Below are 144,179 nucleotides of genomic sequence, written 5' to 3' on the forward strand. Positions count from 1 at the left end.
TGAACCATCAAACTATGGAGTTTAAATTTCATTCCAATGGGAAAGAAGTCATATTGAGAGGGTTATCGAATGGAGCACCTAAGGCGGTCTCTACAAAGAGGATGGAGAGGACTTTTCGAAGAGGACAAGTAACATGGGCAGCAGGAGTCATAATCCAACCAACAAGCTCTCCCAAGAATCAAGGTAATTTCCATTTTGAAATTCAAAATATTCTTGATAAGCATAGTATAGTTTTCAATGACTTGCCTCCAAGATTACCACCAGATAGAGGTTTTGAGCATGTTATAGAGTTAGAACAGAGTGCCAAACCAGTTATAACAACCCCATACTGCCATCCAAGAGGTTATAAGGAAGAAATTGAAAAAACTATTAAAGAACTCCTGGACATGGGATTCATAAGGCCTAGCTCTAGTCCATTTGCATCATCTGTGGTACTTGTAAAGAAAAAGGATGGTACAATGAGAATGTGTATAGACTACAGGGCTCTAAACAAGAAGACCATAAAAAATAGGTATCCCATACCACGCATAGATGAACTCATTGATGAGTTACATGGTGTTGTATACTTCTCAAAAATTGACTTAAGATCAGGCTACCATCAAATCCGAATGAGGAGTGAAGATGTGGAAAAGACTGCTTTCAGATGTCACTATGGGCACTTTGAATTTCTTGTTATGCCATTTGGACTCACTAATGCACCAGCTACATTCCAATCTTGTATGAATAAGGTATTCAGTCAGCATCTTCAAAAATTTTTTTTGGTATTTTTTGATGATATCTTGATATACAGTAAAACATGGGAAGAGCATCTAAAGCACATAGACACTGTTTTGGGAATCTTGGAGCAGCAATCCTTCTATGCTAAGCTATCTAAGTGTGAGTTTGGTTTGACAGAGATCCTATATTTGGGACATATTATAAGCTCTAAAGGAGTACGGGTTGATCAACAAAAAATCCAGGCAATTTTGGATTGGCCTCCACCCACTAATCTTACACAGTTGAGAGGTTTCTTCGGGTTGTGTAGCTACTATAGGAGATTTGCCAAGGGATTTTCTCAGCTTGCTGCCCCCTTGACTGATTTGACCAAGAAAGGAGCTTTTGTTTGGACAGAAGAGGCACAAAAAACATTTGATAAGCTTAAGGAGGTAATGAGTTCATGCCCTGTGCTTGCAATTCCAGATTTCTCTTTACCTTTTGTTGTTGAATGTGATGCTTCGGGAGAAGGTATAGGGGCTGTCCTAACTCAAAGGGGACATCCAATAGCATTTGAGAGTCGAAAATTAAATCAATCAGAGAAAGGGTACTCCATCTATGATAAGGAAATGTTGGCAATCATGCATGCACTTCATAAGTTTAGACAATATTTGGTATGTGGGAGATTCATTGTAAAGATAGACCATAATAGCCTCAGGTTCTTCTTGAACCAAAGGGATTTGAATGATCGTCAACAAAAATGGGTAAGAAAATTGCAAGCTTATGATTTTGATATTGAATACATGAAAGGAAAGAATAATGTGGTTGCTGATGCTCTCTCAAGAAAGCCCACTTTGTGTTCCTTATCATCTATCTCTGCTGATTGGAAAGTCTCCATAATTTTAGAGTATGCTAAAGATTCATTTGCCACCAAGATTTTGGAAAAGTTAGTGGATGATAATAGGTAAAAGGTTGTTGATGAATTGATTTATTACAAGAACAGGATCTTCTTAGTGCCAGGGTCAAAAACTAAGGAGAGGATATTGAGGGCCTTTCATGACACACCTTTGGCTGGTCACCAGGGATACTTCAAGACATACAGGAAAATTCGAGAGCAGTTTTCATGGAAGGGTATGAAGGAGGATGTCCTTAAACACATTAAGGAATGTATGGTATGCCAACAAAGCAAGAGTGAGCAAAATTTTCCTGTAGGGTTGTTGCAGCCACTTCCTATTCCTGAACAAAAATGGGAAAGTATTTCCATGGATTTCATCACTGGGTTGCCCAAGGTTCAAGGTAAGGATTGCATATATGTGGTGGTAGATAGACTAACTAAGTATGCACATTTCTTTCCTATCACATCTGATTTCAAGGCATCACAAGTGGCCGAATTGTTCTTCAAGGAAATTTTTAGATTACATGGTTTGCCTAGAAACATTGTTAGTGACCGGGACAGTAGATTCCTCAGCTCTTTTTGGAAGGAGCTCTTTCATTTGGCAGGAACTGAACTCACTCCCAGTACTAGCTATCACCCTCAAACAGATGGACAAATAGAGATAGTTAATAAATGGATAGAAGGATATTTGAGGAACTATGTTTCAAATCAACAACATGCTTGGGTGAAATGGTTACACCTAGGGGAGTATTGTTACAATACATCTCATCACATGTCTATTGGTATGCCTCCTTTTCGTGCTCTTTATGGTTACGATGCCCTTTCCTTTGTTGATCTAATACTTTCCGATAGCAGAGTACCCGCAGCAAGTGATTTCATCAAGCAAAGCCAAGACATAATAAGGTCCCTCAAGGATAATCTACAACATGCACAAAACCAACAAAAGATATATGCTGACAGGAAAAGGATTGAAAGATCTTTTGAGGTGGGAGATTTGGTATTTGTTAGGTTACAGCCATATAAGCAAAGCACCTTGAGGAGAAGTGGGGCAGAGAAACTCAAGCCAAGGTTTTATGGGCCTTATAAAATCATCAAGAAGGTAGGAGAGGTAGCTTATGAATTGGAGCTCCCACCAAACAGCAAAATACATAATATTTTTCATGTATCTTGCTTAAAGAAGGTTCTAGGCCAGCAAACCATAGTATCTACAGAATTACCACCTCTTGATGATGAAGGGAAATTAGTTTTGATACCAGAAGAGATTTTGGATACAAGAGAGAAAAGGTTGAGAAATAGGAGCATCATAGAGCATTTGGTCAAATGGAAAGGATTACCACTAGAGGATGCAACTTGGGAAGGAGAACATATTCTTGAGAATTCCAACCTTCATTGCTTGAGGACAAGCAATATTTGGGAGGGGAGGACTTGTCATGTCCCCTATTCAAATAATTAAAAAAATAAAAAAAATAAACTTTGTTAAGGCAGGCAGGCTCCAAAAAGGTGAAATTTCGAAAAAAGGGGTTAATCTTTGGAAACCAATGGACTAATAAATAAAAATTATTATTAAATTATATTTTATTAACCCCTCTTGGACGTGAGTTAGGGTTATGCCCTCTTTAAAAGGGGTTTGGAGGCATTTTGGGCTCATTCTACATCTTGATTATTGCTAATTTTCTTGTTGTTCTTCAGAGGCTGCCAAACCTGTGGAGGAGGAGACCCAAGAATGGGAGTTTGCAGGTTTCTAGGAAGGCTAAGGACGGGAGTTTGAAGCCATTCCATATCTTTGTAATATTGGTTGTTTGATTTTAAAGTTCTGATTTGAGGCTGGAAATATCATAAAAAAATCAGTAAAGGGACATTACATTCTGAAAGAAATAGTGAGTCTAGGTCCCAGAGGGAGAACTTAGAAGAAATTGAAGATAAAATTTAAAATATGAATCTTGAAGAAAATTCAAAGAGAAGACCACTTTGGGCGATTAAAATCATTGGAGCAGCTCAAGACTTTGCTGCACCTTCTGGAACAGTCAAAGAAAGTGAAAGACCTAAAAGATTATCTAGTTATACAACAAACATGAGTGATTCATCCAAAACAAAACCAACCAATCTTTCTAATGCTATTAAACATACAGATTGGAAAGAAGCTATGATAGAAGAATACAAATCTATCATGAAAAATGATGTTTGGGAAATTGTTCCAAGACCTAAATGAAAATTTGTTGTTTCTTTCGAATGGATATTTAAAATAAAGCATGCTACTGATGGTAGTGTTGAGAAGTATAAGGCTAGATTTGTAGCAAGAAGATTTTCTCAAAAAGAAGGGATTGATTATGAAGAAACCTTTGCTCCTGTTGCCAGATATACCTCCATAAGAGTAGTCTTAGCAATTGCCACATGAAAGGGATGGAATATACATCAGATGGATGTAAAAACAACATTCCTAAATGGAAATATTTTAGAAGTATGTTTGGAGCAACCTAAAGGATTTCAAACTCAAGATCCTAACACTTTTGTTTGTAGGCTCAGGAAAGCTCTCTATGGGCTTAAACAGGCTCCCAGGGCCTGGTGTGAAAGAATTAATACGTATCTAACCTGCTTAGGATTCTCCAAGAATGAAGTTGATCCAAATTTATATTATAAAAGAGATAAAGCTGATATGGTAATTTTGATATTGTATGTTGATGATTTACTAATAACTGGTGATGATCATCTCATAAATCAATGCAAGAAAGATCTAACTAGATAATTTGAATTGAAAGATTTGGGACTCCTTCATTACTTCCTAGGACTAGAAGTACGACAGAATTTTGACAGTATCATACTTAATCAAGGAAAGTATACATCAGACATTTTCAAGAGATTTGGAATGTGAAATTGTAAACCATTGTTGTCTCCAATGGAGACTAATCTACATAAACTAAAGGAAGCAACAAAAGAATCACCTTCCATAGATTCTATTCTCTACAGACAAATGATTAGGTCCCTTATGTACTTAGTAAATACAAGACTAGATATTTGCTATACAATTAATGTCTTACGTCAATTTTTGTGTGAATCAAAGGAGATTCACCCAGTTGTGGTAAAACACATTATGAGATACGTAAAAGGCACTCTTAACTTTAGATTGAAATATGAAAAAGTTTCTTTAGATTACTCTTCAGATTTGCCCTATATAATATCACTAGTAGCAGTGATTTGTCATATCACAAGTTTAGTAATATGACTTTGTATCATGTGTTCTATTATACTAGATACTAGGAAGAATCAAACAGATATAGAATATTAATTCTTGCTTATTCATCTGTATTGGTGTTTATAGATATAATATCTCTCTATAGGATTATCAGGTTAAGAGGGAGTATTAAGAATATTAGTTAGTGCTATTTTAGGAAGGGATATGTCCCTTTGAGGGACATACCCTTTAGTAAGGATATATAGGAGGGTTATTGGTGTAGTTAGAGAACACATAGAAACAATTAAGTATGCTCTTCTAAGCACCAATACCCTGCAATCAAAGTTCAGAAGATACTCTCAGTCCCAAGGTTAATTATTATATTATCATAAGAGAACTTTGGTTTTCCCCATATATTACACCATTAAGGTTATTTTCTTAGCAATTTATTAGACTGATCTATTTGCAGATATATAATTCTCATATCAGAATTATAAGTGTAAACTTCATAATATTCAGAACGTAGAAGATCATTGTTAGCAATCAAAGAAGGAAATAGAAGTTTGATTCAATGAATTTTTAGAATCTTTACACAAATCTGGCTTTATATCTTACAATACTACCATCAGCAACATGCTTGCTTTAAATATCCATTTAGAAGGAACAATAGATTTTCCCTCAAGCCTTAGAACAATTTTCCGAACATCATTCCTAATAATGGATTGGTATTCTTCTGTCATAGGATCCTTCCAAGATGTATGTCTATCATCATTTGAAACATTGGTTGGTTTTTCTTTAGATAAATCACTCATCTTTTTTGTATAGCTAGAAAAATTTTCTTCATAATCAATTCCCTCCTTTTGAGAGAATCCTCTGGCTACGAATTTGGCTTTATATTTTTAATTCTACCCTCAACAACATGCTTGATTTTAAATATCCATTTAGAAGAAACAATAGATTTTCCCTCATGCCTTGGAATAATTTCCCAAACATCATTCTTAATGATGGATTAGTATTCTTCCGTTCTAGCATCCTTCCAAACTGTATGTTTAATAGCATCTAAAACATTCGCTGGTTCTGATTTAGATAAATCACTCATGTTTGCTGCATAGCTAGAAAAGGTTTCTTCATAATCAATTCCCTCCTTCTAAGAGAATCCTTTGGCTATAAATTTGAATTTATATTTGCAATTCTATCGTTGGCAACATACGTGATTTTAAATATTCATTTAGAAGAAACAACAAATTTTCCCTTAGGCCTCGGAACACTTTCCCAAACATCATTCTTAGTAATGGACTGGTATTCTTCCATCATAGAATCCTTCTAAAGCTATATGTTTAATACCATCTGAAACATTGGTTGCTTCTAATTTAGAGAAATCACTCATGTTTGTTATGTAGCTAGAAAATCTTTTGGGTCTTTTGCTTTCTCTAAAGGTTCCAGATAGTGCAACAAATTCTTGTGCTTCCTCTATAGTTTTAATAGCCCAAAGTGGTCTTTTCTTAGGATTTTGAGTTTTCTCAAGATTAAGATTTTGAATTTCACCTTCAATTTCTTTAATGTTCTCCTTTTGAAACTTAGATTTATGATTTTCTTCAGAACTAGGTATATGTGTAGGATTTTTAGAACTTAGGGTTCTTTTGAATGCTAAATTTTCTTCAAATATTACACCCCTACTGAGTTCAATGTTTCTCTGACCAGGTATGTAAACTATATATGCTTTAGCTATTTTTCTATACCCGACAAAAGTACTTTTTCTCCTAAAGGGTTGTAACTTAGTTCTTTTTTCTTTTGGAACATGTATGTATACTAGGCACCCAAATATCCTAAGATGACTTATATTTGATTTAACCTTAGAAATAACTTCTTCAGGAGTCTTATCTCTAAAGTGGGAGTGAGGACTTCTATTTTGAATATAGACAACAGTGCAGGAGGCTTCTATCAAAAGATAATATTCTAAATTTTGATCAAATATCATAGTTGTTGCTACTTCTATAATTTTTTTATTCTTCCTTTCTCATGCCCAATTTTGCCATGGGTTATAAGGAACAGTATACTCCCTCTTAATTCCTACTTCTTTACACAAATCTAAAGTATATTCCCCTCCATTATCAGTTCTAAGAGTTTTAATTGTGTGTCCTGATAGGTTTTTAGTTAAGGATTTAAATTCTTTAAATCTCTTAAGGATTTCTTCTGATTCTTTACATTTTAAGTAGTAAATCCATTTTTTCCTAGAGAAAACATCTATAAAAAGTATTTAGTACTAGAATCCTCCAAGAGAAGGAATAGACATCCTAGAGTGCATCCTTTGCATATGTTCGAATGATTTTACTTAATTTAGTTAAACTAGTAACCAACTTTTCCATAGTCAATAAGGCTTTAAAGTTTAGATGTCCTAACCTTTTATGCTACATTTTGTTTATATTTGCAGTTTCATGAATTAAGGCTTGAATAGCTTCTATATTTAATCTATATAAGTGTCCCTTTCTTTGACCAATCAACTTTGATTTCTTAAATGAAGAGCTCTTAGACCAGTTCTTTTGATAAGACACAACCCCTTCTAGGTCGGCCCTCCATGAAACAATCCTATTCCACTACAAATTGACAACCTTTTCATTTAACTAATAGTTAATTAATAATCAACTACAATAATAAATTACAAGACATATAAAAATGCCTAGCAAATTGCCAATCAGTATAGGGAGAAGTATTCATCATAAGGACATATGTAAGGGAACTTACATGCTTATTTGATCTATCTAATCTAGAATATCAGAACATCTATATGATCAAGTTATGAGGATTTAACAATTGAAAATGATAACAATTAAAAGAGGCCACTTTGGGATAGGAAAATGTGAGAAGACAACGATGCTGAACCTGATGAAGTAATTAGAGAAAGCAAGAGTACAAGAAATCAGTCATGTTATGTAGCTCTATTAATTGAACTTAGCAAAACAAAACCTTCAAATTTTGAAGAAACTTTATCTAGAAAAGCTTAGAAAAAAAAAATGATTGAAGAATATAATTCAATACTAAAAATTGATGTATGGGATATTGTACCTAGACCTAAAAACAAATCAATTGTTTCTTCTAAGTGGCTTTTCAAAATCAACCATGCACCTTATGATAGAATTAAAAAATACAAAGCCAAATTTGTAGGACATGGTTTCTCATTGAAAGAAGGTATCGATCATGAAGAAACATTTTCCCCAGTTGTTAGATACACATCTATTAGGACTATCTTGGCAATTGCAACATCCAATGAATGGAAAGTTCATCAAATGGATGTTAAAACAACATTTGTAAATGGTGAAATTGAAGAAGAAGTTTATATTGAGCAAACAAAAAGGTTCTTCACTCATGACAAAAAATCTCATATGTGTGAGTTAAAAAAAGCATTGTATGGTCTTAAACAGGCTCCAAAAGCATGGTATGAAAGAATAGAAAACTATCTAAGAAAGTTAGGGTACTCTAAGAATGAAGTTGATCCTACTTATACTTTAAGATAGATGGTGATGACATGATTATTCTTGTATTATATGTTAATAATTTGTTGATATCAAGTGAAGAACATCTTATAAAGAAGTGCAAACAAGAATTAACAACAAAGTTTGATATGAGAGATCTAGGTCTTCTCCACTACTTCCTAGGACTAGAAGTCTAGCAAAAAGCGAGCTACATTTTTCTAAATCAGAGAAAATATACTATTGATATTTTGACAAAATTTGAAATTATGGATTGTAACCCAGTTACTGCTCCTATAGAAGTCGGAGTTCACAAGATGAAGTATGATATGATTAACTCTGAATCTATGAATCCTACTCACTATAGGCAGATTATTGGATCCTTATTGTATTTGGTGTATATTCATCCAGGCATATGTTATGCTACTAACACCTTAAGCTAGTTCATGTGTGCACCAAAGAAGATACATATAATGGTAGGAAAATATATCTTAAGATATCTAAAAGACACTATTGGCATGGGAATCAGATATGATTGCGTAGAAATCAATCTTCATGGATATTCAGATTCTGATTGGGAAGGTAGCTTTACTAAACGTAAAAGTGCTTTTGGGTATTGCTTCATTATTGTATTTGGGATGATTTCTTGGTTTTGCAGAAAATAATCCTCAGTTGCATTAAACTCTACTAAAGCAGAATATATAGCCTCTTCCTTGGGAGCCAAAGAAGTTGTATGGTTACGAAAGTTACTAATTGATTTTTCTAAAAGGGCTTTGAAGCCCACTGTGATTCATTGCGACAATTAGAGTTGTATCAAGTTTTTTGCTAATCAAATTTTTCACAATCGGTCTAAGCATATTGAAATTTTGTGTCATTACATCAGAGATATGGCAGATCGGGGTGTTATCAAACTAGAGTGCATCAGTATTAATGAGCAAACAACATATTTTTTTACCAAGCCTCTTGCTAAAGTGAAGTTGGAATACTTTTTTAAAAAACTTGGTATGATTAAATTATAATATTTAAATATTGAATTTAATTTTTAATTTATGTGTTTATGCTTCTATGGTTGTTTAATTGCATCAGATATGTAATGAAAGGTGATGATCTTTGATGGACATGTATATTCAGAAGGTAATCTTTGTAAGGTGACAATCTTGCAAATGATAGGCCTATTATCATGACAATTTGTTCTAGATATGTCAGAAGTCATTGATAACAAATGCATTATGATTACTCTAGATATTTTTTTAGACAATTAAATATCATAATATATGTTATGATAGTGTTCATAGCATGGTGATTTTAATTATTTGACAAGTCACTATTTTAGAGTGTTAAAGTCAGATAATGTGTTATATACAGACATTCTATATTCTGGTATCTATTAGGGAATCTATTACTTCTCCCTTGCTAACATGGAATGTTGAAATAAAGCATCAGTCAAAGTAATATTGAAAATTTGAATATGGTTTTATGAATTATATTGCAGGTAAGAATAACAAATATATATACCTTTATACATACACAATATACACATATGTGCTTATATGCATATGTGTGTGTGTAATTAATATTACTGCCACCCATTCATATCAGGATCCATTTTTTATTGAGTATAGTACTATCACTGATTCATATCAGGTTTCATGCATTGGTTGTAATCTGTATCAGGCATGTCAGTACCACCGGTCATTAACTTGCAATTGCATTATTAATAAAAGGTAATCAAGTAGTTATGCCCACGTAGGGTCATGAACCTATGCAGCATTTGGCCATGTAGGTGACATGACTCTTCATTGTATATATATTATTGCATCGATGGGGACTAATCATATATCAATCACAAGTCAAAGATGCAGTCCTAGCAATCTCTATCTCTTGCAGGTTATTGAAGTCAAGTTTATCAATCCTTTATTCAAGTAGAAGATTCTCCAAGCAGGTTGAAGATCTGCAATGCACAATTTAAGATCAAGCAAGTAATCTAATTTATCACAGTCTAAAATTATAGTTTATTTCTATCAGAGATCCTATGCATTAACAGTGATTAATTAATAGAAGTGATTAGAGATGATTAAAGTCAAGAAGGCCATTATAATTGAATGTGTTTGTTGGGAGGAAACTCATCATCCCAATTAATAGTATATAAGAAGGCACTCATTGCCATTTTTCAAAGAGGAGGAAGACTAAGGAGATATAGCAATGGAATATAATTTAGGATACTCTTCAAAGCAAAGAATAAGAGTATAAACATATGCACTACACACACACACACATATGATTGCGATGCAATCATATAAGGGATACGTAAAACTTCAATTCTTTCTTTTATATCCCTAAGTCTTAATCATTTTCTTCATATTGCATGTTATGTTCTTATGAATATTTCAAGCTGCGACAATGCAATTTCCTTTCATGGCCTTGTCACTCCAGTTTAAGACTTAACCATTAGATGGGTCGCTAGCATCTAATTTTAGGTTGTGATGTTGCGAAGAACAAGGGCATTTGCATTTATCTTCCCAATCATTAGATCTCGATAGATCAACACTTAGCATTTTCCCACTTTTCAAAGATGCACAAAGGTTATCTAAAGTGGGATAGTGAGAGTTCGCCCCATGTCATGGTGGGACTAGGTGCATGTTATCCTCTTCATTACATTGTTGCAAGGATCAGGAGATAGTTAATATGATTAATTTTGAAGGAGTTGTTTTTTGAGTAAAGAAGATAAATTGAATTGATACCACTCCATTGAAAAGCTTTAGTGATTTAAGTTACGAAATTGCAAAAGTCGACAACCTTAGTCAAAAATTTCTATTGTCACTCCATTGCACATGGATAAAGGTTACCTTGGGTTAGAGTCACAATGTGGCTAAAGCCTATTGTTGTGACCTCACAGTGTTAAAAAATTGGTTAAGAGTTAAGGTTGCAGTAGAGTGATCAATAGTTTAAAATGTCAATGAAGCTTTGTAGATCAAATGGTCAATGAAGAAATGTAGTTGCAAGGTTGTGATGGCATGAAATAGTTAAGTTTAGCAGTTATTGCAATATCATAGGTAAATGAGTATTGAAGATATCTTAAGTTGTGAACATGCAAATGGTGATCATAGTAGTTAAGGAAAAAGGGTCATCGCAACATTGCATGGAGTTAAAGATAACTCAGAGTTAAGTCTGCGAAGTTTCGAAAGGCTTTTTTTTCATCTTTGCTAGGTTAATGCTATGGTTAAGATTTGAGGCTGTGAGTTTGTGAACAAAGGAAATGTTACAGTTAAGGGCTAGGTGAAACTTCGTAAGGCTTCAGTGGTAGTTAAGTTATATGGTTGTGAAGTTGTGAAACAATGATAGTAGTCATCAAGTGTAGTAGTTGCAATGTTGCACAATTAAGAAGGATGTCTGTCTGGTAGTTATAGAGAGGCAACATGATTAAGGATAAAGACATCATAGCATTGCATAATTAAGCAACAGTTAGAGCTTCATCATTACGAGGGCGTGAGGTAGTTCTTTTTATGATTTTTGCAAGGTTGCAATGGTTTGTGAGATAAAGTAATTTCCAGTTGCGAAGCAACAATAAGACATGAAATAAGGTAGTTGCAATTTCACATGGCCGAACAGTTAATGAGGGAAATGGGTTGCAAAGTTGTGAACTAATGTAGGTGTAGGTCAACATAAGTGATAGAAGGCTAGGTGATTTGGAAGGATGTTTAAAGGTTATAAGTCCACATGGCAGGATTGACTATTGAATTTTGTTGAATAATGACATAGCTGATTTGGCATGGTTGTGAACATGAAACAATAATTCTTTGATGGCAAACAAGTCCTTTGAATGCATGCAACCTCCTTTTGGTGTTCTCTACACCTGGTAAATGCAAAAGACACCTCATCCCCACCATGGTGATCTACCTACCTAGCTAGAGAAATTATGGCCATCGTTTATGTCTCTTCGAAGCTAGAATTTGCATGGAAGATGAGATTTTCTGCATGTGGATGTGCACCTGATCAAATCTTCTTGGATTAGTAATAATTATTCTCTGCAACTTAAAGGCAGCAGTTGAGTTTTGGCCTTTGATAGAAATTTTCTCAATTATGCTTAAGTTATAAAAATAAATTTTGCAAGCTTTTCAACAGTTAGTCTTTTTGTTGGTTCCATATCAAATGTACTGCATACTCTGGTATTATAATTCCCTTTGCCTCTAAGTGTATATTTTTCCCGGTTGTATCTCTTTCTTCCATCAATATTTTGTGCAATATCTTCTTACCTTATGTTGATGTATTGCCTCCATTCTTTGATTGTATGATTGTATCTACTTGGCCTTTGAATGATATAGAGTGAAGCTCTTCCTTATAGCATTCTTTTGGTTTCTGATCTACATATGATGAGATTCAACCTTTGTATGTTGAGATTATGTTGATGAACTGTGCATTTCTAAGTAGAGATAAGATTGAACATACTATTTCGTATATCACCCCTCTAGATTAGATTAGGTAGTTTGATTTTCATGCATGCCCTTCTCCCTTTTCGTCTCAAGTAGTAAGGAAGCACCCTAATAGTAAGGAAGCCGACCTTCTCCGAAGACTCAATCTCATTGTTCAAGTCCTAGAACATGGAGATTGTTTACATGTTTCACAAGGTTACCTTTAGGTCAAACTTCAGGCAAGGATGCAAACTTTTGTGACAATAGTTTTTGGCATGCCCTATGGGACTACATTCAAGCTTTAAGAAGTTTACTGGTTTGATGGTGTCAAGAAAGGACTTCAACTTATACTGAGCAAACAGTGTTGTTCTTAGCATATCAAGCCTTCAAGAGGCTCACATTCAAGCACTTGGCGACTCCATCTCTATATCTTGGTTTCCAAACCAAAATTCCTATAATTCATGCCCAAGGCTCAAACAAGGCCATCTTCTAGAGGTACTTTGCATTATACTAAACTTTCATTTTCAAATCCTAGAAGAAAAATAAGTAGACTCTACATACCACCAGTCAGGATTTTAGAAGTAGCACATACACTTTTTAAATCTCTTTCTACTCCTTTTATTGGTAGATTACAACCTAAGGTACCATCTTTTAATCTAAATGGATTGTTGTTCCATATGCCCCTCCGTAGGAATCAAGTGTTTTCTACTTTTAATGGTGGTAGTCCTACGATTTTGACCCAAAGACATGATATCCCAGTGTTTTCTCTTAAGAGCCTACCTGATTTTAATGGTAAATCTTCCATTTCTCCTATAAAGCATATTCGAGAACTTTCAAACATCTACAATATACATGGTATTATAGAGGATGATGTTGCTGTTAGACTTTTAGCTTCATCATTAAAGGGAAAAAACTTACAGTGGTATAGGGGATTGTCAAATAACTCTTATCACTAACTGGGATGAATTAGGGGAAAGATTATGCAAACATTTTGAAAATAAAAGTGATCACCTATCACTTTTAGACCAGCTAACTACCATTAAGAGAGCACCCCATGAGTAAATGACAAACTTTAATTATAGATTCCAAAAGACATGGGATAGAATACCTACTGCAGTAAAACCTTCCCCTGGTAATGCTTTCTAACATTACCTTAGAGCTTCCAATAGTGATATTGCTAATACCTTACAAGCCATGTGAGGGGATACCTTACCAGCTGCATATGAAATTTACATAAGGGCAGAAAATATCTTAATTCTAGGAGGGAAGTTAGCTCCAAGGCCTCCAATGCCTTTCTTTCCTGACATGCCTACTCATTAGCCTAGAATAGCTACTATTCCTACCACATATACATGTCAACCTCTTGTTGTTTCCCCCTCAACTCCCACATTGTCAAGTGGGATAGCTAAGATCGATGCCATGATGCAGATGATGATGCAAAATATAAACAAAAAGTTTCAGGATCATAGCTCTAATATAGAAAGGAAGCTGCAAGACCAAAGTTCCAATCTAGAAAAGAATTCGGAAGACAACTTCATAGTGGTGCAAAAGATGAGCAACAAGATGGTGGCCTTAGAAAGGCAACAACCTCAAAATAGTAGGCCCTTTTGACCTCATTATCAAAACTCCACATATACTAGGCCACTAAATCAAGGTCAGTGTTATGTTCCACACAACCAAAATAGACCTATGGATAATACCTCTACAACAAATACAAGCACAAATACAACAAGGGCATTATTTCATCAAAAAAAGTTTTGTTAAGAGAAAGATTTTTGTCCTTGCAATTATTCATATGAATATTTAATGTGTTATAAGGCATAACCATCCCAAACATTAGTTACTGAAGATCAAGCAAAAGGACAACAATATAGTGCCACCCAACCTACAGATGGTCCTCATCAACAATAGGGTGATTGTTCTTTTATGAACCATCAGCTGGAGGAACATTGCCATGCCAACCATGATAAATATGTTGTTATGGCTCATAATACCAGAAGCAAAATAAGAGCTATTAAGAATGCTAAACCTCCACCAAATCAAGCTTCAACTTCAAAAGTTTCTCCTAAGGTCCAGTTACAAATGCACAATCAAGTGCTACTCCCCAATAGAAGCAAGACATAAACATCAAGAAGACTACTGAACCTCATGCTACTCAAATTTAGTCATCAGTTTCTAGGGCTCCAATCAAAGTAGTTGGCACCCCTCTCAACTATGGAGATCAAATGAAGAGGACTAGTGTTAATATTCCTTTGCGAGATGTTACCACTATGCCATCATAGTTGGAGCTACTACAACAAGAGTTAAAGAGTATAGAGGTGTCAAATCAATCAGCCAAAGAGGATGGTGCAACAAGTCGGGTGGAGCCAACAAAGGAAGGAGATAAAAGTAAGAAAAACATGCCTCCTTCCTTTTATGTCTCTTTGATTATAGGGGACAAACTAGTTCATAATTGCATGATTGATTTTGGAGCTAGTAGTTTTGTGATGCCTAAATGTATTGCTAACCTCCTCGGTATTGAGTCTAAGCCAGTTAAATGGTAGCTCTGTTAAAATAGTGGGAATCCTAAAAGATGTGGAAATGGCATTGCACGTTGTTGTGAAGTTTTCACATCATCGCCCCAAAATTTTTGGTGACCCCCTTTTTTTGAAGTTGTCCAAAAATTTTTGATTTCTGAAAAATTTACACCTTGGACACCTTCGGATCAAGAGGGAGGAGGTTAAATTTATTTTTCACCTGGTCATAGCTCGATTTTCCAGAACTGGCAATTTTATCCTTAGGCTAAACAAATTTCAAAGATGACATTTTTTTCGATGGTTAGAACAATATTCAGCAGGATAAATTAACAAATTTTTGGACTTAGATGATTTGTTTTGAAAATTGGATGTAATTGTATAATCTTGAGCATTTTTTCAAAATAAAAATTCTTTTTAGATTTAATTGTTTTGTAATATTTTAAATTTTTTTGGTGAAAAGAAAATTTTGTGATAGTGAAATTGAATTGAAAAAATCGATTTTGGATGTCAGAGAAATGATTTATTTTTGAAAAAAAAAATTTAAAAATTAATTGCAGTGGAAAATTGAACATGGATTAAATTGCAAAATTTTGCATTAAATTGGTTAAATTTGCATTGAAGATTTTAAAATTATTTTTTAAAAATGGGTAAATTAAAGTTGAAAATTAATTTTAGCTTGCTAAATTTGATTTTAAATGATATTTTAATTACTAAAACATTATTAAATGGAAATTTTAGCATATCAAAGGCTTTCTTAATTTTATTTTGCAATTTTGGTCCTAACCGACAATTAAATATGCTAATTTCACTATAGAAGAGGTAATTTTAATGATGTGTTTAAATTTGGACCATGAATAGTGGCCTAATTTAATTTTTTTTCTCTCCCAGGGCAAGTCGGCCAGCTTGGATGATTAGTGAAATGTTAGTATAAGAGAGGCTTGCCCCTCTTTTAGTTCTAATTCCATCTTCCTCCTCATGTGTTGGGCAAAATTTGTGGAGAGGCAATTTTCAACCTAGGCGATTTTCTTCTTAGAGCAGAATTTTCTTACTTGGAGGCATTTTTTTTCTTCTTCCATCTTGGGCAAATTTCTACCCTATGCGATTTTGAGGCAAATTTAGATTTTTCTTGCTTGGGTGAATTTTGTGGAGGCCTGATTTTTGGGCAAATTTAGCGGATGATTGAATTTTTTTTTCTTGCAAAGGGGTTAAATGTTATATCAGATCTGTTCATGGGCAATGAGCTAGGGTTTTGAGGCATGTGTTAGCATCTAGGGTTTTGGTGCCTCCATTGTGGACTGCTTTGGGCAACATTTGATTCATTTTTAGATGTGATCCTTTGGCATCAATTCCAGTCTTCATAAGGTAGCAAAATCCATCACATTTGACAACCTTCATTCTGGGAAATTTGCATGTGTATGTTAGGGTTTTATTGGCGGCAAGTTTTAGGGCATTTTGGATAGAATTTGGATAGTGTTTTGGAAGTCTGATATATATTATTTATGACAAATTTGAGGGCCTAATTTGACAAGTTTTATTGCAGCACTTCATGCCCTAGCTGGGTCATAACCAAACTCTAGCAATTTTTATTGATATCTTCTACTTTTGGCAACTTTTTTGAACAATATTGAAGGCAAATTTGAGGACATTGTTTTGTGCCCTAGATCAAGTATTTCAATGAAAATTTCAAAAATTTAATTAAGTCTGATTTGGACAACATAAGGGCAGCTTTTCAAACATTTTGGTGCCCTAGACAAGGAGTTTTAATAGGCATTTTCAATATTTTCCTAAGGTGTACAGAATTCCAAGGTCTTATTTAACTTGCCATGACTTCACATCCTTGCTTGGAGGACTAAATTTTCACATGCCAAAAAAATTTCCAAAGGCATTCTTTTTTGGTAGAATGATGAACTTCATTCCATGTTTGGAGGCAGCTCTAAGGGCAAGGTTGTCTCTCTCTTGTTCTTTCTTGGTTTTGTTCTTCTTCCCTTGCTTGTACTTTTCATCCACCACTTCATCATCCCATCTATAGGTTGAAGATTGGAGAGATAAGTGTAGATTCTATGATAGGACATTTGGCGAGGTAGAAATAAACAAGACCACCCTAAGAATGAAGTTGGGAGATATAATTTTAGTCCATCCTGAGGTAACGAAGAGGTAAAAATAAGTGGTAGTCTCACCCCTAGGTTGAAGATTGGAGATTGATAAGTGTAGTGATAGGACTTGACGAGACAGAAATAAGTTAGAATCCATCCATAGAAAGAAGGTTGGAGATCAATAAGTGTAGTCCATATCACTTAGAACAAAAGGATAGAAATAAGTGTTTAGGATGGTAGATGTTAGTGCAAGCAAAAACCCTAAGGGAATACATACCAAAAAAGACAAGGAAGACATGATGTCAAAGACAGACTTCTTGAAATTGAAGCAAGTCTGTGACACCAATAGTGGCACTATAAACATGATACAGTTGAGATACAAACAATGGATCAGGCTGCCAAGTTCCACTAGGATAATCAAGATGCCCACTTCACTCTTCTAAAATAGAATTGGGTACATGAAGGCAAGAAGGGAGTCAATAAGGTGTTAAGGTTCACCCAATCAAACTTCAAATTAGAGTATGGTGACCTCATTATGCTTCTCAACTAAGTCATGGGTGTCTCACAAGGTATGCAATTCCAGAATTGGATGTATTACTTTATTGATGAAATTGCAAATGGAAAGGGCATAATTTGATTGGGCTAGAATTATAAGTGGAAATCTAGAATTACAACTTAGGGCAGTGCAAAACTTGAAGCAATTCCACATTTAGTCTTAGCCCTCCTATTTGATTGCAAAATGGCAAAGGTTGAAGTGCGAGATTTGGTGAAGAATGAAATCGGGTGAATGGAAAATTTGATTGAAGATTGAGATTCAAGAAGCCCTGCAATTTCAAGAAAGAGCAGATTATTAGAAGAGATTTGAAAATATTTGAGGTTGGGCAGGCTTGGCTATTCGTGCAAGTTATCTTGGTTGGATTCAAATGGGAAGGTGGGAAGACCAAGAAGGTTAAGGAAGGCAAGGATAATGGGGGAGGTTAAGTTCAATTTCAAGGTAGTGGCCAAGAGCAAGGCTCTAAAGTTTCAAAGAAGTTCACATCCAAGGAAACTATCGAGGCCAAGGCAAGATTACCCCAAGTGCATGAAGACCTCATCCTTTGAGGGTCAAGACATCAAGTACGAGCAAGTTTGAGTGGTGATGAGAAAGTTTCTAAGGATAAGCTCAAGCATCCAAGGCTTCACCACATCTCAAGGATTGATTAAATTTAGGATAAGGTTGATGAGCTGGCACTTTCATGTGCATGCAATCAAATCATGCCAAGTGTCCTATGTTCTCATTGGTTGAAAAATTATTGTAATTTTCTCATTGACCAACAAAGTTTGTGCCCTCATGTAATAGGTTGAATAATGGTAACCCTAATTAGGGTTTGTAAGATATAATCTTAGCCCTTGATTTTGCCTCTTAATCTCAGCCATTCATTGTAATTTGGAACCTCTATATAAGGCCATTTTGCTCTCATTTGTGAGAGGGTTATGTTGGAGAATTGTTGCCAAAATACTATCAAAATTGTTCTCTATTCATTGTTGTGGCTTGCATGGTGGATATACATGATCATTTTGATGTATTGCATGGTTCTTATCTCTCAAATTAAAGTAGGATTTCATTTCATTTTGTTAGAGTAGAAGTAGATGGCTAATTGTATGGTGATGTTAGTGAATGTTGATAGGGACCTATATACTAGGCCACTAGTATCCTAGTGACTTGTTAGGAAGCCTTGTGTGGTAATCTAGTTTAATCGCTCCTAAGTTCTACTTGCATATCATCTTTCTGCTTGTACTTCAAGTTGGGTTGGTAGATAGGTGTCAGTGTGAAAATCCTAAGAGTATCCCTTATTTACATAGGAGGACATCTCCAATTTGGAGAGGGAGGCCGCGGAGGAGGAAGGGGATGGAACTGGATATGACATCGATTTGGATACATCGAGGAGGGTGATGATGAGGATGATGGCATTAAACTTACTGTAGAGGACCTTGACATCTTGTGCATAGCGAATGTGGAGCTACCGACATCTAGTTCTATAGCTACACCATCTCTTGCATTGGCACAGACATAGACACAGGCACAGACCCTACGGGGTTCTAGTTCTAGAGCTTTACCCTCTCCCACACTCGCTAGTAAAGCGACTGGGAAGAGGAAGATGTAGTCCTGTATTAGACATTTTTCCTTATTTGTAATCATGTTGATGTGCTTATTTGAACTCTTTACATTTGACACTTTATTTATGAGAATACAACTTCTCATGTGTTGTGAACTTGTTAGTTGTTAGTAATTTACAACTTTTCACTACTTACTTGTTAGTAATTTACTGATTAATAACTCTTTTTGCATTGATATATATCTAAACATGATTGTTTCTTATGTATTGTTAGTAATTAAGTCATTAGATGCAAAAAAACATTGAACTCTGTAAAAAAATCGCATTTTTTAATTAAAATTTAGTGGTTTTTGAGTTCCCAATTTTTTCCCCGATTTTTTGCCAATTTTTCCCGATTAAAATTTTTCAAGCCTAGGCGATTAATCTCATTAGGCAATTTTTACATCAATGCTCTTACTTATGATGTTAGATATAGCTTTGCATTAGACACTTGATCATATTTTATTTAGGGTTGATTTGTATAATGCTTTATATAATATTCTAAATTCATTGTTATGTTTTCAATAGTTTGTATATAATGTTTTGATGATTATTTCTTCTTAAACTAACCCATGATGCCTTAAATATATATGTATGTTTACTCTACTTGGTGTGTCTTCAAGATGAATGGAGGCAATCATAGTCTTCTTTAGGAGATTTACACAAAGTCGCACTCCTCCTTCCTTGCCTTTCATTATTTGTTATGTATATGTATTGTATTTTGTTGGTTTGTGATGCAAGTGTGTGGAAGTACCACGCATCGAAACATAGGTTTGAGCGTCCCACAAAAATCCTTGAACCAGTTGTTAAAAAGGAGACGAAACCATGATCCATATAGGCGCCCTAAGCCTAGAATTCCTAATTAAGGAGTTGCCTAACATTTGGGGATCTTTTGGGATTCTTGCCTCTAATTTGGTATTGCAACAATTGACTTTTACACTAGTAGTTTTATATTTGATTTTTATCTTGAGATAATGCTTTAATACTTTAATATTTTATTTGTGTGTTTTGGGTGATCTTGATCTCATGATATTTGTATAGGTTAATCAAGTATATCTATCCAACTATATATGAGTGCACACATATATGCCTGAATAAATATACGTTTATACCTAGTGTCTATGTGGCATTAGTTCAAATACACTTTTTGGTGAATCTTAGTTAATTAATGTTGTACATAGCTAAAGCAAAATAAATATACCAAAAGTAATTGAATAAAATAAAAGAGGAACGAACTATAACCCTTTTTGGAGGCTTGAACACTTGACCTCCTAACTATTAAACCCACCATCTACCATCTCATCTATTGTACTCTTCAAGGACCATGGTAAAAGGAATAAGTTATAAGTTGCAATTGACTAAGAAACAAGAAAAAAGAGCAACAATAAAAAATAATGGGAATTGAACCCCAAACCTCATGGAACACCTTAACCATTGTACCACAAGATTCCTTTGAGTAAGGACACATGACAACCCAAAGATCAGTTAGAGATTGGAACAAAAATAAATTAATTGATTAAAGATTTGATTTATTTAACCAAACCTTAGGGGATGTCGCTTGCAATGAATGAAACCAATGCAACGACATATAGTCCCCTATAAATATGGGGTTTTCCCGAGGAAAAAAGCATTGGAAAACATCTGTGGTAAAACTATATGATAGTTTTTTGAATATTATTTTGGAGGAATAATGTTGGAATAAAGGAGGGAGAATTGCAGGAGGTGTTGGAGATTAAAGGACAAAAACCAAGGTATTAGAGAAAGCATCAAATTATCATTTAGCCTATAGGCTTGAATCCAAGTAAGCCACGATTCTTCCTTCCTCTCGTAAACTATGGAAATTTGAATGAAATTCAAATGAATTATTACCCAAAAGCATAAATTAGAGCACTAGAAATTAATCTATGTGCATTCTATGTTGTTATTTCTTTCCTTGTCTATTTTGAAATGAAGTAGAAATGGATTTAGTCATATAAACATAAAATTGAATTCCTAGTAATGAGTCTCTGAGAATTCTATGTTGTTTCTAACGTCCATGATTCTAATGTGTCCAGTTTATGCTTGTTTTATCATATCATGATTGCAAACCATGCCAGTTTACTATAAATTGAACTCCCATGGAGATATACTAGTGGGGATTCCAATCTGGGATTCAGCCTTGAAATGGTAAGGAACCCCTCACTTATTCAAGATGAATCCTAGAAGTTCAATTCATAACATTCTATATATTTTTTGCAGTCTCTAGAACAAATGTGAGGGAATGATGCACATATGACGAGTTCTGCACATTCCCAATTTGTCTGTCACCTTAAACAAAAGCATTGTCTTACAAAAAAAAAGCACAACAATAGGAAACAAAAGCGCAACTATAAGAAACAAAAGTGTAGCAATAGTGAATACATGCGTAATTAAAGCTAACTGAGCAAAAACATAGCTATATTGAATGAATGCGTAGGTATACCGCATGGAAGGGCAACAATATTGAATAAATATGCATGAGCATGAAATAACAGCGTGGGAGTAAGGAACAAATGTATAGCATTAGAATTAACGTAGCCAGCAGGCAAATTTTGACCTCCAGAGCCTAGTTTCTACACCAGAATATAACATAAAATAAACATTTAAGTATAAAGTTACATTTTTATGTTTTGTGATCTTGTATTTACTTCTAAGGCATTTAATTTCTAGAGATGTCATATTCATTCTTGTAAAGTGTTTTATATGTGCTTGTTACATCTTATTGCCCATGCAATGAATTAGGGTTTAGTGGATTGACCTTAGAAATGTGCCCTAAACCAATTTATTTGTGAATGGTTGAATTGGATTTCTAATGGGTTTGTTTTGGTCACCAAAGACTTATGGATTTTGTGGTTTCTTGCAAAAGGAAGTTGTTTATATCTTTGTGATTCTATGATTTTTTCATGTGATTATGCTTGATTTATGAATTAGGGTTTGGTACTAGGGGTACGAGACCCTAGGTTATTATGCCCTATAACTCTTGTGCTTTTGGATTATTTCTATGAGTAGGGTAGATACCCTAGGTGAGTGGCACACTGTAGGTGCTAGGGCCCGAAAGTGGCCCCCAAAGGATCCTGTGTTAGAGGCCAAGGCTCCATCAAGCTAGCTCTACATGTGATTTTTTGTAATCATGTGGAAACATTAATAAAATTAATTGGTTATGGGGGTTTGAGAATTCACATTTATCAAGATAATTGGATATCATGCATGTTACAGTACTTGGGGAGCAAACATTCTATGTAGCAGGATGGTCTTTGGCCTAGGGGGTTGATCCCAACAATATAAAAATGTATTGTGGTAGGCCTTATATGTCCTCATTGGAGTACTCAGAGTAAGGACATTCTATGCAGTGGGATGGTCCTTAGCTCAAGGGGTTAATCCCAACATATAGGAATGTATGATGACACTCACCTAGATGTGCTCAAACCTCTCACACGTGCTTTTGCCTCTGGTTGTCCATTTGCTTTGTGATTTCATTTCGGGCATTATGCTTTATGTGGCCTTATGTTACCTTTGAACTTTGATTTTGGGGTATAAGTCTTAGATTACCTTAGAAGCTATGTGGATAATGGTCTTATCTCCTAGCTTGAGGGTGTGGACCATTTATCGCTCCACATGGTTGGTTGCCAAAATATTTTGAGATACTATCTGAGTGTTCATGGATGTCTTTATATGGATCCTTTTTGAGTGGCAATCGAAGATCATTTCTTTAAGTCTATATGTTCCATCACCTTGAAATAAATCTATGTAATATTGTAATGTAAACTCTTGAAGAAAGTAAAAGCTCTATGAATATGTATCATGAAATGAAAAGCTATGAAAAAAGGTAATGGATATCTCTAGGATAAATAAAGGGAAATGTGAACATATTGTATTATTTCAAAGGATGAATGAAGTTATGATGATGCTATGGCATTGTACATTTCTTTGTATTTAGATAAATACATGGTGAATAAAAGTATTGTTTACTCTTCATAATGTTATCAAATGAACAATCTATGATTTGGTTTAGATGTGTAGTTGATGGTTTTAATTTGTTTCATATATCTTTATTGTGTGTTAAGTGGATATATTTAATTATAAGGATTAGGGCATTAGTTCCTTATTTGCAAGGTTGTATGGGTACTCATACTCACGCCTCTGGTACTCATGCACACCTACCCAAGTATTGAGTACGTGTATCCCAAGTACTGGGTACTCAGTGGAGATCATCTTAGCTAAGGACCTTGTTTGAGATTTCTGAAGAAAAAAAATTAGTTTTTTGTTTAGATATCAGCTTGTTTTTTATCAAGCTTAATTCAATACCTAATCACTTTGAAAGTTTTATACAATATTGATTAACAATAAACTTTATCAATGTTCAAGTCAGAAGTTTATCATTTGCAATATGTCATTGTCATATGATTTATGATCTTCTTGTTCATGTTTAAAGTTTTCCTTCTCTATTATGCATCTAAACATATATCATATATGTTTCCCCCACTTTTATTCTCCACATGTTAAAGCAAATGAACCTTAGATGTCGAGTTAAAAGTGGTATTCTTCTATTTATCTTATGATGAGTCTAGGTCTAGTTTTCCTTAGGCTAGTAGGTCTTTTATAGGGTTTCCCTCATCTGTCTTCTCTTCTGGTGAACCGAGTGGGTTATTCTAAAATCATGCCTCTTAATGAGTAAGTTTAGTATCTATCTTGATAAAGATCATATTTTACTCACTCACAACACAATGCATTTCTTCCAAGGTGAAATTCAAATTCTCAGTCTTCATATTGCAACTCCTATAGGAATTTCTAATATGACTTCTCCTTGGCAGGTTTCAGTCCATGAAGATAGATTTTTTGATCAATACAGAGGAGGTTGTAGAAGCTTTTTGATATGCTCAATTTTCTTAATAATGTCGAATATATCTGTCAAAGGTGGCAAGAACGAAGATCAAAATCAAATCAATGATGTGAATACATTGCAATACCCACGTCACATGTTGAAAAGTCAATTGCCCTTGGAAATGGATTTGTAACTATTGGATGAGGATCAATTCAAAGGTTTTTGTGACATCACAGCTTACATTCCATATGATGAAAGATGAGTCACGAAGCTACAAAAATCCACCTTGGCAGTTAAATGTATAAGCATCGCAACATTACAAGAGGTTAGATAAACTTTGTTTTTCAAGTTGTGAAGGTGTGAGAAACAAGGTAGCAATTAAGCCAAATAGTTATCACATGGTTGCAGGTGGTTAGAAGTAACCTAGAGTTAAGGCAACAATAGAGAGAAAGTGCATATCTGCAATGTCGCAAGATTAAATGATGAGTTAAGATTCCAAGTTACAAGCTTCCGAACAAGGTAACAGTTAAATCTAAATGGTTATCACATCATTGCAGGTAATCACACAGTCAAAAGGTTTTCAAGTTACAAAACCACGAAAGCTAAGGTCGCATGATCGTGACTTAGTTCTCATCTAAAGAAATTCAAGTTGTGATGATGTGAAGGGTTAACATTAGAGTTAAACTTTGAACCATTACACCATCACAGATGGTAATGTAGTTAAGAATCTTCAAGTTACAAAGCTGAGAAGTGAAGATACTATCAATCAAAATAGTGGTCCCAATATCGCAAGAGATAAAGATGTTAAGTGATTAACAATTGCAAAGAAGCAATGCAGCAAATTCGAGAGCTTTAGTTACTTTGCAGGTTTGGAATAACAATTAGTTTTAACATTGCGAAGGTGCGAACATGGTTAGTATGCAGTCATTGCTAATTTTTTGTGATTAGTAAAAGGAGACAGTGAGTAGTGGCAAAGTGGCGAATAAGAGGAATCGCAAATTCGTAACCTAAAAAGCATTCAAGACATTCCAAGTTGTGAAAAGGCAAAAAGAATGACAGTTAAAGAAATAAGTTTTTGCGTCGTCACACTGTTAAGCCATGAACAAAGATGTTAGGCTGTGAAGCTGCAAAATGAAATAATAGTTAGTAAATCACATCATCGCATTGGGCAAAGCCATCGTATGAATGAAAATTGCGAAGGAGTGACAAGGATTAAGATGAAATGGTTGTCATGTTTAAATTGTGATCATTGATAGGAGATCAATGGCAGACATTCAAACTTGTTGTGACTGTTAGGATATGAAATATAAATTTTGGTGCCAAGGTGACTATTACAGATCAAAGAAGAATATAAACCATTTTGAGAGTTTCTAAGAATTTCTACTTTATTTCTCTTATGCCTATTGGATTTCTAAGCGATTCAAGAACTCTGTTAATGTAATTGATTAATTTATAACTAGTCAAGAACTCTAAGAAGGAGCCTATATATGTATTTTTCCAAGTTAATAAATAAGCCAACAAATTTTGGTGTGAAATATTCTTTATTTTAGAGACATGAATAGAAGTGTTTGATACCATTGATTTATTGTTCCATGCATATGTTAGTCTATGTATTTCTTTCAAGTTAGATTAGAAATCTCAAGACAAACAGATTTTTGTTTCTCTTTCCAATTTGACGAATTGACAAGTAATAAGAGAATTACTAACATTAAAACAAATACTTTTGTTGTGATGTGCAAATCATAGTCTTGCATCTTAGCTCCATATCATTTCATCCTGCATTTTATTCATATTAAAAATCTTCATAATTGCATTATCAATTATGCGTATTCATAAGTTGTGTGATTTTTTGAAATTGATCCCATCCTAAGACCAATCCATTGCCTAAGTTAGTTATGCCTAGGCTTAACTTGGTTACCCTCTTCTATTCTCTAGTCAAGAACATCCCATAGTAGAATTAGAAATAAAAAAATTCTTTAAAAATCATATATAAGGGAGATGTACCTATAATTCAAAGGGGAATTAGTGATCAAATGACATTTTCCCAACTGTTGTATTCAATTGCTCTTTACACATTTGGGTGTTTTGAGAGTTATAAGAAAGAAATTTTTTTTTACCAACAATATATTATTATTATAAACATATAGCAAATTTGAAACTGAAAACAATACATTACATTTGCAAACTTTATCACTATTCTTGTTTTGAAAAACCATTGTCATGACTCATTATTTCAGTTTTTCTATAAATATAAAAGTATAATTAAAAATAAAGTTTAATATACCCAAGTGAAATCTGAGCAGGCTCTTAAGAGTTTGTGAATCCATTAATGAAGGTGATCTCTAGAGTTATGATAAAAAAATAGTAGTTCAAAGAAGAGTGTTTGAGGAGAAATGGTTCTCCACCATTCATTGGAGAAGAAAGTTGAAACATTCAAAGGTAGAATCTTGATTTTAAAGTTGGTGCTTAGCAGTAGGGGTTGGTGACTTTGGTCAGTTGGTGCCTATGAAATCAAAAGTACAAGTTGGTGCTTCAAATGGGTTGGTGCACAGTGCAAACAAACATCGTAAAAGAAGATTAATACAAAAGAATCTATTCTTCATGGATTTCCCCCATTATAGCTTCCACCAATGTAGAGGACTTTAGTATAGGATTTCTTCACTCCAAATGCTCCTTTGATTATTCTAACTGTCCAATGGTTTAGGTTTTCTTCATTATTAGGATATCTGAGATCCTTGGGATCAAATTCTCCTCCAAGGTATAGTTGATCTTTGTAAGACTCCAAGCTTACAAGGTTGAACTAGTCCAACTATTCCCCAAATACCTAGTCTTCACATCCACATCTTCTCCTTCAGCGACTAACTTCTTTTTGACTAGAAAGGACTCCTAGTCCTTGTTGCTACCGCTCTTTGTTTCTTTCATCTTTTTGTTTTTGTTTTTGTTGTTGGCTTTTTTTTCGAAGACCATTTGGTGGTCATGTTTTTGACAAATTTCTTGTTGTAATCTTTCAATCCCATAGACCTTTTGATGGTCTTTTATTCGACATTAATATATTTATCTTATCTTATCTTTGTTAGACTTCCCTCCTAGAATGTCCAATCCCCTACCTAGGACCTCTCTACATACTTCCTTAGACTCTCACTAGTCTATTCAACCATTTAGAGTCTCCTTGAACCTACACCCACACTTCTAGACCCCTCACCAACCTAATTGGTTTCAAACTCACTAGGAGGCCTATTGGCTCCAGGGCCTATTAAACCTATTTTTATTGTTTGATGATAAAAGTCCCAAATTCTTCAAATGACCCCACACAAAACCTTGAGAATCTCTAAGGTTTTTGGATCATCACTATGCTTAATTACTTGCGATTTTGAATCAGCTATTTTCGAAATGATCTTGTAGATATATACTTATAGATGTAATATTGTAAAGCATCAATCAATAGATCGGTTCTTTTAAAAGTATTGGATGCTGCGAGGGGGAGGTGAATCAGGGCAAAAAATCATTTAACAATTTTGCCACAGTCCTTAGCTACTAATTATTGATCCAACTAATTATCAACAAAAGACAATAAAAGCATACACACATGAACACCAAATTTACATAGGAAACCCAATGTGGGAAAACCACATGAGAATATTACTCACTATATGGAGTAATTGATTACAAAGTTTTAGACTAGATGACAAGGAAATCACTATCCTAAATTTTAAGACACACTCCCATGAAACTCACCATTCTAAAGAGAACGTGCACAACAAATATAAGTCTTCAAAGTGTTGCATAGAGTGCACAAGGATTTAGCAAGCACACTTTTTATTTGTGTTACTTAGTCTTGACATTTTATCCATAGACACTTTACAATCACCTCACTCAGTCTCTTCCTTTTCTCATACACTTGTTCAGACATATATAGTAGTTTTACATCAAAAACATAATCAAACTCAAACTTATAAAACATAGGTAATATCAATACATAGTCAGTCATCATAAACATAAATATTAAATACTATCCGCCCTATGAGATATAGAGAACCTAAATGTACCATTATTGTCTTCTTAAGATGTAAACAAGTCGAACACATCTCATCATTCTCCAAAACTTGTCCCAATGGTATCATGTTGTAAAGGCCACCCTTGTTTTGCTATTAAGATTTATTTGGCACTACTTCCACCAGTTTAGCGTGGACATTTATCTAAGAGTTGTCATGCATTTGCTATAATGACCATAAACAATTTGATGCACTCTTATCTATAATATGATAAGAGATACATATTATAGGTTTCACCTATGTGGATATTAATTTGTATTAAAAAAATTATTAGTGTAACATGCACACATTCATGAGCAAGAACAATAAAGGAATTATTTTTAGACTTGGTTGCAAATGACAACTAAGATAAGATAAGATAAATTTATTAATGTCCAACAGGAGACAGAAAGGGTCTAAGGGACCAAAAGATTACAACATGGAACACAACCCACAGCAAGAGCACCAAACAATGACCAAGAAAGAGTAAAACAAAAAGGAAAGCAAAGAAGAACACAAAAGAGAACATCGAGAAGGGAACTAGGAGTCCTTCCTTGGCTGAAAGAAGTCCAACACAAAAGGATATGTTCTGAGGGAAACCAAGGGTCCTATGTCATCTCTAAGAACTATTGGAAGAGGAGAGCCACTACCTAGTGAGCCTATTGCAAGGCCTCATAGATCTAGTGTCATTGGGGGCAAGAGTGTCGAGCAGTCACTTCATGCCCGTAGCAGGGGCCATGGGCATGAAAAATTCAGTGATAAGCTAATCTAAATCCTGGCTCTGAAGGAAAATTAGTTGCAAAGTATGGCCCCGAAGCTGTGTGACCTCCCGAAGATAGAGGGTAAGGCAATGTGTAACTAAAAAAAGTCGATAAGGACCTGCAATCTCTGAAAAGACTATGGAACCTCCCTCTGATCTCATAGTAGATGGAACAATGGAAAATAAAGTGAGTCCCTATTTTTGTCTCTACTAGGATAGATACATGACAAATCTGATCCTCTTAGTTAATGTCATGGTCGGTCTAAGACCTGAGTCGGGGGGAGCCAACTCTGAAAGAAAAATAATAATGTTTGACCCTTATAAAATCAATAGCAGATTGAGACAGAGTCTAAAGTCACAAACTAGAAGTCAACAACTCTGAATTCATCAATAATAGCCTCACTTAAAGGAAGCAACATTAACAATCATCCTCGAGGGCCATGACCTAATGCCTGAGATATATCACAAACAATCTGCTCTCCAATATTCCAGAAACACTCAAGGGACTGTTATGAGCTTGTAAATGATTGATATTGCTTTAAAAGTGCTTCTAAAACTACAAGAGGTACTAGCAATGCATCAGTGGCACTAAAATCTTTATTTAAAGTCACAAACTATGATTTGACCTACTCTAAAAAATGGTATGTTATTTCTTAAGGCTGATTTTCCATACAATCACTCTTCAGGAGATCACTTCTATACAGGCAAAGAGATATCACACTAGTTGAATTCCAATAGAAAATAATACTTCTTCAATGTAAATATCTCAGTGAAACTAACAAATTAGGTTTCTAGCCAAGTAACAATGCTCAAAGGTAAGCTCAAGACTCAATTTCGATAAGGGGAAAAACCGTGTGAAAATAAGCGAGTGTTACATCCCAAATTTTTAACCTAATTTTGAAATTTTTCATAACCGTTGGATTTAACAAATTATTATTTCATGATAATGTGAAATAGGTAGTTATTTATATACATTTTATTAACTGTTAATGAAGATGATCGTTAACCAATAACTGTTATTAGGTGATTAGCAGTTGTTTGATTTAAAATAATGATTAATATGTTTTTATGAATTATTATGGCAGAAGTGTTTTTATGGGTGATTGTAGGAGAAGGTGACTAGGGGGAAGCATTACTAAATAGGATCATTGGAATGGGATGTTCACTTAAGTTTAGTCATCAGGATCGGCAGGTATGTAATGTCCCTGCTCAAATTTGATCTCAAAATTTTGATAAAGGCTCAAGAAATTTCATCAAACAACTCACATGCAAGGGTCATATGACTGATATAGAATTTCAGTTTTCTTTAATGACTCTTTCTTCAATTTGCATCAATAAGAATCTTTTGCAAGAAGACTCATAATTGACTATACAATGACCTAACATGAATGTGCAACTTATTTTGACAATATACAATGCATATATGTAACTAAAAACTTCTTGCAATATGTTGTTACAGAAAATAGTAATTATGACAAACACGTTGGATGCAACCTATGATGGCATTAATGCACTTATACCCAAGTGGTATTAACACAAACACTTGCTATGCAGAATTATAACATTATTTATGCCAAAAAAAAGACTGAAGTATCTTCCTCCCAGCTGCAATAATTCAAGTGATATTTCACACCCTCAAAATTACGTACCAATCAAGAGTGTTCGTTCTCAATGGCCAATTGTGACTACTGCAGAATCCTAGGCTCCAAAATGCACATCAACAAACATCAACATTGACAACAACAAATTTGTCTATCGAGAATGAAGCCTAGGATGCCTATTTACTCTTTTTTCTCCACTTTCTCCAAAAACTTTCAGAACATTATTTTATTTATTGACTTTATAAAATATTTTATAATTCAAGTCACTTTATTAAATTAATTAAATATAAAGTTACCTTTTAATATTTGTTTATTTGATAACTTTATAAATAATTAACTTAATACCACTTATTTATTTAATTAAAATAATTAATTAGTCATCCTCATAGCATATTCATTATTTTGGACAACTTAATTAATTAAATTACTTAAATCAAATTACCTCCAAAAAAGGGGACATGACAATCTGCCCCCCCTGAAATTGCTTGACCCCAAGCAATCTCAGCAACAAGTGCCGTTCTCCTCCACTTGGATCCCAAGTAAAAACCTATATAATGTCCCAATCCTCACCATACTCCTATGAAGAAATCATCAGCATCAACAGTACAAGAATCAGCAATTGAGAAACTGCACTCAACACCCAAGCAATTGACATCACTGACAAAATCATCTGAAGACTAACTATAGATGTCGATAGAAGAAACCACTCTGCAAAACTCAAGCTAACTGAAACATTGACTCTGTCAAAATTCAAGTCCCTGTCTAACTGACACTCACACCCAACTGCACTATGGATATGACAACAACCATAGGTACCTAAGTCACTACCACCAAATCCAATATTTGATCAACTGTCCTGGGTGTGTCGATACTACAAGCTATGTAACTTGCAACTACCAATTCCATCAGAAAAAGATGGTGTCAATCCATCCCATAATGGATAGTAAGAAATTGGAGCTGATTTACACCTGTATGAAATCAAATATTCTATCTTTGGGTCAAATTAAAGAAAAATGATGATCATACCCCACTGTATAATGCCAATAGGAACCCCCAAACTCCACTACTGGCTCACCATCACTGGACTAGGAATTAGCAGATGGCTCTAGTCTCTGACTCCAAGTGGCTATAGGCTGGATAGGACCTTGTGCAATTCGCTCAACAAACCCCACCTCAAAATCCCTATGAGGTAGCATAGTAGAAAGGATCACTATAATCTCCCCAACCAATCTATGAATAACACTATTACCTCGGATGAGAACATCTTCTGACACTTTATGTGAGTCCAGACGAACACCCGCACTATCTAGAAAATACTCCATGAATGGTTCAGTGCACTAAAAATTATACGAGGAAGCATCAACATACTCCCCCGCACACCACAACTGATCCCTCTGTAAAGGTGGCATAGCCAACTGTACCACACTATCATATGTGTGAGAAGAATCAATCTAGAGACTTGACTCCACTGGTATCCCACACTCATTAGGACCAGGAACTCCCAAATCCTAAACATATGTATCAACCCCAACAACATGTTCCTCGGTAATAACTATAGGACCATACTCACCACCAACCACCTCAATATACAAATGAACTGGGACTAGGGCTAGTGTAGACCGCTAATGCTCCAACTCCACGGTCACCTCCTCTAACTGAAACAAAGACTCCTGTAGATCTTACTGTGTGACCTCCAAAGCCTCAATAGTCATTGTGAGCTCCTGGATAAGCTCACTCACCTCCTCCTCATGATCCAAGAGTGCCTCATAGGTTGTACTCCCCCACTCAACCAGGTGATCATGGTCGGCTACCAACTATAAGTAATCCTATCTCAAAACCCTAACAACTTCATGCAAGGCATGAAACTCTGCCAAAGAAAGGTAACCACTGCTAGACTCATCTATCATAGAAGCACCCCAACTAGTAACGACCAACAACTGATGAGCGGTATCAAAATGCTCGTGAGCAGTAGTGACATCTCTCTTGCCAACTCTCAACTAGCCGGTCACATGGTGACTCTGCACTACGGGCCTCCTATGAACCATCTTGAATACGTTGTCCACACTATGAGAGAAAGCTAAAAAAAATGAACTCCCATCTGAGTAGATCTGCACACTCTGAATGCAAGCATCAAACTCATCCTCATCTAACTCTAAAGAAGTTGTTGCTGAAACTATATCATCATCACAATCTCCAGCTCTCTCATCCTCTGCAACTAACTAAGAGTCTAGATCCTGACAAATATCATCAGGGGTCACTGAAAAAGTAACTCCCTCAACTGACAAGGTAGCCCTGGCTAAAACAAACTCTTAGCACTCAGACTCTACCTCATTCTCATTCATCTTTAGCTGGTTCCTCAAACTGTGTAAACCATGTAGAGTATCTCTAGCTTCATCCTTGAAGTCCTCCTGAAGTATTGTGTGTCCAATATCTTCCTCCAAGCTGGTCTGATTTTTGTCCTCCCTAGATTCAGCTATATGCTGGTCACCAATTGCTGCAAACTCCTTGTAGAGGTTTCTAGATATGTGAGGCCTCGCCCTGACCCATCGTAGCATAGTGATACATTACCCTTATTTTGTTATTCACGACTCGAGATGTCGAGACATTATCTGATGCTTAGAACATATTTTATTATTTCATGTTGTGTGATGTTATTTCCAGATATATTTGATGATTGTCATTTAATGTTCATGTATATGTATGTTGACGAAATCAGTAGATGTAGGATTGAGATGTGATTTAAGATATTTCAAATGGTTAATAATTATAAAGGATGAAGAAACTTTATTGATTTATGTTTTAAATTATGAAAATTTCTGATACATATACGTTTATATACATGTGATTTTACGGGACTACTGATGGGTGCAATAAGTGTGCAGATATTTAGCCAAGGAACCCTACGGAGGAACAAAACTGATCTCCATGTGCAAAAAAATTGGAAACCCTATTGTTCATAATTGTGTTCTTTCAGTGTCGCTTGACACTCATAAAATGTTTATGTGCTTGATTTGCTAGTTAGAGTTGTTAGATGGACCTATTTTATTTCTAGATTTTATTTTGTCTCTAACCTCTTCCCTAAGGCTTTAAAACATGTTTTTTTTCTAACCTATGGGTGTGGGTATGGGTTAGGGGTCTTTTCCAACCCCTAAGCCCCTAGCTTTGACTTTTGAGGGCACTCAAAAAGTCCCTTTTTGCCTTTGTGCGAAAATTGCAAGTGGTTGTCATGAGTTGTCTTACCCCACCTCCTCTTAGGGTTTAACCATGGTTTAGGTTGAGTTAGGAGTTTCTAGTGTGGCTAGTGTGTGGAAATAGTTATTTCTCCTTTTGGGTGGTTGAGTTGGAGGCTTATTTAGAGGCCTTCCTTGGTCTAGTGGGTTGGTTACCCAATCTCTACATTTAGAGAGATTTCTTGAAGCTTGAAGGAAGGAGGGATACTCTACTCAATTGGTTCATTGCCATTACCTCTTTGTGAAGGTAGGAAGCTCCCATCTCCCTTATTCAGTTTTTATGTTTTATTTCATGTTCTTGTTACCTTGTTATTGTTTTACTGTTATATGGTTGTGGGTATGTTGGGAAGATTTGTAAACCTTGTTATTTTGGTTGTTTTCCTTCTTGTTTATGTTTGAAATTTTGAGTTTCCTTGCATGGGTGTTTTGGTATTACTCACCCTAGGAGAGGGAAGAAGTGACCAATTTTGGGAGAGGTCTATTTAGTTGGACTCCAACCTGTGTAGAGTCTCTTCTCAGGATGAGAAGAGGGATAAAGGGTAGGGTGTTATGGGCCCCTACCCATCAGCACAAATCTGGTATGAGTATGGCAAGTTTAAATGGAAGAACGGAAGTTCTTGGTTATTGGCCCTGATTGGGCATCTGAATTGGTGTTGTGCTTGACTTCTCTAGTTGGAAGAATCCACCTCTCCCTAGTCTTGATTCACTGTGAATCTTATTGTGTAAACCATGTATGATTATGCATGCTTGATGTTCTTTTGGTTCTGCTTGGTTGTCATCCGATCAATATTGGTTTCCTCCATGGTTCTTGAGAAGAGATTCAGAAAAAATTACATAATCCTTGATTTGATCATGAAGAAAATTTGAGAAAATTATTGAAAATTGGGATTGAGATCCTATTGTAAATTATATTTTTTTTTTTTTAAACCTTACTATGTATGGCAACGAAGCCGGGTTTTCTTCCTGATTCTTTCCCAGCTGAGCCTTGAATCAGGGTGATAATAAAATAAGTGATTGAGTAAATTTACTTCTCTTAAATTTTCATATTCTATGTTGTCATATGAATGTGTATCAAAGATAAGATGCAACAGTGATGTTCAATTATACAAGATTCAATTTGTGATGTGTGGTGATGCCTCTATTTATATGGACTGTAGAGAGAGATGTTGCTAATCCATGTAAATGTATGGTGTCTTTATCAAGTTTGAAATGATTTAGTTTATGTAAGGTTGTGTTGAAAGTGAAATTGCAAGAGCATGAAGGAAAGAATTATGTCAAGATATCCAACTTAAATCTGCAAAATGATAGAGGAAAGAACTTGGTGTGTCTTGATACTCTCATCTAAACGAATAGAGCAATATCATTTTGATCTCTTATTTTCTCAAATTGCCATAAGACTAGTTTTGTCACTATGTTATTCAAATTATGTGCTCCATCAGTTACAATAGACAGATAAATATGAATATACGAGGTAACTTTGGTTTCATTGAATTGCATGGCCGTTTGAGGTTCATGGAAATAATAAATCAGAAATTTATAAGACAATGCATACACCTATTGTTGTAATATAGTTGCAAAGAAATGTACAATGAGTTTCAAGAAAGAGAGAGAAGACAAATTGTCAAATATCCACCTACAGGATGCTGGAAATTGTATGGGGGAAAAATCTATTCTCTTGTTCAACAGAGAATATTCCATTCTGATTCCCTTATTTCAAATTTAATTCATAATCAATAAATTAATTATGAGTAACTAAAGTAATACTATGCTATTTCCTAACATCCTAAATATCTACTTACCACCTAATAAACTTTATGACTTTATGTCTTAAACCAACTCTCCATCTTGGATGTCAGTTGAATAGGTTTTAAAATGGAATTTGTTTGGTCAAGTTTTTTGTTGCTTGTGGGAGGGTGACATCATACTGTCCCCACATCCCATCTTCCATCTACCCCCCCTCTCTTTTTGAGCTCTCACCTTATGAAGGAAGGAGGTTGTGTTGTTTTAAAACATGTTTAAATCTTTTCCTTCTTACCTTCTTCCCCCCCACTTGGTCCGATCACCACCTTTTTTGGGTGATGCTTGCGCATGAATTTAAGCCTTAGGCTTGCGCTTTGTTGTGTTGGGCAGAGCGTTGTCCCAAGGACAGCGCTTGGGAAGCGCTGCCCATGGGAGTGTAGGGTGGTAGTTTGGGCTAGGGTTAGATTGTAGGGAGTTAGTAGGTTAGTTAGCTAGGTTAGTATTGTTGAGAGTTTTTTTTTGTTGTTGTTTAAATTTTAATTAATTAATTTTTAGTTCCTTATTAATATTTCCTCATAGTTAGTTTCATATGTAACCTTAATTTGTTAAGAAACTTAGTTAGCTTACTATTACATTGGTTTTAATGTAATATAGTTTAGATTTTAATTAGTTGATATTTGTAGATATATGTATATTCTAAGTTTAGCTATAATATAGTTTTAATTTTGGCATTAATAGAATGGTGATCTTATTAGAATTAAAAGGGTAAGTTAATTTTGTTATAAACTGTGTATCATGCCGAATTATAGGTTCTATCATCATTTAACTTGTAGAACTATAATTCTTTTATAATGTTTTCTTTTAACTAGTGTTAATGTATTAGTGATTTATATTTAGTCAGTGCATATTACATTTAGTTAGTTTGGTTCTTAGATTAATTTAGTTTTTTTTATTAAACGTTAGATAATTTTTTTTTTAATTAGCATCGATTATGTTAGTTTGGTATTGTTTCCTTTTATATATGCTTTCATTATTAAAATGGTTATATAGCTAAGTGTTAATCGATTAAGCTTCAAAATCTTAACGATATAATCGCCTTCATGTTTATAACCTGAAGACATAAAGTAAAGAACCTGTACTAAAACTATTATCAATCTTTTCAAACCTAGGGCATGTTTAATTATTAAGTCAAAAAAAAAAAAATTGTGTGTGTGTTTTTTTGCCCTCAAGTTTTGGGCATGACAAGATACCTCACTTGTAGAGACCTGTTGTTCCTCTTTCTCTTTGTTCTGTGATGTAGTCCTCTTAAACATAGAAACCATGAATTCATTCATCCTTTTCTGACTTTCATCCAACCTTTTCAAATTTTGTTTAAGTTTCTTCATATCCTTGTTCCATTGCTTCTGGGTACTTAAAGTAAACATGATTAACTAACTAATTTAATGTCCAATCGACCCAGCAGGATGGTAGGTCAATAGCTCTGATACCACTGTAATGTCCCTGCTCAAATTTGATCTCAAAATGCTGATAAAGGCTCAAGAAATTTCATCAAACAACTCATATGCAAAGGTCATATGACTGATATAGTAATTCAGTTTTCTTTAATGACTCTTTCTTCAATTTGCATCAATGAGAATCTTTTGCAAGAAGACTCAAAATTGACTACACAATGACCTAACATGAATATGCAACTTATTTTGACAATATTCAATGCATATATGTAACTAAAAACTACTTGCAATATGCTGTTACAACAAATAGTAATTATGACAAACACTTTGGATGCAACCTATGATGGCGTTAATGCACTTATAGCCAAGTGATATTAACACAAACACTTGGTATGCATAATTATAACATTATTTATGCCAAAAAGAGAACCTACAGCCAATTGACATTTTGTCAAACAATTGACATGCAAACTAATAAGCTGATCATGAATGATAAATACATATTCAATTACAACTATATCATACCAGCAACTTATGTCTCCTTTGTTGCACATAAAATGTCAACTACAATGCTAGTATGAAATAGCCAAGACTCTTGGCTTACATCCACAAGAATAATGCTTAAATCTATTACAAACTTTCACCTATAAACTTACCTTCTAATATACATCTAAATGATAAGAACAATGCATAAAATATCCAAAGAAACTTGATTGTAGATGGTTGTAATAATTTTCTACAACAACAAATCTACCTGCCGAGAATGAAGCCCAAGATGCCTATTTATTCTTTTTTCTCCACTTTCTTCAGAAACTTTCAGAACATTATTTTATTTATTAAGTGACTTTATAAAATATTTTATAGTTCAAGTCACTTTATTAAATTAATTAAATATAAAGTTACCTTTTAATATTTGTTTATTTGATAACTTTATAAATAATTAACTTAATACCACTTATTTATTTAATTAAAATAATTAATTAGTTATCCTCATAGCATATTCATTATTATGGACAACTTAATTAATTAAATTAATTAAATCAAATTACCTCCAAAAAAGGGGACATGACAAGGTATGACCTTAAACTTATTGGAAAGGACGCAAGAACTTGATCACAGGGTACATTTTTGGAACCGTATGAGTTATTAAGAAAAATAATCTACGAAAAACATAAAAAAATCTAATTTAAAATATTAAACATACCTCAAGAGATTTTTAATTAATCTTCATCATATTATTATAATAAATACTTATATACATACATATAAATATAAAAATGAAATGACACCAATAAAATATAATAACGTAATTTAATGATGTCACCCCATTAATATACTTACATGAACATATATAAGTATATATTATAATAATAATATTTGAAACTATAGTCTTTCCAACTCTTCCTTCCAACCTTTTTTTTTTTCCCTCTCTTTTCTTTATCGATTTACACACTTGGTAATTTGTTATGATAAATGTTCTATAACCAACGGAAGCCAAGAAGGCACGGCTCTCCTTTAAACTGAAGTCATGAAGTTCGGCACCTTTTATATATACTCGTCTACCTTGTCGTATTAACACATTCAACATTTACATCTGCATTATCATTAACCTTCCATTACTACTGCATTCTTTTTTCTTTTAACATCTCCAGCATTTGATTCCACATAATTCCTTAAGCGAAAGTTTTTTTTTATTTACTTCCAGTCTATGCATCCACTACAAGAGTAATTCTGTCTTAAGAACTCAGCCCTTGGAGTAAATTTGCATTGATATGTCTGCAACAAAAGAAGAGTAAATCCCAATTCGGATTAAAAGGACTCAAGCATATCTAGTGTTTACATCAGGTCATGTTATGACATGTCAGTATTATTTTATTACTTCCAAAGCAGCCAATTAGGCATCTAAGATTTTATCATTTCAAATTTATTTATTTTCAAGATTCAATATGAGTTGCTTCTTACTCAATTTCATTATTATCAATCCTTTTTTTCTTAAACTTCCATATGTCAATTGGATACAACTCATATGTAAGTGTCTTAAAGAACATTTAAAATCTAAATTGGAAACACTATCGAATGATTAATGCTCAACTCAACAATATGCTTTATGATGTCATAATTTTTGATAAAAGATATTAAGAGTAGGGTGCTCATAACATTTCCAAAATAGTTGGGATTCAATGTAGCCATGAAATGGTGAAGAAGTGCAAAAAAGGAAAAGTGCTCATAATCTTTCAAGCACCTGCGAATCACTGGCTATGAAGCCACCTATGGTGAAGAGGTGGAATGAACCTACAAGGACACAAAAAACATATTAGACATGAATAACTTAAATAATGAAATACTTAATAGCTCATGCCTATCCATAAAATGGAACCTGTTGTCAAGTTGAGTGGTGGTGATCGGGTTGGTAAACCGCAAAGTAGTTTACAAGCATGTTTGACATCTAATGATCACTTGATGTCAGTAGCGCAAGTTATGTAAGCATTTTTGTTTCATAATTGAGCAGACATTCGAAACACCATGATGCTCAGGTGGCTGGACTAAAGAACATCCCAAGCTCGATCCCGAGGTAGGGAGGGCGATTCTAATTTAGTCGAATGTGTGGAGATAAGCATGGTCTTAGATTGGGAGCTTAAGCCAATGTCAATGCTTCTCCTCTCACCAATGTCGAGGCTTGCACAACCAGCTAAAGATCCTCCGATGATACTTGTATGTTCTTTTCTTTCTTGTTAAGCATTTAATTTACTATTAATTAATTGATCATATATACAGTTATGATAGTTAGTCATTAATCTATTTATTTCAGTTGATCATGAATTACAGTTTTGTTAATCTATTTATTTCAGCTGATCATGAATTACAGTTATGAATAGTTAGTCGTTGATCTAGTTATTCAATTGAATATGATTATAGTTATTTTACGTTGATCATGTATACAGTTATGATAGTTAGTCATTAACCTATTTATTTCAGCTAATCATGAATTACAGTTATGAATAGTTAGTCGTTAATCTATTTATTTCAGCTGATCCTGAATTACAGTTATGAATAGTCCATCGTTGATCTTGAATATGATTACAGTTAACTTCAGTTAAATGTTGAAAGCATTTAATATCATGGGAAAAGGATTCAGTTATCTACATATTATGCTGGGAGTTTTTACTTAAAACTGTTTATGAATTAGATATGAAAATCAGTTTGTCACAAGAAGACTCATGCCGAATGAGAGAGCCAAATCTAAAAAACCTACACATATTATTATCACCTAAAGAAAATTAAAAAGCTGCAATTATAAGTATCTCAAGGTCATCAAAGTTCGAACATCAATATTTTTGTTATTATCGTGCAATCCTTTATCAATCCGATGAACTTTCCAAATGTTTGCCCCAAATATTAGACTTCATGGTAGTCTTCAACTTAAATTTGCTCAAACCTCCAAATCATCTCCATACCTAATAGTAAGACTCAGAATTGAATTAAATACATACATATACATATATATTTGTGTCTTTGTCAAAGTAATGAGAATCAGAATTGGATCAGAATTAGCAAGGCTGAATGAAATCAAGAATCGGCCATGAATCGGAATCGAATCATCCATGAATTGATAAATTAAAAAAACCCTAGAAATTTAGTGAGTAACTTATTTCATAAACCCTTTATTGCTAATTTGATTCATCGATTCACAAAAAATCGTTGGGCTTGAATTGAATTGCCGAATCACATGAATCGTTGTGATTCTTGTTATTGTGACTCTTTGTGTCTCTGTGTGTATAAATTATTTGTCCACCAAAGTTTAGGCTTAATTCATGAATTACCAAATGGACATTTATATCCACATTAATGCCCTTTGCAATGGAAACAAATAACTTCTTATATCTAGTCCCACACAAATAATTCCAATGGCATTTTCTCAAAAATTCATAGCAACAATAAATTTCAGCAAACTTACAATATCAGGCTTCAAAAAAACATAAATATATACGTAGAAAGTGCCATCATAATTTTTTGCCTTTCTAGAGCAAGTCAATTCAAATATTTTTCTCTGTTGTTTTGTATTCTCCACTAAACTTATTCTCAGAGATTACTATTAGCTCCATCCATGGAGGTATAGAAGACTATGAGTTTATTAGGATTAAACCCGAAAATTGCCTTTTGTAAAGTCTTTTATCCACAATATTTCAAATAAGATCAATACAAGAATTTCATGACCCATCTAAATTTTGAAAATACCTTTATAAAGCCTTGATAAATTATGCAAGATCTTCCCTTTTTTACAATATCTTGAAGCTCCAATGATCTTCACAAACTATCCTTTAAAGCACAAATGTAAACTCTGAAATAAATTCACCTACGGATGGAATTGGGTTTCTATCCAATTCCAGAGTACTCCCAAGGGTTTCCATCCTCAAGCTTCCTAAAAAATTAGTAGCTCTCAAAACTATTCTAATAGAATAATTAACCATATATAATAATAATGTGTCCCTCCCTTTTCTTTCAAAGCCAATTGTGGAACTCTTTACATTCCATCAACTTGTCTCTTGGCATTCCATTTCTCTATCTTTTAATTTGAATAAAGTGACTTTTTATTTTATATTTTTGCTTGACACAAAAAACCACCATAATTGCTCCATTTAATAATTAATTGTCATTATATTTGAACACTTAGTTTTTAATTTTAAAATGATTTTTAATGTCTCAAAAAGAGAATATTACATGTATAGAAAGTCATTAAAACGTGTTACCAAATAGCTCCAAAACATTCTCTGAATGGCATGCGAAGCTCAACACAACACAACACGTTCCTCCTTGATCCCTTAAGTCTTAGCTTATATTTTGTCTAGGCTAAAAGAACTCAAATTTTGACATCGCAAAAACTTGAGTTGTCCAAAAACATACACACAACAATATCACAAATATGAGAACAAATCTTAAGCTGTAGAGAAAACCATCAAAAGATACCTAAATTGAAATACTACACAAACCATCTAACCATGTTCACCAAACCATACAACTTGAAATCCTAATGTGTAGCAATGCAAAGGCTTGCAATCCATCCCTGATAGCCAACCTCACTGGCAGCAAAGAGCACATCATTATTTCTTCAAAAGGAAAATTGAGAAACTAGAAGCATGATAGTGCAATATTCATAGCCCAAAACCAATATGATTAGAACCACAGGTAGCTATCATCTAATGGGGAGGAATGCAAAGCATTCTTCAATAAGATCTTCAAATAATCTTTCTACATATTCTATCTTCTAGATATAACTTATACTATTTTAGAATCATCATATGAGCACTCAATGCCAAAAACTTATTGGCCTTGAAGCACTCATCACAGCAAATCAATCATCTGATACTCTTTATTGCATTTTTTTCTTCAAATATTCATCAATCAATGATCCTTCAAATCTTATTCATTTATCAATACCTATATTCCATGATGTTTTGAGGACGATAGGGGATGCATTTCTGGACTGTTTCCCAAAGGACCAAAAATAGGGTGCAGCAAGGGACTGCGATATGTGTGTGTGTGTGTGTAATGTCCCCTTTTTGGGACATCATAAAAGTTAAAGACATATTATATATAATATTAAAATTGACTTGCAGAACATGGACCCAAATTATAAAAGGTCAATTTAATATTATAAAGTGGGCTAAAAAGGATAGAGAGAGATAAGATGAAAGGCCAAGATGGGAGTCGAAGAGTCACAGCTGTGAAGATAAAAGAAGATGAGACTCATTCATTTGGCTATGCTTGGTTTATTAATAAGATTTCAGTCTCTCTCTTGCAAGAATATTCGGAAAGCTTCAACTTTCAGCTAGCATGAGGGTGTAGCCCCTCGTGCCGACAAATAGTGGATGCAACCCCTTTTTTCCGTGGAGATGTCACTTTAGGTGTCCCATATGCGCTTACAAGTTCTTCTCTAAGTGTTCCAATCTAACTATAAAATCTTTGTTCAAAGATTGGATTTGAATGTTGGTTATTGTATTGCTATTGTATAATGCAGTAACGTTGTTTTAAGGACTTTTATGAGAGCTTTCTAGTCTTATATTGTAGGTCTCTAATGCATTTTTATATGCTTGAATCCTGTATATCATTTTGAGAAAGAACGGTCTAATATCTTTTGGGGTTTCTGCTAGCTTTTATTACATTTTTGCAATACATCTGCATATGTTTAGTTCTGAACATACTTTGAGGAAAGACAAGTAAATATCTGGTTTGGGATATATATATATATTTATTTATTTATTTATTTATTTATTCGAAATGTATTAAAATATTTTATATAGCATATAGCATATAATGACAACACTTATGGTGAAATTTAAAAATGTCTTGTCTAAGAGACAAATTAAGCTTGCAACTCCGACATTTGAAACATAGGATGAATGAATGAACTTGATGCTAGCTTAGACCCATTACTTAATGTCAAAGACCACATCAATTTGTTTCCACTTTTTTGCCATAAAAAAATTAACTTGTGTTGGTTTTCAATGTATTCCATAGCATTTTGGGGATGGGGAGGTGGTGGTGGCGCAGTAGTAAAGAGGGAAAGCAGTAATGCTTCATTGTGAAACTTGAATGATAATGTATTGGATCTTTAAGGATTTCATGTCATTATAGACAATAGTTCTTGAAATAACTAAAGTTACATTTGAAATGGTTGAAATTTGATGTATAAAAGATATATAGTTGCATTCAAATGAATACCATGTAGTTGAATTAATTGCAAAGTTGCATTATAGTGATTGGTAGATGTATTTGAATAATTGCACTATGGAAGAGATAAATATTTGGTTTAAATTAATATTCTTGTAGTAATGTAACTATTAGAATGAAGAAAGGCTAATCAGTCAAACTTATGTTCATTATTGATCTTAATAAAAGTAGACAATTGAAATAAATGAAACTATAAAATTATTCCATAAAGTCAACCTAGTGGACGATGAAAAATATAACCAAATACAGGAAATTTCCAAAGACAAGCAAAAACACCACCTACAAGATTTTGGCTTTTGTATAGGAAAAGCATTTAATTCCATTGTCCAAGAAAAAGGTCACTCACAGAGAATATACTTTTGAAATATTTTCCCATCAAAAAAAGCCCCATAGTTTAATATTATTCAAAAGAAAATCCACGAGAAAAAAAAAACATATTGTAATTTTAGCATGTTACACTTTTAAAGAAAGTAAATCAAAGAAAATAATATAAAATAAATTTGTGATGAATGTTTGTGTGGAAGGGCGAGACCCCACATGGGCCCCACCTCTCCCACTTCCCAACATTCATTTTCTTATCTTTCCCTTACACCACCTTTTGCAACTTATAGTAAAGTTTTATATATATATATTTATATATATATATATATAAAGATGCCATTGGTGTACCCTTGCTTGGGTGGGCCCCCTCCTTATTGTTGTTCCCCCTTTGCTAAATGCAGTCTCCCTCTTAAAGAGCCACCCACTTGGAGAGTACACATGCCAAGGTTGTAGGTGCACCCACTGTTGGTTATAGGCACAGCAGCTAAGAGAAAATAGATGAAGTCATAAATGCAGGGTTCCTAGGGGCCAAATAGAATTTCCTACTTGGCCATTCTATTCTGATTGGCCAAACCCGATAAATGCACCTTGAGTAGCTACCCAAAGGGTGGGCAGAAAAAGGTAGATGGGGGATGGCGAGAGGGGAATATAGTAGGGTAGGTTAGTTGGTTCATAGGGTATATAGAATAGGTAGGGGGAGGGAAAATAAATAAGTAGGGGTTTCAGAATTTTTGTTATTGATAGTTATATATTTTATTATATATATATATATATATATATATATATATATATATATATATATATATATATATATATATATATATATATATATATATATATATATATATATATATATATATATATATATATATATATATATATATATATATATATATATATATATATATATATATATATATATATATATATATATATATATATATATATATATATATATATGATTTATTATATATGTTGGGTGGATATTTTGAAACCAACAATTTTGTGAAAAATCTAGTTGCAAAATATGATGACCAGCCACTGCATGTGAGACAGACTCTCCTACCTTAAAGGGAAGGCCCCTCCTTCTCACCATTCCTTGGATCAACTCAAAGTAAGCAAGAAGTTGAGAGATTTATCAAGGATGTTACTAATACTCTATCCTCTTAACTTTCAAGAAAGAATCCACTTACTCACAAAATGAGTAATGGGAAAGATAAGATATCTAACTACACTTTTATCTAGTAGTTGGAAATGGTGATACCAATAAGCTAACACTAACTTAAAGGCTAGTTGAAAGCGTACAAGTTTGGCTCTAAGTCTCATTTTCATCCATTCCATAAGAAAAGCATCTACCATTGGGGCACAAAGACTTCCAGAAGTGTATGATCTCTATTCTATAAGAAAAACCTCTACCATTGGGGCACAAAGACTTCCAGAAGTAGGAAAATGATAACTATTTTTCGTGAATTTGAGATGGTAATACAAGCTACAACCAAAGCTTCTAGTTGATGTGTCACCATAATCACTCCCAGTCAAAGCTTCGACTCCTATTGCTTCTTAACTCGCTATGCTCTTATTATTCAACACACAATAATAACATGAGTCAAAGACGATAGGCACAAATTATAGTCAAAGATTCTAATTTTCTCTATCACAATTGCTTCTAGTCAAAGCTTCGAATCCAATTACTTCTTTTAATTCACTTTACTCCCAAATTCGTACTACACAATCAAAATTATGTTTGCACAAGTGTAGCAGAGCTTTTTTTTTTATACAACAAAATTTGATTTTCACAATGATGAGGCACTCCTTTATATAGGCAAAGGAGTTGACAAAAAGTAGGAAAAAGTGAGAGCAACTCAACCAACTTTATCCCAGTCTAATTAACAAGAGAAATTATTGGATTACATGTCATTACACATGCAAATTGTATTACATGTAATTACGCAATTTCCTGCAATACATCCTCTCCAACTACAAACATGAACGAAGAAGAAAGAAGACGAAAAAGAAGGAAACAATCCTAGGGATTTCTTTGAAGTGCTTGTACTTGGTGATGTTATTCCAGATGATCATAGAATTGGAAGTTCTTATATTTTGTGTCATTGCATTTACCTTGATAACCATGTTGTTGCTTCTTTTGATAGTCTTTGACTCTCTTTGATAAATTATCCATTGTCATTTGAAAACTCGATGTGATCAAGCTTTTTCTCATTCGAGTTGTCATGAATTCTCCTTTATCGATTGGCACATTATGGAGTCTCTGACACTTCAAAGACCTTCTCGATGATGTCCAGATGTAAACTTGGAACAACTTTCCACCAAAAATTTTAACTTCTTCTAAGCAAAGTGCTTAGCGCATTCCTACTTGAACTCAGGTTCTCAGACAACCATTGGAAAAATGAAGACCAATGAATTGCCACTTCTTTGATTTGAAACATGCCTTCTTTACTAGATGTCTTTATTTTTTTAGAAATTTTGACATATATTGACTTGCTGCAAAATGAAAGTTTCAATGGGATTGACTCCATCATTGGAAGATATGGATTCTAACTCCATGATAATATTGGCAAAATGGATCTGTGAGGAACAGTATATTCGAAGTACTGATTAGATACTCATAGAACATATGCAATGAATTGGATGTGAAATAGAAAGTACATGTGAAGGGCTAAAATGAGACATGAAAATGCCAAATACATGGTCTCCTATGGCAATAGCATGCATTAAAACTCGAAAGCAACCCCTATTGATCCAAACATATGGGCTGGAAATGCCATTTTTTGAGCTTTTTAAACAAAAAGTGCATTTTTCATGCAAAAAATCTGGGTCATTTTTCCAAAAACGTGGCTCACAAATGCATATATATTGATCATTTTTTTCTTCTGAATGCAAAAACAACTTTCCCAAATGCATATAAATGTACCCAAATGCAAAAATGTGGCTCCAAAATACAACAAAGTGAACGAAAAACCCAATTTTTTGGGCGTTTTTAGCAAAAATGTGATTCATAGAAGGAATGAAATGAAGCATTTTTCACATCTAAAGGAAAAAATGTGTTCTTCAATAGCAAATATATGGATGTAAACCTCAAAACAACTTCTATTTGAGCCAAAAAGTGATCAAACTTCCCCAAATCTGTGCGTTTTTCACAAAAACATGGCTCAAAAATGTCATCAAATGAACAATTGTTTGCATGAGATTCAACACTTAGGGCATCATAATGCCAAGAGATTAAAAAATGACCCTCTTCTTGGGGATTTCAAGCCATATCATGGGCAGATCTGCTCATTTTTAGTGAAAAACATGTTCTTGGAGAGGAAAAACATGAAGTTTTTTGCCCTTCTTTCTTCAAATTCAGCTTCATCATTTGCAAATGTATGAAACATATGCAAAACACATTCTCCAAGTGTCATTACATATTTAAAATCATGTTTCAAGGCAAAAACACATTCTCCAAGTGCAATTACATATTTTTAAAACATGCAAAACTCACTCTAGGAAGGTCATTGCACATTTTAAAAACTCAAATATTCATTGTTCACTCTAGGAGGGTGACTGCATATTTTAAGTCAAAGGCATTTACATGCTTTTAGTTCAAAAACTCATTCTCTAAGAGCATTTGCATATTTATGCAGATGGGTTTGAAGGACATGTTTGCACAACTTAAGTGATCAATTAAGCACATGTTTATTTAATTTTTGAAGAAATGTCACTTAATTGAGTCATAAATAATATTTACACTATATATTTTAATATATAATGTGCAAATATCATTCAAAAAGTAATATTTATTAAGATGTTTTGAATTAAAACTCAAAAATTAAATCAAATTATATAATTAATATAGTCACTTAAGTGAAAAATTAAAAAGCAACTCAACTTAAAAATATAACATAAAGTGCACTATAGTTACTTTAATAAAAAATTAAAATGATAAAGTAACTTAAAAACATAACATAAAGTGAATTTATGTTATATTTTTCAAAAAGTGAATGTCAACTTTAAAATATAACATGATATTTTAATTCATGCAGTTGCACCTAGAGAGTCCACAATTCGGGCACAAAAATGATCATATCTTTTGATTGACAACTCTAATTAAGCCCTAAGATATACGAATCGAAGGAAAAATCGAAAGCAATAACTTGAGCAAAACCAAAAGACCAAAAGCCAACAAACGCACACTTGAAAACAAGAAAAAGAATGTTGAAAGCTAAAAAAATCAAGCATAGGCTCGACAAACAAAAAAACAAAAAAGACTTAACAAAAGCCTTCAATAAAAGGATCCATTATATCAATTAGTATTGATTGGTTGATCAATACTAACCAATTAAATAATGAATTAAACTCAGAGAAATGCGAAACTAGTTTGAAAAAGTTTCATAATCTTACTTAAATTTTGTGGTGACAAAATGCAAGACAACAACTGACTCTATCTGGGGAATGTTACTCGTTCATTCTTGGAAACAAAGAGTGACATAGAATCTAGTTCTCTAAGTGCCTTCATCCACTCTATTAGGCAATAGAGTTAGGCGAAAAAAGAAAAACTAATCTAATGTGACTAAAGCAAGACAAATCTAATAAAACAAAAATGTGCAAGCACTCTTATTGAAAACAAAGAAAAACCTTGCTTAATTAAAACTAGCCAAAAATGAAAAAATTTAGATGAAACCATTTACTGGCTCAACAAAATAGCTTCATTTTTTTTAGTACCTTGCATGCTCACATGCAACTTCATATTGATGGAACACAAATAACTAGAGCAATGATGTCAAAGCCTGATGTAATGCCTCTTGGAAGAGATGGACAAATTCACCTTTTTGAGATGAATCATGTGTACTATTGCTCAAAGAAAGGTCCATGAATTGAAACTGCTCCTCCAAAATTGAACAATCTTCTTTGTGTATTTTTTAATGGTATTTCTATGTTCAGATACATGTGGAATCTCTAGCTTTCTATTAAGCCTTCAACCAAGCAAGATTTTGGATTGGACATCCTCTTGATCAAAAAAAATTTGAATTTTTCATGTCTATTGCAACCTTGTTGACTGGTTCATTAATCACCGACACCTCAGGATGATCAAGAAAACCTTGATCATATGATTTCAATAATGACATAATAGTATTGCCTGCCTCGACATGCTACTCACAAACTTCTAACTTTAGAAAATATTTATAATTTATGAGAAATTCCTTTTCAAGCTCTAAGATAGAACATTTATGCAAAGTGTTCCCAAGTTCATGGCCTTGAGACACAAATACATCATTTTTAGCTTGATTAGAACTTGCTTGCATGCCAACTTTTATGACATAGCCATCTTGAACCTTGGAAGAAAAAAATTTCATCATCTTTTCATCACGGGCCTTTTGAGACTGCATTCGCCAGATATGAGAGTTGCTAGCTATATCTTCTTCCTTTTCCTGGAAGAGAATAGCAAGATGACTAGTTTTAGATACAGAATGCTTTACTATTACCTTCACTAATGGTGCTTCAATTACAAGCTTCTTAGATGGTGAACCTAACAATTTATTGATTCCCATTAATAGACCTATGAGGAAAAGTTGGAAGAGGCATCCTTTGTATATCTTCATGACAAACAAAGAATATGCCTTGAGCTATTTTCTTTTTGAGGGCAAGTATCTCATTTGCTAATCTCTGCACTGCAGGATCCATCCTTGTGCTGGAGGAAAATGAGTTACAAGAATAATAACTTTCTTCAAACCCACTTGCTACAATTCTTATCTTCCCATCAAGAATAAGATCATCTTCAATTTCAATCCCCAATGTATGTGCAGCTGCAAGAGTATTCAAGGCCTCTCCCCTTAATAGAAAATTGACTTCAAGAATTTGAACATTGACAAAGAAACACTTTAGATTAGCAATTGTGATAGAGCATATTAGAAGCTTTCACTATAATTTGTGCCTATTGTCTTTCATGCATGTAATTTTTGTGTGTTCAATAATAGAGCGTAGCGAGTTAAGAAGCAATCAAAGCTGAAGCTTTGACTGGGAGCAATTATAGTAATACATCGACTAGAAGCTTTGACTGTAGCTTGTGTTACCATCTCAAATTCATGAAAACTAGTTAGAATTTCCCTACTTATGATAGCCTTTGCACCCCAATGGTAGTGTTTTTTTCTTCAAAATTAGACAAATAAGAATTGAAGCCAAACCGATATGCTTTCAATCAGCCTTTGAGTTGGTGTTGGTTTATCGGTATCACTGTTTCCAGCTACTAGATAGAAGTGTAGTTAGAGATTTCATCTTGACCATTACTCGCACCATAGGTAAGTGGATTATTTCCTAAAAGTTAATGAGGAAAGAATATTGGTAACACCCCTTACAAAATCTCTCAACTTCTTGCTTACCTTGAGTTGATCCAAAGAACAGTGAGAAGGGGGAGCCTTCCCTTTAATGTAGGAGAGACTTTCTCTCACACACTATGGCTAGTCTACCTATTTTGTGAGTGGATTTTCACACAACTATCAGTTGTAAAATATCCACCCAACAATATATCAAGATATATATATAACATATGTATTATATGTTATTTAACATATATACTATTTTGTATCTGTATATTGATTTAAATAATTATTTTTATATATAGATATTATATATTAATATATAATATATTACTTATATTATTTTGTATGTGGACTTAATACCTTAGTTATTTACATAATGCATAATGTATGAGTTAATATATATTTAATACTTTATATATTATGTACTTAACTTATAAGATCAATTATATATTAAGTGTCACCTTATATATAGGACTTGTTGGTCTTAGCAACCTAACTTTTCATAATTATCTAATGTGTCAATTGTATCAGCAATACATGTGAACTCAATTATTAATAATGCAAATTGTCACATAGGTCTTCCAAGAGTTTCAAGGTGGTGCCAGATTGGTAAAGAAATGTGCATTTAAATGAATATTAAAGAAAATGGAAACCTTAGCCTCGTGGTAGCTTCGTTAAAGAAATTTCATTATAGGTAATGTTTAATTGGAATTTGATATTATTGAACCTTAAGGTAAATTGGAAAACTTAAAGCATGATGTTTAATTCATGAAACAAAAACGTAAACCTTCAACCATGCATCAATCCAACCATCAAAATATCAAATGTCAACTGAAAACCTAAAACCTAAACACACTATAATGTAGTCATACAATATGGAAACTTGTAAAACATTCAATTAGTCGTAACCTAGTTGCAACTCAATCTAGTATGTGTGTAATTAACTCAATTTTAGCCTTTAAAAATAAAATTGGTTTTTTTTTGCCTTGAATTTTCGGCATGACAAAGAGCATCATAAATCTATGTTGGAGGCTAAAAAGATCGTCCTTGGTTGTGGCATCTCAAGCACATTCCTTTATATGCAGAAATGCATTTCTAAAACCCTATAGGGCTTCCTAGAGAAAAAATGCAAATTGTAATGCATGCATTTGGGTCTTCACGCACATTAATTGGTTGGGTATGCAAAAATGCCTCTATTTTCAATTGCATTCTAGGGCATGTTTTGAGCATTCGAGAACTCATTTTTCTTCTCTAGCAGCAAAAACTTGATGATATTACAACTAAAAGAGAATACAAAACACTTTCCTAAGCTTCATGTAATGTCCCCTTTTTCTAGCCATTATTCTCTGATGTGTCATTATCGCTTTTCACCATGGCTTCGTAGGCTAATTAGGAATTTGTAAGATTAGTGTGCATTTCGACATAGGCATCTTCGAAATTGGAGTCGAGATACAAGCTATTTTATAGTAAGTCAGCATGGTTTCTAGATACTTACTATTTATTGTAAGTCGGCAGGGGTCCATATTTCTTGTATTGCAGTGTTGGACCTAAAGCATCTTGTCGAGATCATTCAGACAAGCTGTTAATAGATGGATCTCTTACTTCGACATGGCATTTATTTTAAAGGAAAAGACTTAATAGTATATTTATTATATGAATTTATTATTAAAAGGAAACATTAATTGAAAGTGGAATAAGAAAAAAAAGAAATAAGAAGAGTCAAGTAGAGGAAAATGACGAGACATGAAAATGGCTACAAGAGGACATTTAGAGGTTCATTCTTGGTTTATGGTTTTTGCTTATCATTTTCTCTCTTGAAGCGATATTTGGGAACCATTCAGCTTTCAACCAGCCTGAGGATGGAAACCCTCAAGCCAGGATACAATGGAGAGAACCCCATTGTTTGTTGGAGACATCACACCAAGTGTCTTGTGCCTTCACTCTATCTTTATTATCTAGTCTGACTATTACTATTGTATTTAAGATGGGAATAAGTTATGTTACTGTATTTCTGAATTTATAATGCAATAACAAATGTGAAGTTGTTTAAATATGGGTATTTTTTGGTTAATGAATATTCTAAAGTTTTTGTTGCATAAAACCATCTATTTATAATTTTGAACTATAAAAATTTGGGTGGGATATTACCATTGTAACATGGAGACACATACCCCCCATTTTACCCCATGTCTTGAAGATGGGGATGGACATGGGACTTTGGGACTCCATCTCCAGCGGCATCACCAAATTCCACCACCTGTGTCAAGGATGGGGGGATGTTCCGATGTTGACTATTTGTTGATTCAACTATTTATGTTCAACGTTCGATGTTCCACTTCAATGCAATGTTCAAAAATTTACTCTTTTACATCTTTATATCTTACATTGCAATACATCTTTTCATAACTAGCATTTTAAGTACCATATGTATAGTATATACAACCTCCTATCCCCTGCCATCGTCCCCTTGCCATCCCCAAATTAAGGCCCCTCTATCCCCCTGTCACAAAAACTTGTTACCCCATTCTATCATCTCCTTATCCTCCAAGGTGGTGTCACCATGGATATTACACTTCAGCAATTTTTAAAAAACTCATCTATGGCATGCGTTGTAGTTTTTAAAACTATTTTTAATCTTCTACATCAAAAATGCCTGAATTTCTTAATGTTTTTTGAGTTTTAAGTCATGTATCCTAGAAGATTTCCAATGCCATGCATACACATCTTTTTGATATCAATGTATGAACATAATCAGTATATATATATATATATATATATATATATAACTTACCTACCAATGTTAATGTTGCAATTAAATGAGGTCAAAATTTTATATTTTGTTCTAGAATATAAAATTTTTGGAGTGCAGTTGGAGATAGAAAATGGTATTTTACTCATGAATACAATTGTGTCTCGTTGTGCATCTTTTAGATTACGCAATATATCATGTTCTATGCTAAAGATTTCAAATTTCAATAAACAATAAACCTGCAAACCTGAATCTGAAAACAAAAGCAAAGTGTTTCAGTATATTCAGAAATAAGTGCCTTTGAGAAATGAAAAAGGGTTGGAAATTTTGGAGGGAGATCATACAACTTTTTTCATGCATTTAGGAAATAATCAATACCTACTAAGATATCGAATATCATTTCTATTCTGACATTAAATTGCAATGCTAATTCTCTTCAATACTTCATAACCCTGTTGCAAAGTGTTCAATCAGATTAAAGCCAATTTTTTCATCTTAAAAAACAAGCAATATATAATAACTTTAAATATTTTCAAAACTAATAAAAAAGGTATCCCACTGATAAAAGCTCAAGTTTAGAGTCTCACAAGTTGAAAACAAAACTGCTAGGTTTGGATGCCAATACAAAATCAAGCATCAATATTCCTTAAATATAAGCTTACCACCCAAGATCCCTAGGAACACTATGGTATTTATGAAGAAAAGTATGCAACATATATTGCTTAGTTGCAGATAACATATGCAACATATATTGCTTAGTTGTGGATAACTCAAATCAAGAATGTCAGGAAAATCTGTGGCCATGTACTATCTACTTGTGCACCCAGTAGTGTCAAATCATGTATGTGCTTACATATATACATCTATATGCATACACACACATGTGTGTGTGTCTGTATATATATATAGTCCTTAAAAATGTTATAACAATTACCTTCAAGATGGTTGACTTGCTTAGCTTGCCAAGAGGTAGTTTATCAGCATTATAACCTGAATATACATAAAATTGGACTGTTTACTTGGCTTTTATATTTTAAATAGGGAAAAAAAAAGTGAGCACATCATTAATGACTCATTGACAAAATTTATTGTGACAATTATCATTTTCAACTAGGAAAAATAGACTAAATGTTTTTACAAATCCATTCACATAATTAAATCAATAAATAAGGGTTACCAAATTTGTAATTCTAAACTAAAATCCAGAATCGATTTAGAATCACAAATAATAAAATATTAATTCCCACAATCTATTAGAGAAAGTTCCACATTCCACTTTTGTAGTTCTCAACTTACAAGAAAATATGCATCTAGCCATCAAAGATGTTTTTTTAAAGTTCTTTAAAACCAATAAGATTTAATTGTATTTTTGTAAATATTCAATTTATTTAGAATCAGGAAAAATATATCCATGAAGCATGAGAGTAAATGAATTTACCTATTTCCATCATTTGTTGTTTCATCATGTCAACATTACAAATGACAGATATAAACTATGCAACACAGTAATTTAGCTTGCTTTTTCAAGGTTCATATTTGCACAAAGAATCAGTTGCATTCATTTCAATCTACTGGAGAGTGACAATTCAGAGTTAATACAAAACAATTGACATCTTTGACATAAGAATTTAACAAATCCAAATAGCATGCTACTTAGCCTGGCAACAAAATCACAATTCTGTAGATCAATCCACCTACATTTTTTGTATCATCTCCTTCATAATCCATTTCCAACCATGTGTACTTTCTTGGGTAAGAAACAAAATTGTGTCGATCAGACCAAGAGTTCTTGGTCTTATCTACGAATTTCATTTCAAATTCTAAAATTGCGTCATTCCGTGAGCCAAATGGACCAAAGAGCTTATCTTGACCTCTAATACCAACTCTGCCCCATCGATTGTATACCATATATTTTCCACCACTGTCATCTTCTGCAAATTGTCAAGTAAAGCAATATTGACTAAATCTATTGAACTCTTCAACCAATAACATCTATTGAACACTTCAACCAATAGCTAAAGACATTAAAAAATGTGGCCATCATCTGTTTTCAAGAAAAAAATCATAAGCTATGTTCTTTAAAACTTCATAGGTAATACTATATAGTATGCATTTTTATGGTTTTAAGGACTGAATTGTTCCCATGGATGGGGCCTGTGTAACTACTTGTATAAATGCTACATAGGTTGACTTCACATAAAAAGGTAATGTGTGGGTACATATATCATTTTGTCCAAGCCCTTTCCAAGAATAAACCACTTCAAAAAGTAAAATATCAAGGTTGAAATTGCTAGGATTAAGGGGATATTGTATGGATTACGAGAGTGGTTGGCACTTGGATTGGATGTTTATGTGTTGCACTAATGACTGATTTGTCATTGATGTCAACACATATGTGTTTGAGTTTATGTCAGACAACATTTCTGTAAATTGCAGAGGTTGATTTGATGAGCGAGGATAGGATATGACAGATTAAATATGTTGGCTTTGATTCCTGTTCAGAAATATGTTCAGATGCTATATCTGTTCTCGCATATATTAATATGAAGGATTGGACTAGTTACAGTTGATTTAGTAAAGATTGGTAGCAGGTCAGTGTGCAGGAAACAGGTTGTTGATATTTCAGTTATATCTGATGAGCGAGATGGAATCAAGGTGAGAAAGCTTAGATCATGGTTGAAGACATGTTCGTGATGCTATATTCGTGTTACCAGATTCTAGAGACTTCTCTATGGAGGTCGCCAAAGTGTAACATGTGATATGTTCACTAACAGTCAACTCTTGTATTGGGATTTATGGTGGAAGTTGTGAAGTGTGTTGTAGCATGTGGAACTTTATTGTAATATCTTAATGAGGTCCTACATACTTAATTATACATCTGGGAAGCCCAAAAGGCTAAATAAATTAGTTATAGGACAAGGTATAAAGGAAAGATTGTTTCCTTGGGTTGTATGTATCACATTGTGTTGTATTGATGCAGATGTAGTCTAAGGATGTGAATTTTATTAGAGCAAAGTGGAAGATTATGTTGATGCCGATTTGAGAACTGTATTGGTAATTATGTTGCACAATTGGTTAGTGGCTTTGGATATTGGAAATTAATTAGATTTTTTATTTTGAAATCTATTTTGTAAAATAGTGGTGAATCAATTTGGATATTGGGTTCAAATGTCTTCCTTATTGCTCCTAACAGGGCTAGAATCTTCTAATAGGAACTATATGTATTGATTGTATTGTATTTGCCTACTAACAAAGTCACATCCTTTCACAAGGAACTTCACTATCAGTAGATCATATTATGGGTTCCATCCCCACCGAGGTTTTCTATTTGATCAAGAGTTTCCATAGTTGACAAATCATTGTGTATGTTCTATATCTTGGCATTGTGCACATTATTGGTTATTGTACTTGGATTTATTAAGTTGGATTTAACTTATAGTTGGCATACAATTGATTCACCCTCCCTCCCTTTCAATTATATTGATGGACTTTACTTTCAAACAATTGGTATCAAAGCATCAAGTCCTTGATCAAGAAGCTTTGCAGCTTAAGGAGATCCATGGGATTCAGAAAGGAAAGTCTGAAGCTTGATGGATGTCGTCAGTAAAATTGTCTATCAGCCGACGAGGCCCTTCGGGAAGGTTCTTTTTGTGTGTGTATCAACTGATAGGTCCCTTCAGGAAAGTTCTTTTTAGGTAGCCGATGCGCCCTTCGGTAATTGTCATGTAGCCAATGGACCCCTTTTGGAAAGTTCTTCAGAAAGCATTTATACACCCTTTTAGGTCATTGTAAATCATCTATATATAATGTCTTTGGCATATGCGAACAATATAAGGATTTCTTCTATTCTTTTCTATTATCTATATTCGTTGATTTCTTTACCCACTACAGTAAACATTTGGTGCCATTGCCCAATGGACATGGTACACAGGCAGATGGATGAAGACTAATGCTGAATCAGCTAAACAAGTTGAGAGCACGGACAACTACACCAAGGACCCATCCTGCTATTTAGTATTAACATTTTGATGTAATTGGGTTATTTGTTATTTGAGTTTTGTTGTATTATCGTCCAGAGATGAATTTTTTTTGGGGGGGGATGATGTTGTTGATAAAATTGTCTATCAGCTGATAGGGCCCTTCGGGAAGGTTCTTGTTGTGTGTGTGTCAGCCGATGGGTCCCTTTGGGAAGGTTCTTTTTAGGTAGCCGATGTTCCCTTCAGTAATTGTCATGTAGCCGAAGGACCCCTTTGGGAAGGTTCTTCGAAAAGTATTTATACACCATTTTGGGTCATTGTAAATCATCTGTATGTGATGTCTTTGTCATATGCGAATAATATGAGGAGTTTTGTTGTTCCTATCTATTATCTATATGCGTTGATTTCTTTACCCAGTACGATCAGCCAACGGGTCCCTTTGGGAAGGTTCTTTTTAGGTAGCTGACGGGCCCTTTAGTAATTTTCATGTAGCCGATGGAACCCTTTGAAAAGTATTTATACACCCTTTTGGGTCATTGTAAATCATTTCTATGTAATGCCTTTGGTATATGCGAATAATAGGAGTTCTGTTGTTCCTATCTATTATCTGTATGCATTGATTTCTTTACCCAGTATGGTAAACAATGGAGAGAACTATGACAACTGGAAGGACAAGATGAGGACTCACTTGCTATGCATGGGGATAGACTATTGGATGGCTATAAAGACTCAAAAGAATGTGTTGGAAGAAAAATATCTAGATTCTTGCACTGCTGAGTAGAAGGAACAAGTAATGTATAATGTGTATGGTAGAGCAACACTAATCTTTGCACTTCCAAAATATGAATTTGTTGAGGTAAAATTTCTACATCTTGCTTATGATATTTGGACAAGGTTATAAGCACTTATGAAGGAGATGTACATAAAAAGAAGTCTAGGTTACAGAACTAGAAAACAATACTTGAGAATACAAGAATGCAGGAAAATGAATCGATTAGAGTATTTTCTCGAAGGATTACTGAGATTGTTGCAAGCATTAAAGGTTTTGGTGGAACTATAATAGAAGATGAGGTATGTTTTAAGATTTTGAGATTACTCACTCTTGCTTATGAGACCATGGTGTTATATTGAAGAAATTATACCACTTATGCCAAATTTTAATAGGCTTTGATTCGAAAGTTGTAAGCATATCAATTGAGATTGAAGTCTAATTAACCTAGATCTGAGACTACTTTTAGAACTAATGTACATAAGGATAAAAGGGCACTAACCAAAAGTGCAAACACTAGTAGTAATTTTGCTAGATAATGGGCAGATATATGTGAAGAAGAGAAGAAGATTAATGAAATTCTTTCATTGATTATAAAGAAAGAACCTAAAGTTAAGAAAGATTTTGCTTGTTGGTGTTGCAAAGAATTTGATCATTTTTCGTATCAATGTCCTAAAAGAGTAAAGAAGGTGAAACCTAGAAAACTTTACAAGTCAAAGACCCCTAAATATTGCTTTTATGCTAGTGATGATGAGTTTGATTTCAAAGTGATAAACTTCATAGACAGTAATCATGAAGATAGGATTTGTTGCTATTAAGGAAGAAATTCATGTAAAAGAGCAAAAGCACTATTATCACCTGTAGAAAATGTTAGAAATAGAGAGACAAAAATAACAATTACGAGCAAATATAACCAATATCAGAAAAGAATAAAACACACAAAAGAGAACACAAGACACAATGATTTAACGTGGTTCACCCAATCCCTAGGCTATGCCAACCAAATGACGACTCTAATATTCTTATTATCTAGTGATTTTAACCTAATTACAATCTGCAACCTCTTGCAACTCAATACCACCACAAAAAGCTACTAAATCATCGTCACACATCATAAAATCCCTAACCCTGAGCCATTTTATACAAGCATTTTGTCACTTACAAAATTAAGGCTAGAATGGGTCAATTACAACATGCTAGCCGATAGCCAAAAAAAAATCCATGTTTTGATGCATTTTTGTATTCTCATATCTATCAACCATTTCTCCTACTGAGCAAACATTTTTTATATCTAACTCATTCAATTAGCAAATTTTGTAGCAATTGCCTTGTGGGAGATTTGTTTTCACAAATTATTAGCAACTTCATCTAACTGACGAGTACTCAAAAGTCTTGCTAGTTATTGGTCATTTAACAAGCCATGGTTTAGCAATATATTTTTAGTTCAACAATCACCAATAATCACTTCTCTACATCTTCAAGCTAGTATTCGACTATTACAGCATTGTCAACAACTAGACTTACAAGAAAAGAAAAAATGATTATAATTATTTGCAGTGTATGCATTGAAATTATATCATTACTAGCCAATAGTCAAAAACAAATCCATGTTTTGATTCATTTTTGTATTCTCATATCTATCAACCATTTATCCTACTGAGAAAACATTTCTTATATCTAACTCATTCAATTAGCAAATTTTGTAGCAATTGCCTTGTGGGAGATTTGTTTTCACAAATTATTAGCAACTTCATCTAACTAACAAGTACTCAAAAGTCTTGGTAGTTATTGGTCATTTAACAAGCCATGGTTTATCAATATATTTTTAGTTCAACAATCACCAATAATCACTTCTATACGTCTTCAAGCTAGTATTCAACTATTGCAGCATTGTTAACAACTAGACTTACAAGAAAAGAAAAAATGATTATAATTATTTGCAATGTATGCATTGAAATTATATCATTACTAGTACAGTCAACATTTGCATCTAGAATACCAATCATCTATAGTTATGTGCATACATTTGGAATTACCTATAAATTGCATTTCATTGAATCTACGTGTGTACGTGCATTTGTATATTCTAATCATTGCATTACTTCTTTATAAGTATAGTTTGTATTAGTAATTCAATTGTTCAAAGTAGAATTATGTTTAATTTAATTATTTGTAGACATAATCAATTATGATTTAGTTTTATACAAACCATTCTCAAAAGGTTTTACTAGTGCAAACACACGTGTATGCATATATACATACATACATATATGATATATATAGGTATATATTTGTAAATGTGTAAATGTGGGTTTGTGTGTGAGAGAGAAAGAGAGATGACTACACAAATTTCAAATAGATATGATAGATAAATTTATTAATGTCCAATAAGAGACCATAAAGGTCTAAGGGACTGGAAAGAGTACAAGGCAACAGCCAGTAGCAAGAGCACCAAATAGTGTCCATGGAAAGAACATGCAAGAAAGAAAAAGAACAAAGAACAGTGTCATAGTATCTTAAAAGTGATTTCTGAAGCATTGTCTCTCAAGCATAGTTGAAGAGCAGAGCCCTTTATTAACCCAAGGCTACATTTCCAATCTCATACTAAAACAAGGTTTGAAGAACTTAACCCTCCAGTAAGTAAAGGAAGATTTGATCTCAACCTCAATGCCCTAAAAGTAGAAATGGAGATGTGAGGTCAAGCAGTTGAAGACCATCACCTAGGTCTTCTCAACTTCACAACTAGTTATCGTGAATCATAGGAGGCCATCTCATCAAGAAGTCATTGAAGCCCCTCCAAGGAAGAAGCCAAACGAACCACATCCTCGGAAAATAATAAAATAGAGATCAAAATCTGGTGTAATTAGCAACCATCTCTTGGGAGCACAAAATCCTGGAGGAAAGCCTCGAGCTTGTTGGTATAGATACCCAAATGAGTGGGGATGAGAGAGAAGCTTTGCTTCACACCAATGGTGACTTGAATAGGATCTTAAAATCCTTGCGAATTCCTAAATCTACCAGCAACGCGCTCAAATAAACCCATAATGGTTTTCAAGAGAGTCTACGAGATTTCAATGCCTCGAAGTCTTTTGAAGAGAATTGTCTAATGAACAAAGTCAAAAGCCTTCTGAAAGAGCCTATGAAACAATAGCAATTTTTTGTCAAATGATGTCAAGCCACCTCAATTATAGTTCACAAAGTCAGATTGCGGCCCATGGTCTAGAAATTCGGGGGAAAATTGGTCGACCCCATATCCTAGCAATGTCATCGATCAAGCTCCCTAGATAGAATATTTTTCAGCATGGTAGCATAGTGTTTGGAAAACATATGCCCAACCATGATGGTAATTTCATTGTCAAAGTTCGAGATTGATCTAGACTTATAGATCAGATAGATAATATGTCGGGACCAGGAGTTGAGAAAGTCAGTTAAAACCACTATGTTAGAGAGCACATGAGGAAGGAGCCCAAAACTGTAATACCAAGCTTGAAATTCTCTACTTGGGACCACTCCTTGTCTATTGTCCTTATCCTTTTCATGCATCTTATAGCCTCATTGATGCTAGAGAATGTGAAGAGGTGGCAACGAGGTGAGGGTGAGGTGGAGAGTGGATTGGTCAAGGATATCATAGAGAGTAGAGGTGTGGGAAACAAGGGAACTAAGATACAAGGTGGAGGGGGAAGGGTGGCAAATAAATAAGGTATGCTAGAAGAGCTTCACAAACTACAGGAAAGAGGCACAGATGGATCTACACTGCATCAGGAAGAACAACTGCTCTTGTGGCATAGAAAGCAAATGTGGGCAAGCCTCAATTGGATGAATAAGGAAGGAAGGGTGGAGAAGGAAAAGCAAATCGAGTGGTGAAAGAACTTTTATTCCTCCTCAAACCATTGGTGTGTTGGGCAACTGCTCTTACTCTTGAAGCTATGAGACAAGGAGGAGGTGCGGTGGGGATTGGAGAGGGCGGACTCCCACAGCACGGTTGCAAGCAAATCAAACATGGACGAAGCATCCCAAGAATTGAAGAAGGATTTTGGGAAAGAAGCCACCTGAGGTAGCAAACAAAGAGGTCATGTTCACTCTTACTGAAGTGAAAGGAGGTATAAGCGAGAGGGGGAGGGGGGAGGAGGCAGGCTGACGAGGAAAATATTGTTGTCCCTAATGTAAAGAATATTGTACATGCAAATTTTATATGAATGTCAGATTATTACTCTATTTTGTGAGTTGTCCTTATATTTTATAATTTTTGTTGTTTGTTTATGTAATTACTAATTTGTTTTCAATATCCACAAACTCCACACTAAAAACCCTAACAACAATCGAAGTGCAAATTCTCCAAACTTGCATATGAAAGATCTAGTATGCATCTAAGACTCTTCAATTAATTTTCAAATTCTTCAGCTTAATTCCTTTGGGACAACCTTTATGTCTCAATGCAAACAAGCCCAATTGTCACCACGTCAAAACAATTGATCCAGCATGGTTCATGAGAGGATTTAATTTCTCATTTATTCATATACAAGGAAATGTTTATTTCAAAAAAATGGAGCACTAGAATGCTTGATTGGAAGAGTGTGTACAGGCAGAGCAGAATTTTTCAGCTGTGTAAAGCAGCCCTTTGCATGTGAATATCTAATAACTAAAAGATAGATGTGTAGAAAAGGAGTTGGGGAAAATAGAAACCAGTTTCATACATATGAAATCTATAAGATTGTGATCAAAATATCAAATATTAACAAACTAACAAAAAAATCTCCATAAGGACACATGATTCTAGACCTAACATAAACTGCCCAACACAAATTTGGCTCAAGTGAACCACAAGGAGTGCAATTGAGGCAAGAATTATTGAAAAGTCTATACCAATCTACTCTGGCATATCACTAACTTCCAATAGCTATTAGCTTAATACTTATAGTGAAAAAGTGACTTTCATTATTGTTTTCAAACTCAAAATGAAGAAAAACTTAAAACTATTTATTGAGGATGGCAGTAAGAAAAACATCACTTATCATTGTCCAATTAAAATAAAAACACCCTGAAATTTCTTTAGGACAAAACAAACTAAGACAGATGTAAAAGTAAAAATTAAAAATTCTTTTGATCTTTTCAAGCATCTTAAAAGGATAAAGAGCGCACCTAAAATGTGAATAACATAAAACTTGTTATTATTTTCAGTAACATTCATCTGATTCAGCATTGCATCATAAATATTGTCCCCCTGAATATATCAGTACATCAAAGATATGGTTATTATTTCAGATTATGGCAACTAGACATAATGTATCAAAAATAAACCCTTAAATTTCCCATAAAAACACTAATTGACTCGAACACCCAACAAAAGAATTTTAATGATTGTATGAAAGATCTCCAACAAGAATTCTAAGACAAATAGCTAACTACATTTGGATTTTTAATTTGACCAGCGTATGATGAGAAAATCTAGTTTTCCTGTGGTGTTTGTTATTTATGATTTTTTAATTTTTTTTTCTTGTTTTCTGATTTCTTTGAATTTTTTCTGATCTTCAAATATAATGCTTAAGAAAATAAGAGGAAATGTTTATAACAGATTAACTACAACTAACAACTTGCATGGACACCAAAAAAATATGATTTGATTACAGTTGAACAATAACTAGCAATCTATACTAGGGTTGTAAAGCTCAGTATAGGGGAATCAGCAACAATGGAAATACTAAACAGCAGAGATTTGATCTAGAACTCACTGTGAAGCCCAAACCCTTTCTGGGAAATTGATTTTCTTTAAGTTTTGATGACGGCAGAAATTGAATGGGACTATGAATCAAATTTTAATTATGCATGAAAAACTATGTTACAAGCTAGGACAATTGCTCATGTTTTCCAAAGTATCATATAGTTTTATGCGCACTCATCTAGGCAGCATACTCTTTATGAATATTTGTTTTTATTTTTAACGGGCATAGTCTTTTATGAATATTCACTGAATCTTAACCTTTCTACACCAAAAGAGCATACATAATTCTCCTTTGTTCAAAATAAAAAATTACACTCCTTGTGAATATCCCACACCCTACAGCTTCCTTGTGAATATTGCATTTTGCTGGCAATAATCCTTAAGAGGACCAATATTAGATGTTCCATAAGGTCTCTAACAACTTTTTCCATGTTTAGGCACTGCAACATAGTTATGAAAAAACATATTAAGAGAATTGAAATATCTTCATAGTTATAGCTACCCCTTTCAAAAGTCAGTAGGCAACAACAATAAATAGTCTGAATATTTGTAGATTTCCTTCTCAGATAATGGTAAGAAACATCTATGTAGATGATAGCTGCTCCATTGATATTTGCCTATTTTAGTCAGAAATGTCAACAAGAACCTTCATAAAAAATTCCAATGAGGAAACTCTTGCAGCGAAAGCTCAATAGTAATCGATGCATTCAGTATATGGCTAACATTACACTTTCAAGGAAAACTACACTACACACACACACACACACACACACACACACACACACACACACACACACACACACACACACACACACCCACAGATATATGCAAATCTATACAAATCAGCCTTACAGGACTCGACAAATCTTGTGAGGCAACCTTCCAGAGGCTTGTGGCCTCTTTAGGCAAAAAAGAGTGCAAAAATAATAATTTTAAATTTTTTTATTTTTTTTTTGGGTATGCATGCTAAGTCTAAGACTTAGAAAGGTCATTCTATCACTTGCACACACAAACAAAAGAGAAAAAGGGCATGAGAGAAGACTATTGGGGTTTTACAAAATAGATTAGCAAATCACTTGGCTCTCATATATCAATTGTTGATTGCTTGTGCCAGTTTGTAACTTGCATCTAACCATGGAGAGGACTTACAGAAGCATTTGGAGGAGGCTTCTACAAACATGAGTTGCATTTCCATTTTAAGAGAAAATTTGAAGAAGTTACATTTCTTTGTGTTGTTTTGTAATTTTTTTATATTTATGAATCTTTATTTGTTTACATTTGTTTTAGATTTTAAATTTGTTCCATTTTCTGTTGATGAAAAACTTGAAAAGTAAGAAGCCCTAGTATTTTTATATTTGATTTTCTACATTGTAGATGCTTTTTTTATTACTTATGATATATTGCAGCTGCAGCAAAATCATGCCTTAGCCCGAGAGTAGTGGATCAGGGCCTAAATCTAACCTTGGTGCAAACCCTATTCTAATATCAAGGGATAAGGCTTGGAAACATGTCATCCCTGGCCACAAAAAGGAGTTGTTACATAATGGCACTATATGTTAACATATTATTGGGGAGGCATTAATAGTTTGAAATATCACCTTCAAAATAAACTCAGGTGTGATGCTAAACAATGCAAAGCAACACCCCAAGATTGAAATATCTCTTTTAGAGGCTCTTCAACTTATCGTTCTCCTGTTCCATCTACTACTATCGTTGCTACTTCTATGGGTGTGAGCACTGGGCCTCAGGTTTGTAAGCAAAAATCCACTAGATTCTATCTTTCTTCTACGCACAACTCTAGGTGCATATCCATTGCTTAAGGCCATGGGTTGAAATAAGGAGAAGCATGAGCAAGGAAAAAAGGAACTTGGAGAATTCTATCTTTACAACCACCTTCCATTTAATGCAGTAAGTTATTATTTTAAATTTTAATTTCCATGTCTTACTTCTCTTGCTATCAAGACTCAAGAATATGCTTATTTTGTTTATTTAATTTGATTTAAAAATTATTAGTAATATAATAGTAACTTAATAAGTATAATTATTTGTTTACTTAATTGTTTTAAGTCTCCTTATTGGTAAATTGTGATAGATGTTACAGTTTGTGGTCTAGGGTTGAAAACCCCTAATAACGAGGAGTTAAAAGGTCATATTTTTAACCCGATAGGTGGCTGATGTAAACGTTTCAAACTGAGGAGTAGTGTGAGGTGTGGAGGATGAAAGGTTGCATCATCATGACCAATAGTTGGACTGACAAAAGAAATAGAACATTACCAAATCTTCTTGTCTTCTCATCAAGCAATTGTAGATATTCAAACTTGTAATTAGAAAGTTAGAAGTTAGTAGTAGTACTATAGTACTCACTAGTAGTCAAGTATTGATTAAGGTTTTAACCCATAAGACTTACGTTATGAATCATGATTGATCATTGTAGTAAATTGCTTTTTTTTTTTCAAGTTCCATAGTGGTTTTGAAATCAATTGATGCCTTAGGGACAACAAAAAGAGCAGAGTATCTTTGTGAGGTAATGAAGTGTCAAAGGAGGTGGATGAGGAGAATGTGGTGCAAATAGTCTCAGACAATGCAACAAATTATGTTACTGCGGGTAAATTTCTTACAAAGAGGCATCGCCGCTTGTTTTGGACCCCTTGTGTTGCTCATTGCATTGACCTCACGTTGGAGGATCTTGATAAATTTCCTTTGATAAAAACATGTGCAAACCAAGGAAGGAATATTTGTAAATTCATATATAATCATACTTGGGTCCTCAACCTTATGACACAATACACAAAGAAAAAAGAGTTGTCTCGTTCAAGGGTCACTAGATTTGCAAAAGAAAATTATCACGTTGCAATCCTTGCTTAAGTTAAAGGTCGGTTTGAAAGGCATGTTTGTATGTAAGGAGTGGATAAGATCATCATATGAAAAGACCAATGGAGGGTTTGAGAGAGTTGATCAGGTTTTTTATGAAAGTGGCTTTTGGCAACCGTCCAAGGAGATTGTGGAGGTAATTTTCCTTCTTGTCCTCATTTCCATTTCATTTCATCATTTTTGTTAAACATTTGCTTATGTTCATTGTTCATTTTTAAAAGAAAAACTTAAAATTTAAAGCTTAATGTTTCACCTATAACAATGATTACAGTTCATAGAGCCTCTTATTGTTCTCCTATGTATTGTTGATGGAGAGAAGCTCTTAATGAAATACATTTATTGAGGTCATAGATAGGGTGAAAGAGACCATTCAAGCTTTTATTTAGGGAATCGAGATAAACATGGTCCCATATGGGTTTTCATTGATAGGCGATGGCACAATCTACCTTACATGCCTATACATGCAACTATCCACTTCCTTAACCATGCATTCCAATTCAACCCAAGTTTCAAGGTTGATGATGAGGTGTGGAGTGGGCTCTATGATGTTATAGAGAAAATGCCAGCCGATGAAATAGTTATAATCTGTAAGATATAAATGTATAAGAAAGTACAAGGAGACTTATTTTCACTAGGGCTATACAAAAAAAATCAGAAAGAACTGATGCCTAGCAAAAATCTATTATTCTAAATTGTAATTTCTAATTTTATTACCACTTTAGATTGATAAAGTTAAAGATATAGTATTGATTTAAAATTTTCTTGTTTTAGATGCATGGTGGAAGATGTTTAAACTAAGGTGCCAAATCTACAGAGTATAGTAATTTGTATCTTGAGTCAGCCATCTAGTGCTTCAAGAAGAGAATGCAATTAGAGTTTTTTTGCACATATACACTCCAAGAAGTGCAACAGATCGGTAGTGAAGAAGTTGAATGATCTTGCGTTTGATCACTACAGCCTTCACCTTCACCAAAAACAAATCTTGGGCACTAACACATCACCTATTTTAGTAGAGAAGGTTGGTCCACAAGTAGGTTGAAACGCTAAGATTGATGATCTTTTCTTCAATGATGAAGACTTGGAGTGAGTAGATCAAATGGATCAAGAGGCAGACACAGTAGGGCTAGTAATGGAGGAGGCTAAAGCATGAGGAAACGCAGAGCACGACCTTGAAGTTGAGAGTGATGTATCCAACATTGATGATGAGGATTATGAGGATGACAATGACAATGAGGAGGATGAGCATGTCATTGAGGTTCAACCTCAAACACAAGGAGAGATGATGGCTTTAGAGTCTTCTATGACCTATCTTATGCGTACTTGTAGGACATAGGTTACTATGAGCCTTTATTTTAATATATGTTTTGAGCTTTAGATTCCATGAATTTCATACTCTATGAATGTTGTAGACATTTGACAGTGACACTATATTTCTATTATATTATTTAGTTTAACATTAACTAATTTCCTTCAAAAATTTGCAGTTATACTTCTGTGATCTATGCAAAGTTGTGTATGGGTGCAAAATAGCTTCTATTTATCTCAATTATTGTGCATTAGATGTTAATTAACTAAATGATACATGAAAAAACTATAAATTGTTTAAAATTTTTGAATTTCTTGGGTTTTTCGATTGGCTAAATTAGAGTCAGAGCTTAATCTCGTCTAGCCGAGTATGAGGCTTGTAACGCTGATGCAAACATTACAAATACAGTTATAGATATTTAATATGCAATTATGAGGAAATGTATTTTGAATGTGATTTTGTGAATAATGTATTTGGAGAAAAAGGGTATTGTTCACTTACTATTTGTAAAACATGATATTGTGACTTTATATCCTCTGGAAGCCACCTATCCAAAACAACCCTCCATTTTCTTAGTTGCTACAACCAAATTTTCCTTTAAACTTTCTTGAACTCCTCCACCTGCAAGCATGTATCAAAGGGCAAGTTAGAACACTAGAATACACAAGTATTATTGCCATCGTTCATAATAATTTGTCAAAAAAATATTGTAATATTTCCCTTTGTTATTAGTTCCCTATAAGATAATATCAACTCAAACTAGGAGGATTATGTCATAAATGTAAGTGGTATTTCCAAGGAAAGGATAATGATTAGTGAAAATACTCATTCAAATCAAAACTATTAAGAACGAAAACAAATATAATGATATGCTCTAAACACATAACAGTTCATACCAACCTAGCTAAGAAAGCATTTAACAAAGGAAACCAAAGAGATTTTTCTTTAAGCTCAATATGACAACTAGGGAAGTATATAGTTGCAACAAAAGCTAATCTAATGAAAAAGTAAGATTATTGTTAACCAAAATTAAAATCAGTGACTTGCATGGCATCATTTATAGAGAAATTATTATAGTGATAATATAATTATGCCCAAACTGTAAATGTTGAAAAATGGATCCATATACCTAATAAATTGTTTGATTTATATGAATGAAGCTCATCGCTATCTACTTATTCATATATGTGTGACAAGTTTATTGATGATCAAATTAAAGATTATTTAAAATGAGTTATAAATTTGGGTGCACCTTCATCATTCATCAACATCCACAAAGGCCATAAAAGCACTATGTGTTGTTTTGTGATAATCACCCACCCCTAAACCATGTGAATTTCAACATGTAAACAATGTAACAATAGTCCATTGAAAAGTTAAAAATAGATATTTAAATCTTGTTCAAGTCACTAAATGAATCATGTATATTATATATTAAATATTCGACAATTTAACAAGCGCGTCGACAAAAATCTAAAGTTCAAATCCTATGTCATATGGTTCCAATTCGAGTTCAAGTTCAACGACGATTGAGTTCGAATCAATTTTGACAAGGGGGAAAATTTGAAAAAAAATGTCATCATCAAAATTGCCTTATATTATTTTGTTTTTTATATTATACAAAATAAATTATAATTATTAAAAATAAAATAATGTTATTGTAAACTTAAGCTATTTAATTAAGTTATAATAAATTATATATTTGAATTTATTAAATTTTAGATATTAATAATAGATTAAATATTTTGTTTCAAAAAATTGTGTTCCATATTTTGTAATAATTCCATATAAGCATGAAGCCTAATGAAGGAGGATTGGATAAATCCAAAATCCCTCTCAAAACCCTTACAACACTTCTCAAAGAAATTCAAAACAACTTGAAAATACACACAACTTCCCACATCAACAACTGAATCTGAAATACACTTTTAAATTAGCCTCAAAGGACTGAGTACAACGTGAAATCCTCTTTTAGAATCTGAATTTTACATCCATTATGCATTCATACATTCAAGATTCCAATGTGCTCATAGGCAGTACCAAATTGCAAGCAAAAACTACTGAAATAAGTTCTAACCTAAAGAAACATACACAAACAAAGTCTCAAACTATTTTTTGCTCCAGACATGCAAAAATTGAGAAAAATACCTTGTATCCAACCTCAAGAAACCAATTCCCAACTCAGTTCAATCTCTCCTTTCTCTTCTCCACAAATTGCCAAACTAGCCAAGCTAGAAAGTCAATGAAAAGCAATCTTCCCCGGCTCCCCAATGGCAATAGATTTCATTTTTTTCATATCTCACAAGATGGAATGACCATCTACTGTAGATTCCCTCTAAAAATTTGATAAAAATCAAAATATTTATTTCTTTTTGCCTTGTGCATTATTCCATTTTGTGTCCTCAACCCAAAAGTTACAAATCTTCACCAAAATAGAAAAATCAACTCTACAAAGTTACAAGATTATATTTTAAATGCATTACTTATACAAGTTTCCTATGTTCATATGCTTTTTTCAACCACCATCCATTTTACAGCTCACTTCTTAAAAATGGCAAAATTTAACAATTTTCCACTCTGTTAAATTGGCCACGTTTTGACCAAAAACACCCAGAAAATTGCATTTCCAGCCCATGTGTTTGCATTTGGATTAGGCGTTTTGGAGTTTGAATGTATGTAAATATATTCGGAAACCACATTTTTTGCCAAAGAAAGCAAAAATGCCTCAATTTAGTGCATTTCTAGGGCACATTTTTGCATCCAAATGCTCAAATACATATATTTTGCAAAGACGTTTTGCATGTATGTAAGCTTGGAGACCACATTTTGGAGATTGCAAGTCAAAATGCACATGTTATTAGGATTCCTAAATCCAATTTCCACCAAAAATGTGGGAAGAAAGAAGATTGGAACAAACATTTTGATCTTGCATTGAAAGTTTGAACTTTTCAAAGGTTGTTAGTTGTTGCATGCATTTGCACTTAGAGAACTAGATTTTGGAGAAGACTTGTTCATTTCAACTTCTCTTTCCTCGATGTTTGGCTCATTGAGCTCCAAGTAAGCAGAAGATTTAAAATTTGCTTATATTTCTTGCTTGTTTTGCTCTTATGTTGCATTTTTTGGTTTATTTTTGTCCATTTGTTCAAAAGCATGTCATATATGTTGCAATTTTTCTTTAAATAAATTAAAATTTTCTTATCGCAATTGCTTTAAAATCCTCCCACACTCCAAAAAAATGACATTACATATAAAGAAACATTAGAAGTTTGTCAAAGTTTGAGTCAAAGAATGGTTTGTTTTTGTTTTGCTTGCTTCTTTTGGTTTCCTTTTTTTTAAGAGAGTTGAAGAATCCTACTCAAGAATGCAAGTGCATCCACATCCTTTCACCTTTCATCTATTCATGTTATTACACATCACATCCATCTTCCTTCATATGCAATTACATCCTCTGAACTCGATTACGTGTACCTCAGGTAATTACTACATATAATTACCACATATAATTATGTCTAGAGAACTCGATTTTGGTAAAAGGTCACACTTTTAAACATCAAAGTCGTCATTTGAACACATCCATATGCATCCCAACTTGCATTCTTGTCCATGCCCACAAAAACCCATCTTCGTCCACATGCAATCCACCCTCTAGAATCTGATTTTGGCCCTTTTCGCTCAAATACATATGCTTTCCAATTCATTTCCATACATCACATGTGTTACATGAGTATCTAATCAATACTCAGAACACCTTGTTCATTCATAGACCCGTCATCCACACTCAAAATCTCAAATCTTTAATAGATTCAATCTCATTGAAACAATCATGTTGTAGCAAGTCAAGATATGCCATAATTACTACAAAGAATAAAGGTATCTAGTAAAGAAGGCGGGCTTTAAATCAAAAGAAGTAGTAATTCATTTGGTCTCCATTTTTTGATGGTTCTCCAAGAACCTGAGTTCGTGCAAGAATGTGCCAAGCACTTTGCTTAAAAAACCAAAAAATAAAGAGTTAAAGGTGCTAATGGAAAGTTGTTTCGAGTTTACATCCAGACATCATCGAGAAGGTTTTAAAAGTGTCAGAGACTCCAAAATGTGTCAATCTACAAAGGAGAAGTCACAACAACTCGAATGAGAAAAAGCTTGATCACATTAAGTTTTCAAATGACAACTAGAAACTCATCAAAGAGAATGCAACGATGCAAAATACATGAATCCCCAATCTTGTGATCATCACGAAGAACAAGGCTTTTGTTGATATTCTACAGGATTGATTCATTCATAATCAATAGCTTCAATATTTTCTTCAAGTATTTTCCAACTTTGTAGTTGCAAAAGATGAATTGCATGTAATTCGATTGCATGTCCTCATGAGATGTAATCCAATCATCCTTCTCACCTAGTTTTACTGGGTCAAAGTGGTTGAGTTGCTGGCACTTTTTCCTCCTTTCTCTCACTTCTTTTACTATTAAAGAAGTGTCTCTCTCATTGTAAAAATTATCTTTCGTTGTATGCAACAAAGCTTTGATGAACTTGTGCAAGCGTAACTTTGATTGTGCAATTCCAATTTAGAAGAAAAGTGAATAAAAGAAGCAATTAGATTTGAAGATTTGACTAGAAGCAATTGTGATAGAGAAAATTAGAATTTTTGACTATAATGTCTGTTTATTATCTTTGATTTATGTTATTATTTGTGTTCAACAATAAAGCATAGTAGTTAAGAAGCAATCAGAGCCAAAGCTTTAAATGGGAGTGATTGTGGTGATACATAGACTAGAAGCTTCGACTATAGCTTGTATTACCATCTTAAATTCCTAAAAAATAGATAGAATTCACTTAGATTTGGAATTCTTTACACCCCAATGGTAGAGGTTTTTCTTATAGAATAGATTAAAACTATAAATAAGTTATGTAATAGAAATCATCTACTTCTAGAAGTCTTTGCGCTTCGATGGTAGTGATTTTTTTAATACATTAGACAAACAGGACTTAGAGCCAAACCAGTACACTTTTAATTAGCCTTTAAGTTGGTGTTGGTTTATTGATATCACCATTTTTAGCTATTAGATAGAAGTGTAGTTTAAAGATCTAATCTTGCTCATTACTCACTATACGGATAAGGGGATTCTTTCTTGAAAGTTAAGAGGAAAGAATATTAGTAACATCCCTTACAAAAATCTCTCAACTTCTTGCTTCCCTTGAATTTATCCAAGTAATGGTGAGAAGGGAGAGCCTTCCCTTTAAGGTAGGAGAGACTTTTTCTCATATGTTGTGGCTGGTCTACCTATTTTGCTATTGAATATAAATAAACTTTCTGTTGCAAAATATCCACCCAACAGTACTTTAAGGTCTTTCTTGGCACTCTATAGTTGATAATATTGATACATAAGATTTCCACCATGTATGGGTACTAACAAATTAAACTCTAATTAGCTAATCAAAGTGCGTAAGTGTAGATTCATCAACTAATTAGCCGATACAATATTATATGAGAGACTTTGGACGATGGCATGATATCTCATACTAGAAAAAAATATGCTGGAAAATTTATGGCGTTGAAAAACAAATAAATTGGGGAAGAGTCTAATTGTTTGTCAAGCAATCTTGGATACTATGAGGGTTTGCACAAAGAATCCAGTTGAGAACGTCATTGATTTGGAGAAGAATAATGACTAAATTTTGGTAGAGGGAAAATAGTTTGGATTGTATGAGCATGGTCATCGTGATCATGGGCTAACTTCTCAAAGAATGTCTGCAGGAAATCCACCATGTTGCCTCTTCCTTTATTCAATCATTTGAGAATACGGCAAAGCTTTGACAAATTTTTCTAGAGTTATCACTTTCAGACACCAATGGCGCTTTAACAAATTAATTAGGTGGGAAAGATTATCACGATATTTGACATATTGTCAAACGCTAGAAACAAATTGATTGTGTATCGGATAAACTCAATATTTAGCAGACTTTTGTCGAGAATGTGATGAAAAGAATCCAATGGAAAAATGGTATCATAAAAGTAATGTCTAGGACTTTGGCAGAAAAGTGAACAATGCGTTGGAAAGTAAAGGGATACGGCTGAAACATTAGTAAATTTTTAGAATATTTGCAAGTGCCTCCCGCTTATCACAGCAAGGCTATTGGACAGTAAATAAGTCGACTTATGTTCATGATTACCAAAAATGATTTTGGGTCATTCGGTCTCAGTGTGACAGTAAGGAAGATTATAGAGTATATTACTTTTATTACCTCTACAGAGGGATGCATTCAATTACCAAACTAGTTGGGTTAGGCACTTTCCCTTGATTCAACTAAGTAGAACAAATTCTTCTAGTGGCACAATCTTGCTATTAAAATGCTTTCAGCGAATCGAAATCTATGTAAAAAATTAGTAAGCGAGAACTTTGAATACAAGGTAAAAATGAATCACTTGGAAGAAGCAGCAAAACCTCAAGCTGCACAACAAAAGGAAGACCTTTAGGAAGGGATTTGTTCCAACAGAAATGCTCTTTGATTTTTTATTCAAATGGCTATTCCTTCATGGCACTCTTTAACAAGAAATGAACAATCCAAAAATAGAAAATTAAATAGATCAACCTGGAATCTGAAAGGTCATTTGACAATCATTTTTGCATCTTTTAAAAGGTATCAGGGTAAACTTTAAGAAAATCCATTCCAAAAAAAAGATATAAATTATTGGAGAATCTTTCATTATTTTGAAAAATCAGATTATTTTTATCGATGAATCTGTCAATTTTTTTAATTTTAAATATTATTTACAGTGGCGATTATTTTGGAATCATAATTTTTGAGTAGAAAATATTAGTGAATCTCAATAATAATAGGAAGTTCGCTAATCATCATGGAATATTACAAATCAAAATTGAACATGTTTTAACTCATGAAAATTATGAGGATAATTAAATTATAATTTAAATCAATAGTGAAAACTAAAAATAGGTAATATATCCCTAAAGTAACTAATAATTATGATAATTATTGGTGAATTAATTCTAATTTCTTTGATAATATATAATATTTAGGTGAATCAAATCTAATCCTGTATCGAATATTGTGGTAAATCTTTGAGTTTAAATTTTTTTAATAAAATAAATTATTCAGCGATTTTAAATATTTTAAAACTAAACTTAATAAAAATGTAGCGATTTATGTTGCATTATATCTTAAATTATTAGCCAAATTACTAGCAAATTTTTTTTGAAATTCACAAAATTACAAATATTCACCACTAAAAAACACCCTAAAAGGAATGCAATCACCGAGAAGAGTTGTTTTGCCACAAAATTTCTCTGATTTTTACATCTAGATGGCCATTCCTGCATACTTTATAGCTATTTTTTCTAGGAAATGAAGAGTCGCAAATGAAAAATTGAAATAATTCATGGACTTTAAATATATCTTCATAGGCAATCCCCAAGAAGGTTGCGGGAATCTTTCATGACAACAATATTTAAGTTTTCCAAAAAATTTACAATCTTCAAATGTCAATCCATTCAACAAAGTTTTTTAGGGTAAGGCCTTATCCAAAAAATGTCCATGTCCTTCCAGCGTATTGTACACATCCTAAACTTTTATACATTTTCTAAGAGAGTCATTTCAAGCTACAATCTTGACAATATGCCCCCCAAAATTTGACCTAATGATCATTAGGTATTCTATACCAACAGCATCCTAAATTCTAACTAGATCGTCAGCTTCATCCACCTCTTTATCATCTCATTCCAAATTCTACTTTCTACTACATGCCCCTACCTTGTGTCAAAACCTTAAAGCACCACAAATAAGATTTCTCAAAACAAAAGTATTCTTCAGATAGGATCATTTTCCATGTATTAACTCCTTCAAACCATTGGATGGCTTAAACATCACAAACATACTTTAGCTTAGCTTAATTCCTAAGCTAAAAATGTTGTGTTGTATGTTGTTGCCTAACATTTATTTGCAATGTTATGAATACAATGGGTTACCAAAAAAATTGACAAAAAGTGAATAATAAAAATTGAACCATCTTAAAATGTCAAACTTTCATATTCTATTTACAATTCTTAAACAACTTGCTTTCCAATTGTACACATCCTCTCAAAACAAAATGCATAAGCATCTTTTGTTGCAAATTTTTTTCAGTTCCAATTCTTTCATTAGAGGCATATTGATATGTTTTGGACAATGGAATCTCATATTAACAAGTTGATTATGAAGGGTATTGCAAAATCAAACATTATTATTATTAAAATCCATATAATTTTTTAAAAGATTCTATGTCAAATATGCAAACTCTAATTTTAAAAAAAAATTAATCACAAATGTTTTGAATACAAAATTCAAAGAAAAAATGCACAATTAAGTACAATAATCATAGTTCACATGAACAAAGATGAAATTTGATAATGATTGAGTATAATTGAATATTATTAGGTAGAAAAAATTAGTTTCTAATAAAGAGGCATCCAACTCATCTATCATGGAGAAAGCGCTAAATATAATCTTGATGAACCATTTCTCTAAATGAAAAGGTCATCTACAATTTAATCACTTATTGCATCTCAAAAAATTGTCACTAATACCATCTAATATATCATTTAAATTACATATTACTATTGAATTAACTATTGCACATCCTTTTGGTGCAAGTGCTAGTAGATATTAATATAGATATAGTCATGTGAGATTATTTAGTATAAATATATATATTATGTCCATTGGGGGTTTGATGTTGTAATACCCCGCCTGCAGATCCTTGGAACAAGGATTCAATACAAGTCAAGATTTTTAAAAAAATTTATATAAGTATGGATGTACAAAACACTCAACATACAAGGATCACAAAGATTGCAATAGAAGACTTAACCACAATCCTGCCCACTAGCAAATCTCCAAATGCTACTACCAACCTAACACACTCAAACAAAGAAAAGAATACCAAAGACGACAACAAAAAAAAACATCTTAGATATGTCGAAGCATGGGAAATTAATTAAACCCAAAGGGTACTTAAAACACCAAATTGCTTTCCCCGAAAACCAGTGGAGGTGCCCCTTGTTTTTTGCATGAGGAAACATAGCTGACAAATTTCTGCATGAGAAAGTGCTCCTCTGTGGGAGGATGTACAACAAGCCATGCAAGGATCTTCTCTTTCACATGAGGAATTGCTTGGCCCAACAACCAAAACACCCCAAACTAGTGTTGGGTTTCATGCGAGGATGCACTATAAGCCACACAAGGAAACCCAACACACCATGCGACCTTTTGCATTCTCGCGCGACAAAATGCAATTTTGCAAGAGGATACAAAATAGCAAGCCAAAAAAACATGAAATAAAAAATTAGAAAGAAGATTTCCTCCATACTAGGGAGTACTGGATCCATGTAGATCGAGGAATGAACACTCGAGTGCATAAACAACAAGATGCCATGAAACAAGAAAGAGGAACATCTATCCATCTAAACCATAACAACATATAAAAGAACATGCGGAAAGAAACATCGCAATTAACATACATTATTCATAAACCTATTGTGAGGTTTTCACACCATCGCCCCAAAATTTTGGGGACCCCCCCCCCTTTTTTTTAATTGCCTCGGCAAATTTTGGATTGCCCAAAATTTTTGAGTTTTGAAAATTTCATGCCTTGGCACCTTCAGGAAAAATGTGTTGAGGCTTAGCTTATTTTCACCCGACTCTGCTTGATTTTCCAAAGGAACTAATTTCATCCTTAGACCGAACAAAATTTTAAAGAGCAATATTTGGCAGGATAAAATTGCAAATTTGTACTTAGATGTTTTCTTTTGAAAATTTGGATATAAATGCATAAATTTAAAAAATCTTTCAAAAGAAAAAATTTTGCTAGACTTAAGTTTTGGAAAATCTCAAATTTTTCTTTGGTGAAAATTTTAATTTTGTTGAAATGGGGCTAAATTGCAAAAAATCAATTTTTGGTTCTAGATGCAATTTTATTTTATTTTTATTGGCATAGCAAAATCGATTTAGAGAGAAATTGCAAAAAATTGGCTTTAATAGATTAAAATTGCCTTGAAAGCTTTTTGCCTTTAACGAAATTGGTAATTTAATGTTGGAAAAAATGACTTTTCGTTAGCTAAAATCCAAATTTAATGACGTATTAATTACTAAACCCTCATTAAATGGAAATATTTAACACCCTCAAGGCATTATTTAATTTATTTTTGCAATTTGGAGCTAAATGGAAATTTAAAAGTGCAATTTTCCTTTTGGAAAAATTAAATTTTGAGCTAGGTATTTAATTACAAGCCATGACTTTGATTTAATTTTTGTTTTTTTTTTTTTTTTTTGTCTCCTCCAGAACCAAGTCGGCTAGCTTAGAGGAAGTAAGAAATTGGGTATAAGAGGAGGCCTCTCTCCCATTTCTTCCTCACACTTCATTTCTCCTCTCCATGCTTTGGCAAATTTCTCCTAAGGAGCAAATTTTTGGTGTTTGAAGATTAAGTTTCAAGGCAGATTTTCTCATTGTTTTGGAGAATTTCTCTTGGGAGCAGATTTTTTGGTACTTGGTGATTTTGTGGAAGGCAGTTTTCTTGCATTTGTTGGGCGATTTTGCTTGCTTTTAGCCATTTTTGGTGCTTGGCGATTTCTCAAGAGGGCAGTTTTTTGCAGTATTTGGTGATTTTTTCTCCTTTAATGGGTTGCAATTTGTGCCCTAGGTGATATTTGTGGGCAAATTGGAGACTTCCCATGCTTGGACAAAGTGATTTGAGGGCAAAACTTTCCACTCTTAGCATTTTTTTAAGGCAGATCTGATTTATGTGACATGGGCGATTTATGAGAAGGTCTAATTTTTTTCTCCATTTGGGACTGCATTCTTTATATCAGACTTAAGTGATTTTGTTGGGTGAAGGGATGCATATGGAAGTTTGATTTTTTCTTTGTGGGTAAGTGTTGGATAGCTTTAAAGGTTTAAATTTCTAATTTGCAAAGGGATTTGAAGTTCTCGAGGTCTTGTCCTAGATTCTAAAAAGTCGCTGTAAGATTATTGGTTAAGGAGAATTTTCATCATCTAGAGTTGCAAGGGGTCCTTAAGCGGACATCCTTCTTTCATTCTAGTCTAAGGATTTCTCCTCTTGGTTCTACTTGCCCAAAACACTAAGAAAGACAAAGAGGATATGATGCCCAAAACTCCCTTCTTTTCGAAAATGAAGAGTATAACCGACACCACTATCAGTACAGTGGACATGATACGGATGAGGGATAGACTAAAGGAAGGACAATCTCCCTTAGAAAAGAGGATGTCAACGAGATAGATTTTGGATTGAGGTTGGATGAGTTGGGAAAGGTTGCCATCAGCAAGAAGCATTTGGGCACCCTTTCCTCTCTCAGTGGTTTTATTGGATTTGCAAAGGAATATGAGAAGGATCACAAAAGGATACTACAAGCAGCAAGCAGCATGGCGAAGCAATGGAAACTCAAGGCGAAGCACACACCTTGTCCTCCTATGGAAGAAGTTAATGAGAGGCTAGCTAAGTTCATTGCCTTAGCTAAGAAAATGAAAGAAAAGGGAAGACTTATATTAGAAGATCATTTGATGTAAGCCTGAGTCGCAATTTCCCTTTCTTCTAGAATAGGACAAGTGTCTATTTCTGATTGGCCACCATTTTGGTGCTTTCTCATTGGTTGCCACTTTTTGGCACTTTTTTCATTGGTCCATTGATGAGGTGGCACCTTCTCATTGGCTGATGGGGTGGCAACCCTAATTAGGGTTTTGAGGATCCAATCTGGACCATTCATCTTGTTTTAATCTCCACCATCCGTTGCATTTTTGGCCCCTATATAAGGCCATTTACTCTCATTTGTAAAGTTTTGGAGAAATTGTTGCAAAGATAATACCAAAATTGCTCTCTTTTTCATTGTTGTGATTTGCATGTTGATTAAGAACATTGGGTGTTATTGCATGTTTTCTACTTCCACTTAGTTAGATTTCCTTTCAAGTTGTTAAAGTTGGTTTCATTTCAAGTTGCTAAGTAGGAGTGAAGTAGATGGATAGTTGTATGGTAGCATTGGTAAATGTTTGATAGGGATCAATACTAGGCCACTAGCATCCTAGCGGCTGGTTGGGAAGCTTTATGTGGTAAGCTAGTTTATTATTCCTTCAAATCATTGCATCTGTGGAAGTGAGGCCGCTAGTCAGCTCTCATTAGGTTCAATCCCTGTCCATTTACTAACCTTCCATTCATAGGAGTGGGAGTAGAATAGTGAGTAGCTGGGTAGTCGAAGTTTAGGGAAAGAAGTTAGAGTAGGTCGAGTATTAGAACACATCCATTCACCTTCCAACACCATCACTTTCCCATCAACATCACCATTGGCAGACACATCCTCCATCATCATTACCATCAACATTATCTACCACTCACACATTTCACAAACTAAGCCACCATCACCTTCATCCCACCAAAGTCAAAGTCATCTTTGAAAGAATAGCGTAAGGCCGCCTACGTGATTATCAGCAAATCACATCGATAAAACTGAGCAAGTATCCACAAGAGTAAGGAACATTGGAGTTATTCTCATATCCCATGAGCAATAACTTTTCAAGAAAGGAATTGTATGTTTGATACTCCGTATCAAATGTTCAATTGCTAATATGTTATGTAATCATGGAACAACATCATGATACCACATCGATCCTGGTTATTACTGGCGCAAACCTCAGTGAACCATCTAACACATCAATCTCATAATCAGCCATAAGCATAATCAAAGCAACTGATATAGAAACATAAATCCAATCACCTCAAGGGTGTAGACCACTCATGGTCCCAATCACAATCCCTCACCAAGCAAGATCATCAAGATCGCATCCATCAGGATGACTTACAAAAATCAAATGGGAGAGGCACTATAGATGTGATCTCTGATAGAGATTCCAAATATCATATAAGAGGTTTATATGATGGTATGTATTCTAATAGGTTGAATTCTTGAATTGTTAGAAGAACTATGGAATTCTTCTGCTCGATGCATATAATATAAAATTGTTCCCTCCCCTATTCCAAATGGTGTGTTTAATAATGGTATGTTGTACAAAACATTGATTGCAACACTTGTTTGATGATCTCTACATTACCCCAAGGCAAAAAGGCTACCGCCCAATCTAGATGTATTCCTTTGTGTTTATTTGTCTATGTATATATGTTGTGATGTCCACAAAAGATATCCACATTTATCAACTCAATATGAATCTTATCATGTAAGCTTGAGATTTTTATATAAAAGAATGAATGTGATGGATGATCTCTCGTAATTCATTTTACCCTAATTCTATTCTTTCCAAGTCAATGAATTGTAAACATCAATCCAATTATGTGCTTAAAGGTGATTGTTGGTAGTTACAGCCGAGTTGAAGACACCACCAATGGTACACGTGTCTTGGGTAAGGTTATTATGGATTGAAGGTCTAATCTATGTGCAAAGGAAAAATGTTGAAGTTAAAAGAGTTAATAATTTGCATAAAAATCTCTAGCCTCCAAGCATATGTTCCCTTAATTATTCCATGTTTGATAATTATATGATTTCTTCGCCCATGTCCTTTCATTCACAGTCTTTAATTGTATTATATATTATTATGTGGTTAAGTTAGTTATTATTATTATTATTATTATGTTATTCTTGAAATATTATTATTCCTTATATTATTATTTTATTTTTTTTAATATTATTATCAATCATTACTAAACCTCCTTCTATAAAGTTTGAGATTGATTTAAAATGATATATATTGAAGTCTATAAATTTAATTTATCGTTGTAATTATTATTATTATATTTTCTTATTTTTATTTTTTTTTATTTAATCTTATATTTAAACTCTATTATCAATTAAATCCATTTCAGGAAAGGGGATAATCTTCTCTTCAAATCAGCCTTCTCTCACAATCAATAATTAAAATGATATATTTTAAAGTCTATAATATTATTTTATTGTTGTATTTATTATTATTATTTTTATATTTTATCATTTTACTTATTTGTTTGTTTAATCTTATATTTAAACTCTATTATCAATAAAATCCATTTCAAAAAATGGGAAATCACAACCTTCTCTTCGAATCAACCTTCTCTTTGTAAGAAATGTTCATTTTACTGATGTGTTTTCTTACCAACTCATGCAAGCCCTTCATATGTTCAGCAAAGTCCTTAGCATTTGCATTCTTCTTCACACTTTTGTCAATCTGTTTTGAATCTGAAATACCCACAGCATTGCTGCCATAAACAATCTGAAATGGAGATTTATCTATACTCCTATTGACTGAGTTGTTGTAGGAAAACTCAACTTGTGGTAGTACAAAATCCCACATCTTTGGCTTGTCAGCAACCAAGCACCTCACCAAATTTCTCAAGTTTCCACTTCCCACATATGTTTGGTCATTTGTTTGAGGTTGGTGAGCTGAGAAAAACTTCAAATCAGGCTCGAGCTTCTTCCATAAGGTCCTCCAGAAGTAGTCCACAAACTTGGTATCTTTATCAAAAAAACATTTTTTAGAAGTCCATTAAATCTCACTTCCATAAAGAATAAATCTGTGCCAATCACCCCATCATTAGTTTTATTACAAGGAAAAAAATGTGCCATTTTTTAGAAACTTTCAACCACAACAAATATTGAGTCATGTCTTATTTGTATTCTAGGCAAACCAAGTACAAAATCCATGCTTATGTGTTTCCATGGTCTTCTTGGTATTGGAAGTGGCTAATATAAACAGGTGTTTTGACTTACACCCTTTGCAACTTGGCACAAGCTACAACTCTGAACATATATTCTCACCTCTTGCTGCATTTGTGGCCAATAGTACTTCTCACCTACTAAAGACAATGTTTTATCCATGCCAAAATAGGCTTCCAAGCCATTGATAGCACCCTGTAACTTTAAATGATGTCTAATAATATTGAAACTAACTTAGATAGTTCATTTAATTTTTTAACTAAAATACTTATTTTGTCTTTTCATTTTCTATGTGGAGGTTAGAAATTAACCATTGATTCAACATGGTAGATTCAAATAATGAGGGGCCACTAGAACCATGCCCTTCTGGATTTATAGGCACCCATCCTAAAGGTTCTAAACATAAGACATGGAGGTATGCCTATGAATGAGTAGAGCTTGGGAAGGTGATTTGCTAATGTCTAAGAAAGTAATTTCTGGGAACATTATCTGCCTCAAAAACCACCTTGCAAGCATTAACATGATACTATGAAATATGATAAAACCACAAAAGAGATAAGAAGATTTGTTAATGCCATAATTACATAAGGGGTAGAGAAAAAATTGCAAAGGTTGAGAGAAAATTTAGCTATCAGGGCATCCATAGCTAAATCTCAAGGTGTTTCAATTGACATTGAAGAAGAAGAAGAGGCAGTTCAAAGCATAGTGGCCTCTCGTCATGTTAATATACTTATGGTCCAAGATTACTGAGAGGAGGGGTAAATCAATAATCTATCAAATTCAAACTTTAACAAATCTTATCAACAAAGATCAACCAAAACCAGATCTAAACTCTTAAGCGTTGATCTCATGCATCTAATGTAAACTTGTAAAACTAAAGTAAGATAGCTTATAACATTCACACAAGTAACACAAAGACACCAATATTTTTCACATGGAAACCCTTGGTCAAAGGGAAAAAAACATAATGAGAATTAGTACCCATAAATATTTGCACTCATCTGAAATGAGCCTTGTTAAAACATAGCCCTACTAGGAGCTTACAAAAATGGCAGACCCTATTAAGAGTCATCTGATTGAGGTATTTTCCTATAGCTTTATTAGACACTTTACCCTTTTAGGAGTAACCTCATAGGAGGATTTCTAACTCAAGGTAATGAGCAACCCGATTAATGGAATTAATCTTCAGACCTATTAGGATCCTACTCACCTTGTTAAGAGTGACCCAATTAAGGGATTTAGACTTGAGAATCTATTAGGATTCAACAAGGAAACTGATCTGGGGATAACTTTTCTCAATTTCTTATGCAAATCCAATTCAACTCAACATCTACTTTTGTTTGGAGGAATTCAACTACTAGCTTGACCACACACACCATCCACAAAAATCACACTTGCAACTACAAGATTATGTCATATAAATACACATTTAAATTTGTAGGTCAGCAACCACCTTGACGAAAATGTTTTACACTTGAATTTCACCTGAGTCCAACCAAAACATATCACCAAGCCCTAATCCATCATTTACTAGATGCTCTCGATCACCAATTGGAGTAGCACGTTGATTCAACAAAAAAAATTGTCCTTCTGCACTTTTCCCAATGAACATGCATGACTTCAAGAAATTCAATCACAAAAACCAATTTATAACCAATTCAACATAACCCATTAGTGTCATTGATAAGTCCTAATATTTGCACCCAACCAAACTCAGTGAAAGGAACTGGAAATTTCAAGTAACATTGAACCACTCATAGGCAGTAGGATTTTCCTATGAAACTGAGTGGATCTCTGAGTTATAGGCCGGCTCCTTGGGATAATCACCTAAGCTCATGCAACTAAAATGAATTAAAAACTTGGTAGGAAAAGGGAGAAATATGTAGAAATAAACCTAAAACTGAACTTTATATAATAGGTGATGCACCAAAAGCTTAAGAATACTAAGGACATAATTGTTAACAACACAGTCAAAACTTTCCCTATTGATCAACACTTAAATCCTATACTAACTTGCATTAATATTTCATAACAAGGTCTTGATAATGAGAGTTAAGGAACATGAAAAAATTCACAAAATAGTCTCAAAATAGAAGACATAAAGTACAACTTGCAAGTAAAAGCACAAACTGCAACTAGGTGATAATCGAGACAGAGTGATAAGGAATCCTGAAAACTCACTTAACACTTAATCAATCAAATAGTACTCACACAGTAACAGAAAGGATTAAGGCTAGATTATAAAAATATCAGTAAAATACTCAATACAGGTATCAAATATCCTCTAAAAACCAATTACGAAAAATACAGAAAAATGCTTTAAGACACAAAATTGTCAACAAAATCCCTCTACATAATCAGATCTCCCCTTACAATAACAGTCCAAGAGATTAAGTAACAATCCTCTTGGGTTGAATCCATGAAACAAGGCTCCAAAAAAGGAGTCAAATCTTATCAAAAATGATGACTTACTACCCCATAACCTCACTAAGTCATAAGGGAACCTATGACTCATTCCTAACTGCCCTTAATGTTCTCCAACAAATCATAAAGACCCTCAAGATGCCTAGTCAAAGTCAAAATTTGACCCTACACTTAGCTCCTACAATCCCTCCTCGTGATTTAAAATGATTTGGAATACAAAGTCTTCACCTCATATTTCTCCTCCTTTCCCTATTTAAACAACTATCAATTTTATCATAAGTACTAATCCCAATTAAAAGAATAAGTCATAAGAAAGAATTAACACATATAATAAAAATATAAAATAGCTTATAAAAGCACTATTGTATATTTTTATTTCACATATGATATGCCTTCATGACAAGTGTTAATAACACTTAAGTCAAATCCCATAACCCCTGACCATATAGAAGGAAAATATATTGGGAAATAGAATCCCATCAAATGCATTGAATCACAAATTTTATACAATATGATGAAGGGCATTATCTCTTCATCTGATTACCCTAAGATCATTCATTTCATCCTTCATTTACCATGAACATTCTAGAGAGAAGACAATGAGAAAAATGTAGGGTTTCAACTCCATTTGAAGCCACCATGAGGTCTATTTGATCCATTTCATGCTGTCATTTTCTGTGTTGGAAGCTTCTGTAGCTTAGGGTCATCATGACAGGAAATTTGGATTTGTCAATCCTCATGTGCTGGCACGTTTTCTTTCTATGACTAGAGTTGTAGTCACCATATTTTTTTTGTTGCTATTTGAAGATGAAGGTATTGTTGTTATTCATCTGCCATGATGGAATGGAGGCTTTTAACACTCAACTTCTTTAGTTATGCTGACTATTTGGAAACTTTTGATATCAAAGCCGTCATTTTTTGTCTCCTGGCACGATTTCTTGTAAGTATATAGCATACCATAGTTGTATCTATTTAAAATGAAGATTAAGCCCTTTCTTGTTGTTGTATCTTCATGGGATTTCATTTCCTTCAATTGCATCTTCTTGTGAGTTTTTTGTGTTATTGACAACATGAATATCGAAACTTTTCCTGAGTTTTTTTAATTTTTTGCAATTTGTTGTTGGCATCATTTGGAAGGATTCGAATTTTTGCAGTTTTCTTGCAATTACTCCAAATTGTATAAGTAACAAAAATGCTTCTTTTATGTTTGCTGGACATTCCATGTTATTCTTCATTAGGAGGCTTTGATGTGAGTTGTGATTCTAGGCACATTTTTTGTTTGATTTGAGCCCATCATTGAAAGTTTTACTCCACCTTCTTGCTTTTTTAGATATGGAGTTGGCTTCATGCCTGGAGGTAGTCTGAAAAACATTTTTATTTGCAAAGGTTTTTTAAAACATATTACTGTAAAGATCCTTGCTAAAATACTGCTAAACTTACCAAGGCTGCAGTAAGGAATTTTTGTCAAGCACTTAGCATGCTATCTGTACTGTACTGCTGTAGAACAAAATTGAATATGTTCTATGAAAATTCCATCAAACACTTGGCATGTAATCAACTAAACTACTGATAGTAAATAATTGATTGAAAATTTCTTAATGTCGAACCCACACAAAACAATGATGTTGAACAATACCAATGGATATGCATTCAATATAGATGTCACTTACCTCAAAGAATTTGCAATTAATTTGACACTTGAAACTATTACAAATATGCAACACTAAGATTCCTTATTGAATGGACTGATTATGATTTCACAGTAGGCTTTGACTGAATACAAATGACTGAATTATTGCAAAATCATTACACAGTGACTGAACTTTTAAACCCTTATATCTGAATATAAAATTTGCAATTTTTTTAACCAAATGCAATTAAAATGGAACTTGATTACTACCAAAAATGCTATGGTTGAATACTGAAACTAGAACAACAATGTTGCGCCCAAAAAATTGCTCCATATTAGACCCTATATAGCCAGCAGGTACAGTCGTACCTATGCAGACTGTATGGCCCTTGGAAAAAATAATTGCTAGAGTGTTAGATGCCGAAAATGCCAAGTAAAAGGGCGCCTAGGGTGGTAGAATGACCTCCCAAAACTGTAAAATCAGACTCCTAGCCGGTTGGAAGTTATGAGCAAAAATGTCTTCCGTTGTTGCATAACAGGACCTGTCAAAAACGCCTCAGAAATGTCCTGATTTATATCAAAGAACTGATCCTCTTGATGTATTAATAAGCACTAGTCTTCTTGCAACAAAAACCTTCAAACCCTCAATCAAATCTCTGTTCAAACTGAATATACCAATGAAGATCAACATGAAATGGCTAAGTACCACTTCCAATGTGCAACCCTTTAGAAGGTCTTTCACTTCCTCAATTATGCAATCTCTTGAGAGGTATCGTTCTCAAGGATTATGCCGAATATTTGCATACTATCAAGCTCCACAAATGCTCAAAGAAGATGTAGTTGAGTTATCAAATCTCGCATATGCAAATGAGACTCCAAGCCCTCTATTTATTCACTTTTCTAAGAAGTTACTAAGAACTTCTAGAAGCATTCATTATAAAATCTCATTATAATGCACTTTTATAATTAAATAACTTTATAAAATAAAAAGTGCAACTTAACTTAGAATTATAACATGTAGGCCCCATATAAATAAAATAATATCTCCAAGAGCATTATAAGCCATCCAATCACCAAATAAATGCCAAAATGACTCTCTCATCAATCCCATCTGCCTACGAGAGTTTGTAATAGGAAAATCCACAAACAATGCTATTTCATACTAAAGAGGGGACATTACAATTACTTTAACTCCTGCTATTCATAAAATCTTCCATCCTTTGCTTGATAGCATGACATTTCTTTGCCTTTTCTGCTTCTAAGAATCATGATTCCTCATTCTAGGGTTGGCATATTGTAATATGACATGATTTTATCTTTTAATCTTACTACCATAGCTACACATTTGTTGGGTATCTATGTTATCTATCTCTGAACTTTCACTCCAGCTGTAACTGTCACTTACTACTGTTGGAATTTGTTACAATTTTTGAGCATTTTTTGGATATTAAAGCCTCCATTACTAATCTTTGCTATGAATTCCATTGATATTATACCATCTATTTTTACTTTGTATTTTTGTTTGGCACTTGACACCCGCACCATATTTGTTAACTCATATCATGGCTAATGAAATGCTAGCTGGAAATCACAAGCTATAAGTTGTTTTATTCATACATTCCATGGTATTTGATAGAAAAACCATCATGCTTAAATGAATTCACCCTTTGTTTGCTATATTGGATAAGTATTTTGCACATTTCTTGTTGGATATTCTAGCCATGAGTTGTAAACCACCATGTATGAAAGAAAGCTTGTTGATTTCCTTTTATAGGGTTAAACACTTGATTGTTGTAGATGATTTTTCCATGTGATTTTTATGCATACAGGTTATTACATATTCTATAAAATATTTCCTCTTTGATTTTTGTTGTCATTTTGCAATGTGATAATAAAACGTTTCATGCATGATGTGACGTAGTGCAAGGCAGGAGAATCCCCAAAGGAGATGTCCTAGCCCCCAGCTATATAACCACACAACTAAAACACAACAGCCAAAAAAAACAATAATGCAAGATCTGATACCAAATTACAACAATTCATTCATAAAATATAACTGATTACATGCAGTATGCCCAACTGTAAGGCCTTCCGGGTTAGGGCCAAATACATACAGCAATTACAAAATCAGTTGTACAGATCCAACATACAGCCAATCTCAACTAGTCCAAATACACAATTGGATAAGAACACCAAGAAGAATCCACACTTGTACCCTCAAGTCCACCAAGAGATCTCTAGTTCCTAAGCCGCAGCTCTAGCTCTTCCCCAAATTCACATCTATCCTACATTCCATCCCAACTCCCCCCCCCCATCACTAAAAGACTCCACAAGACCCCTACTTATACCAATCTAAGCCAAAAATTGGCTTAGAACACAAATTAAATACACATACATAAATTAAATACCACAAGTCAGCCTGCAACAGCAATTAAGTGTCCAAAAATAGATATCCGAGAAAAATTGCAATATCTCCTAGCTATGATTGAACTAGAACTTGTGCTTGGAACCATAGGTATTATTTTAGGTCCTCTACAACCCCTTAAATTTTAAAAAGCTGATTCCCCAAGGAAAATTGTGCATCCACTCCAAAAGTCAAGCATAGAAGGCTATCGCATAGAACTGCCAGACATTGATAGTCTGCGAGAATTGCCATATCTACCAACTTATGAGGAATTAAAATTTTTTCACTGAATACAACAAATTAATCTAGGTCATCTTAAATCCTTGAAGTTTTCAGCCTCTAAATAATTATGGAAAATTAGTTATATGGCTCGCAACAGACACCCAGAAACCTAAAAAACACAATTCCAACAGCAAGGTAAAAACAGCTCAAACTTCAACTCAATCCATCCAATCTCTATGCAATAATGAGGAAAGGTTACCAAATGTATCTCCAACACATCCCTAACCATGAAAACATAACTCTACCACAATCCAAGCTCAAATCTCCTCAATACTTAACCAAATCCCTCAAGACATGCAGGATTGCAAGCAAACATAGGATGCACCTACATTAGACATGTTGGGTTCAAAAATATGTTCTAGTAACTGGAAGAACATCTTCTGGGATTCAGCACATAAATCCCAAATTGGTTCTTCACATACATGTCCTCCAAGTCTTCAACTTGCACACTCTTACCCTTGTTTTTCTTCTTCTTCTTCAAATCCACCATGGGTGTTCAATAGGTCTACTTTTCATGCTAATCTCCAACCTTCTCAGAATCTGTCAACTCAACTTGGCTGGCAATACTTAGGTTCCTCCTACTAGGTTCTTCATTCTGCAAAGGAATCAGGGAAAACTTCTTGCCACCTTTCTCAATAGTAAACATGTTCTTGACACAATCACGCACAACCCTACAATCATACTGCCAAGGTCAGCCAAGTAACACATGACAACTATTCATATCCACGATATCACACAACACTTGATCCTTATACTACCCAATCTGAAAATCAACAAGGCATTGCTGCCTCACTTCCAAAGCATACTCACCTTGCAACTAGCCAGGATAAGGATGTCTCACTCTCTTCAAACCAAGTTTATGAACCATCTCTTCAGTAACAATTTTATCAATACTACCACCATCCACAATCACCTTTCAAATTTTGTCACCAAACTTACAACAAGTCTTGAACAAGAATTCGATGTCCTCTCACCAACCAGTACTTGTCAAGCCAGTAAACTCTCTCCTTGCTTAGGTTGACTGACCTAGACTACAATCTCATTCACAACAGCAATTGTCCTACCAACTGGGCATTCAAAAGATCTATGCCATTCTTGACCACACTTGAAACAATGACCTCTAAATCCATCTCCACCTATCCTTCTTTTATGTTCAATAGGTTATGGTTCACCTTCTGCTTAAATATCCTGCTTCTTCCCTTGGGAACTACCTTGATTCTTCCTCTTTAGCTTCTCCTCTGCTCTCAAAGCATATTGATAAGCATCCTCAACTGATGAAATATTCAACATACCAACCTCATCCTGAATATTAAATCTCAAACCATTAATGTACTACACTACCTTCTCCTTTGACAATTCTCTATGCCCAAACCGAATAGTCAACTTGTAGAACTCCTTTGTATAATCTTTCATAGTTATATCCTTTTGTTTTAGATTTTGTAACATTTTAAACAACTCATGTTCATAATTAGTAGAAATGAACTTAGCCTTCAACTTATTCACCATCAACCTCCATCTAGTGATCTTCATTTCACCTTCCACTTCTCTATCTCTTTGTAATTCTTTCCATCAAAGAGCAGCATGTCCCTTCAGCTTAGTTTGTACCAACCTTACTCTGAGTGGATCCTCAATATCTTCAAGCTCAAAGTAGTCTTCCAATTCACCGATCCAATCAATCAAGTCTTCAAGATTCAAAGTACCAGAGAAATTAGAAACCTCCATCTTATACTTTAGCTTCAACTGGGATCCAAGTTGAGCAAACTGACCAGCCCTAATTCCAATAGTTCTCTCCACACGATCAATTTTGTCCTCACTACTCGATCCAGCAACTTCTTCATAACTACCTTCAATACTCACATGCCTAGGTAGGCCACCTAAAGCATGTAGAATTTCAGCAACCATGTCACTCTTCATTAATGTTATCTAAGATCTGAAATAGACTTTAACCTCCTCCATCTCAGATCTGAAATTTGCTTTAACCTTCTCTGAGATTTGTTCTTCTACAACATCACTAAGATCAGCAATTTCCCTAGGGTCCAATCTTCTTGGAGGCATCTTGCAAAATTTTAGTGAACCCTAAGCAACAAATCCACCAATCCAGAAGATCAATCAACCACAAGATCAACCTTCTTTGCAAATCCTAGTGTAAACTGCCTCAACTTCGACAATCTATCAACACACTCAGGAACAACCTTCACTCTAATACCATCTAACACAGTGCAAGGCAAGAGTATCCCCAAAGGAGATGTCCTAGCCCCAAGCTATATAACCACATAGTAGAAACACAACAAAAAAATAAACAATAATGCAAGATCTAATACCAAATTACAACAATTCGTTCATAAAATATAGCTAATTACATGCAATATGCTCAGTTGTAAGGCCTTTCGAGTTAGAGCCAAATACATACAGCAATTACAAAATCAGTTCTATAGATCCAACAAGATCCAACTTACAACCAATCTCAGCTAATCCAGATAACCAATTGGATAAGAACACCAAGAAGAATCCACACTTGTACCCTCAGGTCCACCAAGAGATCCTCTAGTTCCTAAGCCACAGCTCTAGCTCTTCCTCAAATTCGCATCTATCCTACATTCCATCCCAACTCCCCCCCCCCCCCCCCCCCATCACTAAAATACTCCACAAGACCCCTACTTATACCAATCTAAACCACAAGTCAACCTAGAACACAAATTAAATACCGATACATAAATTAAATGCCACAAGTCGGCCTACAACAGCAATTAACTGTCCAAAAATTGATATCTGAGAAAAATCATGATATCTCCTAGCTCCAATTGAATTAGAACTTGTTCTTCCACCTGTAGGTAGTACTTTAGGTCCTCTAAAACCTCTTAAATGCACAAAAGCTGATTCCCCAAGGAAAAGTGTGCATCCACTCTGAAAGTCAAGCACAGAAAACTATCACACAGAATTGCCAAAAATCAATACTCCGGGAGAATTGCCATATCTCTGAACTTATGAGGAATTAGAACTTTTGCACTGAACATAAGGAAATAATCTAGGTCCTCTTCAATCACTAAAGTTCACAGCCTCTAACTCATTATGGAAAATTAGTTACATGGCTTGCAACAAGCACCTAGAAACTAGAAAAACATAGTTCCAGCAGCAAGGTAAAAACAGCTCAAACTTCAACTCAATCCATCCAATCTCTATGCAATCATGAGAAAAGGTTACCAAATGTATCTCCAACACATCCCTAATCATGAAAACATAACTCCACCAAAATCAAAGCTCGAAGCTCCTCAATACTTAACCAAATCCCTCCAAATATGCAGGATTGCAAGCAAGCCTAGGATGCTCCTGCATCATGATGAATACATGTCCCTTTAATATTATGCTTCCTTGTCTTATTTGTCTTGATCAGCTTCATGGGTTCTATTTCTAATGGATATGCCAAGCTCAATAACCCTCATGTGAGCCTACTATTATATCGACGTACCCATTAGAAATAGAATGTTGCACGCAAAACAAAGACGTTAGTAGTAAAGCATTTCAGTCAAATAGTTTTCCTTCCTTGCTGATATATATTTTATTTTATGAAAATGAATTGCACATTAGGAAAATGAATGAGATGAATGAGATGCTTGCATTGCTTAGATCCATTGGATCTAACAAATTGCCTTATGAATGTAGGACTTGGATGTGTGGATGGAGCACGACTCAATGCAAAGATGGATGGAAGACACCCAATCATTACAGGCAATGACTGGTGCCCATAACTTTATCCTCTTTTGCTTTCTTTTTTGTCATTTACTTTTGTAGAGTAAAATTTATATCAGTAAATAGGGGACTACTCTCATGGTCACTTGTGTGAGAGAATTTTATTTTCAGCATTATCAACATTCTTTGATTATTATAGTTCTTTTGTAAATATCAATTGTATATTCAAAATGAATAATACAAGAACATTGGTCATTCCTTTGGCACATAATGGACATGATCTCAATTTGCATGAACCAAATAAAAAATGTAAACTGTCTATGAATTTGTATGAAACCTTTGAAATCAGAGCTAAATTATAGCATGTGTAGAAATTTAATAATAGTCACATCATAACTTAACTTTACAACACGAAAGATCTACTGAAGTAGGCGAAGCCACTTCCTGTTAAGGATCAAATTTGAACTATTCTAAATGTTCTTGCACTTTCTACTAAACATACTTCAATCAATCCAAAACATGTCTTTCTATAAACCAAATCATGCATGATTGGAACATTGGTCTCATAACTGCGCATAGACCATATATCTTGAATTATATTATCTAGATCATCATAGATTTAACAGACCAATCAAATCCTTCACTGTTTGTCACTAATTATTCAACCCAATTACACTATCACACTTCAATCCAACATAGTTTGCTCCGTACATGTGCGCAGTACATGAAATCATCCATACATATTCTTGAGAATCGTTGAACCTCTCATACCAACCACACACTCCACTTCAACACAGAGCAATCACACACTAGATTTCTACTATACAACTACTAGAACAATGCTCCCAATAAACTGTCTATAAAAAAACTTCAATTTGACATCAAAGATAACCAATATAACACCAATGTTAGGGTATGTCGGTATGTTGGGACGAGTTTTTTAGATAGGGGGATAATGGGCCTCATTTTTGGGATAGTAAGGGATTGGTCAGGGGATGGCGACAAGGGGAGGATGGGGCAAGGAGTGGTGTTGTATAGTATACACATAGAACTTAAAATGCTAGTTATAAAATGATGTACCAATATAACATACCAAATTATAATAATTAAACATAGCAAAATTGGAACATTAACTAGAACCACTGAACATTCAACCTAGTAAAATATTACATACCCAATAGTAACATTCAAAAATCAAAGTTCAAATAGAAATTCAAGAACTCATCCCAATGGCGGCATGGTTGCAGTGATAGAGGTGGGGTTACTTGGGTACTTTAGTACCCGGTGTGGTGACATCTCGCGGACGGGTACTTTGAGGTTTGGGAGGGGGGTGCGAGTCTATGTGTTTTATTGATGACAACATAATAACTGATCAATTAACCATCAAACACGCACTATATCATCTCTCAACACAATTTGCATCAGTTATGTCAACAAGTCATATCCCACCTATCCACAAAATGAGCATCGTCTCTTTTGCCACTTTCACTTCCTCTAGTAGAGAGTAAACTACTACATCATCATTAAGGACATAGCCTATAGCGAGTTATTTTGTGTCTAGGAACACACCTGGAGCACAACTATCATTAGAGACTCCTAGATGGGATAAGGAGGTACATGAGAAGATAGACATTGTTGATGTTGATTTTGGTATTTGAACATTTCATTGAATGTGGCAGAAATCCTCATTGGCTTAATTTGGTGACCATAATGATAGTTTCAGGAAAAGGGTACAAGGCCCCTTCTCGCAAGGATTTGGGTAGGAGATCAGTAAATAGTCCAATTGATTTCTTTCTTTTTTTGTTTTTCTCATTCATTAAATTAAATTTGTATACTAATACTTGTTTTCACTTTTTTTTGTAGGTTGCTAACAAATGCAGTTGATAGGGAAAAAGAAGTGGTTGAGGAGCAAAAAAGAGTGGAATAAATTTGGCTGCACCATTCTTTATAACGAGTCGACATATGGTAAAAATTGAACCATTATTAAGTTTTTGGTTGCTTGGAAGGACATTGTAATGTTTTTGAAATCAATCGATGCCCCCAATAAGGTAAAAAGTACACAAAATTGGCATTAATGTTTGAGACCTTTGTCATAAAGGTGGAAAAAGAGAATTTGGAGAAAATCATCACAAATAATGCAATGGCACATGTGGCAGGAGGTAGAATCCTCTAAAAAGGGCACCTCACTCTTTTTTGGACACTTTGTGCAGCACATGTCCTTGACCTTCTTTTTGACAACATAGGTAAACTTGCTTAGATGACTCCAATTTTGGAAGTTGGAAGACTCCAATTGTGGAAGAGGCAAGTTGGATCACAAAATATACCTACAATCACCCTTGGGTTCTACATTTGACGAGAGAGCATCCTCATGGATGAAATTTGGCGAGATCCAATGTCACAAGGTATTTAACGATTTTCTTGACATTGCAAATGATGCATTGACTTCTTTGAAATGAATATTTGTGAATTAACCATGGTGAGACTCACCCTATTCAAAGAAGGTTCAAACAAGGTTGAAGGAGAGGTTGTCGCGACCACAGTCTTCGACAAACCATTTTGCACAAAATGCCATAGAGATTGTGAAGCTACCTTCAAAACTTGAATTTTTAATTATTCTTGGTTCAAGTCTCTCATTATTAATTTGTAGCTTACTAACTTCATTAATTAATGTTTTTGTAATTTTCATTTTTCAATTGTAGGTGTTTGAGCCCTTGATAAAAGTTCTGAGCTTGGGAGAGGGCAATCAAACCCCAATGGGGTATCTTTATGAGGCCATGGTAGGACCAAGGAATCTATAAAAAATTGCTACAAGGGTGATAGACTCAGATTTGATCCTATATGAAAAATTATTGATGGGAGGTGGAACGATCAACTCCACCAACCCATTCATGCAACAAGATGCTTCCTCAATTCCTAATTCAAGTTTCATGATTCTTATTCAGATCCTAATGGAGAGGTCATGAAGGGCCTCTTTTTATGCATTCAAAGGATGATATTTGATGATGCAAAGACCCCACATTGTGGCCAAAACAAACTATGTGGAAGCAAGGGATAAATTGTTCTCATCAAAGTTGGCAAAGAGATCAAGAGGTAGAAAAAACCCAGGTCAAACATTTGCCATTTGGATTTTGAAGTCTCAAGCTATGTTACCAAATTCTTCCTTGGCAATTGTTGTGAAGTTTTCACATCATTGCCCCAAAATTTTTGGTGACCCACTTTTTCTTGGTCACCTTGGCAAAAAATTTCAAAGTTGTCCCAAAAAAATTAGATTTAGAAAATTTTACATCTTGGACGCCTTCAAGGACATGGCAAGATTTATTTGTTTTCACCCAATATTTACTTGATTTTTCATGGCATGTAATTTTATCCTTAGGCCAAACAAATTTCAAAGACGACATTTTTCGATAGTTAGAACAATACTTGGCAGGATAAAATTTACAAATTTTTGGACTTAGATTTTGAAAATTGGATGTAATTGTATAATCTTGACCATTTTCAAAATAAAGTTTTTTAGATTTAATTGTTTCAAAAAAATTTTAATAAAGATAATTTTGTGATAGTGAAATTAAATTTAAAAAATCGATTTTGAAAGATAGAAAAATGGTTTATTTTGAAAAAGAAAATTAAAATTGCATTGCAAAATCAAAAATGGATTAAATTAACATTATATTTTTTAAATACATTAATAAAACATTCTGCTTTTTCGAAGATGCCGAACTTCCAAAAACCAGCAAAGAATCGTGGGAAGAAATTTTTGCAAAAATAATTGAAAACAAGTATATTTCTTCAGGGGAAGCAATGGCAAGGGCCGCACCTAGCTGAAGGCCGAAATTGGTATCAAAGAACACCTCAAAACAACCATGCCAAAAAATTCAAAATCAAAATAGGAAACAATTTTGAGGTCCTAAATAAATACGAAGAAGAGCCTCCCAGCCAAACAGATAATAGAGGGAAGTAGATTAATCAATGCACAGATTCATGTCTGATAGTCTCCTTTGAAAACCCAGAGGTACTTTACTCCAATAACCGGCACTTGTTTTTCATGCTTGAGCATCTGGATAACCAATTTCGGATCTTTAATTTAACAAAATACGCACTCATGGAGCCTTCCACTAAACCATTTAGTCAGCAATATTCGGCAACACCCCAGATTGAAAGAATGTCCACCAAAACTGATTCACCTCTATCCTACATCCCTCCACACCGGCGAATTCATAACCAAAAAGTGGCATCAAACCCTAAAGTGACCATTGGATTGTGTAAAAACTTGGAAGATCTAACAAGGATATCGATAAAAGAAATTGATAATACGTGGGACAAATGTCTCAAGGGAGGAGTATTCACAATTTGGAATGGTCCATGGCATGATCTCCCTCTTTTATCTGACTGGCTGGAGGAAATCTGGGAGGAGCAAGTAAGTATATCACATTTTTTGGATAAGGTGCTATATGTTCAATGTTTAGATGAATCTATAAAAAAGGAGTTTATTTTAGTTTCTAAATGCTTTTTCAATGGTTATTGTGTTAAATTCATAGAATGGTCTCAGAATTTTAGTGAAGCAAAGATAGATTGTAAGATGCCTTCATGGTTTATTCTGCTCTCTCTTCCTCCAGAACTGTGTCAAGAGGATATTATTAAAGCCATAAGATCTGTAGTTGGAGAGGTGGAGGGTATTGACACATCCTTTTATTGTTGTAACAGTTTCAAGATACTAATTAATGTTAAGTTTAATCACCCATTTGAATTTAAAAAGGAATTCATAACTAGTAAGGCTAAGTATGATATCCTTTTTCAGATGTATAAAGGGAGATTAGTTGACATTTTAAAATTCTCTGAAGCTCATAAGATCATGCCCAAGATACTTCCCTTGACCTCGGATGTTAGAAGAAAGTTCCCCTGGCTAAGAATCATGAAAAACAAAAAACTTCAAGAACAAAACTCGCTTACAAAGCAGTAAGATGCACAAATAGATCAGAAGGAAGGGAGGGAACTCAAAGATATAAAAGAAAGTTCCCCAGAAAGAAGAAGGCTTAAATCTATCATAGTACTTAAGCCTATGGAATAGTCAGAGAAGGAGGCTAATGAGATACTCATAAAAAGATAGAAAAGAAAAAAGGGAAAGGAAATGGATAAGACAAAAAAGGATGCAGGTAAAACTAAGAATGGAAAAGATGGCAACTTACAAATACAGCATAATTCTGGAAATATGGCAGACATTGGTTCAAATAGAAATGTGACTCCTATCATAGATATCATAAAAAAGGGTACAACGCAAGAAGAAACTTTAAATACAACTCAACCAAATCTTAAAGATGGTTACAAAATGAGGAATCAGTTAGAGGATACGCAATCACAGAAGAAGATGCTAGGATCTGAAGGGGAGGAAAAAGATAACTGCTCTCTGATCCCAGAAAAAATAGGGGAAGAAAACCAAATCAAGGAAACTTCAAGTCAAAAAGGAGAGATTAAGTTTAAAGATAAGGAACTTAGTGATACTCAAGCCAAAGTCTCAGAAATAATTAAGAATTCTGATATAGGTGAAATAGAAACTGATCTTCTCTTTTCATCTCTGACAGACAGATTGAAAGAAGGCACTATGCGAAATGATAATCAAGTTGCTCTGCAGTAAACAACAAATAATAATATCGAGTCAGATCCATCAACTCCTAGCAATAAGAGATCCGAAGGAGCCTCCAAATTTTGACAAACACCCAGTCATCTGTCCACTTCACCCTTTACTCCAGAGGAAAACAAGACAGAGATGCAAGGGAAGGACATAAACTCAGATAGCTTACTTTTGGAAGAGGTTCAGAACTTCTTAAACAAGGACTCAAAATCCCCTCTAGAAGCAAAAGTGCCAGAGAATGTTTATAAGCAGCTCGAGCAGCTATCTAAAGAACTGGTTCAGGTCTTCAATTATGATAATATAAACAATAGTACTGCACACTAGAAAGAGGAACTGATCCAAAAAATCATCAAACTGGGGGGGAAAGATTATACAGCTAATGATCTTTGAAGAGATTTACTACAAATTTAGATGGAGGACAATTTTATGGAACCGAATAAGCTAAGCGAAAATAAATCAGAAATCATTAAAGGGAAGTATAGGACATCAGAAGGAAATGTGCTAGAACATAAGCTAGAGGCATTGGATGAAGAAAATATTGGAACTGAGATATGAAAAGAAATAGAGAAAGAGGAGTTCCAAAAAATAGGAGACACTGTAACCGCATCAGTGCATGATTTGGATGATAATCTGCAAGAGCTGTTTTTATATATGAATCAGGCAGGACTGAGCTCTCCTAATTTTGGCAAGATGAAAGGAAAAAGAGGAAGGAAAAATCTGAAGGAATTATGAGAGACTGAAGGACTAAGTAGGGATTAGAAGAAAATTGATGAGCTTCCAAATATGGGGAAGGGGAAGTGCCTTCCCAGGGCATCATGAGGATCACAACATGGAATGCTAGGGGTCTAAATGCCCCTAGCAAAAAAAGACTAATCAAACAATACCTAAATAATTTTAACTCAGAAATAATTATAATACAAGAAACTAAATTAAACAAGTTAGAAGGTTCCAAATTTAAAAGGAACCTAGGTGTCTGGGATTCAATATTTGTAGAGGCAATGGGTGCATCGGGTGGTCTAGGTATCATATGGAACCCCAAAAAAATAGAATTGAAGTATTTAGTTAGTGGCTTTAACTGGATGTGTGTCAGCATACAGAGTTTAAAATCTGATATAAAATTTATCTTAATTAATGTATATGTACCTACCTGTCCAATAAAGAAAAAAGAGGTGTGGAACGAATTAGGTATGATGTTGCATAATCACCAAAATAGCCATGTCATAATGGGTGGTGATTTCAGCACCATTATCAGCCTAAATGAAAAAATAGGAGGAATATAGCATCTCACATCTACTTCATTGAAATTTAAATCTTGGATAGATAAAAAAAGTTTAGGAGAAATTCCATTAAGTAATGGTACATTTACTTGGAATAATAGAAGGAAGGACCATGCTTTCATTGCAGAAAAGCTAGATAGGTTTTTTATAGTAGGGAAAATTACGGATTATAATAAAAATCCTGTACCATCCATCCTGCCATTTGCAGGCTCAAACCATTTTCTAGTATGTATGGAAATATCGGAACCATCTAAACCACCCAGAAACCCATTCAACTGTGAAAAAATGTGGTTTTAAGATCCAATTTTTTTTAACAAATTAGGATACGGTGGGCACAAGAAAACTTTGAGGGCTCCAAAATGTTCATTTTTGTCTCTAAGCTCAAAATGTTAAAAGAAAACATTTTAAGATGGAATAGAGAACATTTTAATAATATCTTCAAAGAAAAATTGAAGGTGGAAGGAAAATTAAAAAATTTAAACAGGAAATCATTAGATCTGGTGTGGATTATGACAAATACCATTTAGAAAAAGAACTTTTGACAAAACAAGAAGACATACTTTCAAAAGAGGAAACCTTTTGGAGACAAAAATCTAGGGAGAAATGGTTGGACGAGGGAGATCAAAACACAAAAAAATTTCATAACTCAACCATTTACAATAGAGCCTGATCTAGAATCACCAGTATCACTAACATGTCAGGTTTGTGTACAGAAAATCCACAAAAGATAGCAGATATGTTGGTCTCCCATTTTAAGAATTTACTCAACAATTATGAAGGATTGAATAGGAAAGCCCAGTCCAATACACTCAAATTCATTTCGAAACTCATAACCCCTGAAGATAATAAAAATCTCAACTGCCCAATCACCCTTGAAGAAGTTCAACTTGCAGTCTTTAATATGAACCCTGACAAATCGCCAAGGCCTGATGGTTTTCAGGGCTTTTTTTTCAAAAATGTTGGGATATTTTTGGAACAGGCCTATGGAAAGCGATTGAAGCATCACGAAATGGTGGATCTTTGTTGGTAGAAATTAATTTTTCTTTTATTACATTGATTCCTAAAAAGGATGGGCCAGAACATCCCGGTGACTTTCGCCCTATAGCTCTATGTAATACAATTTACAAAATCTTCTCGAAAATTATAGCTACCAGACTCAAGGAATACTTGCCAAAACTAATCTCGGAAGAACAAACAAGTTTTGTCCCAGGGAGATCTATTTTGGATGGCATTCTTATTATTTAGGAAACTATTCATTCAGCAACCAGAGACAAGGATCCATGTATGCTAATGAAACTAGATATACAGAAGGCTTATGATATGGTTGACTAGCACTTCCTCTGTAAAGTGTTAGAAGCATTCGGCTTCTCTCATCAATGGATTAACCTAATCTTTAAGTTTATCTCTACGCCTAAAATATCTATTCTCATCAATGGGACCCCGTAAGGCTTTTTCAAGATATCTAGGGGTATTAGATAAGGAGACCCTCTCTCTCCTTCACTATTGATCATTATGGCTGAAGTTTTTGGAAGGGCTATTTCGAATGGATATTTAAAATGAAGGATTTTAGGTATCATTGTAACTAGAAATTTTCCTAACATTACTCATCAACAGTACGCAAATGACACCATCCTACCAGGTAAAAGCTCAGTTCAAGAGGCTTTGGGCTATAAAAATATTTTGCAAACCTATATGGATGCCTCAGGACAAAAATTGAACAAAGAGAAATCTGAGATTTTCTTTTTGAATACCAGTCCAGAGAAGGAGAATTTGATTTGTAGGATCATGGGATTTAAAAAGGGTCTATTTCCTTGCAAATATCTAGGAATCTCTCTAGAGAAAGGCTCGAAACACTGCAAAGTTTGGAAGGACACAATTGAAAAGGTAGATAAATGAATTGGAAGTTGGAAAAACAAATGGCTATCGAAGGCTAGTAAAATTACAAAGATCAGATCAATCCTCTCAGCCATCCCAATCTTCCCTATGGCTTGTTTACCTCTTTCTAATTAGATGTCTTTGTCATTCAAGTCCAAACTTAGGAACTTTTTATGGAAAGATAAAGAAGAAGATAAGAAACTGGCCCTTATAAAATGGGATAATATATGCAAGTCGAAAGAGTATGGGGGCTTGGGTATTAAAAAGCCCCAATGGAAAAATGAGGCCTTGGGAGCAAAATTAATTTGGAGATTATATAAGGAATCTAATCAAAAATGGGCTAAAATCTTATTTAACAAATATCTCAACTCGTCAGACCCGAAATCCTTGTTTAGAATGGACAGACTCCCTAAAGGATTGGAATGTTGGAACTTTATGACTAAATGTCAGAGTCTTATAAGTAAATTTCTAACTTGGGATGTAGGGTCAGGTGATAAGGCATTGTTTTGGGAAGATTCATGGGATAGACTTACTCCGATTGAATCCTCCCCCACTAATGATATTCTTAAGCAAAAGTTGACCTCTCTATGGGGTGGTAAAGTTAAGGACTATAAAATTAAAGAATTTTCGAACAGGGTCCTGAAATGGAAGTGGCGCTCATTGGAAAATTTAGAATTTGACCCAAACCTAATAAAGGCTTATGAGAAGATCATTTCTAGCAGAAATATCAAACAAGCCACAAAGTCAGACAATCTTATTTGGGCTGGATCTAAGGATGACTCATATAGTGTGAAACAAGGATATAAGGCTATCATTCAATCTAAAAAATGGTCTAAGATTGAAATTTCACTTAATCTATGTTGGGATGCAGCATGTCTTCCTAAGGCCGGCTTCTTTTTATGGCTTGTCCTACAAAAGAGGGTCTTGATTGCGGATAGGTTATTAAGATTCGGTATATAGGCCCTCATTGTTGTATTTTATGTAAGCAAAGCAATGAAAATGTAGACCACCTATTCCTCAATTGTCCTTAAGCGCTCAATTCCTGGGAATGGCTTAGGGCTCATCTCAGTTGGGCTACCCCTTTGCAAAACTTTGTCAAAGGGTTGCTCAGCTCATGGCCCATGAATTTGATAGGTGGGGTTTATAACAAGCTCTGGAATATTTGCCCCTTGATTGTGGTTTGGGAATTATGGAAGGAGAGAAATTGCCACATATTTCAAGAAAAAGCATTGAACACCAAAAGGTTTATATTAAAATTAGAAGCTTCTATAGTGGAAGTACTTAATGCTCATCTTAGGAAATCATCTAAAGAAGAAGGCTCATTCTCAATGTGGGATGGGTTCATGAAGAAAAATTGGCCCACCATTAACAACCCTCCACTGGTTCACTCTTCTCACATTAAGGAGGCAAGAGCAAACTGCAAGTGGGTTCCCCCCCCCCCTCTCTAGGGTGGCATAAATTGAATTTTGATGGTGCAGCCCGAGGCAATCCAGGGATAGCCGGAATTGGTTGCATTATCAACGATGAGCATAGAAAATGGTTAGCAAAGTTGGCTTCGCCATTGCCTCTGTCTTCTAACAATATAGCTAAATTAGAAGCTCTAGAGAAAGGATTACAACTTTGTCAGAAAATAGGCTTGTCCAAGATCATAATTGAAGACGATTCTCAAATTGTTCTTAATGCAGTTAGAAAGAAAAAGACTCCAAATTGTGTGCTAAATTCAAAGCTCCAAGAAGTCCTCATGTTATTAGATAAATTCAAGGAAATTCATATTACTCACATTTTTAGAGAAGGGAATTTTAAAGCTAATGGGTTAGCTAATAAGGGTGCAGATGGGGTCTCAATTTTAACATACAATTTGTAATATATAGATTAGCACTTCTCCCACAATACTTAGCCATCCTAGTAGCTAGAGACCATCCAGGTTTAATTACAATTAGAAATGGTTATAATAAAATAGAGATATAAGGAGTTTAATTAATTTGGTATCTCGTGTGCATAAGGTATTGAATTAATTAGGTATCTCATGCGTATTTATTTGCAGTCTTATCCTAATGGATCTTTTCTTACTGCAGCTTTTGTACAAAGTGCATCATTAGAAGGCACTTGAAGGATCCCACTACTGGTAACAATTTCCATAACATTAAGGATCTCATGCTAATCAAGTACGATGAGGTAAGGGATTCTACATGTGAGGTTTATTAAGAAGTGATATGTGTTAATCCATTATGATGATAGTATTTATCGACTACTTTGTTAGAGGACAAATAATGAGGACATTAGATGTAGAGACAAAGTAGGATTTATACTAGGGTAGTTGTTGGTGAAGTCATTTCAACAGAAGCTCTTAAATTGATATCCCTGAACACCCTATTCTCAACTTGGATGGAGACAAATATCCATGTTTTTCACTCAACTGAAAATAGGATAATGGACTTTTTGGGGAAGGTCAAACTCGAGAGATGGAATCATCTCCTAAGGGCGGTAGATGATATGACTCACTTCGTAGTGATCAAAGCTATAGGAGAAGGTGTTTTTGACTACAACATGACCTGGAGAACCAACAGCTCCATAATTGGCTCCTTCATAGGGGTAATCATAAGGGAAAAATTTTGAAAAGAAGATATAGTGAGACTCTGTTTTGATCTCTTTAACCCGGTATGGAGGAAAGGAGTTGAGAAGGCGGTACATAGCATTCATGATAAATTTAGAATCCCATTACTTGAAAGGTATATGGGGTTACCTCTGGGCTCTCCAGAGTTGGAGACGGCCCTCGTTGACAATCACTCATAGTCAGGGAAAGCTTGGCCTTCTATAGGGAATGGCCATGAATGGAGGCTAGTGTTAATTTTCTTCTACGATGGAGAAGGATAGGTGTAGAGGAAAATAACAAGTGAGTCTTAGATTACCTTAAACTATTCAATGTTTATGTACAGCTGGGAGTGAAATTTGATGACCTCAGTGAGCTAGAATTCTGTACCGTTAACGCTAAAAAGATGAGCAAAAACAAGGTCTCATTCAAACTGCCTGCCTATATGGCTGTGGATGAATCTGATGATGTTACAGAGGTGATCATGGTCTCGTGGAGGAAATAGGAAAGGAATAGGGATGAAGAGAACTAAATGTTGAATTAGGGTTTGAACTTTTTTTCATAAGAATACAGTATGTAAGCTCTTGGGTTTGTATTCTAAGCCCAATTTTGCTATATTAGATAGGAAAGGTATCAAGTACTCTAAAACTCTAATCTCATATAGATACATTAAGGATAAATTAAGTATTGACTATTTCGACCCACTAGGGGTTTTCTTGCTAGTAGCATCAGACGTATTAAGAGAATGCTTAAATGTAGTTAAAGGTAACAGAACTTGGTGTTTATATATATATGGAATGGTGGGTTTTTTCATATATGCAAATGCTTTTATGGATAATTTCCTGAAACTTCCTTTTGTTTGGTCAAAGATTGTTTTGGGACATGCGATATTAATTTTGAAGCCTAGAATTTTTAATGTCTGGTATGATGAAGTAGGATTTATGCTTATTCAAGAGTTAGAAGGTTTGTAGCTAAAGGAAGATACATTGAAGTATGGTATTCGGATTTAAATACAAAGTTGAATCCTTATAGCATTGAATGGGGTATGTTTGCTTCAAGTCTTGTATTTTGCTTCTGTAGTTCTATTCTAGGATCCAGACTATAGATTGGTATGTATCCTCACAAAGGCAATATAGATGTCTGTCATTATTTGATATTTCTTTGGCAAATGGATAATTGTCACTGTCTCGGCTATGGTTATGTTTATATTTTTTCTCATTTGCGTCGACCATCATAAGTCTATTTAATGTTCATGTTTAACTTGAAATTTATTCAAAAGTATTAAATCAGATATTTGACCCAAGATCTATTAAAGAATGGATCTCATTTGTCTGGTAAAGGATTTGTAAGCTTTGACAATACTCTTTTCAGAATGTTTACGAGGAATCCTTTCAAAGCATTACAAAGATGGACATTTTCTTGATGACTGGTTCATTACTTTATGATTTTAGGCTGGCCTTTTATTGTAGCTTCTAGAGTCATTACCAAGTTGTAGGATCCCTGAATTCTGAGTGGGATTCTGACATCATTTTTACTATCTTGGATGACTGGTAGTTTTGTGAGGTGGTTTCTTTGGTTAGAATCTCTGTAATTTTAAATGGAAGGTGTAGTAAGGAGCGGTTTGAAGGGTTAGCTGGATCATTTCCATCTAGTTCATTTGTTTTAACATATCTCTGTCCTATCTGGGTTTGATTATGTAAGTTCTTATCTATGGTAATGGTTTAAAGACATAGAGGAAGGTTATGTTGGAAGAATAATTATGTGCTTAATTTAGGTGGTATAGGAGATTATGGTTATATTGGAATCATCTATGGGTATGACATCAAAATTCTATGTTACTTATTTTATAACATAGGTTTTATTTAGCCAAAATTTTGGTCTGTATTTTGTCTTTGATAGGTGGAATATGGCTAGAATAGTTTGTTTTTTCTCAAATAGCATTCCAAAATCTGACAGAATTCTGGTCCCACTGTAATTACTGGCTGTGTCAATTTGAGATCCGATTCAGAAATTATTTGTTAGGAATATATTTAGAACTTTTTTTTGTATTCTAACTTCCTGTGGTGTTTAGCTAGTTGGATAGATTATTTTGGTAGAGATGTAATGTTGCAGGGTGCGGTCAAGGTTGATCCACTTGAAGATAGAAGTAACTCTATGGAAATTGGATGTAACAAATTCGGTCCTCTTTTATGTAGCAGCAAATTTATGGAGAATGGATGAGATAAATTGTCAAAGGTGTATCCATACATTGATCTTAATGTAATTATAATAAAATAGTATGTAGGTCACTGGGGTATGCCCCTTTCATGAGATGTAATAATATAGGACTTCGATCCCGGGCTAGACTGGAGGTTTTCTTCTGCGTTCTTTCCTACCAGTGCCCGTTTGAACGGAGAAAGTTGTTGTTACTTTTTGCTATTAATAAAATTTATCATGGCCTTGGCTGTTTACCGATCAACAAAAAAAAAAAAAAAAGGATTAAATTGCAAAATTTTGCATTAAATTAGAAAAAATTGCCTTGAAGATTTTAAAAACATTAAAAATGATTGGTAAATTAAAATTGAAAAATCGATGTTAGCTTGCCAAATCTGATTTTAAATGATATTTTAATTACCTAAAACATTATTAAATGAAAAGTTTTAACATCTCCAAGGCTTTCTTAATTTTATTTTACAATTTTTGGTTCTAACCAGCAATTAAATGTGCAAATTTCACTATAGGAAAAATTAATTTTGGCTTGGCATTTAAATTTGGACCACCAATAATGATCTAATTTAATTTTTTGTGTCCTCCAGGGCTAGTCGGCCAGGTTGAGGGAGTAAAGGAAGTGTGGTATAAGAGGGCTCCCCCTCTTTCATTTCTCATTCCATCTCAGCTTTCATGTGTTTGGCGATTTTCCCTTGGAAGAGCAGCTCTCTCACTAGGCAATTTTTCTCTTGGAGGACAATTTCAGACTTGGCAAATTTTTTTTTCCTTGGAGCAAATTTGTCATTGTTTGGCATCAATTTCCTACTTGCATAAAGGGCTGCAATTTCTGCCCTAGGCAACTTGTGGTAGATCTAAAACTTCTTCATGTGTGTGGCAATTTTTCAAGGACTAATTTTCTTGCAAAGGGCTGGGATTTTTTTTGCACCAGATCTGAGTGATTTTACTTGGAGGAGGAAACACATGATCAAAAGTCTAATTTTTGGCAAAGTGTGGGCAGTTTCAATAAGATCAAAATTCTAATTTTTTGCAAGGAGGTTTGATTTCCTAAAGTTTGATCCGAACTTCAAAGAAGGCCCAGCTATTGGTAAAGGTAAAATTCAATTCATTTTAGACCTAAAGATTGGTCTAAACCGGATTTTACTCCTTGTTCTTGCTTGGTTTCATTTCCCTTATATTCTTCTTGCATTCATCATCCACCACTTCATCATACCATCTATAGGTTGTAGTTTGGAGAGATAAGTGTAGATTCCATGATAGGACATTGGGCAAAGCAAAAATAAGCTAGACCACCCTAGGAATGAAGTTGGGAGATATAAGTGTAGTCCATCCTAAGGTAACGAAGAGGCAAAAATAAGTTAGAATCCATTGATAGATAGAAGGTTGGAGATCGATAAAGGTAGTCCATATCACATAGAATGAAGGGGTAGAAATAAGTGTTTAGGATGGTAGATGTTAGTGCGAGCAAAAACCCTTAGGGAACGAATACCAAAAGAGACAAGGAAGACATGATACTTAAGACCACCTTCTTCTCGAAAGTGAGGCGAATAAGTGATACCAATATCGGCACAATAAACATGATACAGCTAAAAGACAAATTAAAGGAAGGATAATCCCCCATGGCAAAGAAGATTTACAAAAGTGGAATTGTACACGTTGCATCCTTCCCTCCTACCTTGCCTTGTCCAAAATTGGTCATGGAATGTGCATCCAAGTTTGATTTGGTTAGTAAATCCATCATTTTTGATGAAGGGAAGAGAGTGTTGGCCAACATCGACAGACAAGTGATCGAAGAAGCATTTAACATCCCTCAGTACAAAAGTATGACAGTAGTAATGATGGATCAGGTAGCCAAGTCATTTTAGGATAACCAAGAGGCTTATTTCATTCATCTAAAGCAAGATTGGCTACACGAGGGCAAGAAAGGAGTTACCAGATCATCAAGGCTCATCGTGTCAGATTTCATATCAGAATATGGTGATCTCATTGTGCTTCTCAACCGAATCATGGGCCTAGCTCAAGGTATGCAATTCAAAAATTGGATGTACTTCTTTATTGATGAAATTAAAAAAAGAAAAAGAAGATTTGATTGGGCTAGGATCATAAGAAAGAATCTAGAATTGCAACTTAGGACCATGCAAAATCAAAAGCAATTCTATATGGGGGTCCTATCTGTTATATCTGATTGTGAGATTATATGAAAATCTTGTGATTAAGTCCTTAGGAGTAATTGGTGATGGGCCGAGGCAATGTGTGGTGCATGAATGCTATCCACAGCTTCATTTGCAAAACAACAAAGACTATAAAATGTTTTGTGATGCCTTTTCCATGAAGATAGTAAGGATATTACAAAGGATACCTGCTAAGAGGCTCTCATTAGAAGCAAAAGCAAAGATTAAGAAATATGGGAGTTGGTTCATCCATTTTTCAAAATTCACATACATTAGAGTAGTAGGAAGCACAATTTGTTCCATGAGACTTCCAAGGTACCCACCCGACAAAGTAGTTTTGATGGAATTGGCTAGACAACTTGAGCATTATGACAGAATAATGAAACTTAAGGGTGAGACAGGGATTACCTTCTCATTCAAAATTGGCAATGATAGTTGCCCCAATCTTGTCGCCTTTGTAGTTGCAGAGAAAGAATTGGAATGGTATCATCTAGGATAGTACAAAGCAAGGCAAGAATTTGATCCTAACAGTCTTATCAAGGTATCTCACGAAAATGCATTTAAACATGTTCCTAATATAAAAGATTTTCGAGCTAATGCCCAGGATGACTTTCATGTGAGAAAGATAGCTTTCTCAAGATTGTCAGTGAACATGATGAAATATATTAGATGGAGAGGCCTTGATATTCCCGATCAACTGGAGGATGATGGAAATGTGCTAAGAGAAGAATATGATATAGTGGAGGGAATGAAGTTAAATCTAGTGGATTGGAACAATCATCAAGATCCTTCCTTGGAGGTAGTTACAGGGATAGTTGATCTACACACCGAGTCATGGTACAATGGAAATTTAAGAAAATTACAAAGTCAGAGAATACACCTTACTTATGAGAAGATAAAGCCAAAGGGAGGTCTAGTGGAGTGATTCGGACAGAAGGGTGAAGTAGCCGACAGCAAAAAATAGTTAGAAGCAAGAAGAGAGCCTCGGAGGTTAAGAAAAGTAAGGAACAACAGGAACCTCCAACAAAGAGACAAAATGCAACACCGTCAAGGGAAAGCATAATTGAGGCTAGAGGCCAAGAAGATAACACAAGTGAAAAAGGGGCCATGGTAGAGGTGAGCTCTGATTCAGAATCAAGTGGTTATAGTGACAGCACCAAGTACTCTCCTCTCTTAGAGAACGAACGTGGGGATGACATGGCAGTTACTAGTGGAGAAGAAGATGGACCGATTGATATTGAGGAAATAAGTTAGGCACCCAAGGCCATTGGTGATGCTTTTCTAGTTGAACCAAATCCAAATTTAGGGAGATGCACTGCACCACTATGGTTAAGGCAAATACTTATGCCAATAGGCGAGGTAGTAAATGCCTGAACCATTGAGGACATCCAAGGATTAATGGAAAAGGGTGATAGCGAGAACTAAAAAAAAATGACAAAAACAATGGCAAAGGTGATTAGGAGCAACAATGATGGTCACCGAAAGGTTCAAATTGCTATACCAATGATTAGCAAGGCATTGGATGAGATTGCAACTCAGGAATATCGAATAGTAGAGCATAACTTGAGAAGAAACACAAATGACATGGAATGTGAGGAGATCCAGGAGGGCATAGTTTCAATTAGAGAAAGTATGAGAAAGGCAAATGAAAGGATCATAAAGTTGGAAGCTGAGAACAAATATTGGAGAGATTGCCAGCCTATCCAACAGTTGCACCAGGCAACCCTTTCTTAAGACAATGGGAGCAACATAGAAGAGATACCGGCTCGGCTGCATGAACTCAAGGATTGGATCCATGATACAATCCAAGACAAGCAAAATTTATTGCCTTATTTTATCTCAACATTCAAGTCATTAGTGGCTACAAGAGATAAATTTAGATTGTTTGAAGAGGAGCGGAAGGATTTCCTTCCAGTCAAGTATTTAGCTATTCCAAGTTACAGGCATTCATTGAGCTACCAGAGAAATATTTGGAAAGAGCCAAGTTGGTTAATGAAGGAGTTTTGAGTACAATAGAGTCTTTTTTTGTTGCCTTGACTACTAGATTGAGAATATTTGAGGAAATATAGAATGCGATTGCACAACATAGCCCAACCGTGGACACTTCCATTTCAACCATGATGAGTGATGTTGGGGCGGCACTTGATTTTGAAGATATCAAAGAGGAGAGAATCAATGAGACAGAGTTGGGATCAAGGTTGGATGAGTTGAGGAAGGTTGCCATCAAAAAGAAACATTTGGGCACCCTTGCCTCCCTCAATGCCTTTATCAAATATGCAAGAGAGTATGAGGAGGACCATGAGAAGACACTACAAGAAACAAGCAGCATGATGAATTCAGCTAAGCTCAAGATGAAACATACACCTTGTCCTCCCATGAAGGAAGTCAACAAAAGGCTAGCCAAGTTCATTGCCTTGGCTAAAAAGATGAAAGAAAAGGGTAGATTTATATTAGAAGACGATTTGATGTATGCCCAAGTGGCAATTTCTCTTTCTTCTTGGATAGGACAAGTGTCTTATTCTGATTGGCAACCATTTTGGTGCCTTCTCATTGGTTGCCATTTTCCCTTTTTTCATTGGTCCCTTGATGAGGTGGCATCTTCTCATTGGCTGATGGGGTAGCAACCCTAATTAGAGTCTCTAGGATCCAATCTGGATTATTGATTTTGCCTCTTTATCTCTACCGTCGATTGTAAATTTTGGCCTCTACATAAGGCCATTTTCTCTCATTTGTAAAGGGTCGAAGAAAATTGTTTCTAAGATAATGCCAAAATTTCTTTTCTTTATCATTGGTGTGACTTGCATCATGATTAAGAAGTTTTGGTGTTGTTGCATGGTTTCTACTTTCAATAGTTAGAACTAGATTTCATTTCAAAGTTGTTAAAGTTTCATTTCAAGAAATTGCCAAGTAAGATTAAGAGTAGATGAATAGTTGCATGGTAGTATTAGTGGATGTTTGATAGGGATCTATAAGTAGGCCACTAGCATCCTAGCAACTTGTTAGGAAGCCTTGTGTGGTGAACTAGTCCTTTTCGCTTGAATCAATGCATCTATGGAGGTAGAGCCACTGGTTAACTTTCATTAGATTCAATCCCCATCCATTTGCTAATCTTTCCATTCATAGGAGTGGAAGTAGAATAGCAAAAAATTTAGTGATTGGACCTTTGAAGAAGGAAGTAAAGAAAAACATCATTGGTATACACACCTCCCATTACCATCACCATCTCCATCAACATCATTTGGAACTCATATCAAACCATCATCATCACCACCATCTCATCAAAAGTCCAAGCTATCCATAAAGAAATAGCGTAAGGCCGCCTACGTGATTACCAACAAATCACATTGATATAATTTGTTAGTATCCACAAGTGTGAGGAACATTGGAGTTTTTGCTTATGTCTTCATAAGTATTATCTTTTCAAGAGAGGAATTGAGGACTCGATATTCCATATCCAGTGTTTAATTGCTATATGTTAAGTAGTGGTACAAAACTAACATCAACATCAACCTCAAAGTTTAATCCAATCCTTGCAAAAGTTTGTCAAATACTTTCAAAGTCTGTCCAAATTATATCAAATAAATTTGGCACAACTCTTTCCATTTTTATCATGAATATACAAATCTGCAACAAGAACCAGGCTGAATTTGGCCGAAAATGGATTTTTTTACATTTTTCAAAATTTGTGGGGTCTATTTTAGTCAATCCAACCATCCAACCCTAAAAAAGACCACTTAAAAGGCCAAAAAGGTAAAACATATGTTATTTGGAGTAGAACATTAATATATATGGTGGTGTGTTTTGCTATGTTGCTTTATTATTAGCATAGTGGTGTATGCACTTATTTGCTACTGCATGTATATACATCTATATCATAAACATATACATATACATACACAACAAATGCATATATATATATATATATATATATATATATATATATATATAAACTTTTTTTGTATGAACGAACCCTAAACAAAATTGAACCCATTGCAAAAAAATTGAACAAATTTAGAACTTGAATCTCAAACCCACATCCAAGCTCAAATCCAAACAGACAACTTAGATCTGAAGTAATTGATAAATTATAGTTTTGTTTTTCTCTTTGTTTTCTAACTTCTCAATATTTTATTTTCCAAACGCTAGTGGCAACATCAGGGTGGAAATACCCCTCCCCCGTCCATCTCAAAATATTTGCCCTCATAAGCTAATGCCAACCTTGTAGCTTATCCCATTGTGCACACAATTGGAGCTTATGTGTGGCTATCCACACAAAGAACAAAAACAAGTAACCCAAAATGTCTTAATGACCTTGTATTTGTGCAATATAATCTTTGGTTGTGCATAAGAAAGGCCCAAGGAGCAGTAGCAAGTCTAATCGATTTGGACGATATAAACCCTTACAATGAGAGTAGCCACCATTGTTTACAGAGAATGACATCACCAATTTGGAGAGGTGGGTTATGGAGGAGGGCGGTGGATTTGGTTTCACATGGGATGACATTGAGGAAAATGAGGAGGATGAGTCATCACCAATTCTAGGAGGAGCTAAATCCAAGATGGAGAACAAACTGCATACATCACCAGAGATACCGAGTGAGGAGGAATAGTCACGCCCATAGTAAGCTTCTAGGACTAGACCCTCTCCATTATTTGTTACTAGAGTTGGGAAGAGGAAGATATAACTATAATGATGTATTTACTTTTAATTATATAGAAACTATTTACTACTTTGTTTCCACGCCTCTTGTTGTCAGCATTCCTCATGAGAATGTGATTTGTACCCACTTTGCATTAATATATCTAAACTCAACTTATTTCTTTTATTTCTCATTAATTTATAGTTACTAATTCATTGGATGCATCTTATGATTAAATTTTGCAAAGAAAATGTATTTCTAATCAAATTTATGCAATTTCTTTTAGATCCAAAGTTTTTTACCAAGCTTTTCACAAAAATTGGTCAAGTTTTTCCCGATTGTTTTCAAGCATTGGCGAGTTCTTGCCTTTTGTGAGTTTTCCAACTATATAAAAATTGTCTCAAACATCAAAACCGTGGTCTCTCAATATAAATATCCAAATCAATACATCTCAAACATGTATCCAAAAGTCTCAAAGATCAAAATATATCAATCTACAAGTAGAACCTACGAAACTAAGCCTCATTCTAGCTATCAAATATCAAAAGTCTTAGAATCATGTTTCGCTATCTCCCTCTCTCAGAAATGGATCCTCCAATGAATGTTTAAATTTTAAATTTAGTGGCCTTAAAAGTATATATATATATATATATATATACATGTTATATTATATATTTAAATTTAAACATTATTTCTTGACTCCTTTTTGTTTCAATAGTTAAATATTTGAAAACTACCATATTAAATTTATAATTATAATATTTTTTATTTAATAATAAAAACTTAAGATATGTTTAAAATAATTAATAGTCAAAAACTTAAATTAAATATGAGATTATTAGATAAGTAGGAGATAATTTCCATAGCAAGTCAAATTGTGATATTGCTATTGATTTAACTGTGTGATTTTTTAGTCAAACTCATGAGAGATGGATTCATGTTGAATCACTACTCATGAAATATGGGTCAATGAGTTTGACTCAAAAATCTCACAGTTAAATCTTGATAGCAATATCACAATGAGATTATTGGTTTAATATATTTAAGATTATGATATAATATATGAAATTTTATAAATATTTAATTACAAATTTCATGGTTAAATATTTAATCGTTAATTTTATCATCCACGGGCATGAGTTCAAACCTTGTCACCCCCCACATTATTGATTTGGGAAAAAGATGTATATAAATGGAAAGCCAACTATTTGACTTTTAGAAAATTTCTAGTCTAGATAATGAAAATTACACTACAATATATTAAGTGCATTGAGCACAAAGATAAGAAAAATAAAAAGATAAATTTATTAATGTCCAACAAAAGGGGCCAAGGGACTACTTGAAACAAAGAAGTAACATAGCATATAGCTCGAACACCAAACTGTATCCGGAAAAAAGATAGAACAAAAAGCAAAGAACTAGAGTAAGAAGAACCCACTAAACCAAACAACCCATCTAGCTACTCTGAGCAAACCAGGAAAAAGTCTAGAACCTACAAATAAGCCCTAGGAGAGAAAATCCCATGCCAACTTCGAGGGGCCCTAAAAGCACTAGAAGGATATTGATAACTAGAAGGTCTACGAGGTAAAAATCCCTAAGAGACCCAAATATCCATCCCCTAATTGCTACCCCATATGGGGGGAACCATTATAAAGAATGAGGTGACGAGTTGATCAAAATGCAACCTCAAGGGGAAAAGTTGTTGCTAAAGTAAGGTCCCAGAGCCTCCATGTCTCCTAAAGATAGATTACAAGGCATGTCTAGTCTGTATATCTGAAAAAGGTTGGGAAAGACTAACCCAACCTAAATAAGGCATAAAGACTCCCTCTGATCTCATAGTACATGGGGCACAAAAAAATGAAGTTTATGTCTTAACCTCCCCCTAATGAAAAAGTTGGAAAATTGTATCCTCCCTAGGCAAATAATGGTCAATCTGGATACAAAGTCTAAGTAAAGCCACTCCAAAAAGCCAAGCGTGTTACGATGTGCATGAGACCAACCATGAGATGGGTACGATAGCAAACAATGATCGTGTCCAATAACTCAAGAAAGTGCTCTACATAGAATATCATTCTCGAGTGAGGCCCCTCAAGATGACAGCGCAAGAAGTAAGAATATTTCATTTATAGATGTCCATCTTGATATGGATGTCCAACTCTTGTCGAGGTGGCAACAGATGAGATAGGGCATCTAGGGAATAGTGGAAAGGGGGAAGGTAATCGATATTAATCCCAATAGAGCCAAGAAGAGTCGAGGAGTGAGTGAACTAACAAGCCCAATCGGTGGAATCAGAACATGCAATACCCTCAAAAGAGCAATAGGCTAGGTATGAATATTTGTAATGTCCCTCGAAGGAGTCAACGAAGCATCGTGGATGAACTTAACAAGGTTGTGTAGAGTAGACTCAATATATTTGATAATACACCTAAGGAAAAGAGTTTGGACATGCTCCACTAAAGCCCAATCTTACTCCATTAAGGACGACCCCCAAACAATTGAAGTATAGAACGCAATCAGTCTAATCAAAATGTCCATAAGAGTTAGGTTAGACATGTTGTCCTAGAACTTATGTTTGAAGCATTGTCTTTAAACAAGTGTCAAGGAGCCATAGACCTTTTTGATACAAGGTTGACCTGCCAATTTGAAAACTTGACTCCCAAATAAGTGTATGAAGAAGCAATCCCAATCTCCTCGCCCTAAAATAAGAAGTGGCGGTGAGAGGTCTTGAGACAACTAAAGACATCGCCTTGGTCTTACTCAAATTCATCATCAATTGTTGTAAATCGCAGAAAGAAGCGAGACCATCAAGGACTCTTTGTGAGCCTTACGAAGAGGCCATTAGGACCACATCATCTAGGAAGAGCAAGATAGAAATAAAAACCTGGTATAAGAAACAATCATCCCAAGGGAGGGAGTGCACCTGAAGGAACTGCTCTAGCCCATCAATGTAGAATCCAAACAAAGTAGGAGACAAAGGGCAGCCCTACTTCACCCCAACTATACTATGAATGAAATCTAACATCCCCTGAGAGATCTTGATGCAACCAACCACTATCTTTTAAAGTCTTATGATGGCAATCAAGAGAGTCTCTGAAATTACAAATGTCGCGCAGCAATATAATCAATACTGAGAAAGAATCAATATATAATCTTTGCATGTGTACAGGAGATATAGCCAATTTACTTTTACAAGTAAAAGAAAAATGAGATGGAAAGATCACTGACCCATGCACAATACATTACCCTTAGGTATTGGAACTCCCTAGAATACAATAACAAATCAAATGCAACAAACAAAAAACCTAGTGAGACCATGAAATGGGCAGCTTTACAATATATATTCCAATAATTAATCATGTCCTCAGCATATCTCTACCAGAGGTCATTTTATATTTGCTACTTATTTGAAGAGCTTATGAATAGATTAAAATCAAGCCTATCTTCTTCTTTACATAGATATGTCATCTTAGCACTCTATATATCTTGCATTACAGTCTCATATTTTTTGAGCTAATTTTGGAAAAATCAGCACTTACAAGAACACACAATGAATATTCAGGAACACTACTAACCATCAGCTAAGTCTGTCTAACCACAATTGAGATTTTTGTGCCACTCGTCCACAAAAACATCCAACCATTACTATGTTTCCATAGATAACAATGCTTAAAATAGGGGCACATCAATCCTTCATTTATATATGGAAGTATGTGATGATTGAAACTTTAATGCTGCCCTTCCTAATTTAGAGTTCTGAGGTCTATACTCAGTTAAAAATAATTCAATTTTGCAGTAGCAATAATGACAAGTCTCTGTCTAAGTTCTTTACTACTCCATTACAGATAGCAAAAACACTTCAAAGATCATATAAATATCCAACATGCAACTCTTACCTGACCAACAGAAATTTGATTTCATCATCAAAACAAAAATCCTTGAAACAATAATCATACGTAAAAAATAGCTAATAAGAACATTATAGAGATTTAAAACTTGTTTTTGAACTAAATTCATTAATTCAGCTTTTGAAAATTTGCCCTTACCTTTCACATCTTGTGAAGTGCTTGAATCATCTGTTGTGGTTATAAATGGCATTTTGTCCATAGCTTTACCAAGTCTTCCAACAAGAACCTTTTTAGTTCCAGAAGTTGATAATCCATGCATAGAAAGCTCCTGCCGAAGCTCGTCAACAGTCATCTCATTGATATCTCTGTTTTCTTTGTGCTTGGAAGAATCTAGTTCATCTTTGTTACATTCCAATTTTTGCCCTAATTTCTCTTTAGTTAAAAATAGCCATTGAACCAAAATAAATTTTCATGTTCATGTGAAGTTAGTTGTTGTTCCATCATGGTAGTTATAGTCATTGTGTTCATGTGAGATGAATATAGTTTATAGCCATTGTGTTCATATGAAATGAATATAGTTTATAGCCGTTGTGTTCATGTGAAATGAATATAGTTTATAGTCGTTGTGTTCATATGAAATGAATATATTTTATAGTTTTTATGCTCATATGAAACGAATATAGTTTTTAACCGTTGTTCAATCAGTTATTATTTATGATGAAATTCCTAACGATATTATTTAAGCAAATTATGAATTATGAAATTGATGTTTTTTGGCGAGAATGATTGTTTTGAAGGTTGCAGGATAAAGACTCGAGAAGGAGGGGAAGCATTATGAAATGAGGTCAGCCGGAATGGGATTATCATGTGACCTAGTTATCAGGAATATCAGGTTTGATCAAAAAGACGCCATGGCAAGGTTGTTAAGCTTGAAAATTAAAGTTCAAAGTGGAAAGTTACATGAGCTAAAATAATACAAAATTATTAATTTAAATAAAAAGAATTCTTACCTTTATTTATTAAATAAGTAATATCATTTAATATTATATCATTATTTTGATTAGAATCACAATTAAATTATTGCAAAGTGGCACTATTATATTGGGATCTATAATACAATAATGTCACTTTGAATATATCTAACTATAATCTAACAAAAATAATAATATAACATTAAATTATATTAATAAAAAATTTCACCCTTTATCCCAACGTTTCATATTTCCAATCGATGGGAATCTCAATCATTTTTCAATCTTGTAACGGCAGGAGATGAAAGGTCGACCAATATCTTTTATATACTGCCTTTGTCATTTTCAAAGGACGGTAAAAAATGTTCCCGCCTGTTCGTGCTCTCACCATGGTCTCAGCTATTGTCTATCAATAATCTGAGTTGGTGATAAGTGAAAGTCTCTCTCTCTGCCATTTAGATCCCTCAATCTTCCTGCCAAACATTCACCACCTGCAACCTCATTTTGATTAACCACGAAATCATTTATCTGAGCAGACATGAAGCCAATCTTACACATTTTCTGAGAGTCGAGATTCAGCTTACGTTGAAAACTTCACAAGCAGGGTGCTCAGTAAACTGAAGACAAGTAACGGTGTATTAAAAATGTTATTATTTTCCTTTGCTCATGATTTTCTATCTTTTTATGTCTTCTTTCCTTCTGAGTCGGGCTGAAATAGAGTGAAGGAGTTATGTGTAAAGATGGAGTCATAATATTACACTTGTGCTCATCATGATTGTAGAAAAACCAACAGAGTTTGTAAATATTTGTTTAACAATGATAGTATTAAGACTTCTGATCTCATTTTTGTCTGATATTACCACTTCAATCAACAATACTTTGAATATAGAACTATACCATTATCATCCCGTGTCATGAATCTGTAGAATTGTGTCATGAACTGTTCTGCCTCAATCAACAAAAATCAGTAATAATGATCAACTTTGAAAACCAAGGAAAGTCTGAGAATGCAAAATCATAAATTTATGAATAAGATATAACGAGTTTAGGCACCGAAGAATCACAGATCTAAAGATCTGTTGATGGTGTGAGGTGTAGATGAACCTGACACAAGAAAAACAAGAAAGATATCAATAATTAATTTTAATCAAAATAATTTGATTAGCTCATGTAAATCCACTTTGATAATTAATTGTCAAGCTGAGCGGTGGAGATCGGGTTATCAAAACCCACCTCTGGAATCCTTGGCCAGGGCGATAAAAGGGCATTCATGCCACAACAAAATGATCATGTTGTTGTCCTGATACTTTAGCTATTCAATCGAATAGCTGTTGGGACCTCAACCCACCTGAGTACTCCGATGACTGGATCAATGAACGTCGCAAGCCTGACCTCAGGGTAGGGAGGGCCATTCTATTTAATTAGAACTTGTGGGGATAAGTAAAAAGGTCCACGGTTGGGAAGTTAAGCCTATGTTAATGCTTCTCCCCTCACCAAAGTCAGAGCTTGGTCAATTAATTGGAAGAGTCTCTCAAGAAAATCAGTATGTATCTTTGTTTATTTAAGTTTCTTTATATATGTATATAACTGAAAGATTCTTTCCATGTATTTAGATGTAACATAAATTAATTAGATGGATTTTTTCTTACAATAATTTAGATTAGGGTTAAAATTCAGTATTCTCAAACATTAGAATAAATTTGATATTCAGTAATTAAAATGGATTCAAAACTTTAGATTTACTTCAATATTAGTTTAGATATATCTCATCTGATAATTAGAAGATTAAATTCAGCTGATTTGTACTTGTAGAATAACCTGATGTTACAATCTTCATCTTTCAATGTGGAAGTCAATTTTTTTCTAGTTATCCCCTGTAATCTCTTGTTGTCAGCACCTTCGTTTGTCTTGCCCCCAACATCTTCAAGTTTATGTTTTTTAGGAATAGCTCCATCTTTGTTCTCTTTATCTAGGGAGCAAATACTTGAGTCCCTTTTAGCTGTAGCCCTTGTACCAACTTTGTTATATATATCTTCGTATTTTTTGTATGGGTCTGTGTCATTTGCTTTTGTAACAATAGCAATATTAATATTGGAACTGGACATGTTGTCATCCTTTAAGTCATTTCGAATAGCTTCATTAAGTTCGATTACCTGCAAATTGATTAGGTGATTTTTAATGTCAAAATAAATTCTGTCTAAATGTGTCTTCACTTTCTAGAGTTTTTGATCCAAGTCTAGATTAATCTCTATAATATATTGTGAAAAACAAAATGACCTATAGCTTGGGTGACTATATCTTACAACCAACTAGATAGATGACCTAATAATTGCATCAGCTCCACCTACTTGTAATTACAGTTGATGAAAATACTTACCAAATCAGGCTTATATCCAGAAGTATCAAGACCACATTTAGCCAGCTCATGACGAAGGCCTTGCACTTTAAGCTTTTGCGTCAACATATGGTCCATCTAGAAAAGAATTAAAAAGGAGTATGAGAAACAGTCTACGGGCATTCACTTCCTCCAAATACATAAGCAGAGATTCTACAATTGGAATATCAACATAGACATTGTCCATAGCGGCTAAATTTAAAAAGTTAACAAATATGTTATGATATGAACAAAATGGAAGAAATGCTCCAATTGTCTTTCTAAAACCAATGAAATCATAAACTCTTTATAGTTGTATGTAAATGTAAAGTTTTGCAGATGAAATGACTTAGAGGAATTAACACATGAAAACTAATAATTAATAAGTTCCATTGTAACGTAACATAACCAGATCAACCTCGATTTTGTCTAGATATGAAAACTTTGACTCTAGTGCAAGAAAACTTTTTTGGAAAAGAGAAATAGGAACTGATTTTGTGTATAAAAACAATTGAATAAATTTTCAAAAGTTGTTTGTAGTATACTTGCACAGGGTCCAACACTGAACTATAGGCTTCCTTAGATGTTGAATGAAACCATGGATCACCTTACTACGGCTAAACCCAAGACTATGAAAACACATGGAAAAGGATGGAGTTGAATCCATATCACATGTTTCTAAAATACTCCATCTTCAATACTCCCCAACACCACTATGTCCTTGGCATTAATTTCACCAACTCTATGTCATGCATTATGGGTTACAGATCACCTTAGCACAATTAGGGGTTTTGTAACATCCACTTTTCCCGATTCTTAACTAACAACTAACATATCGAAGAAATATTGTTATTACTTCATTTTCATAGGAAGATAGTTATATCAGTTATGTTCATGTGAATGAGATTAGCAGTTATAAATACTTAAATGGAAAACTCATAACCAACATCTGAAAATACCATCAATAAATTTACTATTTAAATTAAAATCTACAGACCATAGAATTTGAACCAAAAAATCAATGTAGGGGTACTTTTGCAATCACCCAAATTAGTCCACAAATATCACTTAGGATAAATTGACAATTACCATCAAATACCACTATATCAAAATCAAATCACAATTACCATCAAATACCACTATATCATTTAGGGCATCACATACCACTATATCAATTAAGGCATCAATTACCACTAGATCATTTAGGGCATCAAATACCATTGTATCATTTGAGGTGTCAATACTACTGTATCATTTAGGGCTTCAGATACCACTCTTTCATTTAGGGCATCAATTACCATTGGATCAATCTTTTTCTTCCTGTTGCTAACTGTGGCAATAACATAAGATTAGAAGATATGTTCATATTCACTATTCATATAAAAGAAAGACTGAAATAACAATCCTATAGATATATTCTATATTCAATTGGAAATTCATCCAAACTATTGGTCACCAATTACATTGACGAGAAAGGTTGCTTACATCAGAAGAAATAATTGAATTCGACAATATAACTTAATCCATCATACCTTCTATTTGTATAAATATCATAAAAGTAAAAATACCAGTTACCAATAAATGTTTGAATGCTCAACTTATCGTTATCAAATGCATGTCCTGACATCTTGTGGAGAGGGGAAACATTGTCAGGGGCTAAACCACCCAACCTTGGACCAAAACTAATCCCCACACAATCTCTAACGAGAAAGGCCCTCCCTACTCAAAATAGACATGGAACACCTTACCGGCCACTGAGCATCCTAGTATCTAATCACACCACTCAACTTGACAACAGGAGAATACAATAAACATAATCATGCATGAGCTTTTAAATGATTCCTTTTAAAAACAAACATTATTATATCACGTCTAATTTTGTTTCATGTTATGCAGATTCCTTTCTCTCACCTCTTCACCCTTTTCCTTGGCTATATAGTCGAGTGAGTCCTATGTGTTCAAATCTCAAAGCAATCGACTCTGTCCGCTGATCCTCAACTTATTTATGAATATTATATGGTTCCAGCTTATCACAATCTATGATTTGAATAATGTGTTCTTGCAAAAAAATATCTTTTAAATTTTAATCTCCGATGGCATAACAAATCAAGATTTCATAACATGGTTACTTGGCATTTACTTGCCATAAAGAACTCTAATTAGAGAAGGTCAATCATATGATGTTAAGTAAAATGATTTGCATCATGTTGTAAATTATAGCTTACTATTGTATAATTAGAATGCAATAACAACTAATAAAGGAAAACATATTACATTACTTGGGTTCCAGTTATCCACATAACCTGATATAATATGGAAGAAAGCTGATGTCTTGCTAGACGCTTACTCATTCTGCCTCACTCCTTGTAGGAGAGATCCTGAACACAAATACTAGTATAAAGATTGCTCACGTTTAATTACAAAACATCAGTATAACTAATAAATCATGTAAAGGAACACTACATATCGGTGCTAAGATAAATGTGATTGGATTTATGGAAGAAGACGGGTAATAAAATGGGAGTCGAGTGCTTGAAATATATGAATGTCTTCCACCTCCCTTGAATTCGTTATATATAATGAGATAATAAGTCTCTTTGGCTTCTAAGAAGCCCTAACATAAAAGAAATGTCTTGGCTCTTGGATGCCAAATAAATGTCCCGAGTGTTTAATCGGTAAACAAGAAAAGAATAAAAAGGATGGAAAAAGATTTGAAGGTTATAATTCAAAAATAATTATGGTTTATATCTATCTACATACATGTAGATATATTGGCAAGGTGGCATCATTATATTATAAACAAAATAATATTATGGTGTCACTTTATATTTATATCTATGTGTATGTACATAGGTATATATTGTTATCAGTGAACATATATTAAAATAATATGGTGAAAGATCATTCAAAACCTTTAAGGTACCTATAATTTTTTAATTAAAATAATTAATATTTTAAATAATTATTTAATAGCTCATCCGATTCCATCGATTGTATCTTGATGTTCAAGTCACTAGGTCCTCAACTATGGTGATTCACAATTCATACCAATTTGCCTAGTGATGGCGATGCTCCTGTGCCCAATTCTTTTTTGACAATGCTTTCACCCCTTTAAAGTGCTTCCTATAAGGAAATTCTCCACAGTTAAATCATATTACCATAACAAGTTATTTAATCATAAATAATCATAATAGTTAACCACCTTTTCAACTCCATGAATTTGTGATAAATTATCAACTAGCATGTTATCTTCATATGAAATTATAACGACTAACCATCTTACCATTTCACAAGGTTATAACAAATTTATCTGTCAACTAACTTCATGTGAACCTCAACGGCTATATGAACATTTTAAATTAGGTCAAAAATTGGGATGTAATAGGTTTGAACCTAAATCGCCCATTGCACATCCTCCTCATCGATGAAATTTAAAGATTGAAGTTTCACTTCATATAGTATAGAATTGAGCCTATGCCACATGCATACCCAAGGTAACCCATCTCTAACATTACAAAGTACCCTTCGTTACTACCCAAATCCACTATCCTTGGCCTCAATTTCATCAACTATGTGGCATCTTTTCTAAGTTGTGCACTACCCTATTGGCAGGATTTGAAGCTAGTATTATTGGCGATGCGCCAACATCCCTCACAAAGTTTGCGGCATGGCATTACTACCTCCTGTGGCTCTATAAAACTATTGGTTGTATCAGACATTGACAATTCAATAATTTGGTGTAATAGCAACCCTAGCTATTAACAAGTGGTATCAAAGCTTGCTCGCTTGTTTGATTCCATTCAAGATGTAGTCAGTGATGCTCAGAGGAGGATTGTTGGCAGTGGGCCAACATTCTTCACAAGATTCAAAACATGGCTTAGCCACCTCCTATGGTTCTATAAGACTATTGATTGTCTTGGGCATTAACAAGTCAATCTTTTGGTGCAACAACAACCCTAGCTTGTAAGTTTGTAACACATACATCATCCTCTCAATGAAATTTCTAGATTGAAGGCAATAACAATTATTATTGAAAACATGGGTAGAAATTAATTCTCAAAACTTTGAATCTTAGAATGGCTTGCTATGCTTTACCTCCAACCGTGAGTTTGACGAGTCACATATTTCATTAGAGCTTCGTTACTAGAAATAGAATCTGTGTACCCTCAATTTGCATAGCTGAAACAGAGCTCAAGAAGCCAAGCAAGATTTCAAACTTACGTCAACCAGAATGTCACCGAGCTTTCTACGACCAATTTCCAATATTTTTGTACCACACATCATGATTATAGCATTGAAACCCACAGTAGCTGAATAACCTATATCATTATAAAGAACATTTCCTAACTCGATTTGTCTGAAATCGTATCACAAAAGAAATAAGTGTTTTCGTCAGCTATTTGTTAAGGTTTTTCATGCCCAATCTCAGTTGTCGGCTTCCCATGGAAAAGTACAGAGCCATGTGTCGAAACACTACAATTGAAATTATTTGATCCTGTCGTAGACGATCAAAATGAAACACCAAATTTTCTACATAAACTATAGTATCAGTTGGATATTTAATATTTAATAAACTGGACTCACCGATTTTGTCGAAGCTGCAGAAGCTCCAAGTGCTAAGTCTGGAGAATGAATCGAGTGGAGCGCCGAATTATCATAAAACAATATGTACTCGCCAGATAAGAGACAGCCACTCTGTTTCGTAGAGCTGAGTTCAAGGTCAGATCAATTTGGCGGGAGCAACAAATACAAAACGTCGGCTCCCCCTCGAAGCCATAGCTTAGGCTTAGAGTGTGATGACTATATTGGCCGTTTATCTCTTTTCAATTATATAGACTTCTTTAAATATAATATAATACTCTTTTTTCTATTTTTACTTTTTTAAAGAGGATTCCCAAGCTTAAGCTAAGAGTCTGTTTGGCAATGGGAATTAGACCGAATAGGCATTTGTAAATATCTAACAAATTTAATCCTTTGTTTAGGTGCGTAAAATAGGAATTGAAAATAGGGATATGTATTCCAATTTTAACTTCAAAATGAGCAATTTCTATTCCACCTAAATATGTAGAATAGGTGGAATAGAAAATGCCCATTCCTATTCCCATTTTCTTTTTGCCAATTTGATAAAAAATTCAAATCCATTATTATGACAGAGATCATAGGTTGCATAAGCCTGCAATTTCATATGAACTCCATTCATTTTCGATTGCAAAAATAGTTGAGGCACGAATTTTCACAAAAGTTGTGTGGTCACAAATTTCAAATGAACATCATTCTTAGCGATGAAGATAATAGAGTTAACAAGTGTTTGTGGTCAAAAAAATGAGAAGCAATCGAATCTGACCTCTTGCTTGTGAATGATTATGATTACAGTTCCCTTGAAATATAGCAGAACGACGATTATTTTTGCAAATTTGGTTTCAATATAGTGAGAGTGTGGAGCAAGAAGGAAATAGTCTCTTCACTATTGAGTATGGATAAAAATTACTAGAAATTTTTTTTTATAGCATTCCAGATTTGTACATGAAGGGAAATTGTGTGAAAATCAAATTGTCAATTGCAAAAAAATCGATTAGAAACAACTAGGAACTCTATTATCAACAACATGACAATCCAAGGAAACTAACATTGCAAAAATAGCCATGGAAGATGAAGGGGCCATCTGCCAAAGCAATATGTTACATAATCTTCTGCCAAAGCAAAATGGATCAAAATCTATGGAAACAAAAATTAGACAAATACAAGGGTCACCTAATATTCATTGTCATCGTCATACAAATAAATAAAGAGAAGGGAGCTAATGACATTTAAATGGTTAATTTAGATCAATTAAAAAAATGCATTCTCATTTTCCTTGGACCCAACATTTTTAACATTTTCAAGCTTGATTAGATCAGGTAGATCTATGCCCAGATCTTAAAAAAACAAAAACAAAAAAAACCTACAATTCTAATTTTAGTTTGGTCCAACTAAACAGATTGAGATTAACAAATTCAAAATAAGAAAACCTCAAGTCAATTTGCACCTTAAAAGATTACATGTCTTGACTTAATATTGTGGGGTTGTCATATGAGGATGCCCTCATTTCCAATTTTATTTGTATTTTATAAAGTATGCAATTTTATTTCCTAACTTTTGCTTTTAGAAGTTAGATTATATACATGACTTATTACAATTCTAGAACCCTTACCATTTTGCCAAGAGAATACAATTACAATGATGATTACAATATTGATCACAATCTTTAATGTTTTTGGATGAACCTTCAAAATATATTTGTATAATCCATTACCAAATTAACCCATCATTGATGTTTTGGCTTCAAAGCTTTGCTCATTCCCTATTTTCATACCTGCAATGTAATAACGAACATACGTCTTTTCATTCCCTCATTATTTTATCACTTCTTCACCTTTAGTTGTCAGCATAAATCAGGTCTTCCATCTTTAAACAACAGTGATTATTTATTCATTCTAAATCATAGTAATTACCTTCTAATTAATGATTAGAGGCCGAGTGTAACTAACTCTAGTATTAGTTAATTATTCAGTTTCACCACGTTATATGAGTTGTCATTTATCCAGTCTTGCAATATTAAACCATAATAGTTATATCAAATCATAGTCATGCCTAGCTGACAAATATATAGAAAGACAAAAAGCATAGGCTTTGTCATAAGTTTAGGCAAAAGTCTAACAAGATATATTTCCATTCTGCCTTATTAGCTTATAAAAATCTAGCCATTTTTTAATCAAACCTACTTGCCCAAGCATTATGTATCTATATCTAGAGTCAAGATCACTCCTAATTATAAATTAGAAATAATGGATAATTATCCATGTAAAGCTTGATTATTAAAGTGATACATTACATCACATTTCAATCATTGTTAATTATAACATCTCAAGAGAATATTTTTGAAAATATAAAACCATAATAGTCCAGTATAACTTGAGAAAACATCTATTTGTCAAAATTATAAGAAGACAACAAAGAAAGGACCTCAAAGGATATCAATAAATATGGTTGCAAAGCATTGTGTGTGTGTGTGTGTGTGTGTGTGTGTGTGTGTGTGTGTGTGTGTGTGTGTGTTGGACTAACCACTAAAGTACCCCTTCAATATTTGTGACATTGTCAAAATGCCTCATATGTTCTATAAGTCTAGTGATTGTATTAGGCATTGACAGATCGATCTTTCAGTGCAACGACAACGACAATATTTTTATTTTCTGAAAAAAAGTCCCTGATGACATCATCATTTATTAATTAATTAATTATTTAATTTATTTATTTATTTTTATGCCATTAAATCCCTTTATCTTAATTTAAAATATTTAATTAAAGAATCCCTCCCAAAAATGTTTAAATCTTATTTAAACATTATTTCCTTATTTATTAATTATTTAATTAATAAATTGACCAAAAAACCCAAAATAAATAAAAAATTTATTTTTTGCCCACAACTTGGCCAATTTTCTTAAGACCACTAACCTCTTCCAAAATATTCTAATCCTTCTTTAATTTTGATTAAAGGCTAATCCCATCATTTCCTACCCCTAAAAATCTAATTTATCCTCATCCTAGGAAGTTCTAGACTATTCTAGAAAGTCTTTATCCTCATCCAAAGTCTAGACTCTTCTAGAAGATGTCTTTAAACCTAATCCTAATCCCCTCCTAACCTTGTCACATTCTCTAAACATGGGTTAAGACTTACTAACCCAAGCCAAAGTTAACAAATATCTCCTCCTTCACCCACCCTCATTAAATGACATCCACTTGCCTATCCCTAAGCTAATCCTAAACCATCCTAATCCATCCTCTAATCATTTGCACAAGCCTAAGCAAGCTTAAAACCTTCCTAATCAAGCCCAAGTCGAAATTCCTCTCATCTCCCTCAAAATATCCCAACCATAAAACTTTATGAAGCCCACTAGGCCATAAATGACTCTTCCAAGCCCTTTTATTGCTCTTACAAGCCATTATGAGGGTCTTTATGAAGATTTTATCCCTTGAGCCTCCTTTGTTGACTCATCATTCCCCTTTCCTCCATCCTCTCACCTTGTGACATGTGTCACTCCCTGATTGGCTGTAAGGAAGCACAATCCATGTGCTCTCCTCTCATGCAATCTGAGCCCTCCATGAGCTTTTCCCCATCCTTTCATCTTAGCCCTCAATCCCTAAAGCCTCTTGCCTATAAATTGGATCCTTCCCCTTTGCAAAACAACACAATCCATGAAGTAAAGTCATAATGCCATTTTAAGAAGCCATTTTACATCAAAACCATGCACTCACACCCAAATTCCAACTCCATTTGAACCCCTTTTTGAAGCATAAGCTTGAGCATACATCCTATCTATTTAGACAAAGCCACTCAACAAGAGAGCTTCTTATTGAGAGAGTCCATTTATGACTAATATTCTCAATTGAGAGCTCATCTTAGTTTATCTTGAATTTTATGAATTTTTTTTAGTTTGTAGAAGCTTTATTTAAATTTGGTTTCTATTAGCATACTAACATTGCTCATATACATTTTGGCACGCCTAGTGGGACCCCGCATGGGTCATCTTCATTAGCTTTTTTAGTCAAGTTTTGTATGTCATTTGCTAATTTTGGCTAATTTTTCTTGTTTTTGTGATTGGTAGGATTGTATAAATTGGTTTTGTAGGTCCACATGAGCATGAAGAAGACAAAGGAACTCATAGTCTATCTCATAGTGTTTGCAGAATTTTCAAGCTTATAGGTGGACAAAGCACTTGGAATTCTTCTTCCTCTTCTTGTCTATATTATTCTTATTCCACCTACTTCTTCTTCTTCTTCTTGTGGGAGATCTTGGCCATTTTTTTTTTGGAAGCAAAATCATACACACTTCTTTTTAGTGCTTAAAATGAACTCCCAAATCATACTTAAATCCATTAAAAAATTAAAAAATTGCAAAAAAGAAAAAATCTTTTAACAAGTGAAACTAAACCAATCTGTCATGTCCCCTTTTCAAGTAATTAAAAAAGAAAATCTTTGCTAAGGCAGGCAGGCCCAAGAAAGTGAAGTTTCGGAAAAAGGGGGTTAATCTTTGGAAACCGTTGGACTAATAAATGAAAATTATTATTAAAATAAGTTTCATTAACCTCTCTTGGACGTGAGTTATAGTTATGCCCTCTTTTAAGGGGTTTGGAGGCATTTTGGGCTCATTCTAGAACTTGATTTTTGCTCATTCTTTGTTATTCTTCAGAGGCTGCCAAACCTGTGGAGAAGGAGACCCAAGAACGGGAGTTTGTAGGTTTCTAGGGAGACCCAAGAACGGGAGTTTGCAAGTTTCCAGGAAGGCTAAGAACGGGAGTTTGAAGCCATTCCATGTGCATGCTCATACAGAGTTTGCCTTTGTGCTGAACAGTGTAGATTTGTGGATTTTTGGGTGTGGTTTTTTGCATGAGTTTGGTGTTTTCAGTTGAGCATTTCATATCAGTTTTGGTTGCTGCTGTATTTTAAACTTTAAGCTGTTAAAATAGAGCTGAATATATGTATTGGGATGTGATTAAACTTCTGAGATAGTTTATTAGTGTTTTTGTGGTGTTTCCGGGCATTTCTGTGTTAATTTCGGGAGCCCGATGAGCATAGTTTTTGTCCTGCATTTGTGAGTTGTTTTGTAAAGGCTATATAGATCTAGAAATGACATTTTATAGGCTATTATGCTGCTCAAATTTCTGTAAAAATGTCTACTTTCAGATTTATTAATAACAGGTGAAGCTGTGAAGCTTTTTGGCACTATTTTCGACATACCCGGTTTGGGGTTTCTTAAAAAATTTGGTGGATCTTTGTGATATCAGTTGTTTGATTTTAAAGATCTGATTAAAGGTTGGAAATATCATACAAAATAAGAAAAGGGACATTTTAGTGGTATCAGAGCCATGATCTTGCCAGCCTGAGGATTTGTAGAAGTTTGCAGGTCAGTTTTGACAACTACCCAGATCTTGCATTTCAGTTTTTAGAACTACCCAAATCTTGCATGTCATAATTTATGGTTGCATGTTGCTTCTAATCAGTTTCATGTCAAAATTTATGGTTGCATGCTACTTATAATCATTTGCATGATTAGTTCTTGGTGAACTTGGTGGTTGTAGAAGTTTGCATTTCAGTTTTGACAAGTACCCAGATCTTGCATGACAGTTTTGACAACTACCCAGATCTTGCATGTCATAAATTGGTGGTTGCATGTTGCTTCTAATCAGTTTTATCTATGGTTGCTAGCTACTTCTAATCATTTTCATGTTAGTTCTTGGTGAACTTGGTGGTTGTAGAAGTTTGCATGTCAGTTTTGACAACTACCCAGATCTTGCATGTTAGTTTTGACAACTACCCCAGATCTTGCATGTCATAATTTGGTGGTTGCATGTTGCTTCTAATCAGTTATATGTCCAAATCTATGGTTGCATGATACTTCTAATCATTTGCATGTTATTTCTTGGTGTTTGAAGAAGTTATATCCTATTGGGGTTACACTCTACTTTATCCAGAATGGACAGGTATAGTACAGAGTCTCAGAGGAAACGATCTTGGACAATTGATAGCCAGAGTCAAAACAGTAGAAAGGATGGTTATTTAGACATTCGAGATAAACTTATGAAAATAAGCCATGACATGTCTAAACAGTTGGTTGAGAACCACCGTATAATGAATGACATGTTATCTGACCCAGCTAAGGTGGATAAGTTGACTGGATTTCTATTTCGCAAATTTTCTCACAGGAAAGATGACACAATTCCCAAGAACTTGCATGAGGAGTTTGAGAAACTAGCTGATAGCCAGGTAGAGGTCTCAGATTCTACTCTACCACAAGAGGTGGTGGGAAGGGCTATTACACAGATTGATAGTAACGGTCAACTTGATACTCAAATTGAGACAATTGTTTACAGGTCGTCAAAGGGTGATGCCACAGGTATTCAGGATGGTATAATTACAACAGCCAGTGACTACAGTGTGGTGGGTTCAGATGATGATTATGAGGATGTTGTTGTGCAGGATGGTGAGATACCTGGTAGAGATGAGCAGACATTGAGCATTCATGACTTTGTTGAGAAAGAGTACCAGACACAGTTAGATGCTTCATCACATGAGGTTGAGGCTGGTAGTACTTCACATGATTTGTTCATCCAGCTGAAGGTGAAAAAAGATAGTAGTGTGACTTCATTATCTCATCATGACAGGTATGTGGAGTTAGTTGGTATTGGTCATATTACTCAGGTGAGGAGTTTGCTTGAGTTACCATTTGATTCTAGTTTACGGATATGGACTCGAGATTGTTATATTGGCATTTGGGATTCAGTTGACTGGAGATCTTTAACACTTTTTGGTAGCAGTGTTTGTTTGGGTGCTATCATGGATTTGATTAGCAGATTACATGGTGTTGTCTTTTCTTGTGCCAGTATCTTGTCTGATGTTGGTATTAGTTTTTATACACCAATGTTGGGCTTTGTTCATATATCCAGTCGGCCATACTTGCTGGAATGTGTTGATGATATTTCATATTTGGCAGTGTGTATAGATGAGTCCCAGGATCATATTGGCATTGATGACATCCAGAAGGATGCAATGGGCAGTTTTGAAGACTTAATTTCCTTGGGTATAGAGGAGTTGGACAGCAATGCTAATGTTTTTGATACTCCGTATGTTGATATGAGCTTTAGATTTGATTCACAGGATATGGATGGTAATACTCTAGAGACTAGTAACTTTGAGGACACTCCTTCAGACAGTGCATCAGAGGAGGTTTGTAGGAGACAATCAAGCCAGTGCCATCATGTGTCTAATCAGTTGAGAGTTAGTGACCAAGACATTGTTATCACTTGCCAATATTTCAATGCTGCTCGTCAGTTGTTAGCAGTTTATGGATGGGGTTCTCCTACTAGTGATGAGCAGGGAGGAAGTTATCTTTCCTTGACAGAGATCCACTCTTTATGGGAGGCTATTCAGATTTTGAGACAGAATTATATGCAGTTGGTAGCCGACAGAGATTATCTTATGGAGTGGGGCAGTACAGCATATGATGCATTGTTGGCCAAGGAAGATGAGGTGAGTGATCTTACTGAGCAGCTTGAGGTGACTTCTGAGATTCTTGAGAGTACACAATTGGCTCTCAAGGAGTCACAATTTCATTTGGCTAAGGTGACCATGGAGTTAGAGCAACTACATTCTTTATCTGATTCTATACAGTCACAAGCTATGGTGTTTGGTGATCCGAGGATGTCCATTGTCGAGATTGTCAGAGACAGTGGAGATGGGGATGCATCCATTCTTGATACTAACATTGGAATATCAAGTTCATTCCCACTAGAGTTAGGTTCAGTTGAGTTGGGTGTTGTAGCAGATTGTTGTATGCCTAACATGGTGGTGGCCTCTATTATTGATGGCACAGAGACTAGAGATTTATCAAAGATCATGTGTGATGTTGGTGAGTCGGCAGTTGGCATGGTTCCTACTAGTAACACTACTCCCTTGGTGATATCTTCGGAGGTAGTAGTTAGTTCCAACATGGTTAATGATCAATTGCAGTTAGTTTCATCTGGATTACAGTCTGAGCCACTGACTGAGATTGGTGCATTCTATCGGCATTACACTGTGAGGTATGCTCATCAATTTACCTTTGATGACCATGTTGATGAGATAATGATACAGAGATGTACTTGGGTTCCTAGTGCTTATCATCAGTTATGGGACGATTTGATGCCTCAAGATGAGAGTTGTGATGGGCATGACATGGTGATAGGTTCTACAGTTGACAGCTTGATAATACATGACTTAGAGCAAGAGTTTCAGAGTGATGCTTCAGCGGGTGTTGTTATTGATTCTACTCCTTTGGCTATGACATCTCCTGACTTAGCTGGTGATCAGTCACAGTGGGTTGTATCACTTGTTCATGGTGAGTTTTTGACTAAGGTTGGTTTTTTTTATCAACATTATATTGCAAGGTATGTACATCAGTTAGCATTTGATCCTTGTGTTGAGGAGTTGATGGCAGGAAGATTTGGTTTGGGTTCCAATTCTTGCTATTTATCTTGTGATGGCTTTTCACCATCAGGGGTGCATGGTAGTTATGGTTATGAGATAGTGACCGGTGATTTGCAAAGTTGTGTTGACTGTAGGAGTTGTACAGTGTGTGCATTCTCCATACTTGGTATAGTTTCATTCAAGAGCATTCACCATTGTTGCAGAGTTGGATTGTGCATTCCGTATAGGCCAGTGGGATGCGTTGATGGTAGTTACTGTGTTGGTAGTTTGATTTGTCCACTTTGCTTGGGTTCTGATGTTCTAAGAGTTTGTGCCCCATGGGTTTTTGATTGTGGTAGTGGTGATTTCGGAGTTTGGTTGAGCTATAATTGTCAGTTTGATTATGGATTCCTCTTGGTCATATTGCAGAGGATATTGCAGGAGCCTGTGTTAATTGGTAGTAGTATAGTTCATGACTACATTTGGGATCCAGGTGGATTGATTGGTTTATTGTTCAACCATTGCTTGAGTACAAGCAATTTTTGGGAGGGGAGGACTTGTCATGTCCCCTTTTCAAATAATTAAAAAAGAAAATCTTTGCTAAGGCAGGCAGGCCCAAGAAAGTGAAGTTTCGGAAAAAGGGGGTTAATCTTTAGAAACCGTTGGACTAATAAATGAAAATTATTATTAAAATAAGTTACATTAACCTCTCTTGGACATGAGTTACAGTTATGCCCTCTTTTAAGGGGTTTGGAGGCATTTTGCACTCATTCCAGAACTTGATTTTTGCTCATTCTTTGTTATTCTTCAGAGGCTGCCAAACCTGTGGAGAAGGAGACCCAAGAACGGGAGTTTGTAGGTTTCTAGGGAGACCCAATAACTGGAGTTTGCAGATTTCCAGGAAGGCTAAGGATGGGATTTTGAAGCCATTCCATGTGCATGCTCATACAAAGTTTGCCTTTGTGTTGAACAGTGTAGATTTGTGGGTTTTTGGGTGTGGTTTTTTGCATGAGTTTGGTGTTTTCAGTTGAGCATTTCATATCAGTTTTGGTTGCTGCTGTATTTCAGACTTTAAGCTGTTAAAATAGATCTGAATATATGTATTGGGACATGATTAAACTTCTGAGATAGTTTATTAGTGTTTTTGTGGTGTTTCCGGGCATTTCTGTGTTAATTTCAGGAGCCCGATGAGCATAGTTTTTGTCCTACATTTGTGAGCTGTTTTGTAAAGGCTATATAGATCTAGAAATGACATTTTATAGGCTGTTATGCTGCTCAAATTTTTTTAAAAATTTCTACTTTCAGATTTATTAATAACAGGTGAAGCTATGAAGCTTTTTGGCACTATTTTCGACATACCCGATTTGGGGTTTCTTAAGAAATTTGGTGGATCTTTGTGATATCAGTTGTTTGATTTTAAAGATCTGATTAAAGGTTGTAAATATCATACAAAATCAGAAAAGGGACATTTCACAATCCAATCATTTGCATCCTTGCAACATCAAGGTTTTAGATGCATTCATGCAAAGTTAGGAACACTTCATTTTTTGGGAATTTAAAAAGAACTTCAAGTTTCCATTTCAAAAGGTTCAAAATCAACACTAAGTGCACACTAAAATCTAAATCAAACTCAAAGCATCAATCAAGGATAAAATGAACCTCATTTGCAAATATTTTAAAGTTCTTTTAAAAATCTCATAAAAACTAAGAGTCCTAAATGGTTTCCAAAAATTGTCCTAAAAGCTTTGTTATTTGTTCCAAACAAATGTCTTGTTGCAAAATCTTGAATGTTTCTTAGGTTTTTCATGCATCAAAACAATCTAGGAATATCATTTTTGGGCTTAAAACATGCAAACTAGAACACAAAATCTTGAATAAAAAGCAAAGTCCAAAGAGTCATTTTCACTTTTGAGTCCAAAACAATCTTGAATGATCTAAGGTTAAAACAAAGCACTTCAAAGTTCTTAAAACAACACACAAAATCTCAATCTTGAATGCTCAAAGGAAAAAACTTGAATGTTTAATCACTTGTCTTTAAATGCATGTTGCTAAAATCACTCTTGAGTGCCCTGGATTAAAATCAAGTTTGTTTTTTTAATGAATGCATGATTAAAACAACAAATCCAATCTTGAATGCAAAAGGTCAATTAATCATTACAATATCTCACACTTCATCTTTTGGGGCATAAAAAGAATCTACATTCTAGGAACTTCCTAAATTATAAAAACCAAATAAAGATGCTTTAAGTGAGTTTGTAGTTGGACTCACCCTCTTTAATCACCCATCAATTTAACCATTGGTTTCAATCTTAGCGCCATCTATGGGGATGGGTCTACCTAAGAGGGTGTTAAGTGCTCCACAAAGATCAAACTCCACTCACTTGGGTCTTTAGTGGTTTTTCTAAGTTAGAAAATTCTTTGAATGTGCATTAATCTCGCTCACAATTCATTTGGGCATAAAAATTGGACAAATCTTGACGTGGAGGGCCTCCGGGAGTGCGCTTGGCAATCTAGTTTCACATATCTTTGTTTTGGGCTTAAAACAAACTCACACTCAATCTTGAATGCCTAACAATCAATGAACATTGCATGGTTTGGACGTAGTTTCAATGACGCTCGCATTTCTTATGTTGACGATCTCTCGACTTTCATTATGTTGACGATGCTATCAAATTCGAATGAACATTGTATGTCATAATCACAAGTGTCTTCAATCATAGCTTACAAAATCTAAATCATCAATTGAAATAAACGCATGTCTTTTAAAGCCCAAGATCATGTATGTGGTCTTGTTTTACACTTTTTAGGAGGCCTGCTTGGGAATTTCATCACCACTTACGATGACCTCAACTCCAGCGTTTCGACGGAGTATAAAAATTGGGAGGTGAATCCAAAGACACCTCTCTTGGAATCAAGATTTTGTCACTCGGGCTAAGCCTCAAGGAACTTTATACCCTTGAGAAGTGAAAGAGAAGTGGGTTACCACTCCTCTTGGCTGTGTGACATCTTTTTGGTTTCATCTACAGATTTGGGCCTCACGTACCTTGTGTATATCGAGAACTCCCTAGCTATAACAAATTTCATCCTTGTAGAAAGCTTCCTAAGATGTTGGTGTGTTTGACGTGCTTGCTCCAAAATTTTGTCTTCTTGTTTGTTCATAGCTTTTGAATGAATGTTTGCCAAATTTGGTCAAAATCCCAAAAAAGAAAAAATCTCCTAGCTCAAGGCATACTTAGCATAGTCACTGCCTCATCAGAAAATCATCCAAGCTCCCCCGCCGCAAATGAATCTATCTAGTTCTTTGCTTTAGAACAATCCCAAATCCAAAGTCTCTCCAAATCATCCCCCCTAGCCAGCTAGCAACCCAATCCAAAATCACACCCAAGCCTTTAGAGAGTTGTTGACATTCTGCTAGAATTTGCTATCCAATCAATCCGACCAATCCACCAGCCTCACCAAGGTTATCCCTTTGACAGAGCTTTGTCTAGGGTAATCTAGCTTTGTTACTTGTTATCCCTCATCACCTTGAGCTAAAGGTTGGGATCCACAAGTGGTCAATCTCGTGTCATGCCCATAAGATCATTAGTCTATCCTGAAGTTGACACAATCTCCACCAATCCAACACATAGGAAAGCAAAACTCTCACTTTTTGACAGCATGCCCTTGAAGTTTTCCATCCACAGGAAAGCCAAAAATCTCTAGCCAATCCTCCTTAGGTCTATCATACAGCTTTGACTCTCCCTAGGAAATCCTTCATCAGCCAATCCAAAATTTGCGCTTAATCCAAATCCAACCATGAGCTTTCGTGTTCATCCATATGCAAGACCCCATCCCCATCTGACTCATCATCAAAACATGAAATCCCAAACCTATCATGATGTTCGGTCATATTGTCCTTGCTCTCACCACCTCCTATTCCAATGATGATGAAAATCTTGTTGACTATGATGGGTATATTGAAAGCCTTAGAAACATTCCCCCAAGAATCTCACAAAATCCATGCATTCTTCCAAACTATATAGTAATCCCATCTAATATCCCAGCTTCTCCTCCATCACCCAATCAACCAAGCTTCCAATCTTCCACCCCCATCACACTAGCTATTCTTGTCAATCCACCTCCACCTTCGACACACGAGTCTCCAAGGAATCTCTTAGAGGAAATACAAGAAAAGTCACCTCCAGCAGTCGATAAGTCATGTCATCTAATCCAACCATGTGAAGTAGTCAGTAATGAAGCTTCAATATCACCTCCATCTCCCATAGCTATCATCCCCATACCATCCATCAAATTGCTTAAAATCCTTCCACTTCCCACAAGCATCAAAATCCCACCATCTGTCAAAACCCTCCAAATCCTATCCACATCACCTCAAAGCATTTCCCAAATCTCCCATAATGACCCTTATGCATCCATCTTCTACTCACCCATCTCCACTACAGAATCTCCCATCTATCCATCCACTGCCTTTGAAGAATCCATCCCTTCACCTCCTATCGCACCATCCACTCCAATCCAATCCTATCAAGATCTTACCCAAAAGCATGTTGACATCCCCCAAAGCATAAATGAAGATATCATCATACCATGTCTTCCATCCATATTGTAGTCACCATCCCCTCCATCTCCTAAACCTCAAGTCATACCTCCTCTACTGCAGGATATCTTTTCATCCCATCAGCTAAATCAAGATCCTATCCTACCATCTCCTCTACTCCATGCTTCCATCTTACCACCTATCCAAGCTATTCCACCATCTATAATCTACCCTCTTGGTTCACTTACATTCATTCATGGTGGCCCCCTCTCCGCAAAAGAATTAAGAACAGTATCTCCCCATTGCAGTACATCTGATAAAGAACTTCCACCATTTTTTTCAAGCAAAAAGTATCCTCAGCTAGTTCAAATGCTCAATCGATGGAATTATCAAGGTCAAGGTTTAGGACCACAAGAGCAAGGAATCAGAAAGCCTATTATTGCACAAAAAAATCTAGGATTTCATGGTTTTGGATATGTATCCAAAGGCTCACCATCTAAAGGTGTTGGTACACCACACCCCCAAACCAAGCCTATCTCCAAACCCCCCATAGCAGCCTCCCATCACTCCTTCAATAAATCTTATGTCATCCCCCCTCCACCATCTTTGCAAATTAAAACAACCTACCATATCCCCCCTTCATCCGCTAAATCCATTTTGGGTCCCTATGTCCCAAAATATACCATCCTCCATCCTCCTATCAACCATCATTCAAATCCTATTTCCTCCATTCCTATGCAAGATCACCAAAGGCACATATCGAGGTACATCATCCATCATCATACCCCTACACGCTCTCCCATATCCTCTCCATCTCACAAAGCTTCTCCTAACCATCTTCCCAAAGCTTACCACAGCAATGTAAATGCCAACTTCAAAATGCATAAAGCTAAAAATCCACATCCTAGGCAATCATATGTCTATTCTAAAAGACATACTCCAAAAAGGAAAAATCCAATCAAAGAATGCAAAATAATGCAAACGCCTATGAAAAGAAAAACCAAAACCATGTGGATCCCAAAGAAAAAAGTTGTAACCCAATGCATAATGGCATCCACCATTGCTAATCCCCTATCTAGTGACTCATGTCCCCCATCTCCTAACTCCATCTTGGGTGCCTATATCCCCAAGCACGCTTCCACAAATCCTCCACCATGCTCGCATCTACCATCTATCCCCCATATGGTCTTTTCACACCCGTCCCAACATGTGCCAATGTTGCTCTTGCGAGCATCCCCATCTCATGCTCCTTTCCAACCTTTTCATCCCTCCATCTCCTACCATCAATCCCATCTAATCCAATCTATTGCATAAATCACACATCCAGTGTACCAATAGATAGCAACAAAATTGAACATTCCAACAGCCAGTGAAAAATCTCTAAAAAGCCAAAATAGCTGAAGAAAGCCAAAATCATTCTAGCTAAGTCCAAAGTCAAAAAGTCAAAAAAAATATAAGAAAAATAAAGCATCCACTGGTGAAAACTTGGCAATTCAAGCACCTTGGACAAGTGCCATGATGAAAACTCGGCAAAGAAGCGTCATGTGTAATCCCGCCATCCCCAGCTTAGCCTATCACCCTCATGCTTTTGGTCATCTCTTGACATCCAACTCCATCTTCCAATCTATCCACCTATCCTCCACCCTCCATCTTCCATCTCACACCATCCACTTATCTCCTGCAACTTCAGCCAACCATCCCAGCTATCATCCATCTCCCTAGCCCCTTCAGCATTTTCCATCCTAGCTTTAATCCTATCACATCCATCATAAGACCTCCTTCTACATGTTATCTTCTGATTGGGGGCACTATATTCCTTGGAGATCTTATCTTGTCCATCCTCCCTTGTCATTGGTATCTAGCTCTAGGATATCCTCATGCAAACCCAATGTCATCTCTTTATATCCATCATAATCCTAGCTATCTACCATCCTATCCAGCCATCTCATCCTACTCCTCTAGCTATCCTTGGTCACAAAATCTCTCATCATCATTGGATGCATCCTGCCAAATCCATATCTTTCGCTATCACCCCACCCTTATCTTTCGCATCTTGCACAACATCGAACCATCCCGCTATCCTATCATCTTGAGTTTTTGCCTTCTTGTAACTATCTTGGTAAGCTTTAGCTTGTAAATATCTTGGTCTATCAGCTTGTACATCCTCTTTAGCTTAGTACCATTGTATCTATCCAGCTTTTGTGTCAGTTCCTCCTTGATCAGCATCTTGCACACATCGCACAACCCTTGGTTAGCTATTCCAATGCATCCTTTAACTAGATCTCATGTCACCAAAGTGTTATCCTTCTTAGTTCATCTTGCTAGATGCATCACTCACCCAGATCTATCGGCTTAGGTGCTCTCCAATAGATCCTTGTAGGATATAGCTTTCCTCATGTTTGATCTTGGTCTGTTAGTACCTCGTCCTACCCATCTCGTTGGCAAACGGTTCTCTTTTGGATTTTCACTTTCTTTTGATTTGGAATCTTCCCTTTTGGGTCTTGAAGTATCTTTTCCAAACAATCTTTTTGTTCCCTCCTCAAGGTTGCCACGATCTTCCATATCATGGTATACTACGAATGGGGCACTCTGAGCGTACGGTTTTGATCAAGTCTTTCATTTGTTTCTTTTTTGCTTATGGGTTACCCAATGTCGGTTCCACACTGTTTCCTCTAGGTTTCATGTGTGATGCTGGGGCAATCCTTGTGTGTTTTTTTTGAGTTAGTTTGTCAGTCCTTTGGATGGTTGGTGACACAGCCTTGATGTTCTTGGTAACCTTGGCAATTAACCAACAATCCTATAGCAAATCTAGTGCTCAACTACGTGGTGGTACTTCTCTTTGAAGTATCCCCCCGGCTCAAAAAGCTTCAATGGAATCTCTTCATCTCCATTATCCCCCATCCATATCCAACATCTGTCTCTCCTACCCCAGCTTGTGCAACTGTATCTCTCAGAATCAATCATCACTCTTAGCTTTAGGGATCTAGAATCCTAGTCTTAGGGATCCACCAATCCAAATCAATCCACCAAGCCTCATCTTTGGAGATCCACAATCCTACTCCTAGGGATCTCCAAAACCCATCTTCTGCCAATCTGACTCTTTGAAATCCTATTGCATCAGCTTTATAATCCCCTCATCCATCTCCCTATCCTGGATTCCTTTTTATAGCGCTCTGCTCCTTCATCCTCCACCTTCCCTAAAGTCTTAAGCTTGCTTCCTCTTGTGCATCTGATTCTCCCTTTATCATTCTCCCATAGTGAGAGTTTGAGCTGATTCAGCACCTTCTCTTTAGCCACTCTTCATCATCCCACCCACTGAGATTCTTGTACTTTTAAAGAAGCCATCAAGCCTCCCTTTCTCCCTCCGCCGCCTTCTTGAGGGGGCATCTAAGTCTAGTCTCTCCTCTTCTTATCTGAGACTGGGGCAACTTTGTTGCTAAAACATCTTCCTCGTGTTGTTCATATTCAAACTTCTTTGAAATAGTGTTACCTCAACACTATGTCAAAGAGGGGCAAAATGTAGACACCTAAAAATCCTTTAGAAAATAATATTTTTATTTTCTGAAAAAAAAGTCCCTGATGACATCATCATTTATTAATTAATTAATTATTTAATTTATTTATTTATTTTTATGCCATTAAATCCCTTTATCTTAATTAAAAATATTTAATTAAGGAATCCCTCCCAAAAATGTTTAAATCTTATTTAAACATTATTTCCTTATTTATTAATTATTTAATTAATAAATTGACCAAAAAACTCAAAATAAATAAAAAAATTATTTTTTGCCCAAAACTTGGCCAATTTCCTTAAGACCACTAACCTCTTCCAAAATCTTCTAATCCTTCTTTAATTTTGATTAAAGGCTAATCCCATCATTTCCTAGCCATAATCCCAACTCAAAATATTTAATTAAGATTAAATATTAATCCTCATGTTTATTAAAAAAAAGTTTTAATAAATATCTCCTCAACCCAAACCCTTGAAATAAATAAAACTTTATTTATTTCCTAAAAATCTAATTTATCCTCATCCTAGGAAGTTCTAGACTATTCTAGAAAGTCTTTATCCTCATCCAAAGTCTAGACTCTTCTAGAAGATGTCTTTAAGCCTAATCCTAATCCCCTCATAACCTTGTCACATTCTCTAAACATGGGTTAAGACTTACTAACCCAAGCCAAAGTTAACGGTTAAGACTTACTAACCCAAGCCAAAGTTAACAAATATCTCCTCCTTCACCCACCCTCATTAAATGACATCCACTTGCCTATCCCTAAGCTAATCCTAAACCATCCTAATCCATCCTCTAATCATTTGCACAAGCCTAAGCAAGCTTAAAACCTTCCTAATCAAGCCCAAGTCAAAATTCCTCTCATCTCCCTCAAAATATCCCAACCATAAAACTTTATGAAGCCCACTAGGCCATAAATGACTCTTCCAAGCCCTTTTATTGCTCTTACAAGCCATTATGAGGGTCTTTATGAAGATTTTATCCCTTGAGCCTCCTTTTTTGACTCATCCTTCCCCTTTCCTCCATCCTCTCACCCTGTGACATGTGTCACTCCTTGATTGGCTATAAAGAAGCACAATCCATGTGCTCTCCTCTCATGCAATCTGAGCCCTCCATGAGCTTTTCCCCATCCTTGCATCTTAGCCCTCAATCCCTCAAGCCTCTTGCCTATAAATTGGATCTTTCCCCTTTGCAAAACAACACAATCCATTAAGTAAAGTCATAATGCCATTTTAAGAAGCCATTTTACATCAAAACCGTACACTCACACCCAAATTCCAACTCCATTTGAACCCCTTTTTGAAGCATAAGCTTGAGCATACATCCTATCTATTTAGACAAAGCCAATCAACAAGAGAGCTTCTTATTGAGAGAGTCCATTTATGACTCATATTCTCAATTGAGAGCTCATCTTAGTCTATCTTGAAGTTTATAAAAAAAATTTAGTTTGTAGAAGCTTTATTTAAATTTGGTTTCTATTAGCATACTAACATTGCTCATATATAGTAACAAGTGGTATTACAGCTTTGCTATAGATTTGAATCTCCTAGGATAACTAAGGGAGAATTGTTGGACTAACTACCAATGTTCCCTTTCAGGATTCATGATATGGCTTAACCATCTTTTGTGTTCTACAATTCATGTGGTTTTATTGGACATTAACAAGATGATCATTTGGTGCAACAATAACCCTACCTTATAACATGTATGTGTGTGCGCGCATGTGCATTCGTATGCGTATGCGTATGTGTATGCATATGTCTATGCGTATGTGTATGTGTATGTGCATGTGTGTGTATGTATATCTATATATGTATGTATGTACATATATATACACATGTATATGTTTATATTTGTATACATACATACACACATATAGAGAGGGGGGGGGGGGGGAGGGGAGTGTGTGTATATATGTATATACCCACCTTGTGGAAATAGAGAGAAAGCATCATAATCTTTAACATCATAAAGTTGAGTTTAGTCTAGCCACCAAATGAACAACCTACCTAAGAGAAATCATAGACTAACCAACTATATTGTTGGCATATTTTATTAAAATCCTGGTAACCATATTATCTAGAAGTGTCTATAAAAGGACAAAAATGAAGTCGTATAGAATAAGTTTATAAACAAGGTGTCTTAAGCCAAAAAAACCTAGATATTATTGCCTTAGTTAATGACTACTCCTTTACACTACCTCACTTGACTCGAGGAATATTTTACCATTATTTTTTGTACCTCCCCTTGTATCTTTCTTTTTCTCTTACCTTTCTTGTGTCGTTTAGAGCCACACCCTACCCCTTCAGGCCTCTCTCCAAAATATTCCTCATCTTCAAAGATGGTAGTGTTGGAAATATCCAAAACCTCCTTGTACCCTTCAATGTACTCTTGTCTTAGGTATTGTCCAAATAGGTTTAAGTGGTTTGCCCTCTTGACATGGTGAAGCTAAAGTAGGAAGTTTAAATTCCTTTTGATTATTGGAATTTAGTTTTCAAACTACTCTCATTCCGCTATTGTCAAAATAGCAACTCTAGGAATTGAGTGGTTTCTCCACATAATATGACATAATGCCTAGCTTTGGGTATTCTAATATTATCATGTATATTCAACATAACTGTATCCAAGCTATCCAGATAGAATATTTTAAATATACTCTTATAGAG

The 144,179-nt window shown here is 34.6% G+C and overlaps 1 pseudogene; it reads right to left on the reverse strand.

The window, feature by feature from the left end:
• Positions 1–21,598: 21,598 nt before the first annotated feature.
• LOC149570997 (poly [ADP-ribose] polymerase 2-like) lies at positions 21,599–120,585 on the reverse strand (annotated as a pseudogene).
• Between the last annotated feature and the right edge of the window lie 23,594 nt (positions 120,586–144,179).

This window comes from Cupressus sempervirens, chromosome 2 (genome assembly GCF_028749045.1).
Source record: "Cupressus sempervirens isolate cs-2001-9-10 chromosome 2, ASM2874904v1, whole genome shotgun sequence".
Taxonomy (NCBI): Eukaryota; Viridiplantae; Streptophyta; class Pinopsida; order Cupressales; family Cupressaceae; genus Cupressus; species Cupressus sempervirens.